General features: G+C 40.9%; 1 protein-coding gene across 3 annotated transcripts; it reads left to right on the forward strand.

The window, feature by feature from the left end:
• Positions 1–2019: 2019 nt before the first annotated feature.
• SLC39A12 (solute carrier family 39 member 12) lies at positions 2020–71146 on the forward strand. Of its 3 annotated transcripts, none has more exons than XM_024750105.1 (12): positions 2167–2427; positions 10381–10662; positions 16287–16494; positions 23557–23729; positions 27787–27958; positions 31786–31958; positions 34617–34769; positions 37728–37838; positions 40461–40527; positions 44647–44805; positions 47055–47242; positions 70555–70687. In XM_024750105.1, the coding sequence occupies exons 1-12, from the start codon at positions 2167–2169 to the stop codon at positions 70681–70683; spliced, it is 2076 nt and encodes a 691-aa protein (XP_024605873.1). In that variant the 3' UTR covers positions 70684–70687. The 3 variants fall into 3 exon arrangements, with proteins under 3 accessions (XP_024605875.1, XP_024605873.1, XP_024605874.1); XM_024750106.1 differs by having other exon boundaries at positions 37731–37838; XM_024750107.1 differs by lacking the exon at positions 37728–37838 and having other exon boundaries at positions 2020–2427; positions 70555–71146.
• The last annotated feature ends 73033 nt before the right edge of the window (positions 71147–144179 follow it).

Consider the following 144179-nt stretch of genomic DNA (forward strand, 5'->3'; position numbering starts at 1 on the left):
GGTTGTTCCCAATTTTCATATCCAATGAGCAGCTGAGGACACTCATGATGTCGCCTTCTTTCTCTCTGTATTTCTTTCCCCTCCTCACTCAGCTAGCATCTTAGCAGCAGACCCAAGCCTCTCCCCATTTCCTACACTCTTCAGGTTCACTTGGTGTGTCTATATAGCCTGTGTGCTGTTTCCACGTACACTGTCCACTTTGAAATCTTGGGTCTTGACATCTCTTACCTCCTATAAAATTCACCACTTCATTTGTTCTTTCAGTCATTTATTCCCCAGTAACTTAGTGAGAGCTCTTTTCACAGGACCCGAGGGCCTTATGCAATGACCTCTACCACAGGCTCTGGGATCAGAATATATATAGCTACTTAAAGTTTCCCACTTACGTCCCAGGTAAGAACTTTATTCCTCCAGCAAACACTTTTTCTTTGAAAAATCTATTTATGAATTCACGAATGCCTGAAATCGTTTAAACCTCTGCACCTTATAAAATAAAATTCTAATGAGCCTATCTTTTCAACAAATCGTTGGTTTGAGATGTGGATAAAACAATTATCACAGAATCCTCTGGGGGAAAAAATGTCTTGACCTAACACAAAAGCCTTTCCATTCTACAAGGGGAACTTTTTTGACCTAGCTCAGTCCTTTAAAGGGCAAGTAAGGGCTGTAAGAAATTCTAAGGTTTTTCTCAGAATTCTAAGACAGTTGGTCAATATTGATATAAAAAGTCAGGTTCATTAGTGACACTAATTTGGTTTTCCTGAAAATCGGCCAGACAGAAAGTTCTCACTTTTATCCACCTTCATTGTTACTCTCCATAGCAACTGAAAACTATTCTGGGCTGAAATAATCCTCTCTAGCTCCCAGCGCACAGTCAAGGAATTTTAAAAACAGAGGACTTTGTAACCATGAAATACTCTCTGAGATTTAAAAGGCCACAGAGCTCCAGATAAATAATCATTTGTCTTTCGTCTGAAGGTAAGCACAGGGTTTAGAAATGTTTGTATCATCGTCTGTCATTTTTTAAATGCTAACATAAGAATCTTAAACTCTCTCTCTCTTTTTTCTTTTTAAACCATGAAAGTATTTTTCTCACTACCCCACAGTCATTAGCTCATCTCTGGGCCAAGATCTGCCGTGAGATGCTGTTAACATTTTGCATTCCTTAAGCAATCGGTTGAAGATATTAATTTTTTTCCAGAAAGCTGATTGATTCTCAAGCTGTCCTTTCACTTCTTTGCTGAGGCCTGAATATGTGGATTTATCATGGCTCGTGTGGCCTTGAAACTCTCTTGTTTTTCCAAGATAGTTCATACTTTTAATCAACTAAAAAGTAACCAGTATGTTCCCGATGTTACTATTTTCTTTTAGTCCCTTCCTTATCGAAAAGTCTTCTCACTCAACATGGTAGCTGTAATTTATTCAAATTTTTTTTCTGTTTACTTTTATTTACTTACTTCACTGATGAGGCCCATAAATCAATGGGATAAAATGAGGGCGTTTCCTGTTGGCGGGGGTGGAGAGATAAATTAGGAGTTTGGGCTTAATGTATACACACCACTATACATAAAATAGGTAAACAGCAAGTACCTACTATATAGCACAGGGAACTATACTCAATGTCTTGTAATAAACTACATAATAGAAAAGAATCTGAAAAAAATATATAAATATACACGTATGTATAACCGAATCACTTTGCTGTACACTTGAAACTAACACAACATTGTAAATCAACTATACTTCAATAAAAAAAATAAATGAGGGTGTTTCCTGCCCCGGGGTCTTATGACCTGTAGCACCGTCAGGATGGACAGTGAAATGCATTCTTGCTAATTTTTGACTCTATGTCTATTTCAGAGAGAGACAGTATAACACACTTCTTGGCTGTTGTAGGGTTTGAAAGTCTACACCCACCATAGTTTCCTGCCAGTTGGTGGGAGTTATAAGTGAGCTACAGACCCCCAGTTGTTGAGAAACAGCTTGTCATTGCCAATCAGCTTAGCCACCCAATTAATGAATCCTTTCAAACCTGTTGCAGGCACAGTAATTAAAGGCTTTATTTTTCCTCTTTCCACAGACATTCCTCCAGTTACAAGTTGACACCGTGAACACCAACCCACCCACCGCCATCAGAGGCAGACTTGGGCTAAAGGAAGAGTGGAAATGTGCTTCTGGAGAAAGCTTTCTGTATTTGGGGTGCCATTGTTCCTTCTACTCAGCCTGGTTCCCTTGACTGAGACAGAAAGACCCTCAACTCCAGACAGCAGCGGCACTTGGAGTCCAGGGCAACTGACGGAAATTCTACATGTTCTCTCGGCAGAAGAGCCCACGCCCCTGAACCACTCAAGAAACCTCATCAGAACGCTGCTAGAGAAAACCGGGTGCCCACGGAGGACAGACGGAAGGCAAGGAGATTGCAATCTGGTTAGTGCCATAGAATGGGATCAGGGACAAGGGCATTTTCCAAAGAGAGCCATGCATTCCTTAGCCGCTTACTTTAGGAAAGAAAAATCCATTGCAAACCTTCCAGTATCCGAGTGGACAATGCATTATAGTGTAATAACTCCCATATTTGGGATATGACAAATCATAAAGCATTCTGCATATGGCATTTAGAGACAGGGAGAACTTGTTTTTATTAAAATGGTAATGCTTCTGTAAGCCTTTCTACGACGCTTCTGCAGGTTTAGAGGTATTTATTTGCAGGTATGCACTTCTAGATCCCTTTTCTTTCTGATTGACTAATCCTTTTAATGAGCTTGCAATGACCTTGAACATGATTGGTTAGATAGATGCCATTTGTTTTCTGAGGCATAATAATACCAATCTGATATTTGTCTAATGTTGAATTTTTTAAGTACTTTCTCCCGGATATCGGTAGGTGTGTTCTAATATTTTGCATCGTGGGGAGTTAATGAATTGGATTATCATTTGCTTAAAAATGAGGAATCTAAGCTGGGGAAGGGAAGTGCTCCCAGTGGGGCTAAAATGGGCCCCAGAAACCCATTTTCCAGGCATTTCCTAGTCTATCAAGTGACTCTCAAACTCTGGCTATCTATTAGCATCACTTGGCCAGGTTCCACAAAATACCCAGGCTGGAGCTTCCTTCTCCAGAGATTGAGATTTCACTTTCCCTGGATGGAATTTTTAAAAATCTCTGCAGGCCACTTTAATGTAAAATCAGCATTACTGTAAAATCAACATTTAATGTAAAATCAGAATGTCTCCATTGGGTGGGGGGAGGGGGGAATGACCAGAGCAGCCCCCAGAGGCAAGAGCCCATGTCTTAAAATGACTGCAGACAAAAAACAGACCAAAACAGTCTGAGCATCCCTTTCCTGAGATGAGATTTTTCAGAATGAACTCACTCACAAATAAATAAGTAAATAAATGAAGACATAACTAACTAAATAAGAGAGGCAAATCATTTCTCCCCAAAATAAATTTTAGCAGATCTTCTCAATCACGCTTTGTTCTGGGGGAAACATTTCTTGGCCAAATGTTTTGTTTTTTGTTTTTGTTTTTTTCACAGAAGGGTCTTGCTAACAGAATTTTTCTCTGCTCTTTGCAAACAGTAAATAATTCAGTAATCAGTAAAACTCCCAAGGGTTCCCAGAGAAAACATGTGTTGTAAAGGCAACTCATCTGTGATGACAGTAATTTATATATATAGCAACAGAAGACTTCCCACCGGAAATAACTAGGAGTCATATCTTATTAATGTCCTCCGAGAATTCGCTTCAGAGAAATGTTCTCTAATGACATGAAATGCCTTATTAAGGCTGGTTGGATATTACTTTAGCTTGGGGGGGGATGTAAACAGGCAAGATTATTCTCCATTTTTGGGGGGGGGGGGGTGGGTTGTTTTGTACGTTTTTTTGATTTCTATGACATTAACAAGTATTTGGCCAATTTAGTTTCTGTTCCATTCCTAGGAAGTGAAACACTGTCTGTAATAGCTTCACCCTCCTGCTGCCGCTGTTTCTCTTTCTCTAAGAGACTAAGGTTAAAAAAAAGGCTGATCTCAGCTTCACCTGCTCAGAAGTCTCCAGTTTACCCGAATCACCATATTCTAAGCAAGGAGCCCACGGAATCTCTCAGTGTCAATTCACAGAAACCAGGGAGAAACACCTGGTTTTACAAACTCCCACATTCTGGTGCAAACCAGAAGTTTTCACCATGTTCTTGAAACTTTTTTTGTCTTTCTAGGGACTCTGTCTACAGAGAGGCAGGGTACCTATCAGAAGTTCCGTGATAAAAAGAGGGCAAGGGAGTGAGTTCAGGTCCTTAAATGTCTGAGAAAAGAGATCCGTGTGTATCCTGAATTTGTGGGGAGGAAAAAAAAAAGTTCCCAATTTTATTTCAGATCTAGGTAAAAACTGAATTTTCAAAAAAACTGAAGTTTTTAAGGGCACTGCACATTTAAAAGTAAATCCATTCAAGCTGCCGCCTTTGAATATGGTTACTCTTGCCTGACCATGGCTTTCCTTTTTCTTTATTTTAATTTTTTAACGGGAAGGGTGAGAAGGGGGTTTTAATACATTTAATGAGGGATTAGTTAACTCGGAAAGAATAAATTCCACTTCAGGTATGATGAGAACCACGAGCCTGCATGGGTTCCAGGCATGGGGAAGGGAAAAGAATCTGGTTTGGAGTCAGTCAGCACTGGGTCCGTATCCTTGTTCTGGCACCGTCTAGCTGTTAGGATGCCGAGATGCTGATTCCTTTCTCAGGGGGCTCCCTGTGAGGTCACATGACCATCTATGAATGCATATACGAGCTCAAGCTCTCTTCCCCTGTTATATTCGGGGAAATGTCCAGTGCCCCTTTTCCAGGTCACTGAAGCAGCTTTTGTGAAGGACCTTCAGTGCTGCTGAGAAAACAAGACTTTACTCTGCGACCCCTCCTGCTCGTCCCTCGGCCCCGCCCACCTCGACTGTCCCCAGAGGTTTGGGGATTTTTTTTTTTTTTTTTTTTTTGTGGTACGCGGGCCTCTCACTGTTGTGGCCTCTCCCGTTGCGGAGCACAGGCTCCGGACACGCAGGCTCAGCGGCCATGGCTCACGGGCCCAGCTGCTCCGCGGCACGTGGGATCTTCCCGGACCGGGGCACAGACACATCTCCCCTGCATCGGCAGGCGGACTCTCAACCACTGCGCCACCAGGGTAGCCCGAGGTTTGGGGATTTTAACCAAGATCTCCAGGCGATTCTCAGACACATTCAGAGAGAATCAATGCTTTAAGGTCCTGCATTTAATTCCCTCCCCCATCCCCGAGTTGTCATAATGGTGATGGGATAAAGTTTGAAAAGCATCAAGCTTTATCTTAACTTGTTTATTGAGAAAGTTTATCTGAACTCTTCTCAGTTAAGACTTTCCTTTCTGTCACTTAGAAATGCCACTAAATCTAGTACAGACCCACAAAAAGCTAGCGCCGGTCATCAGCTGACATCCTTCCAGATCTTTGTCTGGGAGGAAAAGGAAGAAATATAATTTCCCTCTTGTGTTGTATAGTCAATTGTTAGCAACCCTGCCCCCTCCTAAAACAGAACTTTAAAAATCTAAGAACTTAAAAGAAGGCAGTTGACTTACCCATAACCCGAAATCAAATTCTAAACATCTCTTGGTCTAAAATTCCTCAAGCTAACCCTGCAGGTTCTGACAACTGCCTTATTAACACAGAAGATTTCATATAGCCCTTTGTCGCTGAGGCTCTCGCCTGAAATACACAAGCAGTAAACAAAGCTGAATTAAGCAGCTGGGAAAAGGCAGTCTGATTTGGCTCCAGGGTTCATAGAAAATTACTACCAAACGTCTGAGTAGTCCATTTAGCTTAGTAGAGAGGACTTCTCACAATTTGACTAGTCTTTTTTTTTACCAAAGTTTATTTCCTTATGAAGTTGGAAAACAAATTCCCAGAATCTGTGTTTTTCTTTTCCTCTTAAACCTTATGCCTCCACCTGAAGAGATCAAAGGAAGTCAATGGATTATTTCTGAATGAGGCCATTCTTCTTCAACAAAGAATCACTTTAGGGGCTTTCCTGGAGGCGCAGTGGTTGAGAGTCTGCCTGCTGATGCAGGGGACACGGGTTCGTGCCCCGGTCCGGGAAGATCCCACGTGCCGCGGAGCGGCTGGGCCCGTGAGCCATGGCTGCTGAGCCTGCGCGTCCGGAGCCTGTGCTCCACAACGGGAGAGGCCACAGCAGTGAGAGGCCCGCGTACCGCAAAAAAAAAAAAAAAAAAAAAATCACTTTACTGGAGTCAGAGCCTGGGACAGATCTGATGCCTGTGGGGTGCCAGTATTTGCAAAATTTTGCTAAACATCCTCTCCCAAACCACAACTGAGCCACTTTGGAAAACTGTAACAACTGAAACAAATCTAGTGGTGATGAACTGAAAATCCCAGTCCCCCCACCAACCCCCATAGCAATTTTTGTCACGTCCACGCCCAGAGGAGATTTTACCTTATGTTAGCTCTTCCGATTCTCCCTGCACCACTCCGTCCTCAAGCCACCACCTTCTGCATTAAGGTAACTTGTCAAAGACTCAAATATCAGAGCACAGAGTTTTCACCACATGGTCCTCTGATTCACCATTAAGTTCCATTTCAGCAGGCCTCAAAATCTTAAGCAAGGGGTAGGCTACCTCTGTTCATTCAAGATGACCAAAATCTCTAGCAAGATAAAATGAGCTGCTTCCACAACTTATTTAAACTTTTCCAAGTCAGAAACTGATTTACCTTCCAACATGTAAGCATTTTACCAAAAAATTCTGGAGTGAACATTTGCCTGATTGTGTTCAGGGTACTCTATCTAGCCTGATAGGAGAGGGGGCTCTACCTGCCCTGATAGGAGAGGGGGCTCTACCTGCCCTGATAGGAGAGGGGGCTCTACCTGCCCTGATAGGAGAGGGGACTCTACCTGCCCTGATAGGAGAGGGGGCTCTACCTGCCCTGATAGGAGAGGGGGCTCTACCTGCCCTGATAGGAGAGGGGGCTCTACCTGCCCTGATAGGAGAGGGGGCTCTACCTGCCCTGATAGGAGAGGGGGCTCTACCTGCCCTGATAGGAGAGGGGGCTCTACCTGCCCTGATAGGAGAGGGGGCTCTACCTGCCCTGATAGGAGAGGGGGCTCTACCTGCCCTGATAGGAGAGGGGGCTCTACCTGCCCTGATAGGAGAGGGGACTCTATCTAGCCTGATAGGAGAGGGGACCCTATCTACTCTGATAGGAGAGGGGACTGTACCTGCCCTGATAGGAGAGGGAACTCTATCTAGCCTGATAGGAGAGGGGACCCTATCTACTCTGATAGGAGAGGGGACTGTACCTGCCCTGATAGGAGAGGGAACTCTATCTAGCCTGATAGGAGAGGGGACTCTATCTAGCCTGATAGGAGAGGGGACTCTATCTTACCCTCTTTTCTGCTACCTCCTGCCTCACCCCTAGAAAGGCACAGAGCAAAAGCCTGGAGAAGGAGCCACGAGTGGACAAGGGCCTCGGGCTGCTTGGATGGGATACAGGGTGGCCACAGACACTGCTGTGTGCAACCAGCACACAACCACACCTGGGCCCCATACACATGGTCTGGTGGCCTCACGGAGGTCCTACATGTGCTTGGTGCTCTTATTCCCACCTACCCGGCGCCATCAGACGACCTGAATAGCACTTGGAAGTCTCTAAAGGTGAACTTGTTCAACCCGCTGGCTGTACCACGTTCTCACTGATGGACATTATAACCTTACCAATCCCCTAGCCTCCTAATTGACCAGATCTCTTCCTACCAAACAGGAGGGAGAGAAAGTTACCTGGTGAGGGGCTGCACAGCAAGTGCAAAGTCTGTCAGTGGCAGAGCAGGAATTAAGACTGGGCCACCACTATTAACTGTGTGGCTTTAGGTACGTTACTCACCCTCTCTTAAACTTGGCTTACACATAACCTAAGGGTATATTTTCCTCATAGAAGGACAACATACTTCATACTTAATTCTGTGCAGGATCTTTGCATACTGCATATATATGTACCTGTTAATTAATTCTTTATGAATTAAGTAATTGGGTAATTGGTATTCTGAATGCTTTTGCTTGTGCAGAAATACTTGGTGGATTATGATGTGGGCTTTTTTTTTTCCATTTAAAATAATGCAATGAGTTTCCCCCCTTTGAAAAATTGGTCATCCGACACCTTTTCCAGAACCAATTAGATTTATACTCTGAGGGATGCCTTGATATGGAAGATACTTAGCGCTGTCTTGGACACATGGCTTCCGATAAATGGTAGCTGATGTGACCGATGGTTTTCCCGGTACTTCAGTTTCAGGAGGTTATTTGGCACAAAGCTCGATTCAGGTGATTCACCTCCCTGGGTCCTGGTGTCAGTCCTGTCTAACAGCTACCAACCTACGGACTTTTCTCTAGGGCTGAGGAGGGAACAGAAAAGGGCTGCTGCAGTTTTGTGGCTGCGTTTAATATTGACACTCAGAGTTGATCTTGTTGGGAAGCCTGCGTCCGGTTGCTGAGGTTTTGGCCTCTCACAGTTGAGTTGGGGAGAAATTGGAATCTGTGTGGCTTGCGAAGAATGTGATTCATGCTTTGCCTCACAGGTGGATGACATGTTTCTTTCTGGCTCAGATGGTATTTTCCAGATGTTACCCAGTGGGACACACAGCAGACATGGAATTAGGACCCCTGAAACTTCCACCTCAAGAACAGATGAAAAGATTTCATAGTGGATTATCCCACAGTGGGACAACTCCCCTGGGGCTCAAGATAGGCATATTTTATGTATGTATGTATGTATGTATGTATTTATTTACTGGCCAGACCACGCAGCATGTGGGAACCTACTTCCCCAAGCGGGGATCAAATCTGCGTCCCCTGCATTGGAAGAGCAGACTCTTAACCACAGGACCACCAGGGATGTCCTTCAGATAGGCATCTCTTGATGCCTTCACTCTGAGGCTGGTGCCATGTCATGAGCTGCTTCTCAGATCCTGGGAGCATTTCCAGAAGCTACCCAACTGTCTCTGAAGAAACACAGCTCTTATCTTGCTGGGAGAGCTTCTCTTCCACAACCCCTGTGTCTGTCTTTTTCTCACTGTCCCAACCCATTATCCCAAACACCGTCCTCTGCTATGTAAACTTCCCAGATTAGATAAGCCAGCTGTCTATCTGTGGGTTGTGAAACAAAGCATCATGGAAGCATTTTTAGTAATTCTCGAACCACCACCATTTCTGTTAATAGCAGGATGTGGTGACTGATTGCGTCTCAGAAAGGACTGACATCAGTTCTCTTAGGTAGGCTAAGAGAGAAGCAGATGGTACTCGTTCATTCCACTTTTACTCTTCTTAAGTGCCAGGCATGGTGCTAGAGGCTGAGGATAGACCTGTGCACAAAACAGACAAAATCCAGCCTTAATGAGCCAGTTGTCTTCAAGAGGAAATAGAAAAGAAACAAGGAGACATAGTAACCTTAGAATCCTAGTTCTATGAAAAAAAGGAAAAATGGTAATGCTGGAGCTACCTGTGGCTGTTAGGCGCTTAATATGTGGCTCATCCCAGTTGCGATATGCTGATACGTGTAAAACACACAGCAGATTTCAAAGACTTAGTGTGACAAAAAGAACATCAAATAGCTCATTAATACTTTTTTAGAGTTTTGATTATGTGTTGAAATGATCATATCTTACATATGTATTTCCGGAAAATATATTATTCACATTAATTTCACCTGTTTCTTTTTACGGTTTAAAATGTGGCTACTAGAAAATTTAAAACGTGCCTCACGTTTGTAGCCTGTGTGATATTTTTGTTGAACGGCGCTGTGCCAGAGAACACGGGGCAGGGATGGGGACTTTGGAAATGGTATCTGGGAAGGCATCCCTGAGGAAGTGGCACTTGAAACTGAGACCTGAGAAATCAGGTGGGAAAGAGCCTGGTGGAACTGACAGAAAATCACAGGGGCAGAAGTTGAGTGAGAGAGGTGGAGGGAGGCTAAGGTAAGGTAAGAGAGGTAGGATGGGCAGAAGCCAGACTGAGGAGAAAATTATAAGGAGCTTGGATTTCATTCTAGATGCAATGAGGCATCACGTTAAAAGCCAGAGTCAGCTGGTGTTAATCAAGGCAGAAAAGGGACAGCTTGCGTTAATATAGTTGGAGATAGAAGGGTTGCATTTAGGGAATAAGGGCTTCTGGGAGGACATCCTTTTTATATAAAAGTCCAACCATGATTGTCTTACTTGAATTGGGCTTTTGAAGCTGCCTACTTTCCCCTCCTATTCATAAAATAATAAGCAACTGAGACTCTGTGGTCGTCAATGTTCTGGGACTATTTGTCAAGCTTTGTTTCTGTTTTTTATTTTTATTTTGTGGGGTTTTTTTGCACAGTGCTTCGAACCAGATGCCCTGTTACTAATAGCTGGAGGAGATTTCGAGGATCAGCTCAGAGAGGAAGTGGTCCAGAGAGTTTCTCTTCTCCTCCTCTATTACATCATTCATCAGGAAGAGATCTGCTCTTCCAAGCTCAACATGAGTAATAAGGAGTATACATTTTACCTACACAGCCTTCTCAGCCTCAGGCAGGATGAAGACTCCTATTTCCTTTCACAGAATGAGACGGAAGATATCCTGGCTTTCACCAGGCAGTACTTTGACACTTCCAGAAGCCAGGTAAGAAAGTCAGAATTGCTAACTAGCTCTCCTGCTAAGATACAGTCTCAGAGCATGATTTTTTTTGGTCACTGATTCATTCCTAGGAAACTCAAAAACTTCTGAGAGGTAAGTAATTGTGGTTTTTAGTGATGGGATGTTAAGTGATGTAATTTCAAATTCTGAGTCTGAAGGGGAAATGTAACAACTAATCATGTGAATGTACAAAAATATTTCTTTATTTTTTATTTTGTTTAATTCAGAATAAGCCTCAACAAAGCTGTTTTGTTTTTAAAGAAAAAAGAAGGGGGGGTGGATGTAATGATTACTCAGTTGTCAGATGAGTTTTAGGCGGAAGCTGGGTGGGTGGGCAGGCAGACCAGGTGACGGGGCAGCTCTGTTCTGAGTCCCCCTGAGCACTAAAGTGAGCGTGACTCATGGCTTTTGATCATTCTCCAAGGACTGAAGCGGTGAGAGCAGTGTGTCTATTTGCCTTGCCTTCTGGCAAGGGAAGGATTAGGCATTAAGAGTTGGCGAGAGATGAATTAGTCATTAGTTACTTCCCTGAGGATGCAGCTTGCAAAAAGCATTATTCATGACAGCACAGACATTATCTCTTTCGTGGCTTGTAATTGCTGCTGCATGTGGTCAGGGGTCCCAAGTGCTTTTCTTTTCTCACAGTTCCCACTCTTAGGAAATGGGTGTCTTGTTGCCTTCATTACTATTCCAGCAAAAGCTGGCCTTTCAGTTACCTTTTTGCTTTCTGCTTTGTGATGGGAAGTTTAGGCTGAAAACGTTCTCTGAATGTGGGGTTTTTAAGCCGTATTTTCTTAAAGAATGAATTGAGGAGCTACCAGCACATTTTGAAGACTGTGGCAGAATGGGTTTTTTTTTTTTTCTCTTGAATTATTCATTGACATGTGTCTTAGTCCGTTTGGGCTGATATAACATAAATGCCATAAGCTGGGTGGTTTATAAACAACAGAAATTTATTCTCATAGTTCTGGAGGCTGGGAAGTCCAAGATCAAGGTGCTGGGCAGATTTGGTGTCTGGTGAGAGGCTACTTTTTGGTTAACAGATGGTCATCTTTTTGTTGTGTCCTCACCTGGTGGAAGGAGCAAGGGAGCTCTTGGGATCTCTTATACAAGGGCACTAATTCTATTCATGAGGGCTCCACCCTCATGACCTAATCACCTCCTAAAAGCCCCACCTCCTAATACCATCACATTGATAATTAGGATTTCAACATGCAAATTTTGGGGGGGTGACACAAACACTCATTCTATAACAACATATAGTGATAAATTTGATTCTTGACCTCAATTCTGGTTTCTAGGAGTTCAAAGGTATCTGTGCAATCAGGCTACAACTTAAGGCCAGCAAAAATATCCTCCAGTTTGCTGTAAATTTCTCTTGTAATTGGCAGAACGAATGGAAAGACTGTTTACTAAGGACTTTGGGGATATCACTTCAGTAACTCTAATCTGTGGCTCTCAAACATGGTTATATTTTTTCTTTCTATTTCCAAGGGATAAAATGGGGTTCCTGTATAGAATTCAGTTTTTTGCTTAAATAGGGAGGTGTGCCTACCTAGAATTTCCTCAGTTCAATGTCTACATAATGTAAGATTGGTTCAAATGAGCCACTAGGATTTTAGTCATCCTATGTGTTACTGTCTTGATACAGGTTAAATGCAAATGCAAAGCCAGCACTTAAAGGCAGATGGAGTCTATATATTTAATGTAGATTTATGGTTATCCAACATATACTGCAAATACCTGGGCTTCCGAAAGTATGGGAGATTAAACATTCCTAGAACAGAATAAAGTAATTGAATATTACGTGTAGACCTACGTTACTCATCTATTCAGTCAGGAAGAAGTGAGCTACTGGTGAGTCATAACCCTGTGCTAGGCCTCAGAACAACTATCTCCTGGAGGATACCACTGTCACCAGTTCCTGGGAAGGGTCCTGTGGCCCATGCCCTTGGGGTAGGCTTCCGCTAGGAAGTCAGTCATTCTCGACTTGCAGGAGGCCTCTTGGCACCTCACTGCAGGCTGCTGCTCTCTTTGACTAGGGGGTGTAAGGTCACAGAAGATGCTGGCGGTCCAGGCCCACCATGACTAGCATTTCTAGGTCTTGCTTTCATGGGACTCAACCTCCATAGGTCGAGCCACTAACAGCAACTCCAGGCGGTCCTTAACCAGCTCACTAAGAGTGACAGCCTTACACCATCATATTCTGATTTAGCGACCCTCCCTAATGGTCCAAAATCTAAATATCCCTCTCTTCTTTCCTTCTCTTCCTACTCTGTTTTATCTTCCTGACTCAATCTCTTAATGCAACCACCTCTCTCCATTCTTTCCACTCTTTTGCTGTTTCCATGGTAAATGTACATGGTGCTCTACTAGCCCTGCCTCTTATATGGAGGACGGGTATTCGTGACCACATCTTAAGGACTTTGGGATTGGAAACCATGGTTAGAATCCTCCTTTGTCCTCAGTGGCACATTGAGAGGTTACTCTTTCACACCCTCCATGAAAAACTCACACTTCTATGAGGTTCACACTCTCTTATTTTAACTTGTTCTTGTCATCCATGAATCTTCTGGCTACTTCTCCAAATTTGTTAAAATTTTGGTAACTGCCTCTCCGCCTTCCCCGCTGCTCCCCACCCCGCTGCTCCCCAGGCTCTTGCCAAGCTCACCAATTACAAACTTAAAAAAGAAATAAATCCAGGATATTGAATATAGCTCCCTAAACCATAATGGAAAAGAGTATGAAACAATATATATAGAGAGAGAGGGAGAGAGAGAGCTGAGTCACTTTGCTGTACAGCAGAAATTAAATACAACATTGTAAATCAACTAGACTTCAATAAAATAAATAAATAGATAGATAAATAAATCTGATCCACACTTTTCCCACCTTGTCCTATGTCACAAGAAGGCAACATTGATGTCGTAACCTACCCTTGAGTCCTCATTGGATGAACATACTTCCTCCTTCCCACACTCCTGTACATTGTATCTCTCAACCATCTCTGTCCTTCTCTTTGCTCTCTCACTTTTGTCAAGTCTTGCCTCCATGAAGCTCTCTTTTGCTCTTTGATTTCTGTCAGCCCATACTTCATGTTTTTTCCCATTCACATCATCCCCATCTCCTGGTTTCTTCTCACTTGTCCAGCTGTTCTGTATCAGGTTCCTTTGTACGATCCACTTGACCTGCCATCCCTTAAATCATGGCATCCTTCTTGTTGAGTGGGATGCTCTCACAACGTCAAGCATTCCTAAACACTGATGACTATCAATTCTGTTGCAAGCCAGCCCAGATTTCTCTTTTGAGCCATCGACTCATATATACACCCATCTTTAAAAATCTCCATGTTTATATTTCCTCAGCACTTGAAACTCAATATTAAAATCAAAAGTCATATTTCTATTTCTGAACCTGTTCTTTCTTTGATGTTGCTTATGTAGCTCTTGAAATAGTCTCTACTTTGGCTTGTAGATGCTTCACATTCCTGTTTTTTTCCCCTCTGACCCCTATTTTCACCTTTGCAGGCTCTTTCTCTGTGTAGATGTTAAGCATTAGTTCTCTTTCAGGTGTGGTCTTAGCTCCCATCATTCTATATGCTTTCTCTGGGGTACCACATCTATACTTAAAGATGACTCACCAGAGTGTATCTCCATCCCAGACCTCTTCCCTGCACTCCAGACCCACATAGACTATACAACATCTTTTCTTTAAGGATATGGTAAAGGCACCTCACACTTAAAATATCCAAAATCAAGGTTATAAATCAACCCAACGAGATCCAGTCTTCATGTATCACTTCATAGGTCAGCAAATAGCATCATCATCCAGTCAAATGCCCAGCTAGAAATTTTAATTTCCAAATTTCTTCCCCCTTTATATCTAATCCAAGTCCTACTGCTATTACCTCCTGAAGAGATCCCTAACCTGTTGACTTACTCCATTATCATCATCACCGTCTTGTACCTGGGCTACAGTAATGGCCTTCTTACTGTGCTACTAGGAAGCACTGACTCTCTTTCCAATCTATTTGTGCTCCATCAGGTAGCTAGAGTGAATCTGTCAAAACACACATCCAGTCCTATAACCCCCATTCCCAAACCTTGCTCACAATTCCCCTTTGGCTTCCAGTTGATTTGAGGATAAAGGGCGAACTCCGCTAAATGCCAGTAGACCTTCAGCTTTCACCATGCTCCCCTTACTCCGCCCACTCCAATGACTGCCCTCCTTCCAGCTGTGTATATCTGCCACCCTTCTTCCTGCCACAAAAATTTTGCATATGCTGTGTCTCCTGCCTGGGCTATTCCTTTCTCCCACTCCTTCAGATCAGTGTTTGTGTGTGTGTGTGTGTGTGTGTGTGTGCGTGCGTGTGCATGTGCGTGTGCATGCACACGTGCGCCACAATCCCAAGGAAGCCTTCTTGGGTCTGCCTGACTGGGTCAAATAGCTGTCTACTTTTACATCATTGTACCATGTACCTCTCCTTCAAAGCAATTGCCAAAGTTATCAGCTTACATTTGATTACATTATTGGTTCATCAACAATAGTGAACTTTAAGCTCCAGGGCAGGCAGGCACTGCATTTCCAGTACCTAGGGAAGCACCAGATATATACTGGGTATTTGGGGGGAGAATTTGTGGGATAGTGGGCGGTATTACCATTATACAGTTGTCAAACCCAGAAACCTGAGTCTTTTTTTTTTTTTTTTTGCGGTACGCGGGCCTCTCACTGTTGTGGCCTCTCCCGCTGCGGAGCACAGGCTCCGGACGCGCAGGCTCAGCGGCCGTGGCTCACGGGCCCAGCCGCTCCGCGGCATGTGGGATCCTCCTGGACTGGGGCACAAACCCGTGTCCCCTGCATCGGCAGGCGGACTCTCAACCACTGCGCCACCAGGGAAGTCGCTGAGTCATTTTTGACTCTGCACTCCTCCACATTTTCTTCCAAGTCCTTCCAAGGCTAACTTCTTAATATTCTTCAAATGCATCTGCTTCTTTCCATGTCTAGTGCTACCATCTTAGGTCACGAGATATTTTGGATTAATCAATAACTTCTTAACCAGACTTCTTGCCCTCAAGTTCTAACCCTGTCAATCCATTTACTACTTTGCCACCTGAGTGACACTTCTGTAACCTACCTTATTGTACATTCTCTTGTTTATAATATTCCGTGGTTTCTCTGGGGCCTTAAGGGGAAATTTATTTTTTAAATTTAATTGAAGTGTAGTTGATTTACAACGTGGTGTTAATTTCTGTTGTACAGCAACGTGAGTCAGTTATACATATATATGTGTGTAGTTTTTTCATATTCTTTTCCATTATGTTTTATCATAGGATATTGAATATAGTTCCCTGTGCTCTACAGTAGGACAGTGAGAAAGATTAGATAAATAAGAATCAATGGGATGGGAGTTAGAAAATTCAGTGTCATGGAAGATGAAAGAAACAAGCATTTTCCAGATAGAATTCTGTCTGAGACTAGAGAATGATGGTAAGCACATTCCCACAAACAATTCACTCCTCTTTTAGAAGAATGATTCCTTGTCTTTAGATGTTCTAATCAGAATAATTTCAGAAGTTAAAATTTTCTTTTTGCTTTGTGTCTGACTTCAGTGTATGGAAACCAAAGTGCTGCAGAAGAAATCTGGTATCTCAAGCAGTGATGGCGCCGATGAAAACACACTTCCTCAGTTGGCTGAGACAATCATTGCTTTGTCCCTCCAAGGTGTTTGTCTGGGACAAAGAAACTTGCCATCCCCAGACTATTTTACAGAATATATTTTCAGTTCCTTGAATAGTACACATACGCTCCATCTATCAGGTAAGGATGCTTTTCATGAATTTCACTTCCCAGTCACACCTACTAAATATAAACTGTGCCAAAAACAAAAGCAGAATCATTGCGATGACTGAATTTGTCCAGGTATGTTTTAAACACCCTTTTAATCTCAGCATGTAGTGAGACAGCCCAGGGGGCCTTTTCAGGGCAGACATGCTATGATATGTATGTGGTGATAAGGCAAAAATATGCACTCAGGGCTTCCCTGGTGGCGCAGTGGTTGAGAGTCCGCCTGCCAATGCAGGGGACGCGGGTTCGTGCCCTGGTCCGGGAAGATCCCACATGCCGCGGAGTGGCTGGGCCCGTGAGCCATGGCTGCTGAGCCTGCGCGTCCGGAGCCTGTGCTCCGCAATGGGAGAGGCCACAACAGTGAGAGGCCCGCGTACCACAAAAAAAAAAAAAAAAAAAATTGCACTCAGCTCGTTTGAGCAGGGATGATGAAATTGTGGATGGAGAGCCAAAGGGAGAGATTTTTATGATCTGCTACAAGTACTAACTGAACACTTTCCTGTTTGGTACAAAGTGCTGGGCCCCGGGGGACAGAGTATCACGTAGAAGGATAAAATAGTATTCTAAAGGGTGCAAGAGGCGTGGTAGCAGTTTGCTTGGAACCATAAAAGTAAGTCATTTAATGTTAAATAGAAGTACTGTAAAATACGCATCCTGGCTACATTCGTGACAGCCAGCATTGGAGGGATCTGAGGTAAAATAAGACATCACGAAAGGAATCAGAATTTGTGTTTCACGCATTTCTTTGTACTTGACATTAAGAGTGAAATGACTTATTTTTTCATCTGCATCAGAATGCCCTGCTTTGCACACACACCAAGGTCACATTCTTCCTCTTGGGAAGTCACAACATAGAAGAGAAATACAAATTTTCCAAGGTACCAGCAACACCCTCATGATCTAGATAAATCTTCTAACTCTGAAAGGGATCAAGAGCTAGGAGTCATACAATTCCATGCAGAACTTTCCCTGACTTGTTTGTCTAACCCACTGAACGACAGTTGTGTCTTTCTGCAATTCGTGTGTCTTTGCTTTAAGAAACGAGAGAAAGAAATCTTTATTAAGATGAAAGTTGAAGTATAATTCAATCACGTTACCTAGATGTCATCACTAGGAAATAGGCCGGGGGAAAGCATGCTACGCTGAGAATGATTTTGATGTAGCAAACAGGAATTGCTAAATTCAGATTTTGAGTGACTGAGTTTTAGCGGGACAGTTTGCATTTCAACCGAAGGAATGGAATGATTTCCCTTTTCAAGTAAAAATGTATGCCCCTTGCAATAGGAAGAGCCATCAGACCGGAATACAGAATAGAGTTAGAGCAAGCTGTACTGTAAGATCAAGGCAAGTTGTCTAGATATTGACCATCATGGACCCTGGATAAAAAAACTAAAATAATTGTTTGTGAGAGGTGTTCAGTATCACCCACTTGGCACAAAGCGGCCGCGTTTGCATTTGAGAAGTCAGAATTCCATCCCATCCCCGTGCAATTAGATGCTTCTTCCAGAGGCCCCAAGGCATTTTTTGCTAATGACTGCCTCTGAGCTGGGGCTCTACTGATACTAATTGTATTTTGGGCCAGAGGGGGAAAAAAGTATGGTATTTTAAATTTTTTGTAATGTTTTTATTATAGAGATTGTTAAACATAAAAAGTAGAAACAATAAAATAGTGTACCTCCATGTACACAGTCCCCAGCCTTAACAATTAACAGCAATTGGATAATCTTATGTTTGCCTGCCTCCTCTCCCAATCACTTGATTACTTGGAAGCAATCAACCTGTACATATTTCTGTATGAATCTCTAAAAGAGGAGGATTTTTTTTTTTTGCGGTACGCGGGCCTCTCACTGCTGTGACCTCTCCCGTTGCGGAGCACAGGCTCCGGACGCGCAGGCTCAGCGGCCATGGCTCACGGGCCCAGCCGCTCCGCGGCACGTGGGATCCTCCTGGACCGGGGCACGAACCCGCGTCCCCTGCATCGGCAGGCGGACTCCCAACCACTGCGCCACCAGGGAAGCCCAAGAGGAGGATTTTTTTAAAAGCATCTATTACAAATATCACTGCTAAAAAAAACGAATGATTCCTTTAATATCATAAAAATTTCCTCCATGTTCACATTTTTCTGCTTTTTAAAAAATATTTTTAGTTTTTATTGACTCAGGATGTAAATAAGGTCCATAAAATGTGAATTGTTGGTATGTCTCTGACGGTTTACTTTTGATAGGTGTCATGTCCTTCCCCTCCATTCTATTTTGTTGCAAATTTTTTGTTGAAAAAAACAAAAAGGGATCATTTATCCCATCTGGATTTTGCTGATTGCATTCCTACTCATTTTACATGTGTTTCTTTTTTTTTAATTAATTAATTTATTTTTGGCTGCCCTGGGTCTTCGTTGCTGTGCGCGGGCTTTCTCTAGCTGCAGTGAGTGGGGGCTACTGTTTGTTGCCATGCATGGGCTTCTCATTTTGGTGGCTTCTCTTGTTGAGGAGCATGGACTTTAGGCACGCGGGTTCAGTAGTTGTGGCAGGCGGGCTTCAGTAGTTGTTGCCACAGGCTTAGTTGTTCCATGGCATGTGGGATCTTCCCGGACCAGGGCTCGAACCCGTGTCTCCTGCATTGGCAGGCAGATTCTTAACCACTGCACCACCAAGGAGGTCCCTTACATGTGTTTCTATGCAACGTGTTTCATGTATATTGATTTTTATAGTAGAGGTCTGATTCGTTTTATGTTGTTTATTTATTTGGGGCTACAGTCTGATCGTTGGTATCTTCCATCGGCAGCACATAACATCTGGTTGTCTCTCTGAGAAGTTATAAGCTACTGATGGTCATTGCCTAGATTGATCAGTTGTTTGGGGCTTACGCAGTGGTGATCTTCTGATTCTCTCAGTTCTTCTTCATGTTTCAGTGCAATAATTCTATAGTGGAAAATCTTTCCCTCACCGCAATTTCATTTTATTGAGGTTCTTAAAGGAAAGTAAGGATAAACTCTTGATTCTTTAATTTACCACTTTACAAAATAATAACATAGTTTCCTTGCATCCTCAAGGAACAGTGAGCTTTTCTTTCTATATCATTATGATTTCTTATCTCTCAATCTATTGTCATTATTATCCTTTTGATACTCAGATCGTTCCCTCTTTGACAAGTGGAATCTTATTCAAGGTGGCTGTAAGTCCTTTTGTCAAAACCCTTAACACATTTTATATCTCCCTTGCTCTCCAGTATAAAATATTCCAGGTTCCTCTTGTACATTTTCTGCCTAAGCTGGGATAATTGTTTCTCCGAATATTTTTTATCTTTATATAAACCAATTAATCAAACTTCTCTTATTGCTTTTGGATTTTGAGTTAGAGTTGAGAAAGTTTCCCACATTCCCAGGTTATAGAAGAAGTTACTCGTGTTTTCTTCTAGTACTTGAATGCTTGCATTTCTGATCCATTTAGGATTAATTCTGGTGCATGTTGTGAGGATTAGATCCAGTTTATTTCCTCTATACGACTATGCAGTTTTCTTTATTCTTCTTATTTAAAATGCAGTGGAAATTATTTCCTCCACTGGTTTGAGATGCTTCTTTTATATAATAAAATGATAAATGCAGTCAGGTCTATTTCTGTTTTCCATTCTGTTCTATTGGCCCACTTGTCTATCCATGTGCCAGTACTGTACTGTTTTACTTATAGTGGCTTTATAGTATATTTTAATTTCTGATAGAGCTAGCCTTCTTCATTGCTCTTCTTTTCAGGGTCTTCCTGGCTTGTTCACTCTTCCTAACAAATATCACCTAACTGTCAAGCTCTGGGAAAAAATAACCCTGTGATAATTTTATTATAATTGCAAAATAATTATAAAATAACTTAGGAATATTTATAAGATGTTGCATTTCTATATCCCATAGTGTTTCTATTTGTGCATATCTACATGTGTGCTTTTGTGGAGTGTTTTATTATTTCCCTCACATAGGTTTTAGACATTTCCTGGTACATTTATACCTAGGCATTTAACTTTTCTTTTGGCTCTCTTACCTGGGGTCCTCTCTTTCATTACAGCTTCTAACTGGTCTTTGTCTATGTGAAGGTTAGTGATTTTTTTTAGATTAATTTTATAACCTGTTCCATGATTAAATCTTTCATTTTATTTTGCCCTAATTTTTTAGCGTTTTCAGACAGTTTTGCCTCTTCTTTTTCAATTCGTGTGTGTCTTTTCTTTGTCATCTAATTACATTGCTTAATAACCCCGATATAATGGTAAATATTTTGAGAATGGTCTGTACCCTTATCATATTTTAGACTTTGAAAGAAAAGTTTGTTTCCTCACTGAGTCGAGAGAACAATGATAAAGAAATATATTTATAGTCTTTTATATTAACCCACATATTTACATTTCTTGTACTCTTCATTTCTTCCTGTGGACTTGACTTACCATTCAGATCATTTCTTTTCAGCTTAAATAACTTCATCTAGTGTTTCTTGTAAGACAGTTCTGGTACCAATGAATTCTCCATTCATGTTTCTCTGAGAATAATTTTATTTCACCTTCATTTTTTAAATTCATTTATTATTTATGTTATTTTTTAACATCTTTATTGGAGTATAATTGCTTTACAATGGTGTGTTGTTTCTGCTGTATAACAAAGTGAATCAGCTATATGTATACATAAATCCCCATATCCCCTCCCTCTTGTGTCTCCCTCCCACCCTCCCTATCCCACCCCTCTAGGTGGTCACAAAGCACCGAGCTGATCTCCCTGTGCTACGCGGCTGCTTCCCACTAGCTATCTATTCTACATTTAGTAGTGTATATATGTCCATGCCACTCTCTCACTTCATCCCAGCTTACCCTGCCCCCTCCCAGTGTCCTCAAGTCTATTCTCTATGTCTGCATCTTTATTCCTGTCCTGCCCCTAGGTTCTTCAGAACCTTTTTTTTTTTTTTTTAGATTCCATATATATGTGTTAGCATACAGTATTTGTTTTTCTCTTTCTGACTCACTTCACTCTGTATGACAGATTCTAGGTCCATCCACCTCACTACAAATAACTCAGTTTCATTTCTTTTTATGGCTGAGTAATATTCCAGTGTATATATGTGCCACATCTTCTTTAGCCATTCATCTGTCGATGGACACCTAGGTTGCTTCCTCACCTTCATTTTGGAAGGGTTGTTCTGCTGGGTATTAAATCCCTAATTGATAGTTCTTTCTTTCAGCATTTTGAACAACTTATTCCACTACTTTCTGGCCTCTATTTTTCAGATGGGAAGTCAGCTATTGATTGTATCAATGCTCCCTGGTATGTGATGAGTCATTTTTCCATCACTGCTTTCAAGATATATCTTTGTCTTTGACTTTCAACTGTTTGACTATGTCTGGGTTTGGATCTTTTATATTTATTCTACTTGATGTCTGATGAGCTTCTTTTTTTGTTTTGTTTTGTTTTGTTTGTTTGTTTTTTGACCATGCCCCATATTATTTCCCCAACCTGGGACCTTGACAGTGAGAGCATGGAGTCCTAGCCACTGGATCACCAGGGAATTCCCTCTGATGAATTTTTTGAACATTGTAGATTAAGGCTTTACATCAAATTCAGAAAGTTTTTAGCCATTATTTTCTCCAGTATCTTTCTCTACTTCTTTCTCCTTCTTCTCTCCAAGTGACTCACTACATATAGGTCAGTATATTTGCTGGTTCCCACAGGTCTCTGAGACTTGTTCTTTCTTTTTCTCTTTGTTCTTCAGATTAGATTATTTCTATTAATGTATCGCCATATTCAGCAGTTCTTTCTTCTACCATCTCAATATGCTGTTGCACTCCTCTAGTGAATTTTTCACTTCATTTATTCTGTTCTTCTACTCCAGAATTTCCATTTAGACTTTTACATAGTTTTGATCTCCTGATTGAAAATTGCTATTTGTTAATTTATTATTGTCATACTTTCCTTTAATTTCTCAAATATTTTTCTCTTTAGTTCCTTGAAGATACTTATAATGACTGCTTTGAACTCTTCATATGGTAAATCCAACATCTGGGAATACTCAGATACATATTTATTGACTGCTTTTTTCCCTGACTCTGAGTCACACTTTTCCATTTCTTTGCAGGTCTCTCTCTCTCTCTCTCTCTCTCTCTCTCTCTCTCTCTCTCTCTCTCTCTCTTTTTTTTTTTGTTGTTGAAACTGGCCATTTAAAATAAAATATTGTAGTAATTCTAGTTTGCAGTTCTCCTACTACTGATGGTAACATTTAGGAAAACACCAGAGGTATTTTTTTCACAAGTAGAAAGATGAATAAATCCCAAGAAATTCACCATAATATTCAATTGTTCTCTGTATCAGTCATTTTTTAAGGCTACAGCTGTACCAAGGGAAACTAAACTGCAGTCTTTAAACTGACAACTATATCACAGTAGCATTAGAAAACAAAGTCTCTTTTGTCCCAGTAATCTCAGCTGCTTTTCAGTTCCTGTTTCTTTCCTGCATTAAACACTGAAGAGGAAAATGGTTAGATTGACTTTACATTAAAGTTATAGTTAATCTACTAAGGATGTATAGTGCCTAAAGGGAATAAATTTTCTAAGGATTAAATCAGTTTCATCTTTTGTTTACATTTTTATAGGGAACACCTAGAAAAAGAATTAGTTGACTTACTAGAAGGCACTCCATTTTTGGAATTGCTCATTTCATCACGGTTCAGCCCTAAGATCTCAAGATCTTGTGAGAGAATCATTACCATGTGAAGTATAAATACTCTTTATTCTTTTTTTTTTTTTTTTTGGCCATGCCGTGCAGCATGTGAGATCTTAGTTCCCTGACCAGGGATTGAACCTGTACCCTCTGTATTGGAAGCACAGAGTCTTAACCACTGGACCACCAGAGAAGTCCCTAAATGCTCTCTATTCTTGTTCAGAGTAAAACCTTGGCTTTTCATTAGAACTTAGAAATTTACTTAGTAAATATCTATGCTGTGGCCGTGTGAAATTGTGATTATTCTGAAACTGGCCTGTCTTTATGTGACACCAGATTTTGTATGAAATTTCTAGAACTAGACCAGCTCCTCAACACTCTCTGGACTAAAAATACCTGTATCAGAAAAGATAGAATCCATCAACTTCAAAGGAAACAAAACAACCTAACAATCCATGATTGGGCCTATCCTAATCTATCTGTACCCGAGGACCCAGAATCAGATGACAGTCCAGTTTCCTGGGATCAGGTATTGTCGTTATTCCTCTTGTACCATCATTTGCTATCGTCAAAGGAAGTAGCTGTGAACATTCTCTAAGAGTTGTTGAAAAGTTAAAGGATAATGTAGATTTCCTTAAATGTAAAAATATTCTATTTCCACAGTGTGGGCAGGCTTTTTTCTTTTTACAAGTGGGTCTCTATAGACGTAAACTTGAGGTCAGGATATTTAGGAGAATGATACATATTACTCTTTCCTCCACTGGGTCCATACTGAATGCAGGAATAATTCATTCAGCAAACCTGTGAGCATTTACTATGTGCTAGTCACCATCACGGGCCACAGGGATAGATAACACAAATAGGCACGGCTTCTATGGAGCTAACAGGGTAGTGGGAGGATATAGACATTATACAGAAACTTACAGTGATGAATGAACACTTTAAAGTTGGATTAGATTATGAAGAGATTCCTTTGGATTGTGAGCAACAGAGAAATATTGGTATAGGAGGTAGCACTGAGAAGGTTTTTGAGAAAAGGTGATATGTGAGCCTATAAACATGTTCATATTCTTATTTCCTAAAGTTGTGTTCCGAAGTACGTCCACTAGTCTACCTAGCTAATTCTTGCAAAGGGGCGCTGTGGTCAGATCTGACGGGGAAATACTGAAGACGTATGTTGCACTGTAGCCTATCCATGTGTCTGGGGAGGTCCTTTAGTAAATAAAATGCTTTATCTTATTGGATCAAGCATTTTTCAGACTCTGTTACACACAGAAACCTTCCCTGCCCTTCTTATTTAAACTCTTGAAAAATTGATATTCCATGATGATGGCTTACATTTAATGAGGAAATTAATACTATGTATTAGAGACTGCACAGTTTCACCTGCATTCTCCATGCAATCATTACAACAGCGGTATGAAGTTAGGTTATATGATTGCATCCTACAGATCAGGAAATTGAGGCACGGGGCGAATAAGTAGTTGCTTAAGTTCACAGAAACTGAGGTATATACGTCGGTTGTCTGACGGCATATTCTGTGCTCTGAACAACTATGCTGTTTGAGAAGTGTTGGTTTAAAGAAATAAAACTATTTTTGTTATTTATATCTTGGATGAGTTAACATTCCTATTGAGCGCAATCTGTATTTTAAAAGAGCAAAATTCCTTGAATATTTCTAGCAACAGTGAAGGTCGTTCCTGTAAGTTATGAATGATCGGGCATTATCACGTATTTTTGCTACGATATATTTTAAAAAGCGAATTTCTATTAATTAGGCCACATATCAAACGCATCAATTAAAGCTGATTCTTTCAAACTCACACTTATTGTATTCAACTGGAGGTAACAAGAGTTGACGCCTATATCAATCCTTATTTGTGAAGTCTCTTTAAACGTTTCTTCAGGGCCGGCTCTTAGAAGGGAACCCATTTGTCTGATGGAGACCCTATTTGCGTAAAGAACGAAGGTTATTTCTCAAAATGTAGGTGTTACCTGCTTAAGGCGTGTATCTTCTAAGAACGGTAATAATCGTTTTCTGTGCTGATTCTGCAAGACAAACAAACAACCTCTTTCTCAGTTCTTCGCTGTTCCAACACGTCACTTCCTTTGTGACTTTTGAGGGGACCCTAAGGTAAGAGGCTAGATCTGGAGATCCTGCCTACATTGTTTAGGCCGGTGGTCCTCAAAGTGTTGTCCCCGCACCAGCTGTAACGGCAGCACCTGGGACCTTGTTGGAAATGGAAATTCTCAGGTCCCACCCAAGAAGCTACCGAATTATACCCTGCAACTGTGGAGTTCATCACCCTGTCTTTTAACAAGCCCTCCAAGGGATTCTCAAAACTAAAGTTCCAGAAGCAACACTTGAGAATGTGTTTGTAAAGTTTCCACAGGAATCTGATGATGTCAACACGAGTGTACAAATATGTTGAAATTTTATGTGAAGGACTAAAGCTATTTCAAAGGTTATTGACGGGATAATCTACATTTCCATTCTATTTTCTTCTTCATTAAAAACATTTTGTCTACCAAAATTTTATAGGATATAATGAATCCCCTTTAAGGACATTTGTGTTAGTGATTTCAGAAGAAATGTAATGCAACAATAACCTAAATAGTACAGGAACAGCAAGTAAATATCAAGGGCATAGAAGCTTATAATAGAATAACCTTACTCTATGAGAAGGTATTCTAAAACTAGAAACTATTCAGTTCCTTGACAGTGAACTGCGGGAAGATGCATGGCATTCTTTTCATGTTTATCTTTCCACTCTCTTACTTCCCAGGCAGGCATTTTTCAATGAGAATGTTTATTACGAAGGATTCATTATCAGAAGCTTGTTGTTAGTTTCCCTTTATTGTTGCCAGTATTTTTAATGATGAAGTAATTCTATTCCATGATTAATAAATGATACAAAAGAGACTGTTGTCTTTGGTGTAAATTGTTTTGATAAAGGGAAAAAAAATCACAAGTTTAGCTTTCTGCTGCTGCTTCTTGCAGTAGAAAACTTTTGGAGTTCTTGCCCAGTCCCCTTCTGAGAAATGGCTTTCTCACCCACAGTGCTGGGTCCAGAAGCCGTGTTTGACGAGCATGGTCCCACCTCCTGTCTCGGGGGCAAAATTGATGGAATCGAACGGGTATTTGACCAAGAAAACCCATCTATAGCTTTGCTGAGCCAATCGGATCTGTCAGGATTTGCAGACTCAATGCAATCTTGGGTTCTTGGATGGAAAGGTCACCTTAGGGTCAGGGCTTATATGGCCATGTGTTTATTAAAGAGAGAAGACCAGATTTTGAAAGGAAGTAGATGTCTGCAGAGGGAAACAGAAAGAAGAAAATACTAAGCCCCAAAGAGACAGAGGAAAGTCATTGGTTCTAATTTTCCAGCTTCCGGTTCAGTTCCTCTTGAAATGTGGCTGTCCTTCCCATCTCAGACATCCTCTGTAAGCTTCATGCATCCTCCCCTTGGTGTCTGCTGGTTTGAGTAGGTCCTGTTCCATGCAACCAAACATCTCCCAATGAAGATAAAGCTTTTTAACCCTTGGAATCATCCCAAAGGATTTTTGTGGGGGAGAATCCAGCAAATGTGTCATGATTTTCTGATTAGCCATGTGCCTTTGCTTAAAATCCCTACTTCCTACAGCATGGCAGATCAGACAATCCTTGTATACATCACTGACTTTTTTAAAGATACCTTACTGTAACTAAAGATCACACTGATCTTGCATTGGGGTCTTATTTCAGTAGAAGACACGGATTTGTGCTAGCGAAACTATACACCCTTCTCATCCACATATGAAAACTTTTCAGTGTAATTTTTGATGCACAAAACGTCAGCCCTTAACACTTCTGAAATGGACAGATGCTTTGAGGCAATTTTGAGAGACCCATTTCATTTGTTGTCTGTTTCTACTTCTTATCTCATAGATATCCCTATACAATATGAAAAAAATCACAAAGATCTAGATAAAAATTAGTGAAATCAGTAGGCAATAACAGTGATTTCAGTTGTTTTTGTGGTAGAAGGCTGTCAAGGGGCAGAGTTAGCCATATCGTTCAGTGTTTACACACCAGCAAGTTGACACAGCATTCACTTTTTAAAATATTGACTTCACTTTTATTGCTTTTGAAAATGCATGTTGCCTACAAAGGCTTGCTAAATCAGAGGATGTTAAAGACGGTGACCTCATTACCTCAGAGCTCCTGTTTATCCTGTGAAGTCTTAGCTTTGTTAATGACACAAAGCCATCCCCCCTCAAGGTTTCCTTAGGCTGCTGGTTAGAACGCTCTCCAACACATTGTAAAACACGGTGCATCTCTTCAGGAAAGAAAAAAGTGTGCAAAACTCCTGCTATATAATACTCAGAATGAAAGTGAGATACAGCTGCTTTAATCAGAGGTGAAAGATAATCCTGGGGAATTATTTATGGACAAAAGGCTTCAGGGAGACTCACCTAGTAATGGCTTCGTGTGGAAGGGTTGACTTGAACCCTTCCACTCAGTTCTGACTCCTCAAGAATGGTAGTCGATGGGGAATTTGGTTCAGTGCTGAGGATGGTAACAGTGTCTGCTCTTCCTCCTACAGACTTGCTTCTCTGCTGGACAATTCGTGGAGATATTTCTACAGAACAAGCTTTCAGCCATTTCTAAGGAGGACTTTAAGCAAATGAGTCCAGGAATCATCCAGCAATTGCTGAGCTGCTCTTGCCAGCTTCCCCAGGACCAACAAGCAAAGCTGGCACCCCCCGCTCCGGAGAGTAAGTTCTGGTTCTTCCCTCGGAGAGCTAATGCACACAGTGTATGCGATAATGATGGTGAGTGAAGGATACGTACCATATACCAGGCACCGCTCTAAGCATTTTACATTGGTCAGCTCATCGAGTCCTCACGCAGTGCTACCAGCTAGAAATTATTATTATTATCCTCACTTTAGAGATGAGGAAACTGAAGCACATAGAAGTTAAGTGACTTGCCCACGGACACGCGGCTGGTAAGTGATAGAGCTGGGATTCAAACCCAGACAAGCTGTTTTTAACCACCTATGCTATACTGCCTCTCAACAAATATTTTATATTTTGTGTATAACTTAATATAACTCAAGTTTGTCCCCTGTATTTGACTCAAGCGTGGACCAAGTTCAAAGTCCATAGTTGAGAGGTGGCCTGGTATATGAGAAAGGGCATCGGGGTTGGGATCAGAAATGCAGAGCTGAGTCATGCCTTCCTTCCCCAGCCAACTCTGTGATCTTCAGCAATCTCTTTATATCCCAAGCCCGTCTCTTTCTCTGCACAGTGGGAAGCAGTGATAGTACAGGGCTTCCTATCCATTTCCACACTATGGCACACAGTAAAAATGAAGGCACGTTGGGGTAAACCAAAGAGGCTATTCTGGGATGGAGGTGACCAGTGCAAGGAGGTGCCAGCCTCCCGGTTGTGGCTGGCGGCCCCAGGAAGCGAAAGGATCAATATTCACGCTCACCTGTGACCCATAACGTCACTGCAGTAGGTGAATACTACTTTAAGACTTCACAGTATATACCAGTGAAGTTCCAGTGGGCTGATGCGCACAAAGATGCATTCTGGAAATTTAAAGCACCTGACATTGAAAAGTCAAAAGAAAAAAAATGGTGGCCTAAAAGCATCTATGATGGATAGTAAAAATATGACATTTAACTGTATTAAAAATATTACCGGGCTTCCCTGGTGGCGCAGTGGTTGAGAGTCCGCCTGCCGATGCAGGGGACGCGGGTTTGTGCCCCGGTCCGGGAAGATCCCACATGCTGCAGAGCGGCTAGGCCCGTGAGCCATGGCCGCTGAGCCTGCGCGTCCGGAGCCTGTGCTCCGCAACGGGAGAGGCCACAGCAGTGAGAGGCCAGCGTACCGCAAAAAAAAAAAAAAATTACCATTGATCTGAGGGCCTTACATATTTTTCAGAACTGCTTTTCTTTCTCTTTGAGGTAGTCTGCAATGCCCGTCATAGCAGAATTGTTCAGTTACTTATTTCTAACTCATAATGGATCCTACATCGAGTGATTCATTTGAAGATTGTGAACAAAAACATGCCAGGTCTATATATCTAAAACCCCACGTTCACTGAGAGGAAAAATAGCTTCATTAAAAGTGAGCAGCTAAATAATTCAACACCTTGTGGTCAGTGATGGCTCAAAAATGGATCTGTATTAACCAGACACCTCCCTGGCACGGGGTCTGGTTATACAGGCCAATTGGAAACAGGGTTTTGGACTGAAGATCCATGAAAAAAGCTTAATTCCCTTTTTAATTAACTTCTAGACCCTTCTAGGAAATAGTCTTCCTGAGAAAAATCCAAACAAGTCATACTCACTAAAGAACCTAGAAAAACAGCACCGTCCTCAATTTAAAATGTTGCATCATATAACTAAAGAGAAAGGTTTGTGTTGTTGGCCTTTTGAAATTACAGGAATGTAAGACGTTAAAGAGAGGACGACACAGGGAGACGTTATTAAGAACACAGTGTTCAGTATGCTGAAACGCAACCTCTAAGCACCACCTTCAATTGAATTTCCAGGAAAGAATGCTATGGCCGTGTAGAAATCGTTTCAGACCTGTTCAAAGAAGCTGCTCAGGATTGGTTAAGAATTTAGTTGGTAGGTCCAGTTCTGTTGTAAGGATGGGAAAGATTTATATCAAATCTGACTCCAGTCAAGAAAGATTTACAAGCTCCGAAGGAGTGAAACATCCTTTCTCTTCCAAAACCGCACTGCAGCTGCCCTCAGGACAATGGGGAGGTAGAAGAATTAAAGAACTTGAAACTTTGCCTTTTGCCTGAGAAATGTCAGCCCCTGATTTGTCCTTGTTGAGTTCCTGACATTTTCTTATCTTTTGTAGCCACCATAAAAATGTGGCAACTTTGAACTTCATTAGGTACCCAGGTGCTCACGTTAAACTTCAAATGTCTTTAATTTACCTGTTAGTCAAGAAGAATCACTTGCCCACTGAGAGTCTGTTTGTGGAAGAATGGGATGTGAAACTTGGTTAAACATCTCTAGGGATTTTTTAACAACATAGGTATTAAGTTAGAGCAAAATAAAACCTCTAGGCAGGTGTATGATCATTCCAGTCTATTCCTGTTATGTTTGTTAAATGTCGTAAAAAATACTTGCACCTTACCATCTCAACCCTTTCAAGTGTACGGTTCGGTAGTATTAAGTATTTTCACATTGCTCTGCAACAGATCTCTAGAAATGCCTCGTCTTGCAAAACTGAAACTCTGTATCTGTTGAACAACAGCCGTTTTGTAGATTTCCTAGCAGCGAAGGAGTAGCGGTGAGAGTGGGAAAAATCGAAGTGTGAAAGTTTTTTGCCTGCTCTGAGTACACTACCAACTTTATTTTAATGTTCGATCTCTGTATAATTTAGAGCTTGTAATTCGATAAGGGTCCTCTTCACATCACAAGCCTATTGTCATCTTACCAGCTAGTGTCATTAACATGACCTACTGTGGAGAATGACTGTCCCAGAAAGGTACAAGAATGATGAGGGTGCGACATCTTCAATTACAACACCTTTTAAGATGGGAATTTATTAAAATCCACAATGGGCTTTAAGTGCAGTAGTATGATAGCTGAAACTGTTTGATTTTGTTATCTGTCTGTGGCCACGAAAGGAAATGATGGTTTAATTTTGTAATTACCTACCTTCCTTGTTTACAAACCATTTGGCCTGAAATTAGTAACTTCTAAGTTGAAACAGAGTATTCGCTCTGGATATCTGCAACCAAAGGAAAATGGTGGGTGAATACTCTTTATTCCCAAATCATATATACTTGACTCTGAAAGCCATTTCTTTCTCTTAATCTTTCTCTTTCTCTTTCTTCCTTTACCCTTTTATTTCTTCTCCCCTCCTACATATTTGTTTCTGTTTGAATAATTGTAAAAAATTGCACTTTCTGAACATTTAAAAAATCGAGAAGCTTAGAAATACAGAATAAATTTTAGGGGTTATAAACACTTATTGCAATAATCCAAAAGGTAGCCTGTCCAAATTTATATTATCATCCATTACACATTGACTGATCCGTTTTTACCAATGCAATCGCTCGTTTTAGTCACTGAGAATAATAAACACTTCTGACACTACAAATAATTTTGAGAATTTTTGTGAGAAAGTACTCATTTTGTCCACAGATATTGATCTACAATGGCCCAAACTATATGCTCCTTCTGTAACCTTGCTTCCTTGCCTTCAAAATGTTTAAATGAAATTAAATGACAAATATTACCAGTGTCTGTCAATAGAGGTTGTAGTTTAAAGTGAGAGAAATTATTTTCTTTGTGGGTAGGAGGTAAGCTAGCTCCTTGCTTGCTAGGGTGATTTTTTCCTAAGGGGTAGTCAGGATAACTTCAAAGCCACGGAGTAATTTGGAGAAAGCCTTTTCATTCTTTTCCTTACAAATTAAAGCCTTGAAACCTTTTACCCAATATAGCACTCACAAAACAATTTTGTATCCCTATCGGTTATAGTATAGGCTGGATTCTTCTAGCATGTTCACTGGCAGAGGCCCTCATTGGGGCTCTGACTGTTTTGCAATCTCCTCTTTGGCTCAGAATATGGCTACAGCACCATGGCAGTGACGTTGCTCACGCTGGGCTCCATGCTCGGGACGACCCTGACCCTTTTCCACTGCTGCGAGGAGAGCTATCGGCTCATTTTACAGCTGTTTGTGGGGCTGGCTGTTGGGACACTTTCTGGGGATGCTCTGCTCCATCTGATTCCTCAGGTAAGTGGCTATTTTCCATTTCAGATGGAGTGTTTCTAATTTCTCTTTACTTTGTGCCACTGGAGGTGTTTATGCAGAGTTTCACAGTGACGTGGATGCATAGATACAGTGGCCAGTGTTTTCTGTGATAATCAGTATTATTTCCCCAAAGCCCTTGTAGGAGAAAAGAGATGATTAATCATTAGATCCACCAGGTTATTCTTACTTTTGAAATTTAAAAATACGTGATCAGATATGGATTCCTATTAACAAAAATTCAGGAAGTGTACGTATCTATAAATAAAAACGAATGGGCTATAAGATGTACTGGTTTTTCTCCGGTGGCCCCCAGCCCTCATCAGATCCATGCTCTGCTCTTCTCAGCCCCTGAAGATTGCACCCCCTCAGCTCTCTTGCAGGCTGGATTGTTGTTTGAGTTCCCCCAGTGGGTGCACAACAGAAAAGCCAGGGCAGGAGGAGAGAGTGGCAGGGGGTATCTCTTCCCCACTCCCTCCCTCCAGCACTAGCTCTAGAAGCGGCTGATTACAAGCAGTAATACACCTCCTGCAGGAGGCCTCCTCCCTAACTTCGTCTCCCATGGAGCTTCAGTAATTGAGCTTCAGTTATTTCCAACCTTTGCCCTTTGCCCTTTCAGCCTTGAGAGTGATAATGGTTCCCTGGGGTTGCCGGTTTCCGGGTGTCTCATTATCCCTCGTTCATACCCTTGACACCTGCCCACACCTCTGTCCTAGCACCACCATTAACCTCTCTTCGTTTGAACCATCAAAATGAATTTCTCTCTCTTGCCCAACTATTAGCATCTAGATTTCCTTTAAGAAACATGCAGTCTCCAGGAAGCTGGCTCTTTGCTGAAGTTTTCAGAGGCTCATTTGTCAGAGATGAAAGGATTAGAACCAGAGATGCAGAAGAGTTCAGGGAGAAGGGTCTTCAGATGAGGTTATGTATTCCTCCTGAAATCTCTCATGATGGGTAATGCTGAGCCAGTGATTTCCCCCACGTCTCACAAAGTCTGAGATGTTAAAAATTTCCACAAGCCTCTAGCAATTTCCTGCAGGGTCCCTCTTGTTGCTTAGAGGCTCAAAAATTATTACGTGTTCTGAAAGTTGCAAAGTGAGCATTGGAGAAATGAAACAAGCCATTATGAGTTTTAATTTCCCGTATAATCTAATTTTCAGGAAATATTTCAGGGCTTAGTGGTTTGAGGCGGTGGCCGAAGCCTGTTTCTAGGTCACTGCAGTGGGTGCAGAGCTGTTCATTGCCCAGGATCCTGGGAAATAGCAACAGGATCTTAAGGCTGCCTGGGTCTCCCCGAGTGGGAGAGTACACAGCCCAAGGCAGCAGGGGTGGACGCTGTGGGGAGTGGGACTGTCCACCGACCCTCCAGAGACATATTTACAGAGGGAAACTTAGCTGGGTTTCACTTAGAAGGCAGTTGCTTTACTTGAGGAAAGAGAGAAGGACATAAGTTATTGGGAAGAGGAAGATAGATGCTGTACAGGTGTGGTGGAAAGCTAGAAAAATCAGTGGTTCCTGAATGCGATGCACGGCCAGTGTTTAAAGGTCTGCACAGAAATGAGAAAAATCCCACTGTCACGATTTCCTCTTTTAACTAGCTGCATTGATTCAACTTGAAGATGTACATTTGATTCTGAGATTGTGAGGTTTTCCTCTGTTTTCTTTTCTGACATGACAACATCCTCTGTTTTGTGACATAATGGTAATTCCAAATATTAGGTGCCTGTCCTTTTAAGTCTTTACCAAAAGAAAAAGTGGACTAACCTGTATATGTCTTTAGTTATGTCCATACACTCAATGTGTATATGGAGATCTATACATACACTCACACATGTGTACATATGTATATGCATATGTACATAAATATCTATACACTATTTTTATGAACATATACACATATAATTTTTTTCTTTTCTAAATTTAATGGTTAGTAATATCCTAAATATTGAAACCACAATATTTCCCAAACTGCCTTCTCCTGGGGAGGGAATATGATACATTCTGATTTACTAGCTCACAAGAAATCATGAGGTCAGCAAATGGCTGAGACAAGCAGTGGGATGAGTCAACGAGAGGAAAATTCCTAATGCTTTTCTAGTATCCTTTTGTGTCCCGGAGAGCTGACACTATTGCTGGGCATACAGGATGTGCTCAATGGAAAAAGTCCTTCAGGTGGATTTCTTACTTATTTGAACATTTATTAAAAGTTTTCTTTAATTGCTATGGGGCATGGGGAGAATAAACCTTGGATGAAATGTATCTTTATATTTGTTTTGGATATACAAAATATTGATTTGTTATAAAGCATTGCTGTGCAAATTGGGATGGATTGAACTGGAAAAAAATTCAGCTAAAGGACTGAGAATGTAGGAGAATTTAGGCCACTTGCTGAAATAAGCTTAGGCTTTCGTCTACTCACTAGCAGCAGCTTTTCAAAGCTCTCTTTTTTCACATCTTATTTGGCCATGATTAAATCATATAGTGGAAGTATTCATACATCTAAAAGCAAACTGGGCTTTGAATGAATTCAGGTGTTGTCATGGGGTTCCCCAGAATGGAAATTGAATATATTTTCAACAGTGGACCTACTAAATAATATTTAAGTCATCAAAAGTTATTTCTTTCCATCTCTTTTCTTTTTAGGTTCTTGGTTTACATGAGCAGGAAGCCTCAGAGTTTGGACATTTCCATGAAAACAAGGGCCATATTTGGAAACTGTTGGGATTAATTGGAGGCATCCATGGATTTTTCTTAATAGAAAAATGTTTTATTCTTCTTGTATCACCAAGTGCCGAGGTATATTTTAAATTTTATTTATCTTTTATGTTAGGGCTTCATGATATTTGTCTTTTATTTCAGAAATACTTGTTCAAAAGTAATTAACATCTTCATGAGGTTGTCCATTTAAGGGATGGGACTCCGCTTTCTAGGACACACAGATCGTTCTGACTGAGAGCTTCCCTATAAGCATGGTTATTAATTTTTCAAACATCTGTTGCTGGCCCATTACTATACTTATTACAGCCTCCTTTTTGACCTCCCTGGCTAGTTTAGAAAGAGGAGAATATTTCATGTCTGAGAATGAAGGGGTTTAAAGGCCTAGCTACCAATCTGTGTTTTGGGTATCTTTCTTAACGCAAAACAAATTAACAAGCAAACAAAAACTTTGAAAATTCCGAAAATTATGCATCGTTTTCTATCTTAAGGACATTTAAAAGTATGCAAACAAGAGGCTCAGGAGTGGGAATTCCAGCAAATCTTTTTTTCAGCTTGAATAATTGCTTTCACTGTGTCTGCATTTGATCAATTTCTACATATATGATGAAATGTAAAATGCAGTGTGGCTTATTTTTAGATTTTGTTTCTTTTTGCTCTTATATGTTACCCTATAAGAAAATAGATGAACAGTTTTGTGGGTAGTTAAAAACATAAATGCTTGTAAACAAACAAACAAACAAGCAAAAAACTCCAGGAGACTAAAATAAACTTTCCCTACAAAGTCCTGGGATTCTGCAGTCTTCATGGTTTTCTACTTATTCCCTGATTTTCTTCCCATTCACATACTGTAAAATGCTTGTACTCAGGGCAAACACTACTATCTTTTAAAAGACTTTTAAACAAGCAAACACTACTATATTTTTTTTTACTCGGAAAACAAGCCTTTGTTAATTTCTATTAATTAGGTCTTGTAGGTATAAGCAGAAGCAATATATGTTATAGTCATTTTCCTTGAGTAACTGATGCTCTTGGTGTTTCTTTTTAAACGTCTTTATTGGAGTATAACTGCTTTACAATGGTGTGTTAGTTTCTGCTTTATAACAAAGTGAATCAGCTATATGTATACATATATTCCCATATCCCCTCCCACCCTCCCTATCCCACCCCTCTAGGTGGTCACGAAGCACTGAGCTGATCTCCCTGTGCTATGCGGCTGCTTCCCACTAGCTATCTATTTTACGTTTGGTAGTGTATATATGTCCATGCCACTCTCTCACTTCGTCCCAGCTTACCCTTCCCCCTCCCTGCATCCTCAGGTCCATTCTCTAGGTCTGCATCTTTATTCCTGTCCTGCCCTTAGGTTTTTCAGAACCATTTTTTTTTTTTAGTTTCCATATATATGTGTTAGCATAAAGTATTTGTTTTTCTCTTTATGACTTACTTCACTCTGTATGACAGACTCTAGGTCCATCCACCTCACTACAAATAACTCAATTTCATTTCCTTTTATGGCTGAGTAATATTCCATTGTATATATGTGCCACATCTTCTTTATCCATTCATCTGTCGATGGACACTTAGGCTGCTTCCACGTCCTGGCTGTTGTAAATAGAGCTGCAATGAACATTTAGGTATACTATCTTTTAAAAGTCTTTTAAAAGACTACTGTCTTTCAAAATATCAGCACTTGTTGCTTATTATCCTCCCTAAATTTATTCTAAAATTCTATTTCATGCATCAAAAATAAGGTGGTTTATGGATGGATAGAAGGATGGTAGATAGATAGATGGGTGATAAAATAGGTGTAATAAAATGTCAATGGTAGGATCTAGGGAGTTAATATCTGAGTGTTGACATCACAGTTCTTTTAGCTTTTTTGTATATTTGAAACTTTTCACAATAAATAGATTTTAAACAAAATTCTGTAGAAATTTTTTCTGTTTTAATGAATCAGGGTTGTTCTTTGGCCTGGGGCCCAAGCTGGGGTACTATAGTAATTCAGGAATTAGGAATGACAGTTTCAATCCCAACACTTTCTTAAAAACTTAGGAATCCCACTTTCTCTAAAAATTTAGGAACTGAACCTCCACAAAAGGAGTTTCTAATCTAAATAAGCATTAAAGACAATAATAAGATCCCCATTTATACACAATAGACTAGCATTCATGGACTGGAAAAACTAATTCAGAAAGCCAACATATCAACTTATGCATAATAATTAGAAATGTAACCAGGTGGAAATGAGTGAAATAAATTCTGAACATTCAAAAATTATATTTTTTTCAGATGGTCCTTGGACTTGTCAGGGAACTTAAAATGAGTTTTAAGAACATAATTTTAAGATTCATGATATTGTGTAAAAGAAAAGGAGTGTGGATATTGTAGAAGCTACAAGTACTTTAATTGGTGAATATCTTTCTGGAGATATTCATTTAGTCGTTATAGGGTACAGTACAGTTTCAATGATCATCCTTTTGGTATCTCCATCAGAAAGAGCTCACAATTTAATTTTGCAGTAAATAAAAAGACAATATAAAATTACCACCGTTCATGCCTTTGTAAATCATGACTAGAATTTTTGAGGTTGCATTCTTTTTTTTTATTGAAGAATAATTGATTTACAATGTTGTATTAACTTCTGCTGTACAGCAAAGTAACTCAGTTATACATACATGTATTCTTTTTCATGTTCTTTTCCATTATGGTTTATCACAGGGTACTGAATACAGTTTCCTGTGCTATACAGTAGGACCTTGTTGTTTATCCATACTATATATATATATTAGTTTGCATCTGCTAACCCCAAATTTGCGGTTGCATTCTTAAAGCATTTAGACTATGCATGATGTTTTAGCCCTATGCCCTAAAACATTCATTTTAGCAAGTATTTATCCTGATGAAATTCTCCTGGTACCCTTTTGGTGTCATCCACCCCTTTGGCCAATAAGCGAAATATTAAATAGAGCTGTGGAATTGACAGAGGCTACACCTGTGTTCTTCTGGCTTCAGCACTAATTTTAAACCATCCTCATCCAGCAGGGCATGTCACTGGTTAATGGGCATACGGGACATTCCCGCCATCTTGCGTTCAACACTGAATTAAGTGACCAGTCAGACAGAGGCAAATCTGCTTCAACTATCCAGTTGGTAGGTTACTGACCTGAAGTATTCTACTGATTTGCTTACCTTCTTTCCTTTATTCCTTGATGAATAGATGAGAATCAGTAGGCTAGATAAGTATTAATAGAATCCACTCCGATTTGCCTAGTCTTGATCATGATAAATCCTATTTGGAAAACTTTGCCAAACACCTGAAAGCTGTTTTCAGGGGTAAAATGCATTTTCCACAGATTCAAGTCACTGCTCTCCGCACCTCTTTGAAACACACGTGGATCAGATTGACATAATAAACATATCCTTAATCACTCCCTTTACCAGTTTTCATAAACCAGCCGACCTTGAGGTTTCTCCGGTCTGAGAAATCCTTAGTCATGACTAGGTGAGGCCAAATAAATGTTGAGCAAGGAGTTAGTTAGAGGACGTAAGAGTGGAGGGTTCATTTCGTAATGTAGGAGAGAAGTGATTCTGTCCGCGGAGATGTCTCATAGTAAGTGCCTTCTGTTACACTGAGTTTTCCACAACAAAGATCTTCCGTGTGAGTTCTCAAAACACAACCTCCAGTCAGGTTCAAAACAATATTCCCATTTTAATTCTTAAAGTCATAAATAAAGGGACCTGAAAAATATGAAAATATATAACATAGTTAGAAAACATGCCTCCTATAGCCATGGCCTTGGGGGAGGGGGTTACAGTTCAAGAGTAGATTCCTGAGTAGAGAGAAGTAAGCTATTCCTGACACATTAACCTGGCAAAATACAAGTGTCTGGCAGTAGATTGCAGAGCTAGAGCTAACTCAGGGATGTGAACAAAAAATATTTCTTTACAAAAGCCTTATTGTGTTTATTGTTTAGATACGTCACATGTGGTTTGAAAGCAGATAACTTCAGGCTGAGATTAGTTTTTAAATCACTTTAATGCTGACCTCATTTCTTCTGTGTGAATGAAGGGTCCAGAGCCCCAAGATACAAGCACATCTCGGATGTTAATTCAATGAGTTTAGAACGATTTGACTACTCTAGCTGACTAATAGTATACTCACCATTTGTTTTGTTATTTAAGCTGTAAGATCAACCTAAAGAGAAATAGAAATAATTTGAACTTTTAGGATTGTTTGATGGGTCCAATTTCCTGTTTTTTGGGGTTTTTTTTTAGTTATTTCTGAGATATACATTTTGAATTTCCTAGTTTTTTTGTTGTTTGTTTTTTTGCGGTACGCGGGCCTCTCACTGTCGTGGCCTCTCCCGTTGCGGAGCACAGGCTCCGGACGCGCAGGCTCAGCGGCCATGGCTCACGGGCCCAGCTGCTCCACGGCATGTGTGATCTTCCCGGACCGGGGCACGGACCCGCGTCCCCTGCATCGGCAGGCAGACTCTCAACCAGTGCGCCACCAGGGAAGCCCCTAATTTCCTGCTTTTTAAGGAAATTTTTTAAGGAAGAGGAACTCACAAATCTTTCCAGTCATCAAAGGAGTTTTAGATATTTGCCTCTAAATTCCTTTACATACTGTGACAATATATAGCTTTTTGGAAAAAAAAATCCTGGAATAAATATCTGAAGTCCTGTCTTTTAATAGTCTTTTGATCTTAATCAGGCTTTGATATAACATAATTTTTTAAAAACCCCACATTTTTCTTTTGTTTCTGGATCCACCAATTTCAGGCAAGAGACCTGTCTACCTCTTCCAGTCCGTATCCTTCAGATCCTACCTTCTCAGCCACCCTTCTCCAAAAATAGCTTATCGTTACATCTTTTGAATAACTGCTGTTATTCTAACATGTGAATGTTAAGTTTACTTTCTCTGTTTACGTTAAAAAAAAGGCCTATGTCTCACATTAAATTTGTCTCAAAGTTTCCACAATTTGGGGTGATAGGAATATGCTTCTAAAAGGACATGTTCCATAGACAGATAAGAAGTATTCTTTTCACACAATAGAACAAGAATCTTAGGCCTAGGGAGGGAAAGTGTCTTTCCTGAAATTGAACCATGAGTCAGTCTCTGAAATAAAATCATATCATCTCAACTTGTAGAAGTCAATTACAAAATCTCACCTTAGTGTCGTGTGAAAGGATGAAAAATCTTTTTAAATTGTATTCTTTTGTAAGTTTGTTGATCTCCTTTCTTAGTCAGCAAGTTTTTTTTTTTTTTTTTTTCTGACTGGAAACACCACAGAAACAGCATCTTATGCTACGATGAATGAAATGAAGTGTTGGGTTTGCAATGGTTTCTTCTCCACAATCTACTTAAAGATCAGAAGAAATTCTAGATCCACAGTCTACTTACTGTACAGGAGCAGGGCCAACTGAGGTCAAGAATCAAGAATCATTTTTTTTTCCTATGGCTTGGGTTTCATAAAGGCTTCCATAATTTAATAATGAATTACAGACTATCTAAGTAGCCTCCAGCTCTCTATGGAAGACTCTGAGCTATGTAAGAGTGCTATTTCCATCTACATGTAGATAGTGGGGAAAACACGCTTGCAGACTCTTGGCTCTACCTTCTGTGTTTGTTTATGAAATTGAAAAGTTCTGATATACTCCGGAGGATCAAAATGTCTTTTGATAAAATCAACATAACTCTTCATGTCTCAGTTTTCGATAAAATGATGACTATTGCTTATTATTCATATTTTATTTTTTAATTTAAAATAGAAAGGCCCGGAAGATGCACAGGCAGCTGAAATTCCTAGAGGCAGTCTGAACGCCCCCAACAGAAAATGTGAGTACCAATTTTAAAAATCCAAACATTAAATATAGAAAGTGCCATAGGAAGAGGTTGTATCTGTTTTGAAATAAATATGTGAAAACCATGTAAATTTCATATTGGGTATGTATTTCATTATTAAAATTTTGCAATGAAATTTTTAATAAGGGCTCATTCCTATCAGTCTTTGAAACCTACTACACATTAATATCAGTGTCACTTCATTCTTTAAAAATGTTTTCCCCAGTGGCTTAAAACTGATCCTCTGGAAACTTCGATTAGCGTAAATACTTACGTGGTTATCAAGGCTCGTTTAAAATCCTGCTGACGTGATGATTCGAGCCTTTTACTTCCCATGAAGTCTGGAGACAGTACTGTTTTTCTTGTCTTCTATCACAGTCTACTGATAATTCATCACAAATGTCTATCTCATTTATGATATTGTCGTTAACATGGTGGAGTTCAGTGCTATCTCGTTATTCAGATCTTATGCCATCACTCATTTGTTTGTATAATTTGCATCCAGTTGTCTTCTTTCTATGATTTTTCCCTATTTCTGAATTTGATTAGCCAGTTTTGGTCAGGACTTTATTCCCTTTTGCTCATGCTTTTGAATAATTCTTAGAACTTCTTTTTTTTAAAAGGTCTGTGTTGGTTTTCATCAGTTGCTCCTGAATCCTTGCCCCATTTTTCTCACTGATGTTATTCTTTTGTAAACACACTTCTCAATAGTTCAGTGTTAAGCAGTTGTGATTAGTTATGTCCATTCTATCAGAATAAGTTAGTTACCTGAGAAGAAAAAGAGGTATTTATTGAATACTTATTATATGCCAGGCAGAATGCTAAACACATTCTGGATTATCTCATTTAATGAGATATGGATTATCTCATTTAATCCTCTTAACACTTTACTGAAGTAAGAATAATTAATATTCAAATTACACAAATGAAGAGACCAGTCATTAGAGAGGGTAAGTCACTGCCCAGGACTACATAGCTACTAAACTCTAGCATTGAGGAACTAAGAAATGCTAATGTAGCAACAATTTCCTTGTGATCATTCATTCAGGCATGCATCCCTGTATTTTTTCACATTCTTTCATTCATTTAAGAAATGTTAGGGCTTCTTGGGTGGTGCAGTGGTTAAGAACCCGCCTGCCAATGCAGGGGACACGGGTCCGAGTCCTGGTCCAGGAAGATCCCATATGCCACGGAGCACCTAGGCCCGTGCGCCACAACTACTGAGCCTGTGCTCTAGAGCCCGCGAACCACAACTACTGAAGCCCACGCACCTAGAGCCAGTGCTCTGCAACAAGAGAAGACACTGCAGTGAGAAGCCCGTGCACCGCAACAAAGAGTAGCCGGCTCGCCGCAACTAGAGAAAGCCCGCAGACAGCAACGAAGACCCAACGCAGTCAAAAATAATAAATAAATTAAATAAATGAATTTAAAAAAATGTTTGAGGATGTTTTAGGCACTGTGATTGCACGGGGGAATAAAATTAGGAATGGTCTTTATCCTTAGGTTGCAATGTGGTTGAGGATATAAATGCTAATAAGAACAAACAAGGTGGTAACAATCACTGTTCTGAATGTGTTTGATGTTTTCACGCCTGTAATTTATTTATATGATTCAAAATATGTAATTACGTAGTCTGTCCAATTCTCTTTTCAGGACATTGGTAGTGACATTTTTCCTTCTAAATATTTAGTTCCAGGAGAAATTTTAGAATGCCAGGCACCTAGAAGGTATATCAGAGACATTTCTTTGTATTTGTTTTTAGAAGAAAGGAAGTGGAAAGAAGCCTACACCTAGTCAAATTAGGAGCAGAGAATGGCTGTAATAATGGAAGTGGGAGTAATAAGGATGGACTCATTCAAATATTTTGTAGACCTGATATCTTCCTACTTCAGATATCAATCTTGGCATACAGAATGATTAGTGAACTAATCCAAATTCAATTATGCAGCTGCCCTTTTCGCCGGGGACATATTGAATTAGCTTCAAATATTTGATTGCTTGTTTCATATTACCTCACTGGTGGAACTCAGGATGTGAAAGTCCTATCCACAGTCTGATTTAAATAAACAAACAGCAGCACGCTACAGGATCCAGGCTGAGTATTACCATGGAAAACCTCTGCTAAGTCAGAAATGTGGCACTCGAAATGACTTCCATGTACCGAAGGAAAGGTAGAGTATTATTGATCGTTCTATAATGAGTACATTGATTTGCCAGTGAACGCTTGTCTTATCTTCCACTGAGTAATGTTTCCGTTGCCTTAACATGTACAATGTGCTCCTTGTTGTTTATATGCAAATATGTGTATTTGCCTTGCGGCTTGTTACATGGCCATGATCTGACATTTAGAAACCCATCATCAGAGATAACAAAATAATAGGCAACGAAAATAGGCTGCAGTGTTTCTTGGCAAAGTATAAGTTGGGTAAAGCTTTTCCATCCAAATGTATGCCGTTAATATCAAAACTCTGTGTAGGCATACGCACAGGCACGGATTGGAGATCACAATTTATTTGTATGCTGCAGTGTTGTCACATGGATTACTTTAAATTATTTGATTTTATTTCCACAAAGAAGAGCTTTACTTCCGAAAATTGGCAGGAACAGCTGAGTGACCTGTTTGCATTTTTAGGCTCAGAGAGCTTCCAGGCAATGCCAATAAGAACTCTCTGAATTCAGTACTTCGATATTTATTCTGTATTTTTATGACTGTTGCTTAAAATCTTCTCATTTTTGTTGAAGGATGAAATGAATTAGGAAACCACCAGAACGATAGAACTGAGTCTCATCGCCATGGTTCTAAATAAAGCATGATTTTGAGATGTAAAATGCATGGCATGTCTTTCCAACACAGGCAATACACTTATCTCCTGGCTGATAGTCTGGGCTAGATCTGCTGTTTACTGAAGTTCCTTATTTCACAGTGTGGGCTATGAAATAAGTCAGATCATATCCCCCCCAGTAAACCCCAGTAAACTGTAGTAAACTACAGTGCAGTCCCTCCACAGTCTTAGACCAGGTAACAGAAACCAGAAGGTAACCTCTTCCTATTTTTATTGAGTGTCCAGTTATTAGAATATTCTGGGCAGTTCTGATAGTAACAATAGCAACTCCTAACACCTGTCACACAGTATACACCAACTGAGTAATTAGACGACAGCAATTGATTTTAATGGCTGTTCTTATCAAATGGTATGCCTAGGTAGTTCACTGTCAGAATATGTGTTAGCCCTGGAATACTTTTTGTATTTGTTAATGGTTCCAACCCATAATACTAATACACAGTTTTAGGTTTTTGAAAACAGAAATTCTGTCCGTCAAAAACTTGAACCCAACTGTGATCTAATTATTTCATTAATTAAACCCATTATGGTCCAGTTGATTTCATTGGCTGTCTACTAATCAGATAATGTATATAATGTAATAGAATCGCATGAAGACAGCGTCTCTTTATTTCATCCAACATCTAGTTGGTCTAGTCAGAAAGACAGAACATTCAGTAAATGTTCCAAAGCTAACTTTGGGATCGGAAGGGATGGAAGCGGTTCTGCCGTGGTCACATTTGGGGAGTGAAGGAGGCAGTAGGGAGGGTGGTTAGCACCAACCAGAAAGGGGAACGATCACAGTGGCAGGAGGTTGACAGTTGACTCCAGGAGACTGACACGAGGGGCAGTCTGACTCAGGGGACAGTTTCAGAAAATAGACTCCATTTTACTGGCATTCTGCCCCGAGGGTCTTAAATTATTTAAAAATGCTTCACAAAAGACATTATGTGGAAAGGTCATCGAATGTATTTTGGAAAGTTACACCAGTGTTATTTTTATCTTCTTTTGGCACAGCTGAGCAGGAGGATAGAAGAGCGAATGCCCTAACATCTCATAATTAGTCAGACCCGTTAGAAAAATGGTGACCATAAATCCGTGTGCCATATCGGTTGCTGTATTCACATCGCCGGTCCTGACCTATTTTGAAAGCTGAGACAAAGTGGAGTTACTTAATCTGGTGCAATTTAAGAATGTCGAGGCTGGAGGGGAAAGTTGATCATAACTGAAGGATTCCGTGAACTATGTAGTGCTTTGTTAATGCTTCTTACACCTTCTTTTGGTCCTTTAGGCAAAACCATGAGCTTGTTAGCAATAATGATCCTGGTTGGGGACAGCCTGCATAACTTTGCAGATGGCCTAGTCATAGGAACAGCCTTCTCATCTTCATCCGAGTCGGGAGTGACCACAACACTTGCTATCTTGTGTCATGAAATTCCCCACGAAATGGGTAAGTCTGACAGTAGAATCACTCTTCCTGCTCGCTGAGAAAATCATAATATATTTCTAGCCATGGTTTACTAGGCTTCTTTTTCCAACACATGATTGAAAGATGAATACTTTCTGTTCATAATTTATTTAAACCATCAAAAGCAAAGAACTAGAAAAAAAAATTCCTGTACTTCAAGATAGAATGCAGTTAGACCCATTTATGATATTTCCTGGATCCAGAAGTGACTCTTTTTGGATTCTGGAGAATTCTATATGGGAAACAGTCATTAAAGGTAGGGGGAAGGGATAAATTAGGAGGTTGGGATTAAGATATACACACTGCTATATATAAAATAGATAATCTACAAGGACCTACTGTATAGCACAGGGAACTCTGCTCAATACTCTGTAATAACCTATATGGGAAAAGAATCTAAAAATCAATGGATGGGGCTTCCCTGGTGGCGCGGTGGTTGAGAGTCCGCCTGCCGATGCAGGGGACGTGGGTTCGTGCCCCAGTCCGGGAAGATCCCACATGCCGCGGAGCGGCTCTGCCCGTGAGCCATGGCCGCTGAGCCTGCGCGTCCGGAGCCTGTGCTCCGCAGCGGGAGAGGCCACAGCAGTGAGAGGCCCGCGTACCGCAAAAAACAAACAAACAGTGGATGTATGTACATGTATGACTGAACCACTTTGCTGTACAACTGAAACTAACACAGCATTGTAAATCAACTATACCCCAATACAAAATAAAAATTAAATTAAAAAATTAAAATACTGGCATAATAAAAAGATTCTTTAATTTTTTAAAAAAACTTCAGCAAAAACTTTAAAATCTGCATATTAAATGTGGGAAAAACATTAATAGGAGAACTTTTGATCCATTATGTCAGCAAACAGGCCAGTGAGATAAAATAACATTTAAATTAAAGCCAAACCATGGTTTCATCAACCTGATTTACACAAAATGTCTTAAGCCAAGTGTAACATTGAAATGACAGGCGTATGGTATCAGATTCATGTAAGACCCTTTTTCTGGATAATCTTAATAACCCATGTAATTCAAATCTGCCTCCCAGGAACCAAGAGGAGACGGAATAGACATTTCTGAAACAGGTCCAGAAAGAGGAGAGGCTGGTCCCAGGAACACGTGTGCCCTAGAGAGAGGGCTCTTGGCAGTCACTCTTTCTTATCTCACTTTCACATTTACATTGCCCACTTGGGCCCCCCCTGACCTCTTGGGTTCTGTGTCTATTGCCCAGAGTCCTGTCACTGATCATCACTGACCCATTCCTCTCTGAGGAGTTTATCCAAGGTCCTTCCTGAATCCGTTAAGACATACCTGGTCTGGGGGCCATATTGTATGGTCCTATTTTAGCTACTATGATAAAACCCAACAGAGGAGGGTGACAGTCTGCGACAGGCCAGCAAAAATGTCTGAAGACCTGTTCATAGGATTAATTACGCAACAGAACTAGGAAACTGAGTCCCCAGGCTGTCTCTTTTAAAAAATTTTTTATTGAAGTCTAGTTGATTTACAATGTTGTGTCAATTTCTGCTGCATAGCAGACTGACTCAGTTATACACATATAGACATTCTTTTCTGTATTCTTTTCCATTATGTCTCTTTATTGAACTTCAGCCTCTTCTCAATCCCAAAACTAAGAAACAGAGCCTCTCAGATTACAAGATCATTCTTCTTTTGGAGGAAAAGTGTAGAGGGAATAAGGTCGTTTTTCTATAATTAAGGCAGTAAAACATTTTCTAAAGGAAAAATTTGTTTTCCTAACCAACTTTTGCCATGATTTAAAAATCTCCTTAAGTCATCTTCTCTTTCTCTTTCTTAGCAGTTCCTGCCTAAGTAAAAAAAGAAAAGCCTATATAATGTTTACTACCTTGGGATTTTGCCTGGCAAGTTTCCAGGTAAAAAGCTTTAGAAATCCCAGGGCAGCAAGTACTTTATTTTGCATTTGTCTCAGTTGAATATGTCACAGGACATTAGGAAGTAGAGAGTATGTCACAGTTCTCTCTGTATATACTGTCTTCCAGAGCAGTAAAAGGAACAGAACTCTTGAAATGTAACTTCCTAAAGTATAATGAGTTAGGCCGTAAATCCTAGAGAAATATAAGAAAGTGTTTTATTAACTGATCATTCAATGTTACTTATAAAATTGGCCCCAGTTGCTGAAATTTGAAACAGATAGCACACGAGTTGAACAAAGGCATCATCAGTTAAATGATAATTCTAGTTTCTTTTCCCTTAAATTTCAGGAGACTTTGCTGTGCTCTTAAGCTCTGGACTTCCTATTAAGATTGCCATCCTGATGAATCTTATAAGCGCTTTAACTGCCTTCATAGGACTGTATATTGGGCTCTCGGTATCCGCGGATCCATGTATTCAAAACTGGATCTTAACAATTACTGCTGGGATGTTCTTATATTTATCCTTGGTGGAAATGGTAAGCTTTGTGGTTTTCCTATTTTGTTTTTCCAAACACTAAAAATGCAAAACAGAGAAAAGGCAGCAAAACGGAAGGGTCAATGGGGAGAAGAGAAGAAGGTTATAGGCAAAAGTATAAAAGAGTAGGGAAATATTCTGTGCAATCCAAGAAGGTAAGTGGTAGGCAGAAGAAATATAATTTGAGATTCAGAGAATATTGACATTCTTTTAACTGAAATTAAGTGGAATGTTTGAAACCTTTATAATTGTCAAAAAGTGATTGTCATTTCATTCTGCTCCAGCTTTGCATCTATAAAAGTTGCCTATACTTCCAGCTGAAAAGTTCTGTTAAACAGCCAGCCATTTTGTTTATACATTAGAAAATATTTCAACTGAATTTGTCATTAAGTTAAAGAGCTCTTTGGCTTAATGAACCAACCCTATCTTTACGTTGCCAAAGCGCTATCATGCTGGTGAAATGAGAAAGATGATTATAGTATTGAGTCTCTGAAATTGCAATATATTTTTCCTGAAGAGGTCCTTGCTGACATTAATGGTTAACTCAATCATCACGTTTCATCCCCTAGAATCTGAATTGAACCTGGGAAATGTCACATTTTTTTTTTTTGCCTCTTAAGTTCTGTTCTCTGCAAGATAAACCAGTACCTCCAGTTGCGGAGCACAGGCTCCAGACGCACAGGCTCAGCGGCCGTGCCCCCCGGGCCCAGCCGCTCCGCGGCATGCGGGATCCTCCCGGACCGGGGCACGAACCCGTGTCCCCTGCATCAGCAGGCGGACTCTCAACCACTGCGCCACCAGGGAAGCCCGATAAACCAGTTTTTTAAGGTCACCTTCTATTAGATTGTTTACAACTTACATGTCTTTTTTTTTTTTTTTTGGCTGCGCCATGGGGCTTAGAGATTTTAGTTCCCAACCAGGGATTGAACCTGGGCTCCGGCTGTGAAAGTGCCAACTCCTAACCACTGGACCACCAGGGAATCCCCTACAACTTACATGTCTTAAGAGAAAAGTCATAATGATTTTCCTGTCTCATGGGCGGGAATAAGGCAAATTAAAATGGCATAAATTAACAAAAGAAATATATATTTGTAAAATCACCCATTTTTTAAAAGAAGTCTTTATTGAATTTGTTACAGTATTGCTTCTGTTTTATGGTTTAGTTTTTTGGCCACAAGGCATGTGGGATCTTAGCTCCCCAACCAGGGAATGAACCCTCACCCCCTGCATTGGAAGGCGAAGCCTTAACCACTGGACCGCCAGGGAAGTCCCAACAAAAGAAATATTTAAGACTTAAAATCAATAGAAAGCCAATCTGATCAGAAATAAAACATGTGATTACACGCATCCTGGAGCAGAAACGTAAAATAAACAATCTTGAAGGTCATATGTGGAACAGGGCCATTGGGGTTGACTAGTGATTTGGCAGAAACCAGCGATTGTCCTGGATGTAAGTAAACAGACTGTTTCATAAGGGAAAAAATCTGGAAGGCAGGAACCTGGGCTTTTACAACCAGAAGAGTGCATTCTATAAGCAGAATTCAAGAAGGGGACTCTTCAAGTAAAACCACCATCTTAAACTTCACTGTGGGGACTTCCCTGGCGGTTCAGTGGTGAGGACTCCACCCTTCTGCTGGGGCTTGGGTGGGGAGGCACGAGTTCAATCCCTGGTCAGGGAACTAAGATCCCCTATGCCTGTTGGGGCACAGCCAAAAAAAAAAAAAAAAAAAAAAAAAAAACCACCGTAAAAGGTTTTTGCTTTTTTGGGGGTTTTTTTTTTTTTTTTTTTTTTTTTTTTTGTGGTACACGGACCTCTCACTGTTGTGGCCTCTCCCGTTGCGGAGCACAGGCTCCGGACACGCAGGCTCAGCGGCCATGGCTCACGGGCCCAGCCGCCCCGCGGCATGTGGGATCTTCCCAGACCGGGGCACGAACCCGCGTCCCCTGCATCGGCAGGCGGACTCTCAACCACTACGCCACCAGGGAAGCCTGGTGGTCTTTCTTAATTCTCATGAGATTCAAGTATACGAGGTAAACACCAAAATGTACTTTCATATTTGGAAATGTTCTTACATATTGTCAGTGATACTCGGGGAATTCCCTAATCTTGATAGTGAATATAGTCAAAGGTGCAGCTGATTCTACCCATCTTTTCTGAACCCCGGTCCCCAACCCGCAATCAGTGTTAGAGAATCCCACCATCCTTCCACTTTGAGAAATCCGGATATCTCACCTTGTGTGACTTAGAAAGTACACGGCCACTCATCACTGAATGTCGTGAGCTCTGCCTTTTATTTAAAATGTCTGTAGATCCGTCCTTAAGTTCACTCTGGAGCCTCCTAATTTTCAGCTTTGCATTTCTTTTTTTTTTTAAAACATCTTTATTGGAATATAATTGCTTTACAATGGTGGGTTAGTTTCTGCTTTATAACAAAGTGAATCCGTTATACATATACATATGTCCCCATATCTCTTCTCTCTTGTGTCTCCCTCCCTCCCACCCTCCCTATCCCACCCCTCTAGGTGGTCACAACAGCTTTGCATTTCTAATTCCTTTTTTCTTTAGGAGTTCATCGGGGGCAGTTGCTATATTCTTTTGAAGTTGATTTTGTGTTTTAACACAGTGTCGTCTCTCTTCAAGTATGATGGATGTGTATGTACGTAGTTAGTCCTTTCTCTTTGTCTCCTAAAATTGACCTGAAAAGATTATCAAGAACCATTTGAGCCCTAAGCTAAAGACATCATTTTCCCCTCGATGTTTCTTCTCCCAGTCTTGTAAGGATAAAGAATTGCTTGTAAGAAAACAACGTGAGAAATCCTGACCTTATTGCAAATTACTATTGGCCAAAGAAAAATCAGTGTCCTGGCAAAAAGACAGGAAAGAAAATCCTGAGTTTCCTGGGGCTACTTCCTATAATCCAGGTCACCTGCTCTCATGGCCTTTTGAGTAACTTCTAAACAAATACAGCTCTTTCACATAGTGGCAAGTTTAACTGTTGTACTCTGGGGCCATGCCAAAGAAAATACTTTTTTGTCATTTCAAGGGAAGAAAACAACGTTTCAAGACTCTGTACAACAGCAAAGAAAATAAATGACGGCCACTAAAGGGTAAGGGGGAATACTTTCATTCATTGGCTATTTACCAAATTCTGGAAATTTACCAGGCATCTTCTGAGCAGGGTCAATGTGAAAAGATTAGCTAGATTTTTGCTTTGCCTATTTGTTTCAAAGAAATTGGGTGTGTGATTTCAAACTCCTAAAAGGAAAAGAACTGGGGGCAAAAATGGGGCCGTGGGCAATGATGCCAACAAAGCAGAAAGTCTTCACCAGGCAAGTCTGCCAGCCTAAAATTCTCCCAAGTGGTATCTCCTGATCCAAGCACGTCACCTCTCAGTTCCATCGAATGGTTTCTAAAGTACATTAAGAATGAACGCAGCTCTGGGTGGCCAGAGGAAATTCATTCGCTACTGTAAAGAGCCGTGTGCTAGACTGGGTTTCCCCAAAGCAGAGTCTAAGACAGAGGCGTGTGTGAAGTCACTCGACTTGGCAGGTGATCCCGGGGAGCAGAAGTGAAGGGCAGGCGGAGTGAAACAGAGAAGGATAAAAGGTCAGTAGAACAATGGGTTTTTATTAAGTTCAATACCACCGTGGGGCATCCGCCACACAGGACCTACTGAGGGGGCGTCTGTCCCCATTGTTCGTTAAGCATCACCTCCCACATTTCAGGGGATACATGCCTGAGTGCCAAGGGAGTTCCCTGGCAGTGCCATGCCGTCACGCTGAGGAGCCCAGGGCAAGAGAAAGAGGAATGTAGTGTAGACCTGAAACAAGGCTTCGTGCGGGACTAGTTAACGCGCTCTTGGAAATGGTGTCTTGCCACAGTAGCTGGGGTGAGAGATGGGCTGAAAGAATGTGAAGTAGCACACACGTGCTGGCCATTAACAGTTGACCCATCCGCCACTCAGATACGCTTCTGGTCCTTCACTTTGGAATTCCATCTATACCAAAGCCCCTGCAGAGCGGTAGACAGCAAAAATCTCCACAAAGACTTAATACAAGGTAGTTAGTGGAAACAGTCTCTAAACCCTACTGGTCTTGAGGCAGTATTTGATATTCATGATCTCTGTCCCTCCAGCAGACAATCTTGATTCTCCGCACCTTCAGGCAGCACTGTGGCTGACCTCGATTTCATTCCTGGTAGGACACCCAGATCTTCCCTGAGGGATCCTTTCTGTCTTTGTCAGGCCATAGCTCCTGTGGTTGCCTGTTCACCATTGTCACCAGGCATGGAAACACCAGGAAAGGCTCCAAGGAATTCTCAGGTTTCCAGATACAGTCCTTGCTTACTCCATTGTGTAGCAATCGCCCTACTTCTCATGGGAAACCACTGATGATTGTTGCCATCAGCGTAATAACTTTTTTCTCTTTTAGTTGATACATTAGCTTGAGATGGGCAAGTGACCAGGTGGTAGACATAACTTCAAGTTCAGTGGAAACATTCCCTGGTGTATTCTCCTCACGAACAAGGATCTGTGTGATCTGATGGTCCTAAAGTTTGCAGGAACGGGAAGCACAAATTCTAAAAGCAGAAAAACTGGCAATGATCATATACTATTGCTTCATGAGTTTGCCTGTTGTTTCTGTTCTTATTTCTATTATTTCCTCCCTTCTACTCACTTTGCATTTAATTTTCTGATCATTTTCTGGCTTCATGAGGTGGAACGATGTATCATTGATTTTAAATGTTTTCTCCTTTTCTAGTATAAGCATTTAAAGCTGTAAATTTCCCTCTTAGCACTGCTTTGCTGAGTCTCATGTATTTTGCTATGTTCTGTTTCCAGTACTGATCATTTTGAAATGTTTCTAAACATTCACAACATCTCATGATTTTTTCTTATTTGACCCATGTACTTACTGTATGAAAGTATGTTGCCTAATATCTCAATATTTATAGCTTTAAAAGTATCTTTTAGTTATTTTAATTCTTGCATAGTCAGAGAATATACCTTGTATTATTTTAGCCCTTTGAAATATTCTGAGACTTTTTTATGGCCCAGAATATGGTCTATCCTGGTGAATGGCCCCATGTTCACTTGAAAGGTACGTGAGTGCGACTGCTGTTGGGCGAGGGGTTCTGTGAATGTCAATTAGATCGGGCTGGGTGATAGTGTTATTCATATTTTCAAATTCCATGATTTTTTTTCTCCACTAGTTCTGTTAATTATTGAGGGAACGCTTGAGGGAGTTAAAATACAGACCTAACTTTGTGGGTTTCCCTATTTCTTTCTTAGTTCTATCAATTTTGCTTCATACATTTGATACTCTGATATTAGATGCACGCATATATGGGGCTGCTACGTCTTCTTAATTGAATGGATACTTTTATCACCATGCACGATCCCTCTTGATCTCTGGTAAAAGTCCTTGTCCTAAGTCTTCTTTGCCTGTTGTTAATATAGTCACACCTGCTTTCCTGCTTACTCTTTGCACAGAATATGGAAAGTAAGTGGTAGGGCTTTGAAAGAGTATTTGAAGTGACGTAACAGGAGAAATGTCTGATACAATCAGCAGTGTCTGTGATTCATGTTAACATCCATGTATCTTGTTTATCTTATTTCCCTAAATCTTATTTAAAACAAATCTATTGGTTTGTGATCTTTTTCATACTCCCATGTTTGCTACAAAGATTTCATGAGATTTGTTCTTTATAGATATAATAGCCCCTGAAAGATATACATGTGCCAGTCTTGGAAGCTTGTGAATATGTTATCTCACATAGGAAAAGAAACTACGCAGGTGTGATTAAGGTTTAGAATCCAGAGATGGGAAGATTACCCTGGATTATCTGGGTGGTCCCAACCTAATCACCAGTTGTGAAAAGTGGAAAACCTTCCCCAGCTGTGGTCAGACAAAGATACGTGACGACAGAAAGGTCAGAGAGATTTGATGTTGCTGAATTTGAGATTGGAGTTAGGGGGCCAGGAGCCCAGGAATGCAGGCAGCCTCTGGAAGCTAGAAAAGACAAAGAAACAGATTCTCCCCTAAAGAATCCGAAATGGAAAAATACGTTACCAGATTCAGGTCCGGCTGCTCCCCGCTCGAAAATCAATACCCGAGAGGCAGTTGTTGGTAGAAAGGAAAATTGCTTTTAATCAGAATGCTGGTGATCTGGGGAGATGATTGACTCAGTGTCCCCCAAAAACCATCTGCTTGGCCATGAAAGTTTTTAAAGGGAAAAACGGAGGTAATCTCAGTTAATCATTGAGATGGGGGTCAGAGTCGTCACCTTGTTGACAGGCTTGTTGACTTCTTGTGATGTTTCTTTAGAGGCTGTCTTGTTCACACAGTTTGTCCACACTGTTGGTTCACGAGATTACTGAAGGGGAAGCAAGGGAAGAGATCTGGTCACCTGTTAATTATTCTTCATTTCTACTTCTTTGATCTGCAGAAAGAACCAACAAGTTAGGCAAGGTATTGTGTGAGCACAAGATCTGATAGGTGTGCTAGGGCTGGAGATGAGTAGAGCATGGAGGTGCCTGATTGAAAAGTTAGTTACAGCGTAGCTTTGCTGAGTGGAAGAGAAAAGGGGTTTCCTGCTGTGGGCCGTTTCCTGCAAAGAGCTGTTTACAGATCCCACCCCCCTCAGATATCATTCCATTTCTACGGGATTAGGGATGAAGGTCTGTCTTCTGTAGCTGCTTCATGCTGTGAAAGGGCCTCGAGGTCTTAGTGTGAAAGATGCTGACATGGGTTTGAAGCATCTCTCGGCTGACAGCTTCAGTTGCCCGTTTACATACACAAGCAGAGGAAGTTACAATTATTTTGATGCCTGCAAAGATACAGATTATTATGAGCAGTAGCATTAATCCCATTCTCTTAAGGCCAGTGCTTGGAACTGTGCAAGCCATAGATTCAGTTCCGCTCTAGATGGAGCAGCTTATGTCATGACTGCAGTCTGGTCGTCATGCAGTTACTTCCCTCTTGTGGCAATTACAGTATCTGTAAAACAACTCGGGAATGTGCATCAGACACTGTCTGTGACCCTATTATCCTAATCATTAACTGCCTGAACCTGCTCTTTTGTGACCCAGGAAGGCCTGGGAGATGTCAGCTTTTCTACGAACAAGAGGCAGAGGACACGAAGGGGCCTTTTTACTTGGGGGGAGGGAGCCCACAGGGTTCTGCTCGGTTCCAAACACATTGATTTTAGCCTGGTGAGACCCAAGTCAAATTTCTGACCTACAGACTGTAAGATAAATTTGTGGGGTTTTGGTGGGGGGGGGGTTGTTTTTTTGCGGTACACGGGCCTCTCACTGTTGTGGCCTCTCCCGTTGTGGAGCACAGGCTCCGGACACGCAGGCTCAGCGGCCATGGCTCACGGGCCCAGCCGCTCCGCGGCATGTGGGATCTTCCCGGACCGGGGCACGAACCCGTGTCTCCTGCATCGGCAGGCGGACTCTCAACCACTGCGCCACCAGGGAAGCCCAAGTCTGTGCTGTTTTAAACCCCCAGGTTAGTAGTGATTTGTTAACAGCAGCCATAGAAAACTAATACGTCTCTGTGCTACTAACCTTGGTTTAAATGTGCTTGGGAACAGAGGCAGCTATGTAAGAGCTTCTCATTCGAAGTCTGAGAACTGAAAATTCCTTCTAAGAAAATTCCCAGAACTAAAAAAATCAGGAAGATTTCTCATAGCCACCATCTCTAAAGTTTATAAAATCTCTCAAATAGAAGGAAAAGACCAGTCCTGGAAGTACTGTATTTTTTCAGCAGTTTGGATAAGAGAGACTTTATTTTTAACGATATGATTTATTATTTAAAGAATAAGTTAATTCATTTTGAAGAGCATTAAGCAGGTTATGCCAAAGAAAGGTTTATTTTGGATTCGAAACAAGATTCAAACCTTTAGGCACTTTTCCTAAGGTTTTAAATCCTGCAACACTGTTTCCATAGCAACAAGCCCATAGAAATCTCAAGGGGCTATCATGATGGATGTGACTGGAGATGTCTCTAGAATGGGGATCACTGCACAGCTGCCTAGGATCTAGTATGTTAATAGCATCCAAGCTGATAGTGGAGGAGCTGTAACTCAGAGAAGTAGGTACAGAAGAAGGAAGTGCCTACCAATTCATGCCAAAGCAAAAGAAACTCTCATGCCCCCTCCGTGTACATCACAGGGAATTAATTGAGGGTATACCTTATTTCCAGTCCTCTCCCTCCACCAGTCTTTCTCACTACATAAATCTCTGGGTTGCTTCCTCTTCTGCTCTGCACTTGGGTTTTTTATTTGTTTGTGTTTGGTTTTGTTTTTTGTTTTGATGCTCTTTTAAAACTTCTTTTCACTGACATAATAATGGGAGAGGAAACAGTAAGATTGAAGAGGAATCACTTAGAGCAATTTGCTTATCTACCTTCTTCTGGAAATAATATCCTCCAAGTAATATCACAGCCACCCTTTTGCCTGGAGCATTTTTCAATTACCAGATCATTTTCTTTGTATGAAAGGCAGGGTAAAGAATAGTTTGAATTTTTGAACTTAGATCCTCTGCTTTGAAAATATACCCAAACACAGAAAAAAAAAATCCCTCTATGAAACCCACTCAGTAAATAGGATTATCAACAGTCCAGATGAAGGGCATTCACTGGCTTCTCTACAATTATTTTAGTTTAGTAAATATAACAGCTTTAAGATTGTGAATTGGGTAAAAAGAACATTGACTGACAAAAGGGCCACCCTCCTAGCTAGGTTTCTCATCTTTTTAAAAGCAGGTGACTGTAATATTAAGCTATCCCTACACGTTTAGGATATTTTGGTCCTATTCCCTGTTCCCGTCATGCTTTCTTTATCTTCCAATTTATTGCATTTGATTGAGTCTTTCTTTCTCGGAGGACTGTAAATAAATCCAGTGCAATTCAATCAATCATCTATAATCCCAAGTTGGCTCTGGTAAATGAATCCTTTATCCAAAAAAACTAGTAAGCTATCCTTTCTTTGAAGTTTGGCAATATCTAGGTGTAATGACCTTTAAACAATATTCATCTATAGAAAAGGGATATTTTGTTATAAAAGACATAAAATAATCTTGATATGAATATTTTCTTTCAACAAATACTGTACTTGAAATCAATGTGTGTAACTGACATCGTTTAAACGCTTCTGCTGTGAAAAAGTGAGAAGCATTTAAAAACCATTTCAGGTAGCACAATGAATATTATTTAACGTTCACAGTTATTTCTTCACAAGAGCAAGAAGTATGAAAATCATTCTTCCCAACAATTTTGAAAGATTTCCATTCTCTCTCTGTAAAAAAAGAGATTTCTCTAAAAATCAGTCAAACCCTACACTTAGATATTTTCTACTGAGAAAATGATTAATAGGCCCAACTCTGATGAACACTGAGCTCTGTAATTTTTAAAAATTGGCCACCAGAAATGTGTGTATTTTTTGCTCTTCATGTTTTTTTTCTTCTAACTAGTTTCTCAAACCACATGTGCATGCGAGCACACACACACACATCTTCCAAAGCAATCCATTTCTCAGGAAAATATTACGGCTGACTGATGACTCTCTTTTCTGAGCTATACAATTAAGAGTTTGTCTAACTTAAGTGCTTCCCCTAAGGAAAAAAATGGAGAAGTGAATAGTTAAATACAAGTTAAAAACAGGTAATATCTTTGTCTCTCTGAATTATATGTGACAATGATATGGTCTTTGTCTTACAACTCAGTTTTCAAAAGAGAAATTTTCATTTATCTTCTGTTGCAAGTGGCTTCATGAATTTCCCTTGGGATACCATTGAGAAGGTAGAAACCTATAATATCTTGTATTTGAATGTTTAACAAATAAAATATCTAATGCTGAATTTTTAAAAAGAAGCTTATAAGCCTCCAGTTTGGTGATCTCAGACACACTGAGAGCTGTGGCCCTTGCTTTCTTGCTTGGTAAGGAAAGTTAAAGCTACTGTATTAAGTTGTTTTACAAACATAGCTACTAATTTTAAAAGACCTAAATTCGAAACAGGACTCGTGTCAGTGGGAACAAATCTCCCAATTTCAGGATATTGTTGGTTCGACGTAGTAATTTGTGTTGAGGGCACTAATTCTATTCACGTGGGCTCTGTTCTCATGACCTCATCAAATCCTAATTATGTCCCAAAGGCCCCACCTCCTAATACCATCACATTCGGGGGTAGGGTTTCAACATATGAATTTTGAGAGGGGACAAAAACATTCATCACATGACATTTTATGCTCTGGGACTTGGAGATCTAAACATAACCCAGAATTTCATGTTTCTCAGTACGAAGTGAATGCAATAAAACCTTAGTAAATGACACCTCTTCCTACCATATATTTTCTTCGATGTAATCTAGATGCTACTTATTGTAATATTACAGTAAGCTAAAGAGCTAAAGAATTAATCAAAGTTTTTGAAACCTTGGAGTGAGTGAAGGTGTGTGTGTTCATTGTGGTAAAACATTCGTAACATAAAATTGGCCATTCTAACCATTTTAGGTGTACAGTTCAATGGCATTAAGTACATTCACGTTGCTCTGCAACCCTCATCGCCATCCATCTCCAGAACTTAAAAAATCTTTTCATACTGAAACTCCATACTCATTAAACAACTAATACACCCCTACGCCCAGCCCCTGGTAACCACCATTCTGCTTTCTTCTCTATGAATTTGACCATTTACTGTAGGTACCTCACATTAGTGGAATCATGCAGTATTTGTCCTTTTGTGATTGGCTGAGTTCACCTCACATAATATCTTCAAGGCTCATCTGTGTCATAGCATGTGTCAGAGCTTCCTTCCTTTTTAATGTTGAATAATATTGCATTGTATGTACATCACGTTTTGTTTAGCCATTTATCTATCGATGGTTACTTGGCTTTCACCTTTTGACTCTTGTGAATAATGCTGCTATGAACACGGGTGTATAAATACCTGTTTGAGTCCTTGCTTCAATTCTTCTGTGTATATATCCAAAAATGGAGTTGCTAAATCATATGATAATTCTGTTTTTAATTATTTTAGAAACTGCCATACTGTTTTCCATAGTATCCGCACCATTTTACATTTCTACCGGTGGTAGTCAGCGTTCCAGTTTCTCCACATCCTCACCAACACTTGTTATTTTCTGTTATTTTGATAATAGTGATCCTAATGGGTGTGAAGTGGTTTTCATTTGCATTTCCCTAATGATTAGTGATGTTAAGCATCTTTTCATGTGCTTATTGGCCATTTGTATATCTTCTCTTTGGAAGAATGTCTATTCAGGTCACTTGCTCATTTTGTAATTGGGTTGTTTGCTTTTTGGTTGTGAGTTATAGGAGTTCTTTATATGTTCTGGATATTAACCCTTTATCAGATACATGATTTGCAAATATTTTCTCCATTCCATGGATTACCTTTTCACTCTGTAATGTCCTTTGTTGCATAAAAGTTTTAAATTTTGATGAAGTCAAACTTGTGTTTCTCTTGTGTTGCCTAAGCTTTTAGTGACATATCCAAGAAATCACTGCCAAATCCAGTGTTACAAAGATTTCCCCCTATGTTTTCTTCTAAGAGTTTTATAGTTTTAGTTCTTACATTTAGGTCTTTGATTCATTCTGGGTTAATTTTTGTATATGGTGTAAGGTAGGAGTCCAGTTTCATTCTTTTGTGTGTGGATATCCAGTTTTCCGCATTCGTTGAAAGGACTGTTCTTGCCCCATCAAGTTGTCTTGGCACTCTTGTTGAAAATCAATTGGCTGTGTATGCAAGAATATATTTCTGGGCTCTCTATTGTATTTTATTCACCTGTATGTCTGTCTTCATGCCAAGACAACACTCTTGATTATTGTAGGTTTGTAGTAAATTTTGAAATCAGGCAGTGCAAGACCTCTAAATTTGTTCTTTTTCAAGATTGTTTTTACTACTTGGTGTCCCTAGAGATTTATATGGATTTTTCTGTTTCTGCAAAAAAAAAAAAAGTCATTAGTATTTTCATAGGAATTGCATTAAATCTGTAGATTACTTTACCTAGTAGTGATACCTTAATATTAAGTCTTCCAGTCCATGAACATGAGATGTCATTCCCTTTATTTGTGCCTTCTTGGTTAAGTTTATTTCTAAGTATTTTATTCTTTTCAATACTGCTGCAAATGGAATTGTTTCCTTAATATCCCTCCTCTTCAGATTGTTCATTGTTTGGATATAGAAGCACAATGGATTTTTGTGTGTTGGTTTTGTATGTTACAACTTTGCTGAATTTTTCAATTGTATTTTATTTATTTATTTATTTTTTCGGTACGCGGCCTCTCACTGTTGTGGCCTCTCCCGTTGCGGAGCACAGGCTCCGGACGCGCAGGCTCAGCGGCCATGGCTCATGGGCCTAGCCGCTCCGTGGCATGTGGGATCTTCCCGGACCGGGTCACGAACCCGTGTCCCCTGCATCGGCAGGCGGACTCTCAACCACTGCGCCACCAGGGAAGCCCTCAATTGTATTTTAAAAGCTCGAGAGTAAAAAAGTATATATTAGTACTGGGTAACAAATTTTTGCTTATGGAAAGACATGTTTCATAAACAGTAATTTTTAATGTAATTCTATGGTGAATAAAATTGTGTAAGTTAAAGACATTTACAAGTCAAAAGGGTTCCATCATTAATCACATAAGCCCATTTCTCTTCTTTTGTTTTTTAAGCTCACTGAAACAGAAATCTGCTGCAATTCTATCCACTGTTTTCTCTTCTTCCTCAATTTTAAGTTGCATGAATAGATAAACCTATGTTGATGACAATAAGTAAATAAAAGAAATCTCTATTGCTTTTCAAAGTTAGAAAGGATGATATTTTCCTAAATTCTTGCTGAGGACTGAATGACAGTTTTGATCCTCGTCTGATTTTTTTTCTTTCACTAGAGCAACGTCCCTGTTTTTGTGAAGTTTGTGACAGTGAATGCCAAATACAATCTTGTTTGCTCATCAGGAGTAACGTAGGTTGTTTACAATTCATCTAAAGTTTATTGAATGTATGAGATGATCACTGCTATGAAGAGCCACAATCTGAAAGAAAAGCAAAAAGGTAATGTGATTGTGTCTGTGGTGGAATACTTACTAACACAAGTAAGTTGTTCAGCCAACACAAGGGAGAAGACAGACAGGAGCAGTGCATCTATCTCTTGGATTCGTAAACGCAAAATAGTCTTTCTGCTTTACTAGTTTTTCAGCAAGTTGTCATCTCATGGATGACATCTTCAGAAAATTTTCTTGGAGACAGTGCATAGACAAAAGATTATACAGACTGAGTTATTAGGTTTTGCAAACACTGGATGAACTTTTGGGGTGTCATTAAAATCAGTAATCGATCTACCTCTATTTAACAGAACTCCTACATGTCTCTTTGTAATCATTTTTTAGACAACATGTTACCAATGAACAATCATCAAACGACCCTTCAAAAGTCAAGAGAAAAACTGAAAAATTAACATTGTTATAAATATGTGAGTGGGTGAATATTCAAAAGTTAATTTTTCTCATGTGCTAGACAACATAGAGCTATCCCAGTGGCTCTTCATAGCGGTGATGATTTTTAAAAATCTAAGTGTATTAGTGTTATGAGACTATGGAAAATACTTGGAAAAATATCTTCCTGTTCTGAGTATAAATAAAAGACTTTGAAATGGCACTCTGTAGTTTGGCTGTAGCCACCAAACGATCCAGTAACTCAAAATATTCTTTAGTTTTTCCTTCTCATTATTTTCTATTTTTACTCTTAGAAAATAGGAAGGTATAGGTGGAACAGAAGAAATATCATTAGATCCATAATCAATACCAGATGATCCATAACCGTTATAATGTTTCTCCCAGTAAGCCTATAGGTCATGCTGAGTGTTTCTTTAATTTACACTGGGCTTAGATGATAAAAAAAATTTTTTTCTGTGCATGGTCTAAGATGGTGGCCACACCCACATGTGACTATGCTGAGTGCTTGAAATGTGGTTAGTGTAACTAGGAAATGGATTTTTTAAATTAATAAACTTTATTGTTTACAGCAGTTTTAGGTTCATGGCAGTATTGAGTAGAAACTACAGAAAATTCCCACATGACATCTGACTCCCACGTACACACCTTCCGCCACTATGAACATCCCACACCACAGTAATAATATGTTTGTGACAATTGATGAAACTACACTGATACATCATTAGCATTCGTGCTTGGTGTTGTCCATTCTATGGGTTCTGACAAATGACATGTATTCCACCACTGTAGTATCAGACAGAATAGTTTCCCTGCCCTAAAAATCCTCTGTGATCCTCCTATTCATCCCGCCCTTTCCGTTAACTCCTGGCAACCACTAATCTTTTTACTGTTTCCATAGTTTTGCCTGTTATTTCACTTAGTAATATACATGTACATTTTCCCCATGTCTTGATAGCTTTTTTTTTTTTTTTAGCCTTGAATAATATTCAGTTGTCTGGATGTACCACCATTTACCTATCCGTCTACCTACTGAAGGATGCCTTGGTTACTTCCAAGTTTTGGAAATTATGAATAAAACTGCTGTAAACATCCATGTGCAAGTTTTTCTATTAACATAAGTTTCCAAAATATTTGGGTAAATACTGAGGAATGCGATTTCTGGATCTTAACGATAAGAGAATGTTTAGTTCTGCAGAAAGTATGCCAAATGTCTTCCAAAGTGGCTGTACCATTTTGCATTCCCACCAGCGATGAATGAGAGTCCCTGTTGCTTCAGATCTTTGCCAGTATTTGGTGGTGTCCGTTTTTTGGATCTAGGCCATTCGAATAGGTGTGCAGTAGTATCTCATTGCCATTTTTTTTTTTTTTATTGCCATTTTAATCTGGAATTTCCTGAAGTCATATGATGTTTAACATCTTTTCATATGATTATTTGCCATCGATATACCTTCTGCCTCCTTTGGGGAGGTGTCTTTTCAGCTCTTTTGCCCATTTTAAATATTGGGTTGTTTGTTTTCTTATTGTTGAATTTTAAGCGTTCTTTGTATATTTTAAACAGTCTTTTACAAATATTTTCTCCCAGTCTCTGGCTTATCTTTTCATTCTCTTGATGTTATCAAGAGAAGAAGTTTTTAATTTAAATGAACTTCGGCTTGTCAGTGAGTTCATTCACGGATCATGTTTTTGATGTTGTATCTAAAAAGGCATTACCAAACCCAAGGTCATCTAGGTTTCACCTATATTATCTTCCAGTAGTTTCATAATTTTGTTTTTCATTTAAATCTGTGATTCATCTTGATTTAATTTTTATGAAAGTTCTGTGTATAGATTCAGTTTTTGCGTGTGCATATCCAATAGTTCCAACACCATTTGTTTAAAAGACTTTGTTCCATTTTATTACTTTTGCTCTTCTGTCAAAGATCAGTTGACTATTTATGTGGGTCTATTTCTAAGCTCTCTCCTCTGTTCCATTGATCTGTTTGTCTGTTCTTTTGCCAATACCACACTGTCTTAATTACTGTAGCTTTATAGTAAGTCTTGACGTTCTTCTCCAACTTTATTCTTCTCCTTCAATATTGTGTAGGCTATTCTGTGTCTTCTGCCTCTCCATATAAACTTTAGAATCAGTTTGTCAATATCCACAAAATAACTTGCTGGGATATTTATTTTGATTTGGATTGCATTGAATCTGTAGATCAAGTTGTGAAGATCTGACATCTTGACAATATTGAGTCTTCCTATTCATAAACATGTAATATCTCTCCATTCAGTTTTTCCTTGACATCTTTTGTTTGAGCTTTATAGTTTTCCTCATATAGATCTTGCATATATTTGGTTAGATTTATACCTGAGTATTTCATTTTGGGTACTAATATAAATGGTAATATATTTTTAATTCAAACTCCACTTGTTCATTCCTGGTAAATAGAAAAGCAATTGACTCTTGTATATTAACCTTGTATTCTGTAACCTTGATATAAGCATTTAATAGTTCCAGGAGCTTTGCTGTTGGTTCTTTTGGATTTTCTACATAGATGATCATGTCAAGTACAAATAAACACAGTCTTATTTTCACCTTCCCAATCTCTTCACCTTTTGTTTCCTTTTCTTCTCTTACTGCATTTGCTAGGACTTCCAATGCGATGTTGAAAAGCAGTGGTGGGAGGGGACATCCTTGCTTTGTGTCTGTTCTTATGGGAAAGCTTTGAGTTTCTCACCATTGAGTGAGAAGTTAGCTGTAAGCTTTTTATAGATGTTCATAGTGAGTTTGAGGAAATTTCCTTCTATTCCTAGTTTACTGGGAGTTTTTATCATAAATGGGTGTTGAATTTTGTCAGTGCTTTATATGCATCTATAGATAGGATCGTGTGATTTTCCTTTAGCCTGTTGATATTGGAATGTAGATTACATTAATTGATTTTTGAATGTTAAACCAGGCTTGTATATGCCTGGGGTGAATCCCACTTTTTTGTGGTGCATAATTCTTCTTACACGTTGTTGGATTTGAGTTGCTCATATTTTGTTGAGGATTTTTACAACTCTGTTCATGAGAAATATTGCTCTCTATTTTTCTTTTCTTGTAATATCTCTGTCTGGTTTGGGTGTTAAGACAACTCTGGCCTCTTAGAATGAATTAGAAAGTATTTCCTTTGCTTCTTTCTTTGGGAAGAGATTGTAGAGAACTGACACAATTTTTTCATTAAATATTTGATAGAATTCACCAGTGAATACATCTGGGTCTAGTGCTTTGGAAGGTTGTTAATTATTGATTCTATTTCTTTCATAGAAGTAGGCCTCTTCAGATGGTCTGTTTCCTTTTGTGTTAGTTTTAGCAGATTGTGTCTTTCAAGGCATTTGTATATTTCGTCTAGGTTATCAAATTTGTGGGCATAGAGTTATTCATAATATTCCTTTATTATCCTTTTATTGTCCATGGATTTATTAGTGATGTCCCCTCTTTCATTTCTGATATTGGTAATTTGTGTCTTCTGTCTTTATTTCTTAGTTAGCCTGGAAGAGGCTCATCCGTTTTATTGCTCTTTTCATGGAATCAACTTCTGGTTTTGTCGATTTTTCTCTATTGATTTCCTGTTTTCAATTTCATTGATTTCTGCTGTAATTTTTATTATTTCTTTTCTTCTTCTTTCTTTGGATTTAATTTGCTATTCTTCTTCTAGTTTCCTAAATTGGAAGCTTAGATTATTGATTTTAGATCTTTCTTTTTTTCTAACATATACATTCAATCATAAATTTCCCTCTGTTCACTATGTTCACTGAATCCCACTAATTTTGATAAGTTGATTTTCATTTTCATCTAGGTCAAAGTATTAATTTCTCCTGAGATTTCTTCTTGACTCATGTTATTTAGAACTGTGTTGTTTAATCTTCAGTATTTGGGGATGTTCCAGCTATTTTTCCGTCATTAATTTCTAGTTTAATTCCATTGTGATCTGAGATCAGACATTGTATGATTCCTATTCTTCTAAGTTTATTAAGCCCAGAATGTGGTCTGTCTTGGTGAATGTTCCACGTGAGCTTGAGAAGAATGTGTGTTCTGCTGTGATTGGATGGAGTGGTCTGTAGATGTCAATTTTATCCAGGTGATTGATGGTCCAGCTCTTTAGTTCCACTTTGATCTTACTGATTTTTTGCCTCCTGGATCTGTCCGTTTCTGAAAGAGGCCCGCTAAAGTCTCCAGCTGTAATAGTGGATCCATCTAGTTCTTTCAGTTTTATCAGTTTTTGCCTCATGTATTTTGACATGCTGTTGTTAGGTGCATACACATTAAGGATTGTTATGTCTTCTTGGAGCATTGACTCTTTTTTCCTTATCTAATGCCCATCTTTTTCCCTGATAACTTTCCTTGCTCTGAAGTCTGGAAGCTTGATGGCATTTTTCTCCAATATTCACTGTGAGAATCTGGTAGAGCTCCTCTCAGTAAAATTCACAAAAGTGTGTGGGTGGAAGGCCTCCCTAAGACTGGTTCCCCCTGAAGCTTTTTTTTTTTTTTTTTTTTTTGCGGTACGGGGGCCTCTCACTGTTGTGGCCTCTCCCGTTGCGGAGCACAGGCTCCGGACACGCAGGCTCAGCGGCCATGGCTCACGGGGGCAGCCGCTCCGCGGCATGTGGGATCTTCCCGGACCGGGGCACGAACCTGTGTCCCCTGCATCGGCAGGTGGACTCTCAACCACTGCGCCACCAGGGAAGCCCCCCCTGAAGCTTTTAACGCTTAGGCTTGTCTACACTCAGCCTCTAACGATCCATCAGTTACAGCTCCAGTTTCCCTACCCTGGCACTGGTTCCTACAAAAGTTCCTGCTTGTGGTTTCTGCTACAGTAAATTGTGATTCTCTGTGTCTTCTTGTCTTTCAATACGTAGGCCAGCAGTTTGCCCTGTGACCTCACTTCTCTGACATATCTAAGAAGGCTGGTTAATCTTTGAGTTTGTTCAGTTTTTCACTTGTTAGGATGAATTGGTGACTTGTAATCTCCTTACATGCCATACCAGAATCCAGAAGTCTTTGATATTCAACTGTTGACGGGGAAAAAAATGCACAACGTGAGAGCTGTGAGTTAAGTTTTATCGGGGCAAAATGAGGACTATAGCCCATGAGACAGCATTTCAGATAGCTCTGAGAAACTGCTTCAAAGAGGTAGGGGGGAAGGTCAGTATATATGTGGTTTGAGTGAAGGGGGGTACATGCAATCAAGCACATATTTTTTGCAGAAGGTTTCCGCTAATCTCGTGATTAGCCAGTCACAAGGAGCAGATGTCAGCGTGAAGGATTTTAGTGTTTTTTCTAGATAGGAGGAGATGCGAGATTTGGGCTCATAAAATCATCTCCTGAAAATATCTAATTATCTGAAGACCTGTTCTGCCAGTTTTTTCCAGAGCACAGAGCACCTCATTTCTGATCTCCACCCTGAACTCCTTTCAGGAGGTGTTGAAGGTCAGCAGCTGCAGCGGCTCATAATGGCAAGTGCTCCTTAGAGGTAGATGGCAAGTGCCGATTTGTAGGTGACACAACTATTAAGTATACAGTTGCACGTGCAAACGGATCATTGCAGATTTGCCAACCAAAGGGTGACTTCCGTTAACGAGTTTCCATTTTGTTTTTAGAAGTGACTCTTTTGCAAGGACAGAATTAAGCCATTTACAAATGTGACAGTTAGACCAACGCGTTGCATCTGTGCCCCTAAAGCGTTTAAACATTATTAGGACACCCTACAGAAAGGCTTCTGAGGTTCTTCTCCTCGTCATATTTCTTAGGAATAAGCATGGTTCTTCTTAGCAAAGGCAAATACGTACCCGACTCAGTGTGCACGATGGGTTTTAAGGTCCCTCTGAAGAGAAGATGGTATAAACCAGTTGTTAGTTGTGCGCCATGAATGGAGAAACACATCATTTCTCTTGAAAGTTGGTGACGCCGAAAGCTATGGATTCCTGAGAGGGGAAAAATATTTGCATTACAATTTTACCTTCATAAGAGGTATCGCCAAGTGTCTTCAACAAATGAATGTTGAACTTCTATATTTGAATTGTACATTGTTAATAATGAAAGGCCTTTGAAATTTTTAGTGTATTAGATCAATAGAAATATTGGACACTGAGATTTCTTTTTTAGCATGTACATTTATGAACCATAATGAAGGTAAATGTTACAAAATCCAGTAATTGATCTTTAATGACACCAACAAGGAAGCATTTTCAGAATATCAACGGAAATGGACAGAGAAGTCTTTGTATGGCCTGGGAGTGTGAACCTTAGATGTACAAGAAGGAGAGACAGAATCTTAGTTTCAGAGGATATTCTACAGACCACCCTTTTTTTGTGACAAGTCCTCCCTAGTATCTAATTACTACATGGTACATGATACTAGTATTTATCCACTTTCCTTCCTGATGTGTTCTAGCTTCTCTGAGAACATTCATTTTAAAGCTTCAGTTTGACTAAGGATACAATTATCGGGATGGACTCAGGTGTAAAACATTTATTTACTATCACTTTCTAAAATGTTCAGAAATCCTAGTCAGCAGTTGACCATCATAACTACCTCTGAATTAGTTAATAGAACTTGCAAGGACAATTATCTGTAGAAAAATCACGGTCAATATGTGGACTTTGCGCATCTCAGGGAATGTCTTTCCTGTGCCTGATTGAAAATTTAAAAAAAGAGCTTAGTGGTGTGTTAAAGAGTTGCATCTTAGTTCAAGATTATTTTCCAGAAAACTACAACACCTTGACTATCATATCTTGACATTCACTGATCTGACTTGAGGAACTTGCCGAGCGTGGAGGTTAAAAAGGAAGGACTTTCTACTTCAAGGTTTCCGAATACCTGGAAGAAATCTAAAGAACATTTCTCCTAGTGCTATCTCTGGGCAAGGCTGTTTTACTAACATTTCTCATCTTTTTTTTCTACATTTTACTTCAATGTTAACACACTCTATCCATCATTTCACCCCTCTGGTCTTAGGTTATAAATCAACATCTGTAAAACTGTTCAATAACAGCATTTAATTGCCCTGGAGGAAAAGGGGTCTTTTCTCACTTGAAAGCCAGGGGAAAATGGTGGCATTTAACCTCTTGTTGGGCATTTTAAAAAGAGGAAAAGAACAATAAATGCTCTTGAAAATTAATTCAAATGGACCTTTATTTCCCTTCAAAATTTGCTGACTGAAATTATTTTAAAAATGTGAGTAGGACTTCCCTGGTGGAGCAGTGGTTAAGAATCCACCTGCCAATGCAGGGGACACGGGTTCAAGCACGGGTCCAGGAAGATCCCACATGTTGTGGAGCAATGAAGCCTGTGTGCCACAACTACTGAGCCTGCGCTCTAGAGCCCGCGAGCCACAACTACTGAGCCTGAGTGCCTAGAGCCTGTGTTCCTCAACAAGAGAAGCCACCGCAACGAGAAGCTCGCACACAATGAAGAGTAGCCCCCGCTCGCCGCAACTAGAGAAAGCCCACATGCAGCAATGAAGACCCAATGCAGCCAAAAATAAATAAATAAAATATAAATAATTTTTTTTTAAATGTGGGTAGATTTGGAGCAAGTGAAATACTGTGATCAGATGTGGTCTGAGCTTTGGCATTTTATGTTTGTATCTTTTGGAAAGACTTTCTGCAGAACTCTGGTATTTTGGTATGTACCCAAGAGATATTACGGTTCACATGTCATCCATAGTCATCCAAAAGAGGGCCAAGTATTGTCTCAAAAGCAAGCTTAGCTGGGTTTTCTTCCAAACCACGTGGACATGGGAAGTTCAGACAGGCCACCCAGATTAAGATCAAAGCTTCCATATCAGGGTGAGAATCTCCTTAAAGTGTTTTGAAATGTTGATTTTCATTGTTTGTCTATTTCTATAGGTGTACAAAGTTAGTCTGTTATAGCTTTTTTTCCAGTGCATATTGTCTGCCTTAAAAACAGAATCAGTAATGTGATGTCTTTTATGACAAAGGCAGTGTGATATCTGTATATTCTACGTATTTTTATCACATGCAATGGCTAGTTTATGCCTAATTGGACATTTTTAGTGTTTGCATTTTCTAATTTTTTCTAATTAGTTAGAAATGTATTGGCCATAATAGACAGAGGTGAATTTCAGATAGAAAGCTGGTCTTTGTAGGTGTTTGTATATCCTCTACAATAATGAGATGACCTGGCTCCTTGTCTTGGTTCTGACATCATGTCTGTGTGCCTTTGGATAAGTCATCATCCTCCTTGAGCCAGTGTTTCCTCATAACTGAAAGAAGTTAATAATTTTACCTCTTACAGGGTTATGAGGAGTAAACAGGAGAGGGGGAAAGATATAAGAAAGGGCATGATAAAATGGATGTAAATGAAAGTAAATGTTACATAAGACCTGCTGCCAAGAGCATCCTGAAAGGCCTCAAGGGAAAGGTGAGCTGCTAGAAGGTACCCCTGAATGGATGGCACGTTATCACAGAGCCAGTTACTTTGATTAAAAAAAAGCAGCAAGGGATACCATTTGCAGCAATATGGACGGACCTAGAGATTATCATACGAAGTGAAGTAAGCCAGACAAACACAAATACCATATGATATCACTTATATGTGGAATCTAAAAAAATGATACAAAGGAACTTATTTACGAAACAGAGACTCACAGAGACAGAAAACAAACTTACGGTTACCAACCAGGAAAGGGAGGTGGCGGGAGGGATAAATTAGGAGTTTGGGATTAACATGTACACACGACTATATATAAAATAGATAATCAACAGGGCCTACTGCATAGCACAGGGAACTCCACTCAATATTTTGTAATAACCTATAAAGGAAAAGAATCTGAAAAGGTATATATATATACCGGATGCTGCCATACAGGCATGAAAAAATACGTCAGCCTGTTTTCCACTGCCATAACTCTAAAGCCCTTGCATATTTTTTATGTTTGACCTTTCTCTTGCTAGGTAAGAGAATACAGTAGTTCTCAATCAGAGGTGATTTTTAGCCCCCAGGGGACATTTGACAATGTCTGGAGACACTCTTGGTTGTCATGACTAGGGGCAGACGTACAACTGACATCTAGTGGATAGAAATCAGGGATGCTGCTAAACATCCTTCAATACACAGGAGAACTCCCACAACAAAGAATTCTCTAGCCCCAAATGTCAGCAGTGCCAAGGCGGAGTTCAGTCTCCAAACCATGTTGACCTGAGCCCGTGCTCCAGTAGAAATGACTGTCATGAGAGAGAGATACTCACTCGGACCTTCTCAGGGTCAGGGGTTCGAAAGAATGTGAGACAAACACATTGAGGCATTTCACACAGATGCTCGAGTGAACGTTTCCCTCTAAATGTCGTACGGCATTTCACAAACATAAAGCGGTTGCCATTTCTCTCTCTGAGAATGAAACATAAGTCTTAGGAGATGATGCCTTTATTGTTCCAAAGGTCAGGAAGACCTTGGTCATCATTTTGAAAAGAAACAAGTGTATGCTTCGTAATAGCCAGTGAATTCAGCAACTTCGTAAACCTAACAGAACGATCAAAAGTGATACCTTTCATTTATTATCTATCGCATATTTAAGCATTTTCCAAAAATCAAAATAAGAGTTGGGTTTGCTTTCACTTGATAGCTCTGTCATTTTAAGATTTCTGGTATCACTAAGATCCTTCTAACCACAATCAAATGGCTTAATTTATCTAATGTTTTAGAATTTTGGTAAGAGTAGGTATTAAACATTTTGTAACTGTTTGGGGAATTTGAAAGGTTATTAAGTTCTGAATAACAGAGTCTCTCATGTTTTCCCACCAAACTTTTCCCAGCAGTGAATATATCTGGATCTTATTCTGGTTTTTTATTCTTTTTTTAGCTTCCTGAAATGACTCATGTTCAAACACAGCGACCGTGGTTGATGTTTCTCCTGCAGAACTTTGGACTGACCCTAGGTTGGCTTTCCCTCTTACTCTTGGCTATATATGAACAAAATATTAAAATATAAGTTGAGTCTCAAAATCCTTCAAAAATCAATTTCAATGGCATTATTTTGTTTCTTTTGTTGTATTCTATAGTGATTTATAAATTAAATATTTTTTACCTTAGGTGAAGTGTGTCTTTTAGTTCATTAACTTATTGATTTTATAATGCAATTTTGTTTCTATAGTGTATAAATGTCAGGTTGTACTTAATTGAATTTTTGTTGTTAGTTTCCAACACTGTGATGGAACTCACACCTTTTTAGTAACTCATATGCTCTAAATTAATTGTAGTAAACTTCCAAAAAATATTTTTTCCCTAGTAAAAGATGTTTGTTTGTAGTATTTGAAGTGGACAAACGTCTGTTGGGTTAAAATCTGCTGTAACTTCTTTGATGTCAATAATATATTTTTTGTGTGTATGTGAGATTATAAACCATAAGCAAACTAAATTACAAACAAATGTAATAAAGTCTTGTTTTAATGTGATGGTTTGTATTACCTTCTGTTACTGGATGTCAGATTCTGAATCAACGCTAAAAAAAAACAAAACAATATAGAATAGTTCACCTGAAAGTGTGACCCACTGGCTAAGAAATGCTCATAAATGAGCAAACTTGGGAATTTTAAAGGCTACTGTGTCAGCACTCTTCTCTATAAGCAGCAAAGGAAATCTGTTCTCGACAAAGAGAACTGGAAACAAAAGGTGAAATTCAAACAATTTTAACATAAAACTTGAGTCGGGCAGTAGATTTAATGCGTAAAGTGTCACAGATTTAACAGAGTGTGTTGATGAGAATGGTATTACTAAGTGAAACATATTTTTATGCTCTTTCTGAGGAAATATAGAACCCTAAACATTATTTAAGTAGGTAAGGTCATGAGATGTACAAGCAACATTCCTGATAACCTAGCAAAATCATTAAAATAGAAAATAACTCTGGCTTTAGTCATTTTTCTTGGGAAACAGATGCCTACTATTTTTCTCATTTTTTAATGAGATATCTTGACAAGGGAAAAAAGCCCATTTTACTGCCAGAATGACTCATGGCGCTGCATCAAATACATCTCTCCTCCTTCCTCACTTACCAGTAGAGAGTCTTTGCCACGTGCACGCAAACACAATCTTCTTCAACCTTTCTTTGATCTCAGAATGAGGGGGCTTTCTCCTTCAGTTGTCGTTAGAGCTTCATTTAAGGGAGCGTCATGACGTAATGCAACAGTGCTCTGGCTTCGGCAGACATCAGGACCGATGGAGGGTGTTTCACAGTGTAGACTGCTGGGCCTCATCCCTAGAGTTTCTGAGGCTGTAAGTCTGCGGCGGGGCTTGATTTTGAACTGCTTCCAGGTGATGCTGAGGCGGCTGGTTGGATGCCCCGCCCCCCCGCCCGAGCTTCACTGGCGTGATGGAGATCAGACACACCTGGCGTCAGGAAAGGGCAGGCGCACGAGTCTTGCCCCATTAAGTTGATTAACGCCCGACAAGCCTCACAGTAGACCTGAGTTCCTAGGTTGAAGGCCCCTGCTCTTTCCACCTTGCTTGTGAGCGTCGGTTCAGTCGCGGGAGTTACCGGATGAAGAGTTCGCAGGTAGCACTTTTATGCATCTCCGCCTTGAAAGGTAAGCGGCCCCGACACGTAGTGCTTTGTCGTCCTTTTATTGGAGGATAATATGTAGCTGAACAAAACCGCTTTGTACAGGTCGACGTGGTGTGGAGGTTACGCAAAAGGAGCACCTGGCACCACCCGTGTTCGGGTTTCTATGAGCACGTTCTGATTTGGGCGTGAAGCCTTAACTTAAGCCAGTCTAGTTAGAAAAACTCTGGTGGATGAGTTTGTTCCCAGCTCAAGTTTAGAGTAGTTTGGGGTTTGGCTAAATTAAACATCTTTTTTTTTGCGGTACGCGGGCCTCTCACCATTGCGGCCTCTCCCGTTGTGGAGCACAGGCTCCGGACGCGCAGGCTCAGCGGCCATGGCTCACGGGCCCAGCTGCTCCGCGGCACGTGGGATCTTCCCGGACCGGGACACGAACCCGTGTCCCCTGCATCAGCAGGCGGACTCTCAACCACTGCGCCACCAGGGAAGCCCCTAAGTTAAACATCTTGATGTGAGCTACTCTGTAACCTTCAAGTTAGAGTGGGTTTAATTTCTTTTTAAATTTTATTGAAGTCTAGTTGAGTTACAATGTGTTAATTTCTGCTGTACAGCAAAGTGACTCAGTTATACATATATGTATTCTCTTTCGTATTCTTTTCCATGATGGTTTATCACAGGGTATTGAGTATAGTTCCCTGTGCTGTACAGTAGGACCTTGTTGTTTACCCATCCTATAGACACTCGTTTGCATCTGCTAATCTAGAGTGGGTTTAATTTGACGTTGGATGAGGTGGTGCCGAGGATGTAGAGGGATTAACAGGAGTCAGCTGTCGGGAGAATTTGGAGGGACATTTTCAGTGAGTATTTTGCAACCCAACACCAGTGTGCTCTGGTTGTAAGCAAAGACCTGGCCATCAGAGGTTATCTGCAAGGGTCATCCTAAGAATAGGATGTAGTGGCTCCTGAGGGTACCTTTCTGGGTTGGCCATCCCTCCCCCCATGCTACCTTATACCTGGCTCTCTGTTAATCCTTATCAGCAACCCAATAGCCTGAGCTGGACCGCCAGCCTCAAGCAATCTTAAAAATTGATAGAAATTCTCTTTTCCTCAAAATTGAGTGGTAATGATAAAAATATTATGATGGCTTTTTGCCTTCTAAATATGGACAGAGTCTAAACTTGGGGTGGCTGACCATGGTCATCCTTTCAGTCATGTACGTTATGTGTTACTCACTGAGCTTTGGGGTAAATGGTGTTTTCCTTGAAACCAGATTTCACAATAACGTTAGAGTATTTCTGTTTAGTAGACCTAAATTTAGCATTCCACTGTATTTCTACTCGCTGATTGATTTGTTTTTTAGTCACTGAACTAGAAATGCTCCCGGAGGAATAAAAACCAAGGAGCAGGTCATACAGAAATCTTATTTGAACATCCATCACCCACTGACAGGGCCCTCTTTAGGGAAAGGAGAATTGGTATCGTGTTACTGTGAGGCAGAATTCAGGGCCCGGGAAGGTGGTTCCAATGCCACGTGCTGACCAGGACCAGGGTGTATATAAATATGCCCATAAATCACAGCCATGATCACCCCTCCGCCACCCCTTCCAGAAGCCAGACTTTGGAAATGCGACTGTGCCTCTCTCTATAAGACGCCCCTCTCAGGATACCAAACCTTTTTTTTTTTTTGCGGTATGGTGTTGTGGTCTCTCCCGTTGCGAAGCACAGGCTCCGGACGCGCAGGCTCAGAGGACATGGCTCCTGGGCCCAGCCGCTCCGCGGCATGTGGGATCTTCCCAGCCCGGACCACAAACCCATGTTCCCTGCATCGGCAGGCGGACTCTCAACCACTGCGCCAGCAGGCGAGCCCGATACTGCACTTTGACAACTTCCTTTCCTCTTCGAAGCTGGAGGGGAAGGGTTGGATTGTGACGATGCTGGTTGCTAGGGTAGACTGGACCGATCAGGTTGGGGCTCTTGTGTGCATTAAGAATTCAGACGCTAAACTGGAATCCCAGCAGTGCCACGTAATAAACTTACAACTTCTTTGAGCAATTTTTATTTCTGTAAAATAGGGCTAAAAATAGACCCTACCTCATGAGGTTGTGGTGGGGTCAGTATGAGATGTTTACTGTTCCTGAAGCACAGTGCCTGGAGAATACTGAAGGCTGAATGAATATTAAATCAACATCATCATCACCACCATCATCATCAGTATCCCGTTCTTTTATCACATTTTCACAGTTTACCTCTCAGGGCTGTACCTCAGCTCATGGAAATGTCTTTCCTTGGTAGGGAATGGAGATCAAACCTTTTTATGTCTTTACAATCTTCTACTCAAGCCTCCAAACCAGTCACTCAAATATTTCCTTACTGTTTTTTCACCTTGACTCACTTCCAGAGCTGGAGAGATGGTGGGGGGGCCCTCTGGTTGACCCCCAGTCTGCCATCTCCTCTGGGAAGCCTCCCTCCAAGTGTCATAATGCTTGTACCCAGCATGAGCCCCTCTCTCTTATTCTTTATCTTATTTATTTAGTCTTGTTGCCCAGAGGCACTCACTTTATTTTATTTTAAACTTTTTATTTTATATGGAGCATAGTTGATTAACACTGTTGTGTTAGTTTCAGGTGTACAGCAAAGTGATGCCGTTATACGTATACATGTATCCATTCTTTTTCAGATTTTTTTCCCACTTAGTTTGTTACATAACATTGAGCAGCGTTCTCTGTGCTATGCAGCAGGTGCTTGTTGGTTTTCTATCTTATATACAGTAGTATGTACGTGTCAATCCCAAACTCCCTAACTGTAAGCAAAACCTATTATGTTCCACTCTGATCACACTTCTCAGGACCTGGAGGTTGAATAAGGGAAGCTGATGGAGAGGAACCTGTCTGAGGTCATGGCTATGGTCACAACTTGATTTCAATTCAGAGCCCAAAGGAGTTCAGCCCACTGCCCCTGTTGCCAATGTACCTGTTGCACCTGCTGCTGAGGGAATGCGACCAGCTCTGAAAAGGGTCCAGGGTCCATGAGGCATCAGCCTCGGGAGTGCCGGCTTGTTCAAACAGGGCAGGTGCCCTCCAGCTGGAGGTACACACAGCCACCGTGGACAGCGGGGACACCATGGACAGCGGCGCCAACTCACCCAGCGGATGTTCCTACCTGCCCTAGCACCCATGTGTGTGGGGCAATGAGCCCCCCACGGTCAAGCTTTTACCTCCATAGGCACATCTCAAAACCCACTGGAAATCATAGGAAGTTTGAGAAGCCAAAGAGAGTTTTCCAAATCCAAAGTGATCTAACCCCATGTGAAGGGCCTGTGAAGTGCACTTACACACCTGCCCTCCCCCTACCACAATGTTCATGTCTCAGAGACAGACTTTATCATATGGACCTTCCCCCCACCTCCCAGCCCATCGCCCCACCACTGCTTAACCCGCTTTGCAAAGCCTCTTGCTTCTCAGAGGCTTTCTTTCTTTGTATGATAAATCCCTCCATCTCCCTAGTCATATTGACCAGTACAAAAACAGGAAGATCTTCCTCTTCCCCTGCCCACAGAGACAGGGGCTGCCAGCTGGGACCCACCTAGGCTCTCACCAATTCCCACCCCTACCCTTGACTTTACACAAAATTTTGGAAAGTATCCAGGATTTCTGGTCTATGGATTTGTTTCGTTTCACAGTCTCAGATAGCTATGCAGAGTGCCCCTAGACTCAGCCCACAGCATCCCAGCATGCTGGTGCAAGAACCAACCTCAGAGATTTAATTCAACTCTTTGCTTTTATAGTGGTGATGTAATAGCAAATCTTTTTATAGTGCTTACGAGGTGCCAGATACTATTAAAGGTGCTTTATAAGACTCATTTAATTCTCTTAAGAAGCCTGGAAGTATAGGTGAAACACTCTTTTCATCCCCCCTTTTACAGACGAAGAAACTGAGGCCCAGAGGGGTCAGTTAACTTGCCCAAGGTTACAGAGCTAAGGCAGGCTGGCTCCAGAATATGTGACCTCAATCCCTGCAACACACAGCCTCTATAGAGAAGAAGTTGAGGTTTGGAGAGTCTGAATGACAGCCCAAGCTCTTATCTCTCTCTGTAAAGCCGTTGACCAAGGACTCAGCTCGAGATCTCAGATTTCTGGTCCAGCAATCTTAACAATTTTTACCATCCTCTCTGGTCCCAGTCCACCCTTCTCCTCTGTAAGGTCTCAGTCATTTAAGGTGGCTTTGCTTATTCTTGTTCATGTTAATTTCTTCCCATGAGGATCTACAGTCTATACAGCATGTTTGTTTCTTTTTAATGGAAGTTATTTTCATACAGCTTAACGCCATTTAACAAATGAATTCTTTAAGTTCTAAAATTTCAAAAGGTTTCTAGGCTTAAGGAATTTTTTGTTAAAATATAATTGATGTATTACCTTATTAGTTTCTGGTGTACAACATAATGATCCAGTGCTTGTGCATATTGTTAAACAATCCACCACCACGAGTCGCGTTAGCATCCATCACCACAGTAGTTACAACTTCTTTATTTCTCGTGATGAGAACTTTTAGGATCTACTCTCTTAGCGAGTTTCAAGCACACAATACAGTATTATTAACTATAGTCACCATGCTGTACTACATCCCATAACTTATTTATTTTATAACTAAAGTTTGACACCCTTTGCCTATTTTGCCCACCCCTTACCCCCCGCCTCTGGCAACCACTAATCTGTTCTCTGTATCTATGAGCTCATGGTTTTGGTTTTAGATTTCACATATAAATGAGATCATATGGTACTTATATTTCTCTGTCTGACCCCTTTCATTTAGTGTACTGCCCTCAAAGTCAGCCCATTTTATTGCAAATGGCAATATTTCATTCTTTTTTATAGCTGAATATATTTCATTGTACATAGGTATATCCATATATGTATCACATCTTCTTTATCCATTCGTCCATCAGGGACCCTTAGGTTGCCTCCATATCTTTGTTATTGTAAACAGGGCTGCAGCGAACATGAGTGTAGAGATATCTTTTTTTAAAAAATAAATTATTGGGCTTCCCTGGTGGCGCAGTGGTTGAGAGTCCGCCTGCCGATTTATTTTGGCTGCGTTGGGTGTTTGTTGCTGCACGCGGGCTTTCTCTAGTTGTGGCGGGTGGGGGCTACTCTTTGTTGCAGTGTATGGGCTTCTCATTGCGGTGGCTTCTCTTGTTGTGGAGCACAGGCTCTAGGCACGCAGGCTTCAGTAGATGTGGCACGCAAGCTCAGTAGTTGTGGCTCACGGGGTGTAGAGCGCAGGCTCAGCAGTTGTGGTGCACAGGCTTAGTTGCTCTGCGGCATGTGGCATCTTTCCGGACCAGGGCTCGAACATGTGTCCCCTGAGGCGGATTCTTAACCACTGTGCCACCAGGGAAGTCCCTAGACATCTTTTTAAGTTAGTGTTTTTGTTGCCTTCAGATAAATACCAGAAGTGGAATCTTGGATCATATGGTAGTGATATTTGAAGAATCTCCATACTGTTTTCCACAGTGACTGTACCAATTGACCTTCCAGCCAGTAGTGCACAATGATTCCCTTTTCTCCACATTCTCACCAACACTTGTCATTTTTTAAAAATAATAGCCATTCTAACAGATGTAACTTGATATCTCATTATGGTTTTGATTTGCATTTCCCTGATAAATAGTGATATTGAGCACCTTTTCATATACCTGTTGGCCATCTGTATGTCTAATCATATCCTTTATTAGATATATGATTTGCAAATATTTTCTCTCATTTGGCAGATTCACTTTCATTTTGTTGATAGTTTCCTTTGCTGTGCAGAAGCTTTTTAGTTTGATGTAGTTCCACTTGTTTATTTTTGCTTTTGTTGCCTTTGCTTTTTGTGTCAAATCCAAAAAATCATCACTAAGACTGATGTCAAAGAGCTTATTGCCTACGTTTTCTTCTAGGAGTTTTATGGTTTCAGGGCTTACATTCAAGTTTTTAATCCATTTTGAGTTAATTTTTGTGTATTTTGTAAGATAGTGGTCCGGTTTCATTCTTTTACATGTGGGGGTCCAGTTTTCCCAGACTGTTTATTCAAGAGACTGTTCTTTCCCCATTGTATATTCTTGGCTTTTTTGTCATAAATTAATTGACCCTATATGCATGGGTTTATTTCTGGGCTCTCTATTCTGTTCCTTTGATCTATGTGTCTGTTTTTATGCCAATACCATACTGTTTTGATTACTACAGCTTTGTAAAGTAGTTTGGAATCAGGAAGTGTGATGCCTCTAGCTTTATTCTTTCTCACAATTGCTTTAGCTATTCAGGGTCTTTTGTGGATCTATACAAATTTTAGGACTGCTCCTTCTATTTCTGGGGAAAAATGCCATTGGAATTTTGATAGAGATTGCATTGGATCTGTAGATTGTTTTGGGTGGTATGGACATTGTAACAATATTAATTCTTCTAATCCATGACCATGGAGTATCTTTCCATTTATTTGTATCTTCAATTTCTTTCATCAGTATTTTATAGTTATCAGTGTATAAGTCTTTCACCTCCTTGGTTATATTTATCCCTAAGTATTTTAGTCTTTTTAATGCTGTTGTAAATGGGATTGCTTTCTTAAGTTCTCTTTCTGATAGCTTGTTGTTAGTATATAGAAATGCAGCTGATTTTTGTATGCTGATTTTATGTCCTGCAACTGTACTTAATCTACTTTTTAGTTCTAACAGTCTTCAGGGTGTTCTCTTTGTAGTCTCATGTCATCTGCAAATAGTGGCAGTTTAAATTCTTCCTTTCTGATTTGTATACCTTTTCTTCCTTCCTCCCTCCCTCCCCGTCTTTATTCCTTCCCTTTTTTTTTTTTTTTTTTTTTTTTTTACCTAATTTCTCTGGCTAGGACTCCAATATTATGTTGAATAAAGTGATAAGTGTAGGCATCCTTGTCTTGTTCCTAATATTAGAGGAAAAGCTTTTACACCATTGAGTATAATGTTAGTTTTGAGCTTGTCATATATGGCCTGAATTGTGTTTAGGTATGTTTCCTCTACACCCACTTTGTTGAGAGATTTTATTTTAAAAAATGGTTGTTAAATTTTGTCAAGTGCTTTTTCTGAATCTGTTGGGATGATCGTGTGGTTTTTATTCTTTGTCTTTTTAATGTGATGTATCACATTGCTTGATCTGTGGTTGTTTAACCATCCTTGCATCCCTGGAATTAACCCCACTTGATGCTGGTGTATGATCTTTTAATGAATTGTGGAATTTGGCTTGCTAATATTTTGTTGAAGATTCTTGTACATGTTCATCAGGGATATTGGCCTGTAATTTTCTTTTCTTGTGGCATCCTTGTCTGGCTTTCATATCAGAGTAATGCTCGACTTGAGAAAAAAGTTTGTTCCCTCCTCTTCTATTTTCCTGGAAGAGTTTGAGGAGTGGTATTAATTCGTCTTTAAATGTTTGGTAGAATCATCACTGAAGCCATCTGGTCCTGGACTTTTGTTTGTTGGAAGGTTTTTGATTACTAATTCAATCTCCTTACTAGGAATCAGTCTGTTCAGTTATTCTTTTCTTCATGGTTCAGTCTTGATATGTGTTTCTAGCAACTTATCCAGTTCTTCAATGTTGTCCAATAACTGTTCGTAGTAGTCTCTTACGATCCTTTGTTTTTCTGTGGTAACAGTTGTAATATCTTCTTTATTTCTGATTTTATTTATATGATTTGTCTCTCATTTTTTCTTGGTGAGTCAAGCTAAAGATTTGTCAGTTGTGGTTATCTTTTCCAAGAACCAGCTTTTAGTTTTATTACTGAGTCCAACCTCTTACTGCTCATCCCACGACAGGCCAGTAAATCAAGAGATGAATTGTTGGGGCAACGAATAGTGACTTTATTCAGAAAGCCAGCAGGTCAAAAAGACGGTAGACTAGTGGCCCAAAGAGCTATCTTACCCAAGTTAGAATTCAGGCTTGTTTTATACTGAAAGGGGAGGGAGTGTGGCTGTTTGTTGCAAACTTCTTACCAGAATCCTTTATTCTTGCAGCTGTCCAAGTAAGTCTGGTCACAATGCTTCTACAAACCTCCAACAAGACAAATATGTTTGTCTGCAGCTATTTGTTCTGCAACTGTTTATCTCTATATGAATGGAAAAGTGTTATACTTTTAAAGGTCAGAGTTTTGAGAATGGGATAGACTGTATATTTCAGGTTATAAGCAACATTCTTTTATGAAAGGTGCAGAACCAGCATGACGAGGCACAGGCAACAGAGCACAAAAGTTAGAGCTAAAGGAATAGATTCAATATGGAGTCAGGTTTGTTTCTCTCTGTTACAGTTTCACTGATATTTTCTGTTGTCTTTTTAGTGTCTATTTTACTATGAAATTCCACTCTGATCTTGTTATTTCTTTCCTTCTACTAACTTTGGAATTTATTTGTCTTTCTTTTTCTAGTTCCTTGAAGTATGAGGTTAGGTTGTTTAACTGATATTTTTCTAGTTTCTTGATATAGGTACTAGGAACTTCCCTCTTAGAACTGCTTTTTCTGCATCCCATAAGTTTTGGTATGTGGTATTTCCATTCTAATTTGTTTCAAGGTATTTTTTTGAATTTTCTTCTTTGACCTGTTTGTTGTTCAGTAGCATGTTGTTTAACCTTCACATATTTGTAAATTTTTCAGTTTTCTTCTTGTAATTGATTTCTAGTTTCATACCATTGTAATTGGAAAAATGCTTGATATGATTTCATTATTCTTAAATTTATTAAGACGGGCCTAACACGGTGGTCTAACCTGGAGAATATTTCATCTGTGCTGGAGAAGAATGTATATTTTGTTGCTTTTCAATGAAATGTTCTGTATGTGTTTGATAAATTCATGTTGTCTAACGTGTCATTTAAGGCTGATACTTTCTTCCTGATTTTCTGTGTGAATGATCTATCCATTTGATGAAAGTAGGGTGTTGAAGTCCTCTACTATTATTATTTTTTGTTTGTTTGTTTTTTGCAGTATGCGGGCCTCTCACTGTTGTGGCCTCTCCCGTTGCGGAGCACAGGCTCCGGACGCGCAGGCTTAGCGGCCATGGCTCACGGGCCCAGTCGCTCTGCGGCATGTGGGATCTTCCCGGACCGGGGCACGAACCCGTGTCCTCTGCATCAGCAGGCGGACTCTCAACCACTGTGCCACCAGGGAAGCCCCCTTTACTATTATTGTATTGCTGTCTGTTTCTCCCTTTAGGTCTGTTAATATTTGCTTTATATATTTAGGTGCTCCTAAGTCGGTTGTGTAAATATTTACAAATGTTGTATCTTCTTGTTGAATTGACCCCTTTATCATTATATAATGACCTTCTTTGTCTCTTCTTACCGTCTTTGTCTTGAAGTGTATTTTGTCTCATATTTGTATAGGTGCCTGAGCTTTCTTTTGTTTTCCATTTGCATGAAATATCTTTTTCCACCCCTTCACTTTCAGTCTGTGTGTGTCCTTACATCTGAAGTGAATCTCCTGTAGGCTGCATATAGATGGGTCTTGTTGTTTTATCCATTCAGCCACTCTGTGTCTTTTGATTAGAGAATTTTAGTCCATTTACAGGTAAAGTGATTGACAGGTAAGTACATTTGACCCTTGAAAAATGTGGGTTTCAACTGTATCGGTCCACTTATATGTAGAATTTTTTCAGTAGTAAAAACTATAATACTACACGATCTGTGGTTGGTTGAATCCTTGGATGTGGAACTGTGGACACAGAGGAACTGTGGATGTGGAGGAACTACAAATACGGATGGCTGACTCTACGTTTTATGCAGACTTTTGACTGTGTGGGGGGCCAGTGCCCCTAATCCCCATGTTGTTCAAGGGTCAACTGTACTTATTGACATTTTGTTAATTCTTTTCTGATTGTTTTTAATTCCTCTGTCTCTTTCTTCTTCCCTTGCCCTCTTCCTTTGTGATTTGATGATTTTCTGTAGTGAAAGTTTAGGTATCTTTCTTTTGATCTTTTGTGTATCTCCAATTGGTTTTTGCATTATGGTTACCATGAGGCTTATATAAAACAACTTATATTTGTAACAATCCATATTAAGTTGATAACAGCTTAAGTTGGAATGCATTCTAAAACTCTACATTTTTACTTCCCCCACCCATGTTTTATGTTTTTGATGTCACAGTGTACATCTGTGTATCCATTAAGAAATTATTGTAATTATGTTTCTTTACTACTTTTGTCTTTTAACCTTCATATAGTTTTTAAGTCATCAACACACCACCTTTACATTAGATTATTTTGAATTTTACTATATATTTACCTTTACCAGTGAGATTTGTACCTTCACATGTTTCCCTGTTCCTAATTGGTGCCCTTTTGCTCAGCTTAAAGAAGTGCCTCTAACAATTCTTGTAAGGCTGGTCTAGGGGTGATGCATTCCTTTAGCTTTTGCTTGGCTGCAAAATTTTATCTTGTCTTCAACACTGAACGACAACTTTGTCAGGTAGAGTAGTCTTGTTTGACAGTGTTTTGTTGTTTTGTTTTGTTTTAGCTCTTTAAATATATCATGCCACTTCCTTCTGGACTGCCAAATGTCTGCTGAAAAAAATCTGCTGATAGTCTTATGGGGGTTCCCTTGTTTATAACAAGCTGTTTTTCTCTTGCTGCTTTTAAGATTCTCTCTTTGTCCTTAACTTTTGACACTTAATTATAATGTGTCATAGTGTGGGTCTCTTTGAGTTCATCTTTTTTGGAACTCCCTGGGCTTCCTGGATCTGGATGTCTGTTTCCTTTCCCAGGTTAGAAACATTTTGAACCGTTATTTCTTCAGATAATTTTTCTGCCGCTTTCTCTCTCTCTTCTCCTCCTGGGACTCCCATAATGTGAATGTTGGCCTGCTTGATAGTGCCCCATACATCCCGTAAGCTGTCTTCACTCATTTTTCATTCCTTTTCCTTTTCGCTGTTCTAACTGGGTGAATTCCAATGCCCTGCTTTCGAGTTCATTCATCCTTTCTTTTGCTTCCTCTGGTCTGTTGTTGAACCCTTCTGTTATATTTTTCAGTTGAGTTATTATATTCTTCAATTCTGTGACTTCTCTTTGGTACTTGCTTATATTTTCTATCTCTGTGTTGAAATTCTCACTTTCTTCATCCATTCTTCTCTCAAGCTCAGTGAGTATCTTTATGACAATTACTGTGAACTTTTGATCAGGTAAATCACATGTCTCCATTTCACTGAGGTCTTTTTCTGAGGTTGTATCTTGTTCTTTCATTTGGAACATATTCCTCCATATCATCACTTTTTTCTTTCACACTTTGCATTAGATGCATTAGATAAAACAGTCACTTCTCTCAGGCTTAAGGAGTGGCCTCATGTAGGAAATGAAACTTATTGTTCAGCGTTGCCCTAGATCTTGGTTGTGTCTCAAACCTTTGTGATTGTCTAAGCAGACTACTTTACTTTTAGGGGCTCCCAATAGTTGAGGGTGTGCTGAGACCTGTCATTGTACCGGAGAGGAAGATCTCAGTCAGCACCTAGATTCAGGCTGATTGGATGCCAGACCTTCATGCAGCAGCTTTTCAGATATGCAAATATTCCTCCTTCAGAGGAGGAATGGGAGATGAGTGTTTCTGTCTGCTCCCTGTGTGCTGAAACCTGGTGTGATAGCCAATGAAGAACTGTCTTGTTCTCTTTGCTACTGTCCCACTGAACCCATGAACACAAGCCCTACTGGTCACCAGAGCCAGGCTTTCTGGGCAGCAGACACAAAACCTGGGCACCGTATGTGTACAGAGCTTCTTTTCCACAGAACCAATGATCTGGGGCAGCCCAGAGGGAGGGTGCAAGGATGGAACTTGCTTCCCTGGTCCCTAATGAGGATTGTAGTTGGCCCCTTGATTTGTGTTTAATTAGAGCCCTGCCCCTCAGACCACAATGAAGATACAGTAATAGTCCTCTGCCACAGATTCTAGCGACCCAGAGGGAGAAGGAGGCAGAGGGAGGGCACAGAGATGGTACCCAGCAGGCTCCACCCCTGGAGTGCACCTCAGTAGACCCCTAGATGTGCACCAAACCAGAAGCCTTCCACTCAGGCCAAAGCTCCAAGACAAGCAAATAGGCCTCTTTCACAGAAAGACTGGGGGCGTGTTTCAGCCTGCTCTCTCTGCGCTGTGCCCTGGGGTGGTAGCCAGCCAAGAACTGTCTCTCCATTTGCTATAGTCCAAGGAGACCCACAAACACAAGCCCCACTGGCCACTAGATCAAGGAGCATCCCTGGGCAGCAGCCACAAAAACTGGGGCACCAGACATAAACCAGGGCAGTAGAAGTGAGTATAAGCTCCCCTGTGGGAGATACCAGTGCAGCAGAGGGAGAGTACAGAGGGAAGCACCCACCCTCCAGGGTCTCTGGAGAGGATTACAGTCAGCCCTTAGGTCTCTGTTTAATTAGAAACCTGGCCCTCAGGCCAAAGCTCCAAAAGAAGCAAATAGGCCTTTTCACAGAAGAACTGGGGGTGTGTTTCAGTCTGCTGTCTCCATGCTGTATCCTGGGGGTGGCAGCCAGCGAAGAACAGCCTCTCCATTTGTTGTAGTCTAAGGGGACCCATGAACACAAGCCCCGTGGGCCACCAGAGCCAGGTGACCAGGGGCATCCCTGGACAGCAGCCACAAAAACTGGGGCACCAGACGTAACCCAGGGCACCAGGATCATGTACACACTTTCCTCTGGGGGATAGAGGTGCAGCAGGGGGAGAGTGGAAGAGAGCACCCACCCTCCAGGGTCTCTGGAGAGGATTACAATCAGCCCTTAGATGCTCCTTTAGTTAGAAGTCTGCCCGTCAGGCCACAGAATGAATATATACTGGTAAGATTCTTATACAGAGAGACTGGTGGCCTCACTGTTACCTCTTGTCCTGCGCTGGGGGTGGGAGCTGGTTAAGAACTCTTTCTGTATTTGTTACTGTCCTATGGGACCCGCGAACGTAAGCCCCATTGGTCATCAGAGCCAGGAGATCAAGATATGTCCCCTGGGCATTAGCAGCAAGGACTGGGACACCAGACCAGTGTAGAAGCTCCTTTATGGGAGACACCAGCAAGTTGGAGTGGGGCAGAGGGAGAGCACGAAGCTGGCGCCCAGCCTCCATCCCTGGAAAGCACCTTCGCAGGCCCCTATAAGTGTGCCAAACCCAAAGCCTGCCCCCAGACAGGTAAATAGGCTTCCTTCACAGAAAGACTGCGGGTGTGTTTCAGTCTGCTTTCTGCATTGTGCCCTGGGGTGGGGGGAGGCCAAGACCTGTCTTTCCATCTGTTCCAGTCCCATAAATGCAAACCCCGCTGATCAGGTGATCAAGGAGCATCCCCTGGGAAGTAGCCAGAAAAACTGGGGCACCAGCTGTGTGTCCAAGCTCCCCTCTGGGAGAGACTGTCCCTCTGGAGCACAACAGAAGCGAAGTGCAGAGATAGAATCCACCCTCCAAGGTCTCTGGAGAGGATTGAAGTCCGCCCTCTGATGCGTGTTGAGTAGAAGCCTGACCCTCCAGCTGCAGCTCTAAGATAAGCTAACAGGCCTCTTTCACAGAGACACTGGGTACCCCAATCTTCTACCTTTCTGCTGTGTCCCTGGAGTGTCAGCTGGTTAAGAATTCTTTCTCCACTGGACCCACTCGTGTAAGTGCCTCTGGGCGCCAGAGCCACGATGAATCTCCTGGACAGCAGTTGCACGATTCAGGGTGCCGCACAAGTGAGAAGCTCCTTTTGGGGTGACACCGGCCACCTGGAGTGAGGAAGAGGGAGAGCACGGAGATGGCAGCCGCTGGCCTCTGTCTGGAGAGTGTTTCAGCCAACTGTAAATGTCTGTTAAATAGGATGCCTCCCCCATTGGGATGATGCTTTAGGATACACAAATACGCAGTAAGCTTCTGTTGTAGGATGTCTGGGCACCTCTCAGTTTCTGCCTCTGCCTGGTCCCTGCGGTGAGAGTCCCAGCATGTGAGCCCTTTAAGGGTTGTTTCTCAGTTTGCAGTCATCTACGGGTCTCACGGAACAAGCCCTGTTGGCTTTCTAAGCTAGATGTTTGGGGGGGCTCATCTCTCAGGTGCAGGTCTGAAGAGTTGGCTGCCTGATATGGGGGTCAAATGCTTTGCTCCTTGGGGAGAAGCTCGGGGTTCTGAGTTCCCTCCTGACTGTGGGTTGTCACCGTGTGGCTGGTGGGGTTTATAGTGAGATTGTGCCTCAGCCCCTCCTACCTGCTTCCATGTGGGTTTTCTTCTCATTCGTCCAAAATGGAGGAGGCACTCAGCTAGTTTTGGGTTTTTTTCATGAGGAAATCGTTCCTTATGTAGCTGTAGAGTCAGTGTGTCTGTGGGAGGAGGTGAGTTCAGGATCCCGCTGTGTCACCACCTTGAATCAGAAACTATTTATTCATCTTGAGTTACTGAGCAATCCAGGAAGCAGTTGTGAAATGTTAGGTACACAAGGTCACCTACTGTGATTATGATGGGTAAGAAATGGGTCTCATCTGGAGTTTTAAATGCATCACCCTTAAAAAAAATGCACAGAGAACTACCTGGTTATCAGGCTAAACTGGAAGAGGTGAAGCTCTTCTAGGGCTAAGTCACCCAGCTCAGCTCTCTACAGTGGAGAATAGTTGGAAATAAATGTCTGAAATTGCCAAATATATATATTTTTCTGCCCAAGAGGGACAGTATTCTGTGACCATATTACCTGTGATGAACCCAGGTAATGAGTTCAATACCGGGACCAACATTTGAAGAGAGTTCATGAAAGTTTTGCTTTTTTCGTTTTTTTTTTTTTTTTTTTTTTAAAGGGAGGGCCCAGGCATATCCAGAAATGATGGGGTCTTTTTGCTTTTTTTTTTTTTTTTTGCAGTACGCGGGCCCCTCACTGTTGTGGCCTCTCACCGCTGCGGAGCACAGGCTCCGGACGTGCAGGCCCAGCGGCCATGGCTCATGGGCCCAGCCGCTCCGCGGCACGTGGGATCTTCCCGGACCGGGGCACGAACCCGCGTCCCCTGCATCGGCAGGTGGACTCCGAACCACTGCACCACCAGGGGAGCCCCAGAAATGATGTTTTAATCATCATAGTAACAGCTGTTATTTACTGAACTTTATTATACAAGGGGCTTGCTTATTGCTTTACCTATATTTCTCTTATCATGTAAGTCCCATATTAAACCATTTTAGAGATGAGAAACTTGAGTCAGAAAGTTTAAGTAACTAACCCAAGACCACACAGCTAGTAAATGGCAGAGCCATTGTGATTCTCTGGTCTGGGGTCTTTCTCGTTACATACGCTGCCTCAAATGAGAGTTAAAAGACATTACTGGGAGAGGAACCTCTGAAATATTATGCAGGAATCACCTTTTTAACATATCTACTTCCAACAGTGGAACAAGCTGACTTGGGTGGTTTAATAACAGTTGAGGAAGGCTGTTATTAAAGAGATATGAAACTAGACGACCTCTAAGGCCCCCCACCAAGTCTGGGAGCTGATGCCTGTGCAGGGGCATTTTGTTGCAAGGAATAAAGGCAGACAATGTACTTGTGTTGCAAAGACTCAAACGTACAGCTCAGGAAAGAGAAGCATTTTCCCATCTATTTTTGGAGCTGTTTTGGGTTCGCCAACTCTATCTGGGTGTTCTTTTTGCAAATATCCAGGTCATCAGAGTACTCAGCAAGTGTTTTGAAGTGACGTCTTTCCTTGTCTATCTTTTCCCCTCAACTTTTGTTCTCTCAGGGTAAAATGATAGCTCTTATTCACTTCTGTACTCTTCTAACTTAGCCTACTGCCCCAAAATTTGTCAAAATGAACTGTCTAAGAGCCAAATCAAGTCACTCCTCTATTCAAAATATTTTGTCTGTGGGACTTCCCTGGTGGCGCAGTGGTTAAGAATCTGCCTGCCAATTCAGGGCACGAGAATTCGATCCCCGGTCCAGGAAGATCCCACATGCCGTGGAGCAACTAGGCCCATACACCACAACTACTGAGCCTGCGCTCTAGAGCCTGTGAGCCACAGCTACTGAGCCCGTGTGCCACAACTACTGAAGCCCATGCTCCTACAGCCCATGCTCCGCAACAAGAAAAGCCACCACAGTGAGAAGCCCACGCACCACAGCAAAGAGTGGCCCCCGTTCGCCACAACTAGAGAAAACCTGCGTGCAGCAACGAAGACCCAACACAGCCAAAAGTAAATAAGTAAATTGAAAAGAATATTTTGTTTCTCCCTACTGCCTCCATGAAAATGTCTAAGTTACTTAACGTGGAGTAAAGACTGTGATTTGTCCTCTTTCTACTTCTCCTGCTGCATTTTTGTCTCCTCCTTCTTTGTGTTTTAGGCACCAATCAAATCAGACTGCTTTGCATATTTTCCTCTTGCTCTTCCTCACCTCTGTGTATCAGCAGGGAGGTTCCCTCTGCCTGGCTTGCCTCAGGCACGAGCTCTTCCACAAGTTCTTCCCTCATTCTCCTAGGTCTCACCAAGCCCAGGGGGATGATGTCACCATCTTTTATGTTCCCATCGAGCCTCTATCACGGCTCCTGGGGCTCTGTGGTTTATTACAGTAGAGATCGCCCTATTTCCCACCAGAGGGCTATCTCTGCATTTTCTCATGCATCTGGGTATTTCCAGAAGCTTAATCTTTACCTGATCTACAAAAGGCGTTGAGTTACTATTTGATGAGCAACTGAATCAATCAAAAATTGTAAATCTCCCTCCATATCTGAGACCTGTTGAGTCAAAAATAAGAGGCCAATCCAATGAAATGCCAGACTAACTTTTTGGATGGGATAACAAATAAGACCTCTGAAGGATTTACCCATAGGTGTACAAGCGTGAGTCTCTTTTTTTTGTGAATTATTTAAAAATTCTTTTTGTTAATATTCTAACAATGTCACAAGGTGGATAAAGGTCATTGGACTTGTGCTACAGACTGAATGTTGTTTGCATCCCCCCTCCAAATTCATATGTCGAAATCCCAGTCCTCAAAGTGATAATATTTGGAGGTAGGGAGGTGACAAGGTCATGAGAGTGGAGCCCTCATGAATGGGGTTAGTGCCCTTATAAAAGAGACCCCAGAGAGCTCCCTTGCCCCTCCCACCATGTGAGGACACAGCGAGAAGGCGCCATCTACAAACCAGGAAGTGGTCCCTCACCAAACACCAAATCTGCCGGCATCTTGGGCTTGGACTTCCCAACCTCCAGAACAGTGAGAAATCAATTTCTGTTGTTTATAAGCCGCCCAGTTTATGGTATTTTGCTACAACATCACAAACAGACTAAGACACCTTTTTCAAAAAAGGCTGTGATAATAAGTCAATGACTGATTCTTTTCATTTATTTATTTATTTTAATGAAATATAGTTGATTTACAATGTTGTGTTAATTTCTGTTGTACAGAAAAGGGATTCAGTCATATATATATATATATGTATATATATATATATAAACGTATACATTGTTCTTCATATTCTTTTCAATTATGGTTTATCACAGGATATTGAATATATTTCCCTGTGCTATACAGTAGGACCTTGTTGTTTATCCATTCTATACGTAGTAGTTTGCATCTGCTAATCCCAAACACCCAATCCATCCCTCCCCACCCCGTCCTTGGCAACCACAAGTCTGTTCTCTATGTCTGTGGGTCTGTTTCTGTTTCATAGATAGGTTCATTTGTGTCACACTTTAGATTCCAGTTATAAGTGGTACCATATGGTATTTGTCTTTCTCTTTCTGACTTACTTCATTTAATATAATAATCTCTAGGTCCATCCATGTTGCTGCATATGACATTATTTCATTCTTTTTGGTAGCTGAGTAGATCTCCATTTTATATATATATATATATATATGCCACATCTTCTTTATCCATTCATCTTTCGATAGACATTTAGGTTACTTCCATGTCTTAGTTATTGTAAATAGTGCTGCAATGAACATTGGGGTGCATGCATCTTTTTAAATTATACTTTTGTCTGATATATGCCCAGGAGTGGGATTGCAGGATCATATGGCAACTCTATTTTTAGTTTTTGAGGAACCTCCATACTGTTTTCCATAGTTCCTGCACCAATTTACATTCCTACCAACAGTGCAGGAGGGTTCCCTTTTCTCCACACCCTCTCCAGCATTTGTTATTTGTAGACATTTTAACGATGGCCATTCTGACCAGTGTGTGATGGTACCTCATTATTGTTTTGATTTACATTTCTCTAATAATTAACAATGTTGAGCATCTTTTCACGAGCCTGTTGGTCATCTGTATGTTTTCTTTGGAGGAATGTCTATTTAGATCTTATGCCCATTTTTCAACTGGTTTTTGTTGTTGTTGTTGAGTTGCATGAGCTCTTTGTATCATTTGGAAATTAAGCCCTTGTCAGTCACATCATTTGCAAATATTTTCTCTCAATCTGTAGGTTGACTTTTCATTTTGCTTATGGTTTCCTTTGCTGTGCAAAACCTTGTAAGCTTGATTATATCGCATTTGTTTATTTTTGCTTTTATTTCTGTTGCCTTGGGAGACTGACCTAAGAAAACATTGGTACGATTTATGTCAGAGAATGTTTTGCCTATGTTCTCTTCTAAGAGTTTTATGGTGTCATGTCTTATATTTAAGTCTTTAAGCCATTTTGAGTTTACTTTTGTGTATGGTGTGAAGGTGTGTTCTAACTTCTTTGATTTATTTACATGTGGCTGTCCAGCTTTCCCAACGTCACTTGCTCAAGAGACTGTCTTTTCTCAGTTGTATATTCTTACCTCCTTTGTCAAAGATTAATTGACCATAGGTGTCTGGGTTTATTTCTGGGCTCTCTATTCTGTTCCATGGATCCATATGTCTGTTTTTGTGTTAATACCATGCTGCTTTGATTACTGTAGCTTTGTTATATTGTCTGAAGCCTGGGGGAGTTAGGCCTCCTGCTTTGTTCTTTTTCCTCAGAATTGCTTTGGCATATAAATTTTAGGAATATTTGTTCTAGTTCTGTGAAGAAATGTCACGGGTAATTTGATAGGGATCATGTTAAATCTGTAGATTGCTTTGGGTAGTATGGACATTTTAACAATATTAATTCTTCCAGTCCAAGAGCATGGGATATCTTTCCATTTCTTTGAATCATCTCAATTTCCTTCATTAATGTTTTATAGTTCTTATCATATAAGTCTTTCACCTTGGTGGTCGGGTTTATTCCTAAGTACTTTTTTTAATGTGATTGTAAAAGGCATTGTCTTTTTACATTGCCTTTCTGATATTTCATTGTTAGTATAAAGAAATGCAACCAATTTCTGTATTAGTCTTGTATCCTGCTACCTTGCTGAGTTCGTTTCTCAGTTCTAGCAGTTTTTGTGCAGTCCTTAGTGTTTTCTATATATAGTATCATGTTATCTGCATATAATGAGGATTTTACCTTTTCCCTTCTTTTGATTTCTTTTTCTTGTCTGATTACTGTGGCTAGGACATCCAGTACTATGTCAAATAGGAATGGTGAGAATGGGCATCCTTGTCTTCTTCTAGATTTTAGTGGGAAGGCTTTCAGTTTTTCACTGTTAAGTATTATATTGGCTGTGGGTTTGTCATAAATAACTTATTATGTTGAGATATGTTTCCTCTATACCCACTTTGGTAAGAGTTTTGATCATGAATGGATGTTGGCTTTTATTAAATGCTTTTTCTACACCTACTGAGATGTTTCTTTTGTTGATGTAGTTTATCACATTGACTGATTTGCCTACGTTGAACCATCCTTATGACCCTGGGATGAATCCAAATTGGTCGTGGTGTATGTTCTTTTTTATATGTTGTTGGATTTGGTTTGCTAGTATTTTATTGAGAATTTTTGCATCCATATTCATCAAAGACATTGGCCTGTAATTTTCTTTTTTGGTAGTGAATGACCAATCCTTTAGTCAAATTCAGAGTATACTGCTTGCTCCAGAACTCAACTGTTGACTTATCACTGTTCAGGTGTTTCCTTTATGACTAACGTGAAAAAATATGATACGATCTCTGTTTAGTTGTCTTTTTTAGAAGATAGTAATTTTATATTAGAAGTGGGGTTTGGAGGAGCATTCCACACTACATTATATGACATAATGAAAACAACTATCCCCCATAACACTGTTGGCACTAGGACTGCATCTTCATTTGTTAAGCACCAGCTGTGTACGAGACACTATTCCTGGCATTATAAGTATCTCTCCTTTAACCCTCAATGCAAGTTTGAGGTGGTTATTCTTACATAAGTACACTGATGTTTGTAATATATTGATGAGGGGTTAATTCCATCTCTCTTTAAGGGTTAGTATAAGGAGGATGAGAAAATGCATTTGAGAGTGTTTTCAAACGGTAAATCTCTATACAAATAAGTGGTTTTATTCCTGACAACTTATTTCAAGGGGAGACACTCAAATTTGAGCATATGTAATAATGTTTGTCTGATTATCCAATTATGTCCTATATCAAGATTATTGTTGGGACTTCCTCGGTGGTCCAGTGGTTAAGACTTCACCTTCCAATTCAGGGGGTGTGGGTTTGATCCCTGGTCAGGGAGCTAAGATCCCACACGCCTCAGGGCCAAAAAACCAAAACATAAAACAGGAACAATATTGTAACAAATTCGATAAAGACTTTAATAATGGTCCACATCAAAAAAAAAAATCTAAAAAGAAAAAAAGACTATTGTTGACTTGGTAACTCAGAGCCTTAACTGTCAAACAGAATTCTTCTCCGAAATAGACATTAGATGTGAGTATATATACCTTCATGTACAGAGTCATAGGATGCTAGATCTGGTAGGAAACTTCGATGGATTCAAGCTCAGTTTCTTTACTTTCCAAAGGTGGAACTCAAAACAACAGGAGGCTGGCTTAATGTATGATCAGATCAGAGGCAAGTTCTGGATGACAAAGGGTTAGTAACAGAGGAGAGAAAGCTATGGAAAGGGGTTTGGAGAAACTGACTTTGCTTTGGGGAAAAGGAGTTGAGAGAGAGAGAAGAAGCTGCCCAGACACAGTATTGGAAAGAGTGTCAGAGCCTCAACCCTAATTCCTGAAGCCTTCCCTCCATATGGCATCAAGGAATCCAGACAGCAGAGTCAGGTGGGCTGGGGGTCCAGGCTCTGACCAGGAGGATGGCTGGGTCACCGCATCTCAGGCTTAGACCAGTGTATCTGAATTCCAACGCTACTCCCAAGTCTGACTGTATTATTGGCTCATCAAAGGACTTGGGAATCCAGGAACTGGAAGCTGAGGCAGCAGGATGGGCCTGGCCGAGATGCTGCCATTGGTGAGCGGCAGAGCTGAGCCCCGAATCCAGCTCTCCCGACCCCTACTCCAGCCTCCACGCTTCCTGGATGTGTCGAGTCTACCTTTGGCTACGGTCTTCTTTCCTGGATCTCATTTGTCTCTTTCTTCAGCAAAAAGTGTTCTTGCAAAAGGATTAACAGTATGGTTTGTGTAACTCTATAACTGGGAGAATGAGAGGTTGGGGAGCATTCCACGTCTGCAATCACTCACGTAATGGAAATAGGGAACCCCCAACCCACTGCCAAGCACTACGTCAGGCACTGTGAATATACCCATTACTTGGTGGTAGTTCCTGTGACGTGAGCCCACTGATGTTTACAGAACACACATGCCCACATCGGCAGTTCAAGCTAGTCTACTTCTTCATGCAGTCTGTTCACCGATAACGAAATGTGTTTATCCTGCCTTCCGTAGCCTGGAGTATCGCAAGAGCCTGGGCTTTGAGGCCTGCCTCTGACACTTACTTGCTGTGGTTACTTGAACCAGTTCCTTAACTTCTCTGAGCCTCAGTCCTCATCATGGGTGTAGCACTTTCTGCCTCGCCGGGTCAATGATCTGTGTAAGCGACCCACCTTAGTTCCTGGCATGTAATGAGCAGTCCATAAATGAGAGCTATTATGATGTCACTTCCGTTAATAAGATTTTTTTATCAGACCAGTTACCAGCTTAAACCGAGTCCATTCAGAAACAATGATAATAACAACGACGTTAGCAACATTTGCCAAAGCACTTTCTGTATTTTGGGTGCTGTTTTATCAGTAATTACCTCTATTATTTCGTTTAACCCTCACAACAACCTTTGCTACCTATTTCAATGTAATGAATCAATGCGTCAATACTTGTAAGTAGCTGGAAGAATTTCTAGCACATAGTAAGTGCTATACATGCTTATTTAAATTTTAAAAAGATAAATACCGTTCTTTCCCCCATTTCTCAGATAGGGACGCTGACTCCCAGAGATAAAATGACTTGGCCAAAGTCACACAGCTGGAGAGCGAGGAAGCTGGGGCCCACACCCTGGCAGGGCTCCTGCAGGCCTCGCGTGAAGCTTGTGGTAGACGGTCCTGGTGTTTCTCACAGAGCTGAAGGCTGTACCCATGATGGAAAGGAGGAGCGAGTCACCCGCTGAGACATCCTGCATGTTGGTTCTTTCCCTCACTTCTTTAGATACCGACTTCTTCCAATGCCCTAACATCCAGGTGTCGCCCTGTCCATCCACTTGGGCAGTCCTTTCTCTCTCCGGAGAGCAACTGGACTACACCAGTCTCTCTCTGATCCCATAGGGACGTAGTCACCCTTCTCTCTCAAGAACCTTCCTGTCTAAAGCAGCCCAATTTCCTTCCACACTGTACGTAGCAGGTCAGCCCAGATCAGAAGCTTACCTGCCTTTCCCCCGCCTCTTTGTGGGTTTTCCTAGAATGTTCCTAACTCTCCCTCTGCACAAGTATGTCAATCGTTCCCCCATAGTCTCAAGAAACGCATTCCTGGAAATGGGCATTAGTGCTACATAATCATACAGAAGAAGCACGGGGACGCAGGTGACATTTTAGCTGCTTGCGTCCAGACAGCCAGGGGTGCGATGGGATGCGCGCCCCTCGTTAGGCCATCGTTCACCTTTTCTTCTGAGTAACCGCTGTGGCGTGTGTCTGTGCGGAAAGCCTCGTCCGTCTTGGAAGGCTGCGGTCTTGGTCTCCGCGATAAGAACATCACTCTCGCTTGAATCCGCCACTCGCGGGGCCTGCTTTGCTTCTCGAGGACGCTTAGTTCTTAAACCCAGGCGAGATGAAAAACATATTGTGCATCCCTCGGGGACTATTTAAAATGTAAAATATAAATATTTCTCCTTTGAACGGACTTAACTTAGCAAGCCTGGGTCTGGTTTGTGTCCCTTCAGTCATCACAGCGGCAGGATGTCTCCCAGCCCTCCATTTAGCCGAGTCGAACCGCGCTGGGGCAGAGCCAGTCAGCACTTGGGCCCTCTCTGCTGAGCAGGCCTCACAAGGGTTGCCAAGTCTCCCTTGATCACATAATGCCTTTCAGATAAGGTTAACTCTGCAGTGGGCCCTGCCTCGTGTTAGTGTTTTATGGTGACAGATCCCCCGGCTCCGGCTCTCCCGTGACAATGAACCCCTTGTGAGGAACATCTAAGGGGAAGGTCAACCAGCTGAGGGTGGGGCGCAGGGCCTGGGACTCACACCTTTGCCTTGTCACGGCCAACTCAAAATCACTCCCCTCCTTCCCCCGCTTCCCCTAACCAGGGTGTCCTGAAGAACTTCTGAATAGAAAGGAAAAACCCAAGAGAGTGGTTACACCTTCCTTCTAGCATCCTCCCACTTTGCCAGACTGAACGGCTGCCCTTCAAATATGACTGAGGATACTCTTCCTATCTCACACACTGTTCAGAAGCCTAGCCTGCCCCTTCCTCCTGCTTAATTTAGGAGCCAGGGCTTGCAGGGGACCGGGGGACAGACAGCGTAGGGCTCTCTGATTCCCTTCCGCAGCTGGAGTGATGGCTCCTGAAGCTTGTGGGGCTGAGTGGTGGATATTTTCTGTACGTTCTATTTGCAGGTCTTCTTCGGTTCTGAGAAACATTAAACAGTAAAAGAAACCTCATTGGGTGCAGCAAAAAATATGTCTTTCTTGAGCCAGGGGGTACTTAGTACTCCAGGGACAGGACCGAGTGGGAAAGTGGCTTCTGAGTGTCCCAGCCTCGGACCCCTTTCTTCAAGCAAACTCTCACGAGGAAGCCTCACCTTAGAAGGGAGTTTTCTGGCTCAAGGAGGGTGTTGAGTGGAACACCTATGAGTGGCACCCCTGGGAAACACCTGAGGCTTTGAGGAGCAGAGCTAGGGAAGCATCTGGATATAAAGGGAACACGCAGCCTGGTGTTCCGGCTCCAGTTCTGCCATACCTTGAATGGTACCGAGCAGATCATTTCATACCTGGGGGCTTGTTCTGTCCTCCGCTGATGAGCGCTCAGGTGAGAATAGTGCATGGTGATCAATTTGCTTTGGCACACGGCACCTCCTGCTTGACTCAGTTTGCAGAGGAAGGTTGGGAGTTGGTCCAGAAAGGTCATAGCTGGAATTCCACCTGTTATTTTTCTTTCTCTCCTCTCAGCTCCCATGTCATTTTGGATCAGCCAGAGAAGAGATTCTACCTGGGGTCTCCTCGCATCCCCAGTGTCTTGGTCCAAAGTTCCGTGGACTGGGTAGTTTACAACCAACAGAAATTTCCTCCTCACAGTTTTGGAGGCTGGATGTCCAAGATCAGGGCACCAGGACAACCAGCTTCTGATGAGGGCCCTCTTCCTGGTTGCAGACAATACACAGCCTTCTCGCTGTGTCCTCACATGGCAGAAGGGGCGATGGAGCTCCCTGGGGTCTCTTTAGTAAGGGAACTAATCTCATTCATGAGGGCTCCACCCTCATGACCCAATTACCTCCCCCAAAGCCCTATCTCCTAATACCATCACCTTAGGGGTTAGGATTTCAACATATGAATTTGGCGGGGGACACAAACATTCAGACCATAACACCCAGCCACCCCATATATTGTAGATTAGCCAACTGCAGGCATGTCCTGTCTTTTTCCCACTTTGGGCTCTTCTGTGGCTTATTTTCTCCTCCTCTATGCTTGGTTTATTTTTCTTTTTACCTTTTCATTAACAAAACCAAGCAGTTGTGTGTACTAGGGACTGTGATGTCTCAGTGATTTACAAGAACTGGGAGAGGGAACTGGAGTCTAAGACTATGGACACAGAAAGGTGGGGGATGTCACAGCCCCTCCCCCCAGCCTTTCGCAAGGCTGATGTCTCTGGAGTATCAGAGGCCATTATCCCTGGCCTCAGGCCGTCATTTACTCCAGGCTCCTGGCTCACTGAGGGTCACTTGTTCCTGGAGTCCTCATCTATAAAATAAGGAGGCTGAGTTTGCTGACTGCCAAGACGCCTGTTAATTCTAACCTCCTTTGAGGGTACTGCCCCATATACCTCTTAAAATGGGCTTGGGCTGGAGCTGATCGGAGCACCAACAGAGCAAAGCAGAATTCTGAGGAATGAAGTTCAAAGGTCCCTCATTTTGCTGTCCTTGGTGCTGCTTGGCTCATAAAATAGAACAAAACGTCATGAGTAAGATATTTTACTATCGATGAGGAGGATTGGCCTCGGCCTCTTCTTTTGCATTAAATTTTACCAGAAATGCAACATGATTGCAGACTGTTTGGAACTTTTACTTTACAAAAGTCACCTACAATCACATGACCCTGACATTACAGCCATTATTTTTGGTTTTTCTCTTTCAGAGTTAGCGCAGCTACGTGATTATCTCAAAGATGGAAGACATTTGTTTACGCATTTTTTCACTGACATCTTATCATGAACATCTTTGGTGCTAGTGAGATCAGAGTCTTTGGGATCAGATAGCCACTTTCTACCTGGAGAACTCTGGATAGCATCTAGACCATCAGTTTCCCCATCTGTAAAATAGTACAACCACTAGGATTAAATTGAATAAGATATATAGACGCATGTAGCACAGAATTTGACATATAGGCAATACTTAAAATATCATTTCTGCCCTGCTTCCTTCTGAATACCCCAGACAACTACTATTTATGGCATTTCCTATCTGACTAATTGAAATTTGGAAAGGGATTATAAATCTAACTCTACGTTTTGTTTTGCCAAAATTATTTTGGTGTGTAATGTTAATCCAGTCCAACGTACATCTGTTGAACTTGCACTTGGAAAGACACTGTGCCTTTCACTGTGTAGCGTAGAAAAAGCATGATCCTACTTCTCAAGGAACTTACTGTCCGTAAGGGGAGATAAAGCGCATGTGCAAATAGCTATCATCTTGATGCAAGGTGTGTCGAGAGACATAGGACGGATGTGGATTGAGATGGGCTAAAAAGTAGGAAGAGGGAACTTCCGACCAGAGACTCAGTTCCAGCTCCGCCCCTTTAAATGAATCTGTCCACTGGCTGGAGCCCCATTCTTTCAGCTCTCGTTCCTTATCACATCCTCTGAGTTTTCCACCTTATTTAATGCTGTGCTTTCCTGCCTCTCCGTTTAAACTTCTTAGCTACTTTTCTTTGAACCGTTTTTCTCATGCCTGTCCTTGTGACATCTTGACCTCCTGACTCCATACACTGTATATACAGTAGGGTTCATCCTGTACTACTCTGTCCAGAGCTCCAGGAAACCCGCCTGCCCACCCTATACGTTAGCCACGGCCCAAGTCGTTAGCCACGCCCCAAGTCGTTAGCTATGCCCCAAGTCGTTAGCCACGCCCTGATTCACCTCTGTCTTGTTCTCAGAAAGGGCTTTTTGGTAGAGGAGAGATTTGATCTGTTCCTTTAAGAGCAGATGGGTTTTTTTTTTTTTTTTGTGGTAAGCGGGCCTCTCACTGTTGTGGCCTCTCCCGTTGTGGAGCACAGGCTCCGGACGCGCAGGCTCAGCGGCCATGGCTCATGGGCCCAGCCGCTCCGCGGCATGTGGGATCTTCCCGGACCGGGGCACGAACCCACGTCCCCTGCATCGGCAGGCGGACTCTCAACCACTGCACCACCAGGGAAGCCCAAGAGCAGATGGTTTTTTAAAGGATAGAAGGGATTTCTAAATGGTAGGAATAAGCCAAGCAAACGTGCAAGTGAAGGAAATTGTCCCGTGTTTGGGAAATGCTGAGTAGTGGGGCTGGAACACAGACATACGTAGAGGTGAGTCATCAAAGAATTAAGGATGGATAAATTGAGGTGAAATTGTGGAGGCTTCAGAAATCTCATTTAATACTTTTAAACTTCACTTGACAGATAGGATGGAGTTACTATAGATTTCTGATCTAAGTATGTTCAAGCTTTCCTGACAAGGGCTTTGCAGCGTGGGAAGTATTATAATCCCACATCTGGGTGTGCTATGCTTCTTTGGGGCCTCTCTATGGCCCACTGTTACCCTAGATGTCACCTGGTGGCACTTGCTTTGGCTTCAGCTATCCTTTTCATTTTCTGGCCTGGCACTTCTCTGACGCTGCAGCAGGATGGGAGGGAAGGCCCCTCGCAGATACCCCATCCTGTCAGCCTGGATGTGCAAGAACATTCACCCGCATGGCAACCTGTCCCCCATGGGGAAGGATGTGGGTGACAAATGCTGCCCTCTGGGTAGCAGTCTCCACAGCTCCTAGGAGTGTCCAGCACGATGGAGCCCAGAATGTACTTATGGAACTGCTGCCCTTATTTTCTGTTTCATTCTCTGCGCTATTCCCCTCCTATTTCCTGGGATCCCTTCCCAAAATAAATACCTTTGAGAAATGCCTTGTCTCAAGGTCTGCTTTTCCTCAGAAAGCTGGGCTAAGACCCATGGGACTTGTGTCTGTGCCCTAGAGCAAGGATGAGAGAAAGGTCTCAAACTACATTTCAAATTCATCAGTCTGTTGAACCATGTAGAGGGTTTCGTTTTATGTTTTTTTTCCCAAATTCTGCTTCTGTGTTGTTGTTATTATAAAGTATATTTAATATAAGATTTGCCATTTTAACCATTTCTAAGTGTACAATTCAGTGGCATTACTTACAGAATCGTGCTACCATCATCACTTAGACTTCAGACTTCTTTCATCACCCCAACAGAAACCCTAGAGCCATCGAGCAGTAACTTCCCATGTCCTGGCAGCCTGGATAACCTCTAATCAACTCTCTGGCTCTGAATTCGTCTATTCTAGAGATTTCATATAAATGTAATCATACAGGATTTGTCGTTTTGTGTCTGGCTTATTTCACTCAGCTTAACACTTTCAAGATTCATCCAAGTTGTGGCATGTATCAGAACTTCACTCCTTTTTATGACTGAATAATTTTCAATTGTTTGGATATACCATATTTTGCTTTTCTATTCACCCATCGGTGGACACCTGGGTTGCTTCCACATTTCGGCTCTTGTGAATAATGCTGCAGTGAATATTGTCATATAAGTGTCTGTTCAGATCCCTGCTTTCAATTCTTTTGGGTATATACCCAGGAGGGGAATTGCTAGGTCATATGGTGATACTACGTTTAGCTTTTTGAGGAATTGACAAAATGTTTTCAACAAGAGTTGCTCCATTTTATGTTCCCTCCCACCAGCAGTGTAGAAGGGTTCTAATTTCTCCACAACCTCACCAGCACGTTATTCTTCATTTTTAAAATTATTATTATTTCCATCCTAGTGGGTGTAAAATGGTATCTCATTGTGGGTTTGATTTGTGTATCCTTAATGATGAAGGACACTGAGAGCATCTTTTCATGTGCTTATTGGTCATTTGTATATCTTCTTTGTAGATATCTATTCAAGTCCTTTGCCACCTTTGGGTGTTTTGTTGTTTCATTGTTGAAAATTAGAATCTCATTATATATTCTGGAAATACGGTCAGGTATACCAGAGATACAATTTGCCAGTATTTTCTCCCAGTCTGTCGGTTGTATTTTCCCTTTCTTGGTAATGTCTTTTGATGCGCAAAATTTTTAATTTTGCTGAAGTTCAGTTTATCTAGTTTATCTTTAGTTGCTTGTGTTTTGGTGTTGTATCTAAAAATCCGTTGCCAAGTCCAAGATTATGAAAATGTACCCCTATGGTTTCTTGAACATTTTTTTTGAAGACTTACGTCTCAGGCACTTTCCATTTATAATGTTATTTAATTCTTGCAGCAAACCTGTATGGTAATATTGTCCCCTTTTGATTGATGAGGACATTTAAGCTCAAAATTGTAATTTGCCCAAGACTGTGCAACTAGTAAAATGATAGAGGAGGGATTTGAACTAGTGCTTCCAAAGTCCTGATGGATACAAATTTGGGGGGTTCAGGAATGAGATACCATAATTTACAGAATTTCTCAAGAATTCCCCCAAATCATAACTTATTCTTAAAATACTTCCAACATTCTTTATATACTTAACTCATTATTATGGATATCTAAAAAGTTTTGTTTAATAAACAAATATTAAATTTAGTAGAATTTATATAGTGAATGTTCAAACACTGGAAATGCCAGCAAACAGTATTGGCTTATATTCAAATAATGTAATGTTTGGATCTCTTAGCAAGATTAATAGAACGTCAAAGAATCTTGTGTAGAAACTGTCAATTTAAGGATTTATTTGCTTCTAAAACTTGTTATTTCTTAAATCATTCTTCATAGGAGTTAAATAAAGCATACAATGTGTATAAGCTTATTAATATTTCTTTTATGTGCCAGAATGACTCAGTGTTAGCAGCAGACAGGGCCAGAAGCAAACACTTATAATATGGCAACTGCTACAGGCAAGAGTGATTAGATCGTAAATTCTCCTCTCCAACGTTGACGGTTAAGCTTTAATTCTTGCTGGAGGATGATAATACTTTCCCCCTTTCCCCAATTTCTCAACTGATTTTTCTCAGGATTGAGGAAAACATAAATTTTCTGAGGAATGCCGAGAAAGAATTCTTGCGTGGAAACACTAATTGGAGCCAGATCTGGGTGTTTCCCCTTAAAATCCCAAGAGATGTTAGGAAGGAAGGAGAAAAGGAAAAGATCCTTCAGTTTTATGATGAGGAGGTCTCCGGTATAACACTCTGAGAGTGATTATTGGTGTATTAGTTTCCCATTGCTGCTGTAGCAAATTACCACAGACTTCATGGCTTAAATTAATTCTCTCACTGTTCTGAAGGTCAGAACTTCACAGTCAGTGTCACTGGGCTAAAGTCAATGTGTTGACAGACCTGCTTCCTCCCGGGGCTCTGCTGTTTCCCTGGGTGTTTCATCTTTGAGTGGCTGCCTATATCCCTTGGCTTGTGGCCCCTCGCTGATCTTCAGAGAGCGTCACTGCAGTCTCTGCCTGCATCATTATATCTCCTCCTCTTTGGACTCCTCCTTCATCCCTCTTTTGGGGACCATTGTGATTATACCGGGCCCATTGTATAATCCAAGACAACATCCCTCTTCTAAGAATCTCTAAGTTAGTCACATCTGCAAAGTCCCTTTTGCCGTATAAGGTAACATTCCCAGGTCCCAGAAATATGTCATGGACCTAACGCGGGGGCCATTCTTTAGCCTACTGCGCTGGGCACTGTGGTCCACGCTTCAAGTAAGAATGAAAGGTGGATAGAGGTGGCCGGGAACTGACAACAGGTGAGCCATCTAGATCAAGGTACTGAGTAAAGAACGTGCCTAGGTGCCAGTTAGGCTTCATCTCAGTAGGCAAAATTCAAGGTCTAGTGGAACTCGGCAGGCTCCTATCCTGTTCACAGTTAAGAGCTGGTGAGTATATGAGCTGAATTACACGGGGCTCAACTTGCAAGGAAAGGAAGTAAGATCCAGAAAACTGATGCTCTGGAGTTTAGGTGGTCAGCCATCACAGGAAGTCTGTCGATAGAACAAGAGCTCCTGTTTAGGCTCTGATTTTGAAAGGAGGTCTAGTCTCTTGGAAGGAAAACTGGTAAGAATCAAGTGCGACTTCAGGGCTCTCAGGATAACAAAGGAACCAGCTTGTTCCTGCATTACAAATTCAGAATAGGGAAAGATGCCAAAGCATAGCTCTTATGACCTGTGTGTTTTAGGAGAGTGTAGGTTTTAGAAACCATGCTGTATGTTGTGGTACCTGGTGTGATAAGTGATATGTGGGGTAGGTGAGCTGTGACTTAAGAAAAACATGAGATTGTCTATGATTAGAATCAGGAATAAATAGGCTTAGACAAATCAGATTTACAGAAAGAAAGATTTATTCTTCAGACTATGGAGCACTTAACACCCTGTACGTAAGTGCGTGTACGCACATGGGTGCATGTGAATCTTAGAGAGTACATTTTACTTATCTACTCTCCCAGTGAGATATAGCCAGATTGCCTACACCTTCCTGATCCCCTCCCCCCAAAACCTGCAATAATTATGCTCAAATACTTCTCCTTATGGACTCATATGAGGATTTCTTTGAATATATATCTGGAACGTGATCCCTAGGTCAGGGAATATAAGTGCCTGGTCACTCCCCAGAACGATGGTATCAGTCTACATTTTTTTCCAGGAGGGCGTGAGGATTCAGGTATCCTTACATCCCTGTTAACATTTATCGTTTTCCAACTTTCTAACTTTTCCAATCAATTTATTAGGCAGTTCCTCCTTGTTGCTTTAATTTGTGCTTTTCTGTCTACTGCGTTTCAACCTCGTTTCGTATGCTTATAGTCATGTGACTTTCCTCTGCTGTAAACTGCCTCTTTGTATCCTTTGTTGACTTCTTCTATTAGAGTTGTTATCTTTTCCTTGGTTCATGTGAAAGTGTCTCTTGTATTCAGGAATATTAGTCCTTTGTCAGTGTCAGGCATTACAGATAACTTTTCCATTCTGTCAGTCTATTAGTTTTGTCCATGATGTTCTTTGCTGAACAGAAATTCATAATTTTGATGTGATCAAACACATCAAGTTTTAGCTTTACTGTTTGCACTTCTGAGATTTTAAGAATTTTCCCCCTTCCAAGTCACAAAAAATATTCCTCTGTGTCTTCTAATAACTTTAGGTCTTTAATCCACTTGGCGTCCACCTAGCCGGTGCTAGGTATTAATCCAGGTTTGTTTTCCTTCCTAATACTAGCTGCTAGATAATGGATTCTTTCTCCATTGATTAATGATGCCATTTTACTATACCTTAAGTTCCCCTCTATACATGAATCTGCCTCTGACCTCTTTTTTCTGTTCTGTTGGTCTACTTTGCTGCTGTACTTTCATTACTGTGACTATATGGTAAGTCTTAATAATTGATACATGGCCCCCTTATAGATCTTCTGTTAAGAATAACTTAGCTTTTGAGAACCTTCATTCTTTTTTTTCTTTTTCTTTTTAAAAATAAGATACAATTCACACAAACCATGAAACATACCCTTTTAAAATGTATAATTCAGTGGGTTTTAGTATATTTACAGCCATCACCGCTCTCTGTTCAGAACCTTTTTATTCCCCCCAAAGAGAAACTTTGTACCTGTTAGTAGTTACTCTCCCTTTCCCCACTTCCCCAAACCCCTGGAAACTACTAATCTACTTTCTGTCTCTATGGATTTACCTATTCTGAACATTTCACTTAAATAGAATCATACGATATGCGATCTTTCATGATTGGCCTCCCTCACTTAGCGTTAACATTTTCAAGGTTCATCCATGTTGGTGTATGTACCGTATTATGTAGTGTTTTGGTTGCCAAATAATATTCCATTTGTGTGGATATGTCATATTTTGTTTATCATCCATCAGTTGATAGCTATTTGCGTTGTTTCCACTTTTTACTATCTTGAGTGATGCCGCCATGAACATTCACGTACATGTTTTTGTATGAACAGTTTTCGGTGCTCTCGGTTATATACCTAGGAATCAAATTGCTGGGTCATATGGTAATTTCATGCTTAGATTTTGAGAAAATCCCAAGCTGTTTTCCAATATAGCTGCACCATTTTACACTCTCACCAACAGCACTGTCATCTTTTACCCGGATCATTGCTTAGGCTCCTAACTCTTTTCCCTGCTTCCACACCTACCCTCAGACTGTCTCTTCTCAATTTGTACAATACCAGAAAGATTCAGTGGGTTTGATTTCCATTTCCTTAACAGCTGATTTATGTTGAGCATCTTTCTATGTGTTTGTTGGCCATTTGTGTATCTTCTTCGGAGCAATGTCTATTCAAATCCTTTGTCCATTTTTAAATTATGTTGCTGTTACTGAGTTACAATTGGATTATATCACTCCTCTGATCAAATTCTCCCCAAACCACTCAGAGTAAAAGCCAAACTCCTTGCAATGGCTTAGGAAACCTACAAGATCTGCTCACTCTGTGAACGCTTTTCCTTCCACTCACCCCTCCTCAACTCTGCTCTAGCTACTGGCTGCTTCTGGACTCCTGCCTCTGGGCCTTTGCACCTGCTATTCCCCTTACCTTGATGCATCCCCACAGATGACCACAGGACTCTAATTTTTCAGGGGTTTGCTTAAATTTCATCTTTCAGTGAAGACTTACCTGTTCACCTCATTTAAAAACTCACACCACACTTCTAGTACCACTACCACTTCCCTCCCTTTCCTAGTTCCCTGGTTTATTTTTCTCCATAGCACTTGTTCCCTTTTTTTCTTTTTTTTTTTTGTGGTACGCGGGCCTCTCACTGTCGTGGCCTCTCCCGTTGCGGAGCACAGGCTCCAGACGCGCAGGCTCAGCAGCCATGGCTCACGGGCCCAGCCGTTCCGCGGCATGTGGGATCTTCCCGGACAGGGGCACGAACCCGTGTCCCCTGCATCGGCAGGCGGACTCTCAAACACTGCGCCACCAGGGAAGCCCCACTTGTTCCCTTTTAAGTGCTATATACTGTGCTTGTTTTTGTCGGTCTTTCTCCACCCTGACTTTAGAAAGTAAATTCCATGAGGGTAGGGATTTCAAAAGACATTACAATCCACAAGAATCTCCCAGGACCTTTGGCACTTTTCTCTTTGGAAATCAATGCAGCAGTGGTTCAAATTATTTGTCTTTCGTGCTTCATATGGATTTCAATGTAGTCTTTCCTCCTTCTCCATGCAGGGCTGCTCCTGTCACAGCACTGTGATTTCTACAAAGGCAAGTGGTGAGTTCATTTGTTTTTGTTGGTTTGCTTTTTTTTAAATATATAGATAAATTTATTTATTTATTTTTGGCCGCATTGGGTCTTCGTTGCTGCGCACGGGCTTTCTCTAGTTGCGGCGACCGGGGGCTGCTCTTCATTGCGGTGCACGGGCTTCTCATTGCGGTGGCTTCTCTTGTTGCGGAGCACGGGCTCTAGGCGCGCGGGCTTCAGTAGTTGTGGCATGCAGGCTCAGTAGTTGTGGCTCACGGGCTCTAGAGTGCAGGCTCAGTAGTTGTGGCGCACGGGCTTAGTTGCTCCGTGGCATGTGAGATCTTCCTGGACCAGGGCTCGAACATGTGTCTCCTGCATCGGCAGGCAGATTCTTAACCATTGTGCCACCTGGGAAGTCCTGTTGGTTTGCTTTTGTTTTTTTTTTTTTTTAACCTCTTTATTGGGGTATAATTGCTTTACAATGGTGTGTTAGTTTCTGCTTCATAACAAAGTGAATCAGTTATATATATACATATGTTCCCATATCTCTTCCCTCTTGCGTCTCCCTCCCTCCCACCCTCCCTATCCCACCCCTCCAGATGGTCACAAAGCACGGTTTGCTTTTTAAAATCAAAAATTGAATATGTGTTTAAATAAAGAAAGCAATCACTGGATTCTTAATAATTCCTTATCTCTTTCTTTAAGAAATTTCCAATTGCAATCTGGCTTCCCCTCCCACCTAGAAAACTCAACTGCTCCCAGCTACCCCTGACATTGATTGGAACCCAGAGGGGTGGTGAGGGGCCCAGGAACTGAGCCTCATAACTTCAGGATAAATCAGACTCTGCTCCCCAGCAGTCCTGCGTCCTTTATTGAGATTGTTCCCTCGTTCTCACTCTGTCATTAGTGTCTTTTTTACTGATTAGCGTACAACACACAGAAAGCACACAGATCATACGTGTACAGCTCAATTAAATCTTCCCAAGTTCAACACACCTGCCCAACCAGCTTTCACATCAAAAGACCAAATGCTACCCAGCAGAACCCATCTGGATTGGTTGTACTTTTAGCTGATGAAGGAGGTCGAGGCAAAAGAAAAATAAAAGGACTATAGCACGATACCTTTTTACCTTAGTAACAGGTCTGTACCTTTTCAGAAATGAGCTTCCAAATGTGCCTCATACTCTTGAATTTCCATAATGAGCTCATCTAATCTCTGAGCAGATGTCTGATAATGTGATTCATCCTAGCATTTTAGCTTTTCTCTCTTTTTTAAAAATAAACTTAATTTTTTTAAAAAAGGGAACTGATGTTTGAATATATGTGGCCAGTTTGTCTTTTGATACTGTAAGTGGATGGCTCGCAGGAGGAGAAGGGCAGAAAAGCGCCATCTGAATTTATTCTAAATCACTCTCAAAATCTTATCACCCCTTCTTCTCAAGCAGCCTTTGCATGGGATCCAGGCTCTCCTCTCAGGAAGCATAGCAGACAATCGTCTATAGCCCAGAAGTGCTGAGAAAGCCCCAAGCTCAAAATATCCCTTCTGAATTTGCTAGTTTCTCCACCGATTTCTGACCTTTGTTCCTAGACCTTCAAGTCGGCAAAAGCAAGGACCCCTGGAAAGGTATCATTTGAGGCATGATACCTTAAAAATGCAACAAGTTTGACACACCTTCCAGGTGTAATGCTTTTCTGGGGTAGGTTAGAGAGAATAAAACTCCGAGGGAGAAAAGGAGTAATCAGGAGAAAGTGACGTTTGTGAGAATTAGTGTGGTTTAGTGGTGAAGAGGTTAAGCATGAGAGACAGACATGGGTTCCAGTCCTAGCACGGCCACTGTGCAAGCTGTGTGTGCTCCAGGTTGCTGCCTTCAAGCTCCCTAAGCATGACGTTCATTATCCACAACACGGAAGAATCGCTGTAATAGTGCAATGAGATTCTGTAGAATGGGGATGGTCATGCGAACAGTGTGGTGAGAATCAAAGGAAATAATACATCTGTAGCAAGCAGAATAATGTCCCCCAAAGACGCCCACGTCCTAATCCCAGGAGTCTGTGAATGTGTCACCTGATGTGTTGAAAGGGACTTTGCAGTTGATTACCTTTAAGGACCTTGAGGTGGGGAGATGGCAAAGGAGAGTTAGGTTGCAGATGGAATTAAGGTTGCACATCAGGGAGATTATTGAAATAGGGAGATGATCCGGGATTATCTGTGTGGGTCCGCTGTACTCAGAAGGATCCTTAGAAGTGGAAGAAGGAGGCGGAAGAGAAGGTCAAAGTGATGTGAAGCATCGGGAGAAGAACTTGCCCTACCATTGCTCTCTTTACAATGAAGGAAGGGGCAAAGGGCCAAGGAATGCTGGCAGCCTCGAGAAGCTGGAAAAGGCAAAGCAATGGATCCCCCCAGAGCTTCCAGAAAGAGACACAGCCCTGCTGGTACCTTGATGGTAGCCCCACGAGAACTGTGTCAGATTTCTAACCTTCATAACTGTAATATAATACATTTGTGTTGTTTTAAAGCCTTTGAACTGGTGGTAATTTGTTACACCAGCTCTAGAAAATGAACACAAACTAACAAAACTAATAAAATATTTACAGACCCTAAAGAAGTGCCAGGTACATAATGAGTTAATAAATTAAACCCACGTTAGTTATGCAGGATAGTTAGGGAAAAGGAATGCCGAATACTCTAAAATGTTTAATATGTAACAATTTTGTCCAGGGTTGACCCTGTATATGTCATCAAAAGCCTGCTCTGAGAATCTCATAGAGATTCACAAAGCTGGCTTTAGAACCTAAAGTAATTCTTCCTCTTACTTGTTTACGGTCAGAGCCAGGGTTGTCATGTCTAAGAACACCCCCAATAGTCATTCTGTTCAAACAGCACTTGAAGAAGTGTGTTATTCCAAATATATATATATAATACATTCTTTATATGTCTATAAATATACATAAATATATATTATTTATACATAAATATAATATAAATATATGTATTATATATATAAATATATATTATTTATACATAAATATAATATAAATATATGTATTATATACATAAATATATAAATATACATACATACATATACTTATATAAATATAATTTATATTTATAAAAAATAAACCCCTTCCTGGGCTATAGCAATGTCAGATGGATGTATCCCACCTCATTGGTTACCACCCTTCTGATGCAGACCCTATTACCTCTCACGTCGATGATATTTTTGTTAGCATCTTTATTGGAGTATAACTCCTTTACAATGCTGTGTTATTTTCTGCTGTATAACAAAGTGAATCAGCTATATGTCTACATAAATCCCCATATCCCCTCCCTCTTGTGTCTCCCTCCCACCGTCCCTATCCCACCCCTCTAGGGGGTCACAAAGCACCGAGCTGATCTCCCTGTGCTATGCAGCTGCTTCCCACTAGCTATCTATTTTATGTTTCGTAGTGTATGTATGTCCATGCCACTCTCTCACTTCATCCCAGCTTATCCTTCCCCTTCCCCATATCCTCAAGTCCATTCTCTACGTCTGCATCTTTATTCCTGTCCTGCCCCTAGGTTCTTCAGAATCATTTTTTTTTTTTGGTTCCATATATATGTGCTAGTATACGGTATTTGTTTTTCTCTTTCTGACTTACTTCACTCTGTATGACACGTTGATGATTTTTAACAGCCTTCCAACCCGTCTCCTGCTCGTCGGTGGCTCCTGCCTTCCAATCCATCTTCCGTGCTGTCTTTATGGAGCTTTTTAATAATAAAGATCTGGTCCTGTCCATGCCCACCCCTGCCCCCAGGCGTTTAGTGATTTCCCAGAACTTTTATAGGAGAAGGTCCTGAGATCATCAGTGATTTCAGAGGACCTTACAGGCTGTTTCCAAGCCCCTTTCCTTTCTAGAAAGGTCGAGATTTCCCAGCTTGCCTACTTGAGCTTTGGGTGGTGGCCTGCCAGGACGACTCCTCAGTCCCTAAACATCTACCTACCTCCTGACTTTGGCCATCCTGTCCCCTCCTCCTGGAAGGTCTTTCTCTGACAACTTGGCAAGTCGAAGTTTCAGCCACTGTTATCTAAAGCCTTTACAGACCAGACCCGCGAGACGTAGTCTCCTCTCCGAGACCACAGAACATCAAGTGCCTTCTAGAACAGTGCATTCATACCTGCCTTAAATTCTCTGTGAGCACATAAACCTTAGAGGGCAGGAGGAATGGGAGGCGAGGGACATGGAACCTTACATATTGATGAATCGCACACAGCGCCAGAACTGTGCCTCCCATGATGGTCCCTGGTGTCACATGTGGCTATTTCGATTTTAACTAGTCAAAATTCAATCAGTTAAAAACTCTTTAGTCCTCCTGGCCAAATTTCAACTATTCAATTGCCATGAGTAGTTAGTGGCTACCGTACCGGAAAGCAGGGACATAGGACTTTCTGTCATCATTGAAAGTTCTGGGACTTCCCTGGCGGTCCAGTGGTTAAGACTTCACCTTCCAATGCAGGGGGGGGGTGGGTTCGATCCCTGGTCAGGGAGCTAAGGATCCCACAGGCCTCGCAGCCAAAAAACCAAAGCATAAAGCAGAAGCAATACTGTAACAAGTTCAATAAAGACTTTAAAAATGGTCCACGTCAAAAAAGAAAGTTCTATTGGTCAGTGCTGATCTAGAATACAATAAATGATCAACAAATATATGAAGAGGAAGGAAGGAAAGAAATAATGAAGGGAGAGAGAAAGGGAGGGAAGATAAATAAAATTCCAAAGGAAGTCAGGAGAAATTGTCCCAGATTTGGAAATGGGGGAAAACGGTTAGAGTGTCCTTTCAGCAAAGGCCTGGAAACCCCTTTGGAGATTATCTAGTTCTATAGGGCTGTGCACCTCTGGTTGGCTTTTATATCTAGGTAATTTTATATTTAAGAGATGTAAGAGAAGAAGTTATCGTGCAAAAACTGATAGCAGCGCAGTTGATTCTTGCCCACAACAAGGCAAATAAATTTTGTTTCACGAGAGAAATAATTCATTTCTACAATAAAGATATAAAAGATCATCTCAAAGATTATATTTAATTGCCCCATAAGATATTAACCTGTTTTGCATCTATTAACAAATTTTACCATTCTTAACCAACAGTTTACATCTATCTATCTATCTGTTGGAGGCTGCCGTGCAACGCTCCTGTGGACTCACCTGGAAGCCCAGTACAGTGCATTGCTTGAGACGTGAAACTCATAGGCTACATAAACCCAGGCTTGTCTTTCCTTGGCTCCCAGTGTGAATGACAAAAAGCAGTAGAGCTTGAACTTTGCTGACTCTCGGCTTCTTTAGGTTCTTTTGTCCTCTCTACTGTTCGGGGTTCTTTTTAGTATGTCTATGTTTGGTTTTGGTTCTAGTTCATGCAAGGCCACTGAGTCATTTCTACTCGGTTGCAGCAAGGAGGGATTTGGTTTTATGGTCTTTCTAGTGATTCTAACCAGATGGATAATGGAGAGGACTGAGAGTCATGTTTTTAGTTTTTCTTAAATGACACCCTGGCAGGGCAAAGCAAATGACAAATAAAAGGAGGCTCCCTTGCAAGAGGTCCTTTCTGAGGTACTGGTCCCTATACAACTTGTGAAAGGAAAATCAGAGTCCGACAGCAAAGTGGTTAAGAACAGATTTTATTCAGGGGCTATTGCACGAGAGGACGAGAGACCGCGGCCTAGAACTGGGCTCGGTTCTGAAGACAGCAAGAACAAGTGGGTATTTATAGACAAGGAGCAGGGTGGGGGTCTGCGGATGGAACATTACAAAGAGAAAACATCCAGGGTGAAGGGGATGCTGGTTAACCCAACCTGACATTCTTGCTGCAGTCAGGCCGGGGTGATCAGACATCACCTGGGGATGGGTGAGGAATTTAATCAGATATCAAAGTGATCAGATATGGAGGGTGGGAGAATTCTCTTACCTGGCTTAGCAGGGCTTTTGGTAAAATTGGGCAATGCCAAGATAGACACAGGAGTCCAAGAGTTGAGTCCTTCTTGAAAAGAGTGTTCAAAGCAACCCGACCAAAGTTTGGTCAAGGGTAGAGTTTTGTTACCCTGAACAAAGATGAGAGTTTGGGGTAATCTTTGGAAAGAAGAAAATTACTTTGCCAAATCTATAATCAAAAATACTCTAAGACGGTGAAAATTGACAGAATAACAGACAAAATTAATAAAAGGATGAAAATGTTCTTACAGTCCCTGAGTATAGAAAATGGAGTCATTAATAAAGGCAGGGGCTGAAAAGTGGAGACCTCTGGAGTTTATTTGTGGGGCTGAGACATTAACAGGAATGAAAAGCCTTTAAAAAGAGTCCCATGTGGTCAAGGTAGAAGTTTCTTGCTTTTATACTGTACTTTGAAATGTTAACAGAGGAGAGAAAAGATAAGAAATAAAGTGAATATAGCCAGGAGAAATATTTCTTTGACAGATATAAAGAGAAATATGAAAAAATATAATAAGGTCAGGTAGGAAAATCTTTATCCTCTTACAGTGAGTACCTGGGGGCCTGCAAATTAAGCTAACAAAAGACAGATTAGCAGGAGAAAAGGCACACAATTTTCATTAATATTTATGTGCACAAAAGTTCATAGAAAAGAAGTGAAATTCAAAGAAGTGGTTAGACTCAGGGACTTATATACCCCTTTAACAGAAAGGGCAGGGAGCTGGGCTTCGAGGGATGACAAATCACGGGAAAGTAACTTGGAAAAATATATGGGAGAACTAATGGAAGGTAAGGGTTATTTTAGGGGGGTGTTGACTCCCCTGTCTCCAGTGATATGAGTTGATATTCTCTTTATGCTACAGAGAAGGGTAAGGAAGAGAGAGGGGGACACCTTCACACATGGAAATTAATACCCTCCTTTTTGGCAGAGAAGGGAAGGTCAGGGAATTCTTCTTGCATCCGTTGATTATGAATTGTCTTCAGCTCAAAATAATCTTTATGCCAAAGTGGCATATTTGGGGAGGGCGTATTCTGATTCCCTTCAATGGCTTTCTGAAACTGTATTAGATTTTGATGTGTAAAAATCAGCAAAAATTGAAGAAAGCTCTTATTCACTCCTTTATTCATTCATTCAATAAATTTTTATTGACGGCTGCTGGTATGCCAGGCCCTTGTCCAGGAGCTATAAATAGACGGATGAGGCATACTCTTTGCTCTTGAAGGCTTTCAAGCAAGTGGGAGACAAATATAGAAGAAAATTCAGTGAAATACAACGCCATAGGTACTATAATATAAGTACATGATACAAAAGGAATTCAAGAGGATAAATGATCTATTTTGTCCTAGCAACAGATGTAACACAATACGTGGCTTCTGACCCTCCTCTTTGGCAGAGAAGGGAAGGTCAGGGAATTCTTCTTGCATCCGTTGATTATGAATTGTCTTCAGCTCAAAATAATCTTTATGCCAAAGTGGCGTATTTGGGGAGGGCGTATTCTGATTCCCTTCAGTGGCTTTCTGAAGGTCAGAGGACAATCTGAAGTCAGAGTCAGTCTGTGACTCAGTAATGACTCTTGTCAAACGGCAGATGTAGCCAACGAGAACTCGCCCGAAGGATGTTCTGTTCAAGAAACAATTCATTTTGAGATGTGACTTGGGTTGAAAATGCATGTCTTTGAAAGTTTTACCAGTTGCTTATTTTCTTCGAAAGGAAAGTAAACCAACAAAATGATAGTGACTGTACTCATACCCAGTAACATATCACCGTAAAAAAGTATATATAAAATTAGGGATTTGAGGGATTCAGTGGAATTTCCAAAGTCTGCTTCAACTGTCCGTGGCACCAACGGATATGTAGTCTAAACACCTGTGTCTGACTTACTTCTAACCTTGTCTGAGAAGGAGCCTTTCGATCAGGTGTTTTGGATTGGATTTTATGGAGTGACATCTGCTCCGTGTGTGAAAAATCCATTCACCAGATTTGTTTAGTTATTTCTGTGCCTCCGGTTAATATTTTTCTTAGAAGTTATCCACTAGCTTGCAAGCAAATTCTCACAAGAACTCAGGCTGAACTCAGGCTTTATGTAATAGACTTTTCGTAACTTGCTAAACATATCTAAAATCTGCTCTTGTTTTCCTAACTGCTTGATATCTTTCTACACCCCTATTATAATCCGATCTCAAGTCTCTTGCAAATAAACTTGACTTTTCTTAAGCAGTTAACCACAGGCAGGCTCTCTTGGAATTAAACCGGTTGCCCTGAGCAGTAGGCAGTTAAATGGCCATTTCTCCTCAAAGCCAAGCTGCCTACTCCCCTCGGCAGAGAACAGAGCAATGATTGGAAATCACTTTCCAAAACCTTATCTCTGACTGCATCCTTTGCTCTGCTCAAGGCTAGGTTCGTTTGAGCTCAGACCATTTACAGAGGGATTTCCTGACTTAATTTTTGTCTGGTACCTTTTTTTTTTTCTTTTTTTTTCTGGGTCTTTCTGTCAGGCTGCTCTGGGATTTTCTTTGAGCATTTTGTCCACTCACCCACCCGCCCACCGCTCTTCAGATCAGGAAATAGCTACCTGTGGGATCGTGCCCTCCAGTTTCCACACTTAGCAGAGTTGAGAAGAGGACCCAAGGCTTCTAATCGCAAATCCCGCTTGACACAGGACTAAGTGTTCCTTCTGTAGAGTTTTGTTGAATCACTTGTGCGCGGAAGCTTGTCTCCACAGAAGAGAGTCCTGACTGGGATACTTGAAACCTAAGTATGGATGCCTTGCGTGTTTTCTAGTTAGAGACACTGTTGACTTCCCTCTGTTTTCTCCCTCTAGTGGCCATGAGGATCCATTGAGCCTTCCTCCCTTCCTTCCCTCAAAGTTGTCCCCTCCTTTTCTTTCCTCCCCTTCCCGTCTTTCACTCCTTTCACCTTCTGCCTCAACTATTTCCATGGCTACTGAAGACGTGGTCTCCGGTCTCCCCCTCACCCACCGAGTTCACCCTTCGTAGAGCCAGGAAGAAATGGTCAGATCACCTTGCCTGACATGGCTCCGTCTACCGAACACTGGGGTCCACAGATCTTCAGGGTCTTGGTGACACCCTCTCAGGGATCTATTCATTTCTCGATAAACCTTTTAAAAAGTTTGTATCTTCATTTTGATGATAAGGTATAAAGTTAAACAAGAATTGACTCATCTGCATGCTTATAACCTAGTGTGAACAGGTGGTTTGAGCACCCACATCAGTTTCTGTGTTTACTCATCCCCTACAGAGACATTTCAAAAAATGAATGTCGTTTTTCTTAAGCTTGTGGTTAGAGCTCTAAGGGACCTTAGACTGAGTGAAATAGTGGAGCCGATTTTTTTAAAAACATCTTTATTGGCGTATTATTGCTTTGCAATGTTGTGTTAGTTTCTGCTGTATAACAAAGTGAATCAGCTCTACATATACATATATCCCCATATCCCCTCCCTCTTGCGTCTCCCTCCCTCCCACCCTCCCTGTCCCACCCCTCTAGGTGGTCACAAAGCACGGAGCTGCTCTCCCTGTGCTATGCAGCTGCTTCCCACTAGCTGTCTGTTTTACATTTGGTGGCGTATATATATGTCCATGCCGCTCTCTCACTTCGTCCCAGCTCACCCTTCCCCCTCCCCGTGTTGGAGCCGATTTTTGAACCAGGCCATTTAGGCACGAAATGGCGATTATCCAAATGGAGCCACATTTTACAGATTATTCGAGGATCGAATATCATCACGGCCAGTGGTAGAAGATGCTCTCTGACCCATCTCCACTGTTCAGAGCCTCTGTCCGATGGGTGTTAGCTAGCTTTGCCCTGTGAAATCCCCCATGGAGCTGTTTGCTTTATCCCCTGAGTTGGTTTTCCGAAGCTTCCAGAAGACTGCGAGTTTGTCGAGAGCTTTCTGAGATGTTTCCCCACGCTCCCCAGCCCTTCCTCCCGCTCTCGTTATCTGTGCTCAGTCTGGTGACTAAGCGTTTTGAATTAGAAGGTCCACTTTTCAGCAGAACAGTCACCCTCCTCCGCTTTCTGGCTCCTTGTGGCTGGGCTCCAACTCCGGATCGCTGTTTCTTCACTCATTTCCTTCTCGTTTTAAGATAATCTGACGTTATTGTTGCCTCTTCCCAGGAGTATTTCCAGCTTGGGCTTGAAGTACCGGGTGGAGACAGGAAGCAGGTTCTGGTTGTTTAAGGGGGTGTTATTGACTAAAGATAAGTTGGTTCTTTAGCTGGGACTCTTCTCAGAGGTTATGTCTCATATCCTCCCCTCTCTCCTCTGCCAGCTTCCCAATTCCTCCCCTTCTGTCTCTGTCTGTCTCTCTCTCATGCACCCATGCACATACTCCAGAGCGGTGTCTCATAAATCACGTAGATTACTTTTGACTCCTAACCTCTATCCTACAAAACACCTTGAAAAAAAATAAAAGCAGTTATGGACCCTGCAAACTCTGTCAGGTACTCCGCCGTGGATGTTCTCACACCGTATCTGCTGGCACACCTCTGCCGTTGAGGCAAAAGAGGAGATTCCCTGGCACCTCTCTGCAGATCAGCTCTGTTTCGCTCCAAAAACTCCCACCTTTTGTATTTTTCACCCCAGGATTTCAGCCATGGGAGGAAGACGGACCACACTCATTCTGGTTTGAGTGCAAAGTGTTGGCGGGTACATGTTGGTTTCACCTGAAACTAATCAACTGGGACCAGGGAAAGGGGCATTTTGTCTCAATGCAGTAGCTCCCATGTGGACCCAGGGCAGGACAGGCAGGGGTGGGAAGGAACAAGGCTCTACCAGGCGAGTCATCTTAGGCATCCATTTCATCTGTGTCCCAGTATGTGAAAACCTCAACAATCTTCGTGGCCAATATTACTACTCTGACTTCACAAATAAGGAAAGATTCTTGGAGAAGTTAAGCCACACAGCTGATAAATGGCTGGTCGGATCAATTTCTGAACCAGAGTTTACCCTATTCCCACTATGACGTGACACACAACAATATCTGATTGGAGATGAACATTGAGTTGCTTTAATAAAATAAAGACATCCTTAGCTAATTGTTATCCAGTATTATTCACCGAACTTCACTAAAAGACACCACTGACTTAATTGTTGGTTCCTTTTATACTAAATGATGTTAGGGCTACAAGGACCTCTTCCCCCAACGCCGCCGAAATCCCAGTGACCTTCAATCCCCACATCAGCATCCATACATCCTACACCCTAAGCTCTCGGTTCTTGTACCACCTGAATTCCAATAACCTCCTCCTTCTCTCACATTCCACCCCATCACACGCCAGATAACATGCCACTCCATCTGCCTCCTTTATAAAACCTGAGCTCCAAACTTTGTGGTCTCTATACCTGGCCCCCATCCCGGATCCCTCACCCTGATCCCGCTACACCTGCCCCTGTCTCGTCAAGGTACCTGGTCCTTTCCACCCCCCGACCCCAACTGCCACTGCTACCTTCACCTCCTCAGGTCCTCTCTTACCTCCCTATTCAGACAAGAACAAATGCTTCTTCATGTCAAATACTCTTTCCCCATTTCCTCCAGCCCCTGCTTCCACGGTCTTCATATCATGCTTGGCATGCAGTCTCCTCAACTTTGAACCAACTAGATTGTTTGTGTTCTCCACTCATTCCTACCCTCTGGAAAAAACATCACAAAGTACAGACTGGCACAACTAGGCATTAACCCCCAGGCTCTCACTGTCCTTTCTCCACAGTGGCTATTTCAAGCCTTCCTTGCTTTCCTCAATCTTTCTACCCCACAGGATCCTCCCCTCTCTTAACCAGTGACTTTACCTTCTTCTGAGGGAAAATTGAAGCTTTTTCTTATGACCATTATCTTACCTTCCAACCTGAAAGCCTATGATCTGCATGTATTTTTATTAAACCTTTTATCACAAAGGAATGCCCCTTTCTCTCTGGCCTCAGGGGGACCAAGCCCCCTCCTTGTCATCGAGTACAATCTACAGATTTTCTTCTTTCTCCCCTGAATCTCCCGTGTCTTCCTGTTTTATAGTTCCTTTCCAAAAGAATTTTTAAAACCCTCAGTTCTATGCATCAAAAGCAAACAAAGCACATACCTTCCTTCTTTAGACTTGTTCTGGTCTCTCACTAGTAGAATATGATCTCCTTGAAGAGAAGTGTGATCTTTTCCCACCATAGTTCTTTTTCCACCATATTTACCTATAAACATGTGATAAAAGTAAAGAATGAACTCTAGTTCAAATGCCTCTGTTGATGAATAAGGAAAATGGGACCAGACTATTATCCAGGTTTATATAATGACAAACTAGGTTTAATATTCCCAATACCTTACTTAGTCAATTGATAGAAACGTAGATATTCAAATATTCACAGTATATAACATGACTGGTACTTAGTTTGGGTGCTTTTGACAACATCTTCCATGGATACTGTGAGCTGATTTGGGTTTTAATAGAGTAAAAGCAATTCCTCCCAAGTTCTTACTGAAAGACTGTCATCAACACAACAGGAGGAACGTCTTGAAGTCCATGTCAGAGCAGGACACTCCTCTGCTCAAAACCCTCCAATGCTTCCCATCTCACTCAGAATAGACACCCACGCCCTGACCGTCACATCCTGGGCTCTTCAAGGTCCGACCTTCCTTCTCGAACGCGATCTCTGCATTCTTCATATCTGTCTGAACACTTGTTCCCTCCAGGGATGATAAACGTTTGGGCAGATCAACTTCTGAATCCAAGTTTACCCTGTTTCCGCTATGACCAGACACAAAGCAGTGTTTGGTTGGAGATGAACATCCAGTTGCTTTAGTAAAACCCACCTTGCCCGGAAAGCTCATTCCCCCGGCAGCCACGTGGCACATCCTTCACTCTACTTTGCTTGAGAGTTACCTTCTTGGTGAACTTTGGGAAGCTCAGTGTCAGCCATTGAAACTTAAAGAATAACTTCTCTGCTTATAGAAAACAATCGGGAGGCTGTCTTCCTAGGGCTGTTAAGGGGGAAACATGGCAGCCACCAGGGACCTAGGGAGACGTCAAGGAAGACAGGCTTTGCCCTGAAAGGGCTCCACCTCCCCCTTCTGCCTCCTTATGCCTTTCTCTCTCCATCCCAGAAGCTCCTTGTGAGGGAGTGTGCTGATTCCTTTGCACTAGTCAGAGCCTCAGGGGGCGGCCCCCTCCCAGACGTTCTGTGTCAAGAGTCCCTCCCATTATCACCTCCTTTTCCTCAGAGCAACCGAATTCGCTGAGCCTGTTAGCTCTGTGGACGCTGCGTGCAAAACGTCTGCTATGTCTATTCTCCCCACAGGTTGTTTGCAGATTGAAAGGTGAGCTTGTTGATCCAAACAAATATGGAGGTGGTAGAGGGTCGAGGGAACCTATTTTTCACTCGGGAGAACCTCGTGGGCAGCTTGACCTCCTTTGCGACTAAATAGCGGCAGGAAGTAGATGCCTCACTTTTGCAAGTTGGTCAAACCGTAACGAGTAACTGTTTTTAAAAATGCCATAAAAGGCAAGTCATTGATAGACTAAGATTTTAATAGCAATATGTCTCAAATAATATTAGTCGGTTTCATATTGCACATTTATATATTTTTTTAATTTTATTGAGGTATAGTTGATTTACAATGTAGCGTTTAATTTCTGCTGTACAGCAAAGTGACTCAGTTATACATATAGATAGATTCCTTTTCATATTCTTTTCCATTATGGTTTATCACAGGATATTGAATATAGTTCCCTGTGCTAGACAGTAGGACCTTGTTGTTTATCCTTTTCTAAAACATTTTAATATTTTTTCACATGTCAGTTCCTGTCAAGCCAGTGCTGTTAGTGGGGGGCCCTAGTCCCACCTTGTTTTTGACTGAGACTGTATATTAGTTTCAAAGTGTAGCCTTTGCTGATCATGGCCTGAAGGATACGTTCTGTTTTTAAAGGAAATGTTTCACCACGGAGTGGGACAACTTATCACAGGCACTTAATTTAATGTGGAAACCCAGCTGTTACTTGCTCTGGAACTTTCAGTAACTATTGAATATGAAGGAAGGTAAAGACAGCCTTGGAACCTGAGCTCCGATTCGTTGGCCAAAACTGTTCTCAGGAAAAAGACCTCCAATTGGCTGGAAAGAGAGCTCAGCTCATGGTGGACAACCCAGAATGCGGAGCCAGAGTTCACAGAACACTTCAAACAAACACAGCCCAACCTCATCCTTGAGCTGTCGTTTGTTGGCCCATGGCCGGGGGAGATGTTTGGAACTCCTGGGAAGCGTGCCCAAGGCAAGAGTTCAAAGCTCCCTTTCTGAGCAGATTGGGAGAACCAGTAGATAAAGGGCCATCATTGCAGAAAAGACTGGGGGTGCTTGGCCTAGTGACCTGATCTCCAAATATTTCAGAAGATGCTGGTCTCCATGTCTCTCTCGCTTTAATCATCAGCTGTACCCAGGCTGTATTCTGGGGCTGGGCTTAGCAAAATATAATAGCTTTAGAAATTACAGAGTAATAAAAACAAAGGTTTTATGTAGAAAGGAGCAGTTGTATATCAACCGCCATAATGGAATTTTCCCCCAAATGATAGGATTCTGACTCGATGCATGTGCAGATTTCAGGCTGGATGACTGGTTTGCAAATGTATGAAGTTGGGAAGGGGCAAACGAAAATGTCTTCATTCGAATTTAACGTGATATCCTAAGAGAGTTCCCTAACTTGTCCTTTAACCTTCATTAAAGGGTGAGTAAAATACAGTCATGATCTATTACCACTCAGCATTTAGTTGTACATTTTTATGAACAACACTGGGGTAATATATGAAGAGGGGAGGCCGGCGATCTGAGGGAGGCGATGTGTGTTGGTGGCTTGGGTTGGGTCACATCCCATGGAGAAGTGGCTTTAGCGATTCAGGCCTCTAGTGAGTGGGGCTTGGGCCGGGATGACAATGGGAGTAGAGATGAGGTCATCTCGTTAAAATAAGTGAAAGGAAACTAAATAGAAAACCACTTACAGTGACTGACTATAAGAACTGTTAATGATGACTCCCTGTTTTTCCTTCTCCCTACGTTATGGTCCACAGACCCTGTGACATAATGTTTTCTGAATTTCTGAGCACTTTTAAGATTGCATCTTTTTGGACCCATCTACTAGCTGCAGCGTATAATAGAAAATAGAATGAGAATATGTGATTTAGAGTCATACGAACCTGTATCCCAACCTGGGATCTTTGTAGACTGACCTTGGACAAACCCAGTTAACTCTTCTGAGTTAACTTCTTATTATCCACAAATTTAAGATAAGAATGCAGCCTAAGGTAATTGTGAGGGTCAAATGTAAGTGAGAATTCCTAGGCTATAGGACCCCTTTCCTCTTCTCCCTTCAGAAAGGTTGTGAAAGCCTAGAGAATCCATGAAACGTTTAGTCCTAAATCATAGACCATGTCAACTGTTGCCAAGTACAAGCCATAGACTTTTCAGGAGGCATTTGCCCTTCAAATTTTAATGCCATCATCCCGGAACTTATACCATCTGGTCCAAATACCTTCCGCCAGCCCCACTTTACACATTTAATTTTCCTGTCTGCAGTCCTCACCCCGAGATGTTAGAGTTTGCAACACATACACACACACACACACACACACACACACACACACACACAAACTAAAAAAAAAGAAGGTGCACACTTTTGTATCCTGGAAGCAAATACAGTCCTTGGTTCCCAGTGCCTCTTCTTCTTACCAGGCCTTCATTTGGCCTTCTTATCAAGGATGTCTCTGTATTTGCTGCAGTTATCTTGTAAGCAAATTTATCTTTTCCTAAGTGAGTTTTTTGTTTCTTTTTTTTTTTTTTTTACAAAAATAGAAAGCGTGAGTGTTTAGCACATTACATTCTGGAAAGTCATCAAATAGCCATGATTTTAAGAACAAGACACAGTGAATTTGAGTTATTCATTAGCCTACCGATTGTCATTTTTTCAAATCATCAGCCAGGTTTCCTGTGTAGCCTTTACCCACCCGCAGGCTAGGCAAGGAAGGCCAACTCTTGAAAGGGTACTTGAGCTGGAGGAGAAGAGGTCCTTTTCACATCCATTGAGAGTAATTCTCCTCAGTAAGAACAGCGCACCCTCAGATTCAGTAAGAGTCGTGAGCCAGATCAGATCTTGATGTGGGAAGACGAGGGCTTCTGAATTCAAAAGGAAGGAAGTCTTCTCAGTTCAAATTGAACTTCTTCGGTTTTGTTTACCTAAGTTATAAAAGAACAGGATTTTATCGAAGGCTCACTGCAGGCTAAGGGTTGAAAATTTCAAGAATATTCTCAAAGAGCCTAAACGTTTGTGTGAGCAGAAGAAAAATGCTCTTATTGTCAAAGCTGACAGCGTTTTGGACAGAATGCCCTAGAGGGACAGAATACTACTTACGTCAAAAACCTGTCTCTATGTGGGAAAACATCTAACAGACCTTTAGATGCTGTGAATAAATTTCAGAGTCAGTCTGGATGAAGGAGGGAGAGAAGGGAGGGCTTCCTTGCAGATAAAAGAAGGAAAATGTCTGGATGGAGAGAAGAGCTGAGGTTGGTGAGGACAGCCTCTCTCTGAGGAGAAAGATGGCCAATGAGAAAGTCTCTTTGCTACAGATGACTGAGGGTTCAATGTCAAGTGACTGGATATTCAACTCCGGGTTATCTCCTGCTTTTCTGAGATGTGCTATTGTCTGTTACTGTCTCAGGTTTTAATAATCCTAAACTTCAATAAAATGTATTAAAAATAACAACTTTCTTTGGAGAACGGAGGAAAACATATCCTAAAAAATTCTGAAAGATGTTGTGATGGGAAAAGTGATTACTGACTGTCCAGAGCGTCCTCTGTGTCATCACCGGCTTCCGTTGTCTTTGAGCTGTTTGACAGCCCTGCTAGCTAGAAGGGCAGCGGCAATGCAAATGGTTCTTGTTCACAAAAGTGCAAACTGTGGGGACATACAGTTGATTATCGCCATGTGGTATTGACCACTTTTGCTTTGATCTGCAAAATTTTTTTTCAGCATATATGCACGTATTTTCGAATATTCTTATTTGAAGCAGCGGTAACATCGTACTGGTTCCCTCAACAATAAGTTAAGTAAAATCTTTGGCATCAGTTCGTTTTCTATTTGTATGAGCATCACAATTTAATTTTTAAAAATTATCCTTTAACAAAGGAGCAGCAACATAGGAGGTAAGGTGGAGACCACACTTTGAGAAAATCTGTGTAGACTGTGAACAAAGAAAGATAAATAGTGAGAATATATCAGGAGTTAGAAATTATAAGAAGAGATGACCATGAAAACAGTCATCCTTCACTTGGGTTCTGCACAGAATTCTTGGGAATATGGACTAGACAATTTCACAAAGAAATTGTCTTAAGGTATTTTATTTGAATCTGAAAAGAAAGAGTAATCCCAGAAAGGGGAAGATCTGGGTACCAACAAGTAACACAGTGTGATAATTGTCAGATTGGAGATCTTTATAAGTTTCATGAAATCATAGCAAGGACTCCCTAAATCTGCTGATTATATCAGCCAAGTTTTGATTTAGATTTACCTTAGCGTTTGAAAGTTAAATCAAGTTCTCCAAAATAAAATTATAAATATTCACATCTATCTACATTATCTAATTATTTATCTGATGTATTCATCCATCTGTCCATCTGTTGTTCTATCTGATATACTCATCTACCTATCTATTGACCTACCTACATATCTGCCTGCCTGCCTATCTGTATAGTCTATCCATCTATCCAGCCAGCCACCTACCCATCAATTGATCTATCTCTCTATCTCTCTATCTATCTATCTATCTATCTATCTATCTATCTATCTATCTATCTATTAGAACCTTTCTCCTCAGAAGAAGTCCTTCCATAGATTGATGAATAGACCACTAACCTCTTTGTGGGCATAGTCCAACATTGTCAGAGTAACTGAGAATCCTTTACTTGCCTAATATAAAAATACTCTTTTTGAAATAAAGTAGCAATGTCATTTCTATGTTGGGGGGGAAAGATCCCCCCTCTCTCCATGTTCACTGAGTGACACTTGTGCAAACGGAGACAAAGATGGTTTGGTTCTTCAAGGACTCTCCGTGAGGACAGCAGTCAAGGAGCAGGGGTCAGTGTATTGCTCCGGCAGGAAAACCTCAGGTCTTTTCTCAGACTCTAAGGTCCTCTGTCCTTTTCTTTGTGCAAGCTTCATTCAATCCTTCATTCACTGGGAATTACCACCCCGTTGGCTTTACCCTACAGGCAAATTTATGGAACCCTTACTAGAGGGATCTCAGCCACGAATACCAAACTCAGAAGTGCCCTTGTGGCCAGGTGAAAATAACAAGCAGTGTGATGTCAAACAGATATGTCTTTCCATCCCAGCTCCATGCCTTACTGACTGTGTAAAATACAGTCAATTCTTAACTTCCCTAGCAATGCCTTCTACATGAGATGTTGAGATAGTATGTAACCTTGGAGAGAGATGATAGATAGATAGATAAATAGGTAGATAGATAGATAGATAGATGAGAGAGAGAGAGAGAGAAAAATAAAGCTAATTTACAGAACTTGGCAGATGGTAGATGTTCAGTGTGATTTCCACTGCCCCCTCTAATGGCCAGCTCAGGAGAATCAACTAGATCTGAGATCCCACAAATAGATTTGAGAAAAAGGAAATATGGGATTTCCAAACAGTAACTTTTTTTTAGGGGCATAACAAAAAAGAAAGGATTTGGGGCTTGGGTTCTCCTGTCTTTCTGTAATTAGGTTTGTATCTTGCCAGGGAAAGATGCATGGTTCTCAGTGGCAGTGGTCTTGCTTTCTTCTTTCCTAACCTCCTTTGGCACTACTGCAGTAATAAAAGCATGGTGACTGACCAACAGTCTGTGCCCATTGGTTCCTGATTAACTCTCTCTGGCACAGGGTTCTAACCTTTGAGCATCTATGTAGAAGAATCACGAAGGAAGGGGGAGTCAGTGCTGTCTCTTGTACTCACTCTTCAATTCCAGTACATTCTGAATTTGTTTGTGGCTGGTGGACTCAGCCTCGGGACTCTGTCACCCCTACAACTAGTCATGTATTTGACTCCTAACCCACAAAATTGCCTTTAGCTGAGAACACACACCTCCTTCTCATCAGCACGGAGGACTCAGTGTGAGTTTTCTGTCCCTAATTATTTTCCTGTGATGGTGACTTACATAGCGTAATGCCACGGCCCTGCTCACAGACCTTTTCTCTTCCTGGGACTATCTGTAAACATTGCTATTTCAGGGAGTGGCATCAAAGCCAAGGCTAGGAAAAGAATTTCCAGAATGTCCATGAGAAGGTCACGTTTTAAAAGGATTTTCAGGCACGACTAAGAGCGCTCTATGTCAGGACCATTCATCCTTCACATCGACACTTGCTGCAAGGCCACTAAGCCTCCCTAGTTGAGAAGGGTAAGAAGAGGCTTAGCTGATGGTGCTGTGAGGACCCCTGTTTGTGTGATATTTTAAACACCCTGAAATAGTGATGCGATTTGACTGTGTGTACTCTTTCTTCGCCTGTTAGAGAAATGAGTGATTTGTGGTCATGGGAAGATGCTGAATGGGGCTGTTTTAAAAAGAAGAAAGAAGAAAAAGGAAAGGAAAGAAGATTTCTGGGAGAATAGGTCTTTCACAAACAAGGTGATGCCGAGCCCTAGGCCAGATGCTCTCTTGCATTGGAAGAAAGACCACAAAAGTTGCCCTAACCTCATTTAAACAGGTGACAGTCCCTTGCTCATGCTGGCGAATGTTTTCAATCACTGAGATTTAAACAGTTGCTATAGGCAACATATTTCTCAAACTAGTCAACTCCGGAGGGAGGTAAATAAAGATTGTAGAAAATCACATAATTGCTGTCCTTTGCAAAGTAGGAGTATTGTCTGCATATCTATCTTGCAGAAATCTTAAAAGCTTTTTATCCTCCACAAAATATTTTGAGCCCTTCAGAGAAGGAAGCTCTGGAAATACTAAGAGATTGTGTGTGTGTTTAACATATTAGTAAAATACTCTTTTCCCATTAAGCCATATTTGGACATGTAGATTTTCTCAGATTTTAAGGTCTTATTCTCTTGCTTCTGACAATTCCCTTTCAGTGAATTTTCAGGCTTATGGTAGTTCATGAAAATTAAGCACAGCAAAAAAAGGCTGCTTTTTCACATCAGCTATCAAATTGAAATAGGAATGGTAATTGTGTCCCTTGAGCTCATGTGAGTCACCCATATTTCTTGCCGGTTTATCAACTTCTTAGAGGTTCTGGAGAACCGTTGTCTTGCTCCATCCACGAATGGAGTGTCTGTTATAAAATCTGAGTGAATCCCTCAGGGTGCAAAGCAAACATGAGCTCATTCAGTTGCATAATATCTAATTTTCTAAGCAGGGTGTCCATTTAAAAGTACCCGAGGTCCTCTAGAGAAGAGGGTGAACACGATCTCATATTTTATTGATGCATCAGAAGCGTGACGATTAACCGTTGTATTCTTTCAGAGGCAACTAAGTTTTCTTCCCTTCATCCTCGAGTACTTACATACAGTCGATAGGAATTTTTCCTTTGCCAGATATGGATCCTCTGTTGTATTTTTCTTTGTAATTAATTGTTAAAACTTACAGGTACAACTGTGATAAATTGTTATAATAATTATAATAATAGTCACCATTTATTGAGAACTCAATGGGGCAGTGAGAAACACCTTACATATTACCTCATTTAACCCACATAATAAATACTTCTGAAGCAAGTATTGTCTCCATTTTATGGATGAGGAAACAAAGGCTTAGAGAGAGAAAATAACTTGCCTAGGACACATTTTGAGAAAGTGGCAGAATTGCAGAGTATTTATACAAATTATTAGGTGTTTGTTTTTCTTCTTAATTTTCAGTGATCCCACATAAAAAGAGAGAGTAAAATGTCCGTAAGTTTTCTGCAAAAGGGAGTCTGTTTCTGATCAGCTATGGGACCACAAATCAAGTCAAGAACGTTAACAAGGATCTGTGCGTGTTCTATTCCCTTGCCCTGTTGATGTATGAAGGTCTAGTTGACGTGGTGATACATTGATTAGTTCATTCATTTACAATCATTTCTTATCTGAGTCATTTGATTTTCTTTATCCTCAAGCCCCTCCTCAATTCCATCTCCTCCACAAAGCCTTCCTCGGTATATGTTTATCTACTTTTCTTTATGGTCCCTTATTTGTTATTTCTTTATTCCTAAAATGCTGTATATGGAATGTTGGGGAGACATGAGATGGTCCTAAGTGATACACAGACAAACATTTTAATAGCTTTAGTTTTATGCTGTTTATTAGAGAAAACCTAACTAACACATTAAACCTGTGATTCACAAATATTGTTTATGCCAAAGCTAAATTTATCTGTCAATTAAAAATACTAAATAAGAGACAGTAGAGTTGAGAATATGGTATGTGACTTCTTAAGTTAAGGAGAGCCTGGGGAGTACCATATCCAGTGACACGTTCTTATGTTTTATAAAGTTGTCTATTTGTTACTATGCGTAAGTTTTATTTTGCAGACAACACTGTTATCATCATTAACGCTTACTGAACACCTACCACACGTCCACTCTATACTAAGCACATAGATACATGGTCTCAATTCTTTCTCATAATAACTGTGAGGTTGTTACTACTGTAAACCCATTTTCTAGAAGAGGAAACTGAGGGTTAGACAGGGTAAGCAACCTACTCACGTGCACACAGTTAGACAGTAGACCCAGGATTAAAATCCAAGTCTGTCTGATGTCAGAACTCATCTTATTACTACTTACACCTCCTCCTTCGCATACAGATTATTCCTCAAGATTAGAAGTTGTTGGCAGATAATATAGTGTCTGAAATTACTGCTGGAGTGTCTTGACCTTTCAGTAAAAATTTAGAAAGCTAGAACTTTCAGAAACAAGGATGGATTTTTTTTAAAAAATGAAAAAGATTTTTCTCTTTTAGAAGAACCTAAAATAAGCATCAAGAACTGGGAGAACATTACAGCCCAAACTTCCAGTAACAGGCTGAGTATGTGTAAACCCTAAGGTAATTCTTTGTGTCTTCAGTTATTCTTTGGACACTGCTGACTGGGCAAAGAACAAGTTTCCAGCACTTTCTTTGATCCACCACACACACACACACACACACACACACACACACACACACACAAACACACACACACCACACAGGGACACACACAGTATTTTCTTTAGCTGTCAAGACAAAGTTCTGTTTCAGGCAAGCTGATCTAGGGGCCTAACTGAATTTGTCGGGGCATAGACAATTTGGGGGACATTAGCTGATTTTGTGGACTGCCAACTTTTCCATTTAATTGCTTGAACTATCAATTCTCTGTACATTAAACATAATGATAAGAACATCAATCGATTAAAATCTGTGTGGGTTCAAAACCCAAAATGAAACAAAACCCCCAAAGCCAGATTGGCTACATTTTAAATCCTTTTAGTTTTTAACAGAGAAAAATCTCCTTGATCTTTTATTGATGAACCCTGGAGATTGACTGGGATTTTTGGTACATGGCATTCTCAGTTATTAAAGTAGATTCATTATGGTGAATACGGGAAGAAAAAGCCATCCGATTTGCCCCAAGTCATTGCCTTTCTCAATTTCAACCTGAGACAAGAATGCTGAGTTCCTCTTAGATAGGCAGTGAATGACCTAATTCCTCCAGTCTTGGCCTGGGTATATGCGTTAGCCAGTGTTCTCCAGAGAAACGGAACCAATAAGATGTACGTTTACAGTTGACCCTTGAACAACATGGGGGTTGGGGTGCTACCCTCTGCACAGTCGAAAATCCATATGTAACTTATTGTTGGCCCTCTGGATCTGCAGTTCCACATCTGTGGAATCAACCAACTGTGGATGGTGTAATACTGTAGTACCTATTTACTGGAAAAAATCTGCATATTAAATGGACCCACATAGTTCAAATCTGTGTTGTTCAAAGGTCAATTATATATATAAATTTGAGATAGATAGATAGATCTGGAGACACCAGAGAGGCAATGATATAATTCCAGTCCAAAGGCTAACAGGCTTGAGATTCAAAAAGAACTGATATTTCAGTTCAAGTCTGAAAGCAAGAAAACAAAAACAAAAACAAAAAACCCCAATGTCCCTGTTCAAAGGCAGTCAGGCAGGAAGAGTTCCCTCTTATTCATGGGAGGGTCCACCTTTTTGTTCTATTCAGGCCTTCAACTGATTAGATGAGGCCCACCCACATTAGGGAGAGCAATCTGCTTTGCTCAGTCCACTGATTCAATCTCATCCAAAAACAATCTTACAGACACACCCAGAATGATGTTTGACAAAATATCTGGGCACCCTGTGGCCCAGGCAAGTTGACACATAAAATTAACCATCACGGTATACTCTCCATATTGTAGTGAAGCAACTTTAGACTCTGTTACCTGCTAATTCTTTGACCCCAAGTTTGCAGAATTTCTCTAAGGCTGAACAAGTTCTAAGCTCCTTTAATGCACTTCCCTATAGTAAGTAATAGTAATCAATAAAAAGTATAGTAATCAATAAACATTGCTGAAATTACTTTTTTATTAATCTTATTTTATTAATTTTATCATCCCTGTCCAGAGCCAGGGACAGTAAAAGCTTGAGGCAGCAAGAGGGTGACAATGAACTCCGTCAGCTCAACTTCTGTTTTCTATACACTTATTCTAGGTGTTAAGAAACAAGACAGAGTTCCTTGAAGACAGGAACAAATGAGACTAGCAGAATGTATAACGCATTGTAAATAAGAAATAAATGTTGATTGTATTGAGGGTACTAAGGAGTGCTCTAAAAGGTACATTGCCTCCAATGTCAGGTTTTTTTTAACATTTCCATAATTATTAAAATGAGGTGGTAAAAAAATTTTTTTAAGTCTAATCAGTAGAAGTTGTTATAAATTAATAAGACCTTCAAGTCTGTATTTGCTTTCAGAATGACCTTTGGTACTTTGTCCCAAAGAGGATGATCAAAATACTTGCACATGTTCTAGAAAATGAATGGGCATATGGGGTTTTGACGATGCACTACAGCAATGACTTGCATTTTCTTCCACGTTGCCAAAAATAATGTTAATACGTTCTGGTGTTCATGGCAGGGAAAATAAATGTCCTCTGTCTTTCCCCTTGTCAGAAACACAGTAAATCATTCAGGATTGTTTGAAGTAACTTCTTCTATTTTTGGTCCTGTTTTTATGAGCATGGAATCTCTCTTTGGAACCTGGGGAATGCTTTCAGTGAAAGACCCATATTGCAATATGTTAATATGTGGTGGCCGTTTGTATGTGCATCTCATGGCCTTGAAGAACCCAGGTCACTTTGGGGAGGTGATGCCTTCCACTTGACATTCAGCCAGAAACTGGGGGTCCCCTTTCTTGAACATCCTACTGTTTATATGAAAGCACACTGGTATCATGTGTCAAAACTATTTTTAAGAAAAAAGACTGAACACTACCTATTCTGCAGTAGACAAATGACAATAAGCTGGGGTCTCACGTACCAACAAACTCTTAGTATCTCAGTGTCTTTTATTAAAAAGTCCTCCCCGAAATGAGTTCTGTGATCTGTCACACTGCCCTCTGCTGGCCTGGCCTGTACTTGCTGATAGGGAAAATGAAAAATTCTTGAAGATGTTAGGAAGGGAAACTTTAGATTCCTCCTCTGGATTGACCATTGATTACAGCTCTCCCAGTGGAATCCACAAGTATATCCCCAAAATGCCATTTATTCAACACTGGTGGAGCATTTACTAGTCAATGCAGGCACTGAGAATATAATAACGAACGAATCACTGCTCTAAAGAAGTTTCCAGTCGGATGGTCTAGTAAGCTAGTAATTATAGAAGAGGTGAATATGCCCACGTTTGAGTGACGATGATGTCGGTGGTCTTCCTGATCATGACTATGGATCCTACTCTTTCTCTTGCTATAAGAAAAAGACCCTATCCTGGTCTTCATGCATTTATCACAAATGTTTAGCCCTGTAGATTTGTGACACTCCACATTTCTTTTGAGTGTGGTCTTGTCCTATTGTTTGTCTGGAACATGTAGATAAAATGTGGTGAATGGTTAAGCCCAGTGTTTTAATGTACAGTTAGTTAGAACAGCAGTCCAATTTCTGATAATCTTGATATTCTGTGCCTTCTGACCAAGATTCCTTGCTTGAACTAACCATGTCAGCAAAATAATTTAGTGGGTTAAAACGTAAAGAATAACAAATTAATCATTTGCAAGTGCATCAAAAGTATGGTCAAAATTTAACCCAAAGGTCTTTCAGGTAATTCTAGGAATGCATGTGATGTGAGGTCAGAGAAAAGATTGATATCGAGAAGGTAAGCAAAGGCCTGAGACAGGAGCCTTTATCTTTAGCTATACTTTTCAGGTTTGCAGCTGCAAGATCAGAATCCCAGTGGGACTATTGTTTCTTCCTGGTTATTTCACTTTTCTGATGTTACAGCAATTGTCATTCAGGGGGATCTTGGTCCAAAGGCGTTGGTTCACTGAATCAAGGAACTTCATAGCTTTCCAACCAGTTATGCTTGGTTCTATCATAACAGGATTCAGGTTTTTTTTACTCTTCAATTAGGAAACCATAATATATTTATAAAACCATTTAAAGCAGGACTAAATACATACAATGGCTTAGGCATCTTTTGTCTTTAATAACTTGCATTAATAATTGCTTAGTTCAACCTGTTTTCCTCTAATGCTTGGGTAGAATATACCTTTCTGACTCACTTATTTTTGGAGGGGGGGTTTCTTTTTGTTTTTGTGTTTTTTTTAACATGTCCATGACTCCAAGTTATCTATAGCTATTTTTCAATAAAAATTTCACATTGGAATTTTCCCCTTGGTTCTGAATTTTTCCTTGTATTCCCCTGTTTTTAAAATTTATTAATATATTTATTTATTATGAAAGTATCATTGATTTACAATAGTATATTAGTTTCGGGTATACATCATAGTGATTTGGTATTCTTATAGATTATACTCCATTTAAAGCTATCACAAATTAATGGCTATATTTCCCTGTGGTGTACAATATATTCTTGTTGCTTATTTGTTTTATACATAGTAGTTTGTACCTCTTAATCCTCTACCCCTATCTTGCCCCTCTCCACTTCCCTATCCCATTGGTAACCACTAGTTTGTTCTCTATATCTGTGAGTCTTATTTCTCTTTTGTTATATTCACTAGCTTGTTGTAATTTTTAGATTCTGTATATTAGTGACAACATAGAGTATTTTTCTCTCTCTGTCTGACATATTTCACTAAGCATAATACCCTCTAGGTCCATCCACATTGTTGCAAATGGCAGAATTTCATTCTTGTTTGTGGCTGAGTAATATTCCATTGTGTGCATATACCACATATTTTTTATTCATTCGTCTGTTGACAGACACTTCGGTTGCTTCCATATCTTGGCAATTGTAAATAATGTTGCTATGAACATTGCGGTTCATGTATCTTTTCGAATTAGTGTTTTTGTTTTCTTCAGATATATACCCAGGAGTGGAATTGCTGGATCATATGGTAGTTCTGTTTTTAGTTATTTGAGGAAACTCCATACTGTTTTCCACAGTGGCTGCACCAATTACATTCCCACTAACAGTGTAGGAGTGTTCCCTTTTCTCCACGTCCTTGCCAACAATTGTTATTCTTAGACATTTTGATGATGGCCATTCTGACAGGTGTGAGGTGATACTTCATTGTGGCTTTGATTTGCATTTCTCTGATGATTAGTGATGTTGAGCATCTTTTCATGTACCTGTTGGCCATCTGTATTTCTTCTTTGGAAAATGTCTATTCAGGTCTTGTGCCCATTTTTAATCACCTTGTTTACTTTTTTGATATTGAGTTGTATGAGCTGTTTATATATTTTGGATATTTATCCCTTATTGGTCATATCATTTGCAAATATCTTCTCCCATTCAGTAGATTATCTTTTCATTTTATTGATGGTTTCCTTTGCTGTGCAAAAGCTTTTAAGTTTAATTAGTTCCCATTTGTTTATTTTTGCCTTTTGTTTCTTTTGCCTTAGGAGACAGATCCAAAAAAAATATTGCTATGATTTATGTCAAAGGGTGTCCTGATTCTGGATTTATCATAAGTGAAAAACTCAATGACTTCCAACTTAATGAGAGGCGATATAGCCAGTGCCTGCGTAACAGTCTTAATTAGTTCTCTGAGTCCTAAAATGTTCTGTTGTGTTCCTTATGCCATCCAATTTTGTCTTCCTTACTGTAGCAAATAAATAAATCAAAGTATGAGGGAAAGATCGAACTTTAGAAAAAAATACACTTGTGGTAAAGAATTCATTTTATCATTTATTTTTATTATTAGAGAAAGGTTTATACTGGAATATATTAATACTCCACTTGCTATTTCCCAGCAGTAGAGCTTGGATATTTGGGGATCTGCCATTGTAGGAGAGACTGAGAAACAAGACTCGCTCTACAGAGAAGTCATGCTTGGATACACATCTACCAGCAACCAACCAAAACTTATCACTGACGGCTAGCAAAGTAGTTAGTGTACAGCAGGTGATGAAATGTTTGTTGAATGAATAGTTGAAGAGATGAGTAAATCTGTTTCTGCACCTTGTAAAACCTATGGTTACTACTTGACCAAGGTCACACAATTACTTACAGAACAAACCCAGAAATGAAGCTCGGTTTCTTGACTTTCAGCAAATGTGCCCCCTCTTCTACACCCTACCCAGGTTGACCAGGACCAAATGTCGCTCAGCCTCTTCTCATCTGCTCTCACAGTCAGATTTGAGTGATAGAGTGCAATGAGTGGTATCTTTCTTTTCCATTTTGGGTGTGGGGGGGGCGGATTTTTAAAAGTGAGTTTTTGTTATCTATTATGGTTTAGTAAGAAAGCAGAAAGTGGAAAAGGTGGCCTTGGAGAGAGTAAAGGATTTAAAAATTAGCAAACCTACGTAAATCTGCTTCTTAGATTGGTTTATATTTGACAAGAAACTGCAGTATAGCTTACTCTATTTTCTATACCATAAAAAGTAGAGTTATTTTTAAACATCTTGTGATCTGGAAAATAGAGGATTTTATAATGACTGGCTTTCCCATCAGTGTGTTTCACCCCATTAAGGTGGTGACATTCAGTAACAAATTTAGTACGTTAAGATTGTCCATAAACCCAGAGCGCATTTCAGTCTTGAGAGGTAAAATCTTACAGAGTGCAGTTTGGGTCCTGAAAAAAAGAAACTCGGAATCTTTAAGAACAGATGAAATTAAATTGCTCTTGATTTATTTAAACTGAAAAATGTCCTTCTAAAAACAGACTTAGATCGTGAGACCAGTAGAGAACATATCTGAAGATTCCACTGTCACAAGTAGCCAGCATAGCACAGGAAACGTGATCCTTTTTTGGAAACGTAGTGAGGGTTTAAGTGCAGGTACTTGGACATTCTCTGATAAATTGAAAATGACTAAACATTTATCTGGATTAGGAGTTTAACAAGGAGAAGAGAAAAAGCCGTGTGGTTAGAAATGATCTACAGGATAGGAATGAAGACCGTCTTTCTTTTTTGAGTGCTTTTCAGATGTGTATTTCTATCTCTCTAGTACAATAAATAAATACTCTCCAACACTTGGGATTATTTATATCACTCTGGCCCCTTCGTAATCTACCCATGTTTTAAAATCTCATTTTTACGCTCAGGTTTGTTGATTACCAATAGCCTTCTTCTTTCACTGTGAATTTTTAAAAAAAATTTTTTTGGCTGTGTTGGGTCTTCGTTGCTGTGCGCAGGTTTTCTCTAGTTGCAGCGAGCGGGGGCTGCTCTTCGTTGTGGTGCGCGGGCTTCTCATTGCAGTGGCTTCTCTTGTTGCAGAGCACGGGCTCTAGGCGCGTGGGCTTCAGTAGTTGTGGCACATGGGCTTAGCTGCTCCGTGGCATGTGGGATCTTCCACGACCAGGGCTCGAACCCGTGTCCCCTGCATTGGCAGGTGGGTTCTTAACCACTGTGCCACCAGGGAAGCCCCACTGTGAATTTTAAAATTTTGTTTTCAATCTTCCAACTTTCCTGCTAAGAAAGTTTATTAAATAAGATTCTTAATCTTTCTCATCAGGAAACGAGAAACCTAGCAACTTATTGTGATGAAATGCAAAGCAAGGACCAATCAACTGTTCAGATTTAAATCCCAGTTTGGCCACTGCCTCCGGCCTTTGATCACTGACCATTATTCAAGTGTTTGAGTCTAATTTTTTGCATATTCAATAGAAAGTTTAAAACCCACATAGAGTTGTCATGAGGATGAGATGAGATAATCTATGTAAAATCTTAGCTCAGTAACTGGCCCTTAACGAAGATTAGTTTTTATTGTTATTATTACTTCCTCGTCCCTACTAAGAATCTGGCACTCTGGAGTTAGCTAAGATGTTAAGAAGGTATTGGCTGAATAGGCAAAAGAGGGGAGTGTTCTTTTACAGCCTTAGGTGCTTGGACTCTGGACCTCATTTGATCATGAAAGGAAGGGAGTGTGTGTGTGTGTGTGTGTGTATAAGAGACACAGAGGCAAAGTCAGAGACATGAATCATCCCGAGATGATTCAACTTCTAGATATCTTTTTGTCTTTACACTCCTTTCTCCCTGCTTACTGCTCCATTCTCCCTGCCCTCCCCTCATCAACCCGTCCCTGAATTTCTTGTTTCCTTCTCCACACCGTCCCTAGACGATCACTTCCGTTCGTGTCCATGGTTTCAGCACTCACACGTCTGCTGATGGCACCAAAATCTCTATTTTCAGCTCTCCTGAGCTTCAGATTTGTATTCCAGTGGCTCTTTGGGCATCTCCCTCAAACGTCCCTTAGTCTTTTCAAACTCAACATTTTGAAATCTGGACACATTATTTTTAAGCCCCTCTCTCTTAGTTGCTAACCTGCTCCTCCCGAGTTCCTCTCATTGGCCGGTAGTGTCACCCTCTACCCGAAATCTCTAGCTTAATAACCTCAGAGTCATTCTGAACCCGATCTTCTAAGTCGGTGCACCCGTCCATCCTACTTCTAAATCAACTCCCCGAAGCACTGACTGCAATGTTGTTCTTTACTCATGTCTTCTGGTAGAGAGAGAAATCACTTTGCATAACTCAGAGAAACATTTTCTTTCTAAGGTTCCGGTCTTCATGGCAGCTGTTCAGAATCTCCCCAGCATCCCCTCTTCCTCTTTTCACCTCTGTCCCTACCCTCACCCCCAGCCTCATTCACCTTCCTGGATCTGTCCCCCTGGGTGTCTTTCTGTTCTCATCTCATGCAGTAAATTTTGGCCCATTCTTCAATTCAGGAATTAGAGTTCTAACACATCAACCCAAAAGAGTCCAGTATCTAAGCAGAAGAATAAACAAAGAAACAAACAAAGACGATAGAAGACAGGGTGGTTGGGGAGTGAGAGTGGCGAATAAGGATAACAGAGGCTGTAAGTCCTTAAGCTTCAAATTTTGGCCTCTCTCACACCAGTATACCTTATAACCTTGTACTGTTGTGCTCTTCACATGTGAACTCTCTACTTTGAATGCTCTGCCCTTTCCCTGGGCTTCCGGTCCAGCTTTTCAGCTTTAACTGTTCACCCCTGAGGTGTAACTCCAAGATCCCTCTTTTATTTGAAGCTCTCACCAATCCCCACACCCAACACAGTAAATGACTCCCTTTTCTATATTCTCAAAACCCTTGGAACACACGAATTTTGCCTGTACATTCTCTTGCACTAGAATGTGAGCTCCTCAAAGATCGGAATCCACTAATTCAGTCATTCAAAATTGAATTGTATTATGTGCCAGGCTGTGTTCAAAGTACTTAGAAGTGATCAGTGAAGAAAGCAGGTGAAAATATCTGTGCTTCAAGGAGCTCACATTCTGGTCAAGGGACACAGACAGTAAACAATAGCATTCTTTAAAAAAAATTTTTGTTGTTGTTGAAGTATTGTTCATCTACAATGTTGTGTTGGTTTCAGGTGTACAGCAAAGTGATTCAGTCGTATATATTTATATGTTCTTTTTCATATATTTTCCATTATAAGTTATTACAAGCAATTGAGTATAGTTCCGTGTGTGGTATAGTAAGTCCTTGTTGGTTATCTATTTTTTTATATTTTATATACAGCACTGTGCATATGTTAATGCCAAACTCCTAATTTATCACCCCCTCCTTTCCTCCTTGGTAACCGTAAGTTTGTAAGTCTGAGTCTGTTTCTGTTTTGTAAATAAGTTCATTTGTGTCATATTTTAGGTTCCACATGTAAGTGATATCATATGATATTTTTCTTTCTCTGTATGACTTACTTCACTTAGTACGATAATCTCTAGGTACATCCACATTGCTACAAATGGCATTATTTCATTCTTTTTGATGGCTGAGTAATATTCCATCGTACATACGTACCACACCTTCTTTATCCATTCCTCTGTCCATGGACATTTAGGTTGCTTCCATGTCTTGGCTATTGTGAATAGTGCTGCTATGAACATTGGGGTGTGTGTACCTTTTTGAATTAGAGAACAATAGTATTCTAATTAAGTAAATTACAGACTATGTGAGAAGGTCATAAATGTTACAGAAAAAAATGAAAGAATGTAAAGAGATCTGGAATACTGGAGGGGCAGCGTACAATTTTAGATCCAGTGGACAAGGTCAGCTCATTGAGAAGGAGAGTTTCAAGCAAAGCCAGAAAGAGGGGAGGACTTAGCCTTGGCTGTACCTAGGAGAAAAGCATCCAGAAATACAGGACAGTCACGTCATAGTAAAGAACCCCAGGTGGGAGCCACTGGGCATTTCGGAAGAAGGGCGCCATTCTGGTGTGGCTGGAGTAGAGCGGGTGAGGGTGGCCAGGGAGAAGTTTGGAGAGGTTGTGGGAATTAGATCACCCAGGGCCTTGACGTCACAAAGGCTTTGGCCTTTACTCCACGTGATGTGAGAAACCCCTTCAAGGTGTTCAGTGCAGACAGACACACTCTGACTTACATTTCAGAAGGATCAGTTGGGCTGCCGTGTTGAGAATTGACCATAAGGGGAACGTGTTACAATAAATTGAGGTAAGACGGTGGTGAGGACCCAGTGTAACAGGATTTCAGAGCCTGAAACGTGGTCAGATTCTGGATGTGGATTGAGGGTAGAGTCAAGAGGAATCTGAAAAAGAGAAGCCAAGGAAGACTTTTAGGATTTGGGTCTGAGCAAATCCTAGGAAGGTCAGGCTTTCTTTAAACTGAAAGAAGAAAGACTGTGGATGACATAAGTTTGAGACTCTCAGTATCTCAGTTTTGAACATGAGGAATTAGAGATGTCTCTTCAACATTTGGAGATAAAAATGGGGGCATGATGAGTATGGAGATGGTATTTAAAGCCAAGTGAGTGGATTGCAGGGCCATGGGCATGAGAGTCAACAGAGAAGAAAAGAGGACCTGACATCTTCCACCGTTGCTGGTCAAGACACAAGGGCAAACCAGCAAAGGAGACCGATGAGTCACCAGCAAGTTATGGGGAAACCCAGGAGATCATCCTGGAAGTCAAGTGAGATGACTGACTGTGTCAGATACTGAGGACTGGGGCACAGAAACAGCTTCTGTAGGCTGGTGGGGGGAAGACCTGATGGAGATGTGCTTCAGAGACCATGGGAGGAGAGGAACTGACAACTGTGAGGACTGACAGACCTCTTAAGGATGTCTGCTAAAGGGAGCAGAGAAATTGGTCAGAAATGGGGGTTATAGGAAGTGGGTTGAAGGGGAATTTGTTGGTTGGTTTGTTTCCTTGTTTGTTTAAGATGAAAGTATGTTTGTGTGCTGACAGCGAGATGATCCAGAAGGAGGGGTAGAGACAGATAAAAGAGGAGAGAGATGGCAGCATTTTGGGATCCTCATTTTGGGTGAGAGGATACAGACTCTAACACATAACCGCTGGCTTTATTGGTTCATCTTTATTATCATTGTTTTCCCGAATGAGCCCAATGCTCTTTCGTGGTCAGTGTTCACTGCGTGTATATGGACTTGTTTGCTCTTTCACTGATGTAGAAAAGAAAAAAATGCATACTCTTTAAACTTTCTTCTTCCCTCTCTCTTCTATCTATACCATAGTGCACTCTAGTTCATTCCATTAATTCACCCAACATTATTTTCATAAGAAGAGAAGAAAGCAGTAGGGGGTGAGAGAGAAAGAAAAAAAGAAGAGAGAGAGAGAGAGGACGTATGAAACTTTGTGGAACTTTATTGTTCAATTTGGGGACAAATAAAAGCCCAGCAGGGAGGGAAATGCTGTGTTCTCTGTCCCTGCCTCACATGGACTAGCCCTGCAGTTTTCAGGGTAACCTAGCTCTCCATCAACCAAAGTCCTCTGTCCCCGGTGGCTTTCTTGCTGACGGATGGGCTGTTTTCCTGCCCACTTTCCCTCCCTCTCTTCTGATGCTGCAGTGTTTTCCTCTCTTTGGCCGTGTCCCTATGTTCCCAACTGTCTCTCCACCCACACACACAGGGATTGATTTCCTCTGTAGGACAAACTTTCTATTTTCCTTATAAAACTTGAGTGTATTTTGTGGCGCTAAATGAGTTCTCTTTCTGTTCCATGTCTAGAGAGCCTGTTCTAAACACTGGTGAGAACTGGCCTAGTACAGAGGCATTCTAAACTTCTCTTCCTCACATTTCCTAGTAATTAAGTATCTTCATTATCAAAAAATATATTTGGCCTAAATCTTTAGTAATGAAGCAAATCAGACCACCGCTAAACTACCTTAAAGATAATTTAGTAATCGCTGATAACGTCTCACCTGTTATCAGTGGGTTTGATTTCCGATGACTCTGGGCCCAGGAGTGAATGGCACACTCTGTAAATTTGGCTGCTCTGGGAAAAACCGTCATCCTCCCCGTTCCTTTCAGGTCAGGAGCACAGCGCAAGCCATGGATTCCACAGAAGAGCTGGTGTGAGGCTCTTTTTAGATTTCCCTAGTTCAGGGATTCTGAGACCACCAACTGGCTCAGAGAATCTAAGCTGATACCAAACTTCTACGGACCTGGAGCTTCCTCTTATGTACGTAAATGTCGCAGGGTTCTTACCACACCCTTATCTAGCATATGCAGTGAGCCCCGCACATCCCATGTTTCAGGCTCTCGACTTTCACCCCAGAGCTGAGGTTCTCTGTTGCCTTAGCTTTTGACGCCCTGTGTGTGTGTTAGAGATGGCAATCAGAACCCGTGTTGAAGAAGCAGGCAGTGGGATCCTCCTGTATCTGGACTAGATGCCTGACACGGGGCAGTCAGTCGTTTCTTAGGTTGATTGGTGATTTGTGATGGGGTCCAATACAAAAGGAGAAGCTGGACCAATCCCTAGCCTCCTTTTGTATTTTAACTGGGCAATATTGAAATAATTAGGCACTTAGTAATGCGACATCAGGATCTGAAGACGTGATGAAAACAAGCGTGGCCAGGGTGCTGAGTTCATGAGGAAGCAGAAATGATAGGTAATCCTGGGACACCAGCTGATGGAAAGAAGACCATTAACCCACATTAGAGAAGCTTCGCTGCTTAAGAAATGAGAAGGTTAACTGGCCAATGGGGGTGGACGCAGGTATTCAAGTCTGAAAGTTACACAATTCTAAGGGTCTTATATAAGAAAAAGAATATAAAATGACAAACATAAAATGACTAGAGTCTCTCCCAGATTCTTGGTAAAGATCCAAACCAGTCACAGATCTTGAAGTTTAAGCTTTATTGAGTTTACAGAAAACCCTTTCCTGCTCACCACTACACAGGCTTGGTTTCTAACGGTGTTCAGATCTTTTCTCAAGTTAGTAAGCATCCTGAAAATAAACCCCATTTAACTCGTGTGAGATGTTTCATTGCAACAAAAGCCTGATTAAAATGTGGTGTGTACATCAAGTTCTAATTTGCAGGTCAGCACATCTGTAGGTATGTTTATTTATCTGACCACACTGGCAACAGGAAAAACATTGAGTCCGCTAACAAAAAAAAAAACTATCTAGGTTTCTAGGGTTTCTTTCTCATTAGCAAGGTATAGAAAGCCTCCATTATTGTAATGCCCTATCTTCTAGGCTACTGGAGTTACATTCTGAGGTTATAAGCTGCTTCTTATACCTTCTCCTTTCTCTTCAAACCTATGTTTGCTGTAGTATTGAAAAGGTCCTGGAAAGAAAAATATAGAAAAAAATGTCTCAGTAAGTATGTATTTTCTTTAAACTTGATGCCTATATAAGACTCAATTCGATAATTCCAAGTTTTAACTTTAATGTAGTCAGATTTATCAATTTTTCCTTTACAATTAATGTATGGTGATCCTTTTCAATAAATCTTGGCCTGTCTCAAAGTCACAAAGATAGTCTCCTGTGTTCCTTCTAAAAGCTTTATTGTTTTGCCTTTCATACGTATATCTATACTCCATTTAAGATTGATTTTATGTTATGGTGTGAGGTAGGGATCAAGATTCTTTTTTTTTTCCCCCATATTATCGGTGAAGTAGAAATTAAAATCCTAATGTACTTATACTAATATTGAGAGATCATTCTCCATGGGTCTCTTGCATTTCTGCACGTCTTGCAAGCAGAGATAATACCCTGCTTTGAGAGCCTGCTTTTGTTCCTGATTACCTTTTCACTGATGTTTATATAGTGTACAGCCTTGGAAGATAGAGGTAGTATCTCCTTCTGGAGCAAAGCCAGCCCGCTTACTGCCCACTATAAAAAATTTGACTTCCCTAAGGCCAGGCTTGCTCTCCCGTAATGCACCTGACTACTCATGCAGGTGCCATCTGGCTTTATTTGCATTGCTCAGTGGGAACTGAGGCTCAGGGTACACATTCAGACAAGTTGGTAGTCTGGTTACTATAATTGATGTGAAATAATAAAATGTCCTTCAGCTCTGACCTGGGAATATTGTATCTTCTTCTAAGGTCTGTGAAGTTGGAGTAAGTAACTAATTTGAGTAGAGATTATAAATCCTCGTCCTTTATAGTTCTTGATACTTTGCATCCTCTAGAATTGCTGAAAATAAAAAGATGATTGATACCAACCATTGGTAATTATGTGAAGCAGTTAGAACACTTCCTTTGGGGATTGTAAATAAGCACGTCCGCTTTGGGAAACTGTTTGAGAAACAGTTGAAGAGCTCAAGCTGTTCTAAGCTAAAGCTGAACGTCACATGCCGTGACTCAGTAAATTCCTCTCCTGGGTTTGTATAGAATCCAGTACATTTCTATTCCCAATAGAAATGTATTCATATGTTTACTAAAAGACACATACAAGAATGATCCTAGGCACAGTCTTCGTAATTGCCCCCAATACAAAACAACCCAAATGTCCATCAACAGTAACATGGACAGGTAAATTGTTGTGTGTTCACACAATGAGATACTACACAGGAATGAGCATAAACAAACTACAATTACACACAGCAACTTGGGGGAACTTTGCAAACATAACACTGAGTGGAAGAAGCAACACACAAACCAGTGCATGTATCGGTGGTATATTCCAAAACAGGAAAGCCAATATATAGTGTTAAACATCATGACAGTGATTTTCTTTGTCGTTGGTTAGTAGAAGGCGTGAGGTACTGAGGTACTTTGAAGGTGCTAATAATGTTCTCTTCCTTAACCTGAATACTGGTTATGCAAATGTGTGTTCATTATGTGAAAATGCACTAAGCTATAGACTCATGACTTGTGCACTTCCCTACATGTATACTATACTTCAGTAAAAAGACAGAAGTCACAACTCTGAAGCCTTTTACTTAATATACGAAGTTTCCTCAAGATAATAATTCTATCTAATATTATCTTATTCAAGATTAAACGGGCATAATTTCAAGCTCCATTGGGTTTGGAGGGCAGAATTCAGAAGCTCCATCAAGAAAACAACATTCATAGTACTAAAATTGCTTTAAAATGAAATGATTTAATGTTTATATGTCTTCATGCATACTCTATAATTTTCCTTATTTTTTGAAAAGTTGAAATACGTTATATAGGGTGAGTCATACTGATTGAGTATATTCATTAAGACAAAAAAATAAGAAATTTACTTAATTCAAGACTGTCTATGTAAATTGGTACAGCCACTACGGAGAATAGTATGAAGGTTCCTTAGAAAACTAAAAATAGAGCTGCCATATGATCCAGCAATTCCACTCCCGGACACGTATCTGGAGAAAACCATAATTCGAAAAGACACATGCACTGCAGTGTTCACCGCAGCGCTATTTACAACAGCCAGGACATGGAAGCAACCTAAATGTCCATCGACAGGTGAATGAATAAAGAAGATGTGGTACAAATATACAATGGAATATTAGTCGGTCATAGAAAAGAATGAAATGATGCTGTTTGCAGCAACATGGATGGACCTAGAGATTGTCATCCTGAGAGAAGTAAGTCAGACAAAGAAAGACAAATATCATATGATATCGCTTATACGTGGAATCTAAAAAAATGGCACAAATGAACTTAGTTACAAAACAGAAATAGAGTCACAGATGTAGAAAACAAAATTATGGTTACCAGGGGGTAAAGTGGGGGAGGGATAAATTGGGAGACTGGGACTGACATAAGCACACTGCTGTATATAGAACAGATAACTAATAAGGACCTACCGGATAGCACAGGGAACTCTACATAATACTCTGTAATGGCCTGTATGGGAAAAGAATCTAAAAACGCTTGGATAGATGTATACGTATAACTGATTCACTTTGCTGTACACCTGAAATTAACACAACATTGTAAATCAGCTATACTGCAAAACAAATTAAAGAAGAAAAAAAGATTTTCTGGGAAAAGAAAGAAAAAACCCAGACATACCTTTAGTAATAATAACTAAAATAATGATAATAACTAACCTTTACTGAGGGCTTAGTATTTTCAAAGCAATCTTAGTCATTGATGGGTGTGATTCCATTTAATCTTCTCAACAAACCCATGATGTTTTACAGCCCTTGAACTCTACACATAGCCCCAACCCCAGCGTGGACTTTAAAGTTCATGACTTTACAGAGCATTACAGATTACATTATCTGTAATGTAGCAAAAAAAACCTAGCAAAAGTAATTTGTGAAATGACAGCACATTATAGGAAGAATTTGAAGAGTAATTTTTAAGTAAAAAC

This window comes from Neophocaena asiaeorientalis, unplaced genomic scaffold (genome assembly GCF_003031525.2).
Source record: "Neophocaena asiaeorientalis asiaeorientalis breed wild unplaced genomic scaffold, Neophocaena_asiaeorientalis_V1.1 scaffold4, whole genome shotgun sequence".
Lineage (NCBI taxonomy): Eukaryota > Metazoa > Chordata > Mammalia > Artiodactyla > Phocoenidae > Neophocaena > Neophocaena asiaeorientalis.

Coding starts and splice junctions, on each gene's coding strand:
- SLC39A12 (XM_024750105.1), top strand. CDS start 2,167: ATGTGCTTCTGGAGAAAGCTTTCTGTATTTGGGGTGCCATTGTTCCTT. Junction 23,730..27,786: donor GTCCAGTTTCCTGGGATCAG/GTATTGTCGTTA, acceptor TTCCTCCTACAG/ACTTGCTTCTCTGCTGGACA. Junction 40,528..44,646: donor GAACGCCCCCAACAGAAAAT/GTGAGTACCAAT, acceptor TTGGTCCTTTAG/GCAAAACCATGAGCTTGTTA.